This window comes from Chiroxiphia lanceolata, chromosome 5, assembly GCF_009829145.1.
Source record: "Chiroxiphia lanceolata isolate bChiLan1 chromosome 5, bChiLan1.pri, whole genome shotgun sequence".
NCBI classification, from domain to species: Eukaryota; Metazoa; Chordata; class Aves; order Passeriformes; family Pipridae; genus Chiroxiphia; species Chiroxiphia lanceolata.
This window is the reverse complement of record NC_045641.1, coordinates 15,829,075-15,973,253: the sequence shown is the minus strand read 5'-3', so window position 1 is coordinate 15,973,253 and position 144,179 is coordinate 15,829,075. Positions and strand designations below refer to the sequence as shown.

Here is a 144,179-nt window from a genome sequence, read left to right as displayed (position 1 = left end):
ACATGTGCTTGACATGGATGTTTTGGGGGATGTTGTATACTGCATACGCATAAACCTGACAGGGGGACTGATGAGACTGCAGTATAAGGTCTTGGTGGAGACTGAATTACTGGCGTCCAGACAAACACGCTGGAAGATGTTGCACCAAGCAGAGGTGCACCCTGCTGGCAGGCTGTTATTTGTCCCCAGTGTGTCTGGTAGCCTGGAAGGGTGGCCAGTGCTGGATGTAGGAGGAGGCACACCACAATCTTCCTGAAGACACCCAGAAACATTGTGAAATGCAGGTACAGTTTCATCTTTCTTCTTTCCATCCTTCCCTATTGATTCCTTGCTTTTTTTCTTCTCATATCCAAATTGTTCCCTGCTTCACACTTTTGTGTTCCCATCACCTTGTTGTTTTTCCTCTGTGGCATCTTCTCTGCCTGGTCCATTTGGTCACTGCTGTCCATATCTGCCATCCTTACAATGAGCTCTGCCTCAGCCAATCTCCCTGACAATGCAACAGCCCTTTCTGCAACCAGTTTAACAATTATCTCTTACACCTCCGAACTGAACACTTCTGCCCCTTTCCAGCTCTATATGTCCTCACCTCCTCTGATGCTTCCTCATCCCTGGCATTTGGTCTCCACCTGAGTGTAATTGTTTCCACCACCCCAATGCCACCTTCTCACCTTTGGCAGCTCTTTTGCCACCCAGCCCACTCTCCCTATGTCCCTTCACCTGGTAAGGGCAGAACAGGAAGAAGAGCAAGAGATGTCTTGCACTACAGCAGAGGGGAGTAAAATCTGCTCACATGTTTCCAGCATATCTGGAAACTTTCTGCCACCCATCACATGCTCAGTGCCACTTTGACAAATCTGGGCCAGCTCCCGGTGATCTGTCCTGCTGCCTTCATCAGATGGGCAACCAGAACAGGCTGCTGCACCAAGATCCTTAATATCCCACTAAAAATCAAAATTTGCCAAGTAGTTCAACCTGGCCATGGACAACTATAGAGGAGTATCAGTTGCCTGAGGCCTCTGGCTGAACTGAATGAAGAGACTCAGAGTTACTTGGGTATTTGGAGTTCCAGACAGCTGCCCACTGCTGAAGGTTACCCTTTATTTGTGAAAAGTTTTGCATTTTAAAACAGGCAAACATGACTTTGTCCTCTTTATACTCTTAAGTCCCAGGCTGCAAGGATTTACTGTATAGCAACAAACTCTACCATGTTGTAAACCTGTAAAAATAACACACTTTCCAATCCACAACCACAAGTGAAACAGTGAGGAACACAAACAGGTAACTGCACTGACTGTGACTCAGCCAGATACAAATTTTTGGGGGCTGCCAGTGTGTCCTTAAAAAATAAATCCACCCACTCCCCACCCTCAGTTTTGAAGGAAGAGCTCATTTTCTGCCATGTGATCAGTTGCTTGGGTTTAAAGTTGAACCTCTAAGTAACTACCTATGCAAAGACTAGTCCCACCTAATAGGAGAAAGTTTGAGGTTGCCTAGAGGATGAACCCTATCAACTGGTCCTCTGATATTACAGCAGATTTCTCAAAATCAGTTTCTATTAAGGATGGCATAGGCAAAATCTATCTGCCTAGAAGTTGTCAAACACAAAATAAACAGGAAACAGTAGTTCTCTCCCTTTATTTAAAAAGCACCTGCTACATCAACTAAGTTATAACGCAGATAGAACACGAAAAATTAGAGCTGGCAGAGGATAAATTGGAGAAACAGTATTTCAGTCGGTTCTCCTACAGGAGCAACTCTTGTCAGACTAACCATGAGGACAGATAGAGCCAGGTTCAGACTGCTGTTGGCTAAGCTTTAGCAAAAACAAAGCCAGCACAGTGCTGAGCAGCCAAGAACAGGGAGGCTGAGACAGCCGAGGCTGGGTAACATGGCATTAGGCAGGATTCCTCTGTGTGTCTGAAGGTGCCAGGTGGAGGGGAGAAAACAAATTGGGTTTGTTCCAAATAAGACCCTGAAATTTCATTGCTCCAAGGGGGTGGCAGCCAGCATCTTCTAGTTCCTACCTCTGCTACTGGATATTTTTTTATTTTTTAATGTGAGCAATATGCCTCATATATACATATATATGTTGTAAATGCCAGTTAACGGTTTTGTTAATAATAGATCCCTTGGGGTGGATTAGAGTGAAATAACACTAAGTGACGGGTATTTATAAATATATGTATGTCAGGTTTATTTCAGAACAATTTGGTTGCAATGGGAAGGAGGTATGTAGCCATTTTGCTTATTATCTTTAGAAATATAGCAATATAAAAGCATTAAAAGAACACTTAAGAAAATGTATAGGGAAAAGAAAGAAAGAGAAAGATGGGATAAGAGTAGAAAGATATCACCACCCCCCGTGGATCCACCAATGAGACTTGATCGTTGCAATTTCAATGTCCCTGAGTCAAGGTGATGATTGCAGTTTTGATCTATTGGGAATGGGGGAAGCCCATGAAACAGAAAGGTCAATGGAGTAGTACATGTTCAAGTTCAGGTGGGAATGCCCAGGTACCTCCCCTGGGGGGAAAGGACATTTACACTGTTTGAAGTAATGCTGGGATTCAAACGCAGTCCTCTGGTGGAAGGCCTCAGAAATGAGTCTGGGGGTGCTTTGGGGGTCTTTGATGGTTTATGACACCTTCTAAGACATGGCAGCTGCCTCTCACATCCGTGTGGATGAGCCAGTTATTCCCCATTATTACAGGCCCTTGTCTGGCTGAAAAATCAGCTTGTAGCCTCTGGTGGTGGGCGCATACTCCCCCTGCTCCTGGGCTGTTCCTTTGCACATCATCAGCAAAGCACCTGCTGCTTTGGCAAATGGCTGTTTGTTTGAGTTATTTACCATTAACATTTCAGTCTCTTACAAGGGATCCTTAGCAACCTGAGGGATACTAGTCCCAGGAGGCAAAGGAAGGACTGGGAGGAAAAAGGATGCAGTTAGAAGACAAGACTCAATTCCTTCCTTGACTCTAGAGAATGGGTTATAAGAAAGTTGAGTCAAGAAACAAGGGAGACAAGTGTCAGATGACTGCTTGCGCTTTAGGTGAAAACAGGCAGGGAGGGCAGGAGATTAAGGCCAAAGAAGAATCTGCACGGTGGGTGAGTCCTCAGCAGTGGCAGAGTGAGGGGTCAGATAAGTGGGGCTGGGGACTTCTGCATGGTAAGCACTGAGGGTGGGGATGAGGTCAGATTTAAACCCTCTGGATTTAAAGGACATCAATACTGGTAAGATAACTATGTGGTGTGCATGTCGTTGTCAATTAAAAAAAAAGAGAAAGAATTGTGGAAAAGAAGTACTTGCTTTACTCCCACAAATGAGTACAAAACCCTCAAATGTTAACTTTGTAATGCAACTCACCCTCTGTGACCGTTGTAAATCCCCTCAGACACACTATTTTTAATATTTTAAGTAACTCTGCGGATTAAATAAGGATTTGGTGCTTTTATTCTCCAACGGATAACAACGTGAGGCTCTCTCCCATGTTCATTACTGCATTCACTTCCTTTCCTCTCTGTGTATGTGACAGCGATGTTTTCTATTCCCCTGCTCTGAAAATTAGCCTCCCCAAATACTGACATGCTTAACAGCTGTTGTTCCTCAATTTGCACAAAAATGGAGTATTATTCCATAATGCCACATAATTTGCCAACTCTTACACCTCCGCAGTCCTGAAATCTTTTTCTCTGCATCAGAAGGTATTTGCATACCTCAGGTCATATCTAGCCTCCTTATAAAACCAAATGCAAACTGTGCGTGTTTGTTTCGTAATGCATCAGCAATCTCAAATTTCTGTTATCTGAGCTAGATGCAAACAACCCTTTCATCCATGGACCCTGTCAGAGTGCCTCAGATAGCAGCTCTGCCAGAAGCATCACCCCCCCCACTGCTGCTCGGTAAATTCAGTGAGAAATTTTGGGATTTGCCCCTGAGGGAAAGTGCCCAGTGAATGCCATGTGTTCAGACATCAGAGCAGCACAGTCATACAAGCAGGCAACACCTGCCACCGTGGTGTCACCACAGCTGTAGGTGTTTGACTCCAAGCAGAAGTCCATGACAGCATCATGACCACAGGCAATGTCCTCCATCTCCAGCACCCACAACCCAGGGTGTGGCTGCTGTTTTGTGGATGATGCTGCAGCTGGGAGGACTGGGCTGGTTTGGAAGAGAGCAGCTGCTCCTAGTCTTTGGTTGAGGACTGGAGCTGTGCATAAATCCCCACCCATTCAGCATTTAGAGGTGTGGACCCCATTCCTGGCCACATCAAAGCTGCCTGCACCTTATGGTATACCAAAATCATGTGTTTAAGCTTCACAGGTAGTAAAATGTTACTAGAAATCCTTGATTTGGTCTGACCAGATCTTAGCAAGGGATTTGGAGAAAGGTGCAGCTTCAATGAGCTGCCCAGGGAGCACAGATGTGTATAAACAGTCTGCCAAGCCACATCCACAGGAGACAGAGGCAAAGGGTGCAGAGGCATGGGATAGGAGGAGAGTACGCCACTTGGATGCCACAATATAATGCTGGGCCTCTGCCTGCAGCCCAAGATCTTTCATGCAACACGAGCACTCTTGGCAGTCTTACCATCAGAGAAATCCAGGCAGGATCTTCAGGTGTCAGAATTTCCTCTCATGTTGTCATGAAGGAGGTCTCGTCTTACTGACTTATGTTGTCTCCAAGGAAGATTCTTGCACCATCTCAAGCCACTTCAGCTCATCCTGTAGGGGTGTCTGGCTCCAGCCCTGTCCATGGTTCATGGATAGGACCTGCTGCTGCCACCTCCCAGCTCTGCTTGCCTGTTAAAGGGCTGTGGGCCAGTCCCCAGACGTGACAGCATGGCCCACACCAGGGTCCCTCACAGCTCGACCCCTCGCAGAGCAGTGCTCTCACTCCCCAGAGATCCTCAGAACCCAATGTACTTGAACACTTCACAAGCAGCTACAAGAGTGCACTTTTTACCCCTCTTCTTTCTACAAAACCAGATTAAAATACTGTTTATTGCCCTCCAATTGTCACAGAATGTTGGACTGTGACCACCTCTATCTCCTTGCCATTAACCAGCTGCTTGGTCTAGTCTCTTGCTTGGTTTTGGGGCACTGCAGCCCACCAAGAGGCAATGAGAGGGATGTGGGGCAGCAAAGGATCCCTCATCTTGCATGATAATAATGTCCCACCATGCCATCTCTGGGTTGAGGTGTTTCCTTGCACCTGGCAGAAGAGCTGAGCACTGCCTGTCCCACATATAGGAGACAATGTGGATGTGATAAGAGATAAAAATAGTCTCACGCAGCTCAACCAACTTCATTTTTCAGTCTTTGAGAGGTGTCAGAATTGAATTTCCAGATACACCACTCCACTGTGAGGAGAGATGTAATGCCTCAAGAACATATTTTCTTTCTTGTTCAGATGCAGAAAAAAATTCCCAAGAACAACTATTCTCATGGGATTTTGCCCAGAATTGGTAGAAATTTCAAGCAAACCATTCGTTTTGTAATATCTCTGACTTTCCTGTTCAAAAATCTCATGAGGATATTTTCCAGGACAGTTGAACTTAAAGCTGAGCAGTGCCTAGGTTAGTTCTCATATCCAAGTGAGACCACATAAATTTTTATTTTTTCCCCCTCCTTCTTAATAATGACTTGGGCTACTGAAAGAGAGCAGTGTTCCCTCCTCTAGTGTCGCTGCATGATGCTGTGCTATCAGGAGATTTAGGCACAAGTGAACTCAAACCAGCTGCAGGGTAAGCACAACATAAGGCTGTTTCCCTGGTCACACGCAGTGGGAAAGGGGCAGTTCAGAAGTTGGCATCCTTTGTTCAGTCCTGATTTTTTGCAGCTCCACTGCCTCACCGTGATTATACACAACTGGTAAAAAGCAGCACACTGGCCACCATTGCTCTGCAGTGGCAGGAGGGCACAGAGAGCCTGGTATCTGTGACTGCTTTGACCAAGCTGCCTCACAGTCACATACCTCTGGCCTCGGCTTCCTGTCTGGGTGTCACTGCAGCTCCACTATGGCATTCTTCAAAAGCAAAATCAACAAAAGCATCACCACCAAGTATTTCAATATTTTAAGTTATCCCATCACTGGATTCACCACCACTACATGGCAGAAATAAGACACTGGGATTTGCTTATATTTGCACAGAGTTTGCAGTGTGGGATTGTCCTGCAGGACTGAATCGTCTCTCCCAGCCATCTGTGGCACACAAGGTGCTGGGGTACCATCACACACACAAAGATGTGTAAGCAGGATCTGGAGCTGGTAGCATGTATTGGCTCTAATAGGGAATGTTATTTTGAAGAGAAAAGAAGAAAAAAAAAGGAGAGAGAGAAAAAAGGGAAAGGGAGAGCACATAAGACCTTTTGCAGTACAGTAACAAATGGCTTGGAGACTGTGATGAGTAAAATGTCTTGGGAAAAAGTAATTGGAAAGGGAAGACCAGGGTGTAGAAAAGCACAAGGAAGAGAAAGGGACAGACTGCTGGAGAAAAGGAAAATGAACAGATCTGATTATAATCTGTGGCTGAGAAACCCATCCTGTCCTGGTTCGGTGCCTGTGAAAGTCCTTGCAATGTGGACTAATATATTCACAAGCAAGAGACAAGGATGAGAGAGAAAGAAGGAAACACTGGATTTTATAAATTTTGTCTTCCATACATAACCTAAGGAGAGCTTGATGAGACAGGGAGAAGACCCCCAGGAATTAACACTTCCCTGTATCTCCCACTGCCAAAACAGCATCTGAAATTGCCTCCTGTAGTCCCAGTAAACTCTGTTGCAAAATAACCAGTCCCCTGTGGACTCCAGATCAGGACCTGCTTCTCAGAAGGGACCTGTACAGTATGTACAGTGCCAAGGACTTTCATTGTTATTAGGATCCTCTGTGTAAAATGTGGTTACATTAAGGAAGAACAATGGCATCACACTTACAGACACAATCCAATTTTAGCAAAAGTAATGACTCTCAGTTGGGCAGAAGAGTAGTATCAGATCACTGTTGCTCATTGACACGGACTGACAGGGCATCCCCCTTTTGGTGCTCACCAGAGCCCAAAGGTTACAGAGAAGTTTTAAAGCTCTGCCTGCAGCCTCCACCTGCAATCAGCACTTTTATCTCAGACATCTTGTCTCTGTGCCATTTGCTAAAGCTGTCAGGTAATCACAGCTGTTTGTGTTCTCCCAACAAATCTCATGGCTACAAGGCTTCAAAATGAAACAGCCAGGCAATGAGGTGTTTCTCTGGAGAGACTTGACTAAACAGTTTAAGAGTTTTACTCACAGTAGAAGTATAATGGGTTGTCTAGCTGACCAGTCCAAAGCCCACTCCAGTTCAACAGAAATGCAAAACTATTATCCTATGCAAAAACGAAAGGAGACAGAAATCTCATAGAGGGCATGAGAGGTAAGTGATCAGACCCATAAAAACTTTAGGGCACCAAAGCTACTGCGAAATTCTACAGAACATAGATCCTTACAGTACAACCTGGAGAAAAGATTTCCCCAGATCTTTTGCCAGAGCAGGTGAAAAATGCAGAATAGCTTCAGGTAGGATGTTAAGCACTTCAACACCTTACTGGATGGATCTGACTCTGCTGTCAGCTGTGCCTATAAGTCACAAAATGAGAAGTATGAGATGAGGTCAACTGGCAGTAATTGTTTCTGTAGTCTTCTCTTAAATCTCTGAGCAGGTCTAGTCCTTCCTTGGCCTCTACCACTGGCCCAGGGAGCTTGACATGGGGAAATAAGAATATCTTTCTTGCCTCCTCAAGCCAGAATGTTTTAGCTAGAGCTATCAACCAGATGAGAAGCCAACAGCATTTGAGGAAGTTCTCCCTGTGGTGCTGTATTTTGGACATGATGGAGTCTGGGTTTCAACCTTGAGGTCTAAAAGACAATTTCCTGCATGAAGGCAATTGGCAAGAGTGACAACCTGGGAAAAGATTGGATACTCATTCACGGCCACGGAAATGCCTGAAGGGTAGAGGGCTGTATCCAAACTAGTCTCACTGAGGCTCCCTTCATATTGACCAGGAGAAAGAGACAGGTTTAGGAAAGAGTGGCATTTGGATCTTTCTAGATGTCTGGCCATTCAAGTGTCTGTGTGGTCAGATCATTCGTGCCTGGCATGTATAAAGCTTTAAACGGTGATTTGATTTCCTGCTTTTTCCTATGGCTGTAAATCAGGAGTTTCTCCAACAGTCTTCTGAGAGTCACTTGACTCAGTCAGAGGGGTTAATCAGACCCTGTAGCTAGGATCTTGTTAAAGAGGAAGGTGTAAGGAAATACAAGATCAGAGTTGTGCTCATGTTTATCTTGGTAAGATTTGTCCTGACAGGAAAAACCAGGTTTAAAATATAGTAGAAACAAACCAACTGAAAAACGTTTAGGAAAAAAATCCAATATATTACTTGCACTTGATGTATTTTAAATGTCTGAGAGTAATGAACTGGCACCTGGCTCAGATGGAAACAAAAGTGGAAAAGGTCTCACACAGGGGGAGTGGGGAAGGAATAATCCTGATACACATGTTGTTCTCTGAATGTAAACCTACTTCACACTCCTGTAGGTTAACATACCCTCTATGCAAACATCATTACTCTGAAAGGGGTTTATTTGTGTTCATATAAAGGGACAACTTCTGTTGCCCAGAAAAGATGAAAAAAAAATTAAACAGATCTGACACAGACTGCTGAAAATAGCGAGAATAGAGAACACGAGGCAGTCTTGCCTTGATAATTTTACTTTTTCATTACAAGCCATTACCCCCTACCTTCCCTGAGATGCACATGCTGCATACACAGAATGGCTGTGTATGGCCATGGGTTTGAGGGTAGGATCCTAGGAGCTGGGAAGAAGCAATGGATAACCAATAAAGAAAAAAAAAAACATTTGTGCATAAAATCTTCATCTCACTGCTAGGCAATTTTATTGTCAAAAAGAATACACAGAGCTCGTCCTTACAGTGCCTCTGTAACTCAAGAGCAGGGATTAGGAAAAAAGGAGTAATCCACTAGATAAATGTTTACTTCTTTTTCTCTCCAGTAACCCCTGTGGCCCCAGGCAGTGGGGAGCCCCTTCTGATAGGTAGTGTAAATGGTGCTTCCCTCTCTCCTGCTGGCAGCTCAGAGAGGTTCGGCGCTATCTGCCCGCGCAGGGAGCAGCCTGTTTGATATAACTGCTCCCCACTGCACAAAGTGGCCAGGTGCTGTGACAGCTCGTTGGAGTTCTCCAAGTCACTCCAGCAAGGTTTTTCTACCATTATCCTCTCACAGCCCTCGGGGATATGATTTATTCATGGAGCATCACTGAAGGCATCTTTCTACGGCATATGGAGTTAAAGTGTCCTCTTCACAGAGCTGCCTGGGGACAACTGTGGAATTTGTACAGACAATCCCACTAGGTAGTCAATCTTGTAAAAGCACTGATATTACAATGTAAATACAAGTGATCTATTTGTTTAAGGTTATTACTGTGACCGACAGGGTATTAAAACAATCTTTCTACTGACAAAAGATATCAGGCCTGTACTCATATTTGATGTTTCTAGGCAGGCTTTTCTTCTTTCTTTCTCAGCTGCTGAGCTTTGGGGTGTTCATCAAACTTGACTGATATGGAGATCGGAGTGCACCACGCAACCAGCCCATTGAAATTCAATTCAGATATGGGCTTAAATTATAAAAAAAAAAAAAAAACTTAGCTAGTAATAACACTTTGATGTGCAGATGCATGCAAGTTTTAACTTCTACTTTCTTCTGAAACAAATCTGCTTCAAGTCATGCTATTTGATTCATATTTTATCTTTTCATACATCCAAAGCAAGAATATTAAACATTGCCCTCTGCGGTCAGGAATCTTACAGTGGGTGATGTATGAAGGCTTCCATTTCATCCTTTTATTGAGGCTGTATACGGACACTTTCCCACGACACAAATATACTGCCCAACATTCAGAGCAAAAAGGTCAGTCACTTTACATCTGGCTCCTTTTCAGAAACATACCATTTCTTTTGGAACTGGAAATTTCAGCTAGGGAAGGACATCACTGTCCTAAATGCATTTTATATTCTGGCAGCAGACAGACCCTCTCTGGATACAGAGCACCCAGACAGGCTCCCCTCTGCTCTGCACTGCCTCACTCTCCTGTCCACTCTCTATTCTGAAGCACACAGTCCTATGCAAGTCCACAGTTTGCTTATTTATCTATTTTTGCTTTTATTTACGTTTGACTTGTAAAGTCCAATAATGCTGTAATATCTCTGATCTGCTGTACTAAAGCCAAACCCTCATCCACCCCGGTAAGAGGCACAACCATTCATTGTCCCATACCCATGCCAGCCTCATTTTCCTCCTTGGGATCTGCCAGGATCCAGCAGCAGGTATATCACTATTGCTCTCACAATCCCCAAGCATAGCACTGACCCTAAACTTGTCGGAACAATAATTCACTATCACCTGACTAAAATCCACATACCTATGTGAGAATCAAGCTTCATTCTAATTTTATGGCTCTGGCAGGATCCTGTAAATAACATCAAGTTTCTACTTCTCTACTTCTAGCCCTTAGCCCCACTTCTAGAATTTAAACCCAGCCCAGCAATAGCTCTGTGCCCCTAGGATCAAACATGAAGGATTCCTTCATGCTGGCACTAATCTTGTTCCTAGCATGATAACTCTCATAGGATTCAGAAATAAACATAGCTTACCACTAATGCTAACCCAAACCACGTCTTTAATTCTAAAGGTTTTGGGGTTTGGTCAGAATTAATATGCCAGCATAAGGAAGGGACTGAAGAGCTAGATTTATGCTTCACACCTTCAAGGGCTGAGATAGAGACCTGTGGCTACAAGAGTGCTGGTTTCCTGCTTAGCATCACCTAATAAATAAATACACAAGGACCTTTGCCAGCCCACAGGAGCCTCACAGAGATGCCAATGCACAACCCAAAACGCTTCTCAGACTCCTTAATTCCTGGCTTTTAATATTACTTCAGCTGTAAGACAGACACATAACCCATGAGAAGATGCATCACCAGGGAACCAGCCCTCATTTTGGCCCAGCTCTTTGGTGCTGTGTCCCCAGCCATGTACAGGCCATGTCTGAGACAGCCAACTTCATCCTCTACCCAGCCAGGGACTGTGCTAGCAAGTAAACAACATGGTCCATCCCATATCCTGGCATTGTTTAGTTTACTGGTATGGATAGAGCCAGACATATGGTAATAAATATAACCATGCAGGCCACAAGAGCAGAAACCACATTCTTTATCCCACTACATCTCTGTCTTAACTTTAATGCCATAAAGAACAGCTTTTCTAGATAAAATACAAGTCATTTAACCCTTAAGCACCAGTCTTAGAATCATAGACTCATAGAAAGGTTAGGGTTGCTCTGCTTTGGAATTAACATATACTGGATGGGGTTTTTTTGGAGAAAATGATCCAGCATTGGATAAGGATACAATAAGGATTCAGGATTGTGCAACTCTGTGTTGGTTAGCTATGGTTAAGTGTTAATCAGTAAACTAGGATTAAGGCTCAGCTTTCAGTTCAGGCTATGAATGGGAACCACAGGAGTTTTTTCTCCTGGCTTCAAGAACATTTACTGACCCTGAGATTAGCTCAGCTGGTTAAAATTTGGTGGTAATAACACCAAGGTCACAGGTTCAATCCCCTGAATGGGCCATTCACTTAAAAGTTGGACTCAATGATCCTTGTGGGTCCCTTCCAACTCAGAATAATCTGTGATGCTGTATTCGGGCTGAGAGAGGCTCCAGTGAACAATTCAGTGTTTTATGTACTTACAGCCTTAACTACACCAAATGGTTAAACTTTGTGTTAGGTTTTTGACAGAGGGAAAAATCTCTGCTGCAGGCAGAAGGAAACAACTAAACAGGTCAGGCCGATGTGGGAACTAACCGTGGTGGGACAGATGACCTCTGTTTAAGGATAAAGGAGAAGCAGTTCCCTCAGTCTGACTGCAAACCTGCAGTAACTGCAGGCAGGAATGAAGGCCAGTATGAAATGAGTCCATTAGATCAGAGCTATTTCTAAGCTTGGTACTACATGTTGAGTGGCAATCATAAAAAAAAAAAGAATTAGTTTTAAGTCCCTGATTTCTAAACCTTATCCCATATCTCTCTATCTCATCCTCTAATAGATAGGATGGTGTGACCAGCCCTAAAGGAATCAGTCATCCCAGTGGATACTGCTCCTCACCTCAGCAAACAGGCCTTGCAGGACACACAAATAGCACAAGCATTTCACTCATAGGAGTCCCATATTTCTAACATGATTTACTATAATGTGCATGATGTTAGTGACATCAAACACAACCAAAGCCTACAGACTTTGCAGGACTCCTTCCAGTTCTAATTATCCAGCACTGGATTTCCAAGAACCTGATGAAATCCTAACCCAGTAGCAGCATCATCTCTAGTTCAATGAACTGTAACATACAGTCTGTTGAGACCAGTCCTCCTCAGAGACTCTGGTGGCAGAAAGAATCTCTAATTTTTTAACACTCGGCTTCCCATGCCTCATTGAATCATGTAGAACTATGTGGTATATGATATGTACCTCAGGATATGACCTTGAGCAATGTGATGTAGTTAATTTTGTAATTGCCCCTACTTTGATAGTATGGTTGAGACAGATGCCCCCAGACAACCCTACCAGCCTTAACTCTGTGAGCCTGCACATAAACTCACCTGGCACAAGCCTCTCACCTGGATTTGTAACAGCAGCCAAGGAACCAAATTATGCCGCCCTTTATCTACTTGCCCCCTTCCTGGCAGTGTTCAAGGCCAGGTTGGATGGAACTTTGAGCAATCTGGTCTAGTGGAAGGTGTCCATACCCATGGTTGGGACTGGATGATCTTTATGGTCACTTCAAACCCAAACAATTTTGTGATTCTGTGATTCTATGATACCTGACCATAATGTCAATGTTGTTGAGTCCTGTCTGGACCAGGCCTGTAGTTTTTCCGAGTATTTCCCCAGGCTGACATTTGAATTCTGTGGGCTCTGAAAGATGCTCAGTAAATTTCTATATCCATGTAACAAAAGAAAGACAAGCCCTTTTTTGCTTTCATGTTATAAGCTTTTCATTTACTTTTTTCTAGAGTTTTCTGAAGTCCTTGCCTGTATGCTTCTGGCATACAGGGGTCTTCTGACTGGCTGTGTTCAAGCTTTCCCCCTGGGCTCAGCTCATTCCCCATATCTTTTTCACTACTCGCAGAGTAGCCCTGACCATTCTCCTCTGTCCAGCCTTGAGCATGATGGTTCCCTGTCCTTTGCCGTTGCATGTGCTATGTTCCTCTAAGACACACTGCTGCTCTCTGCTTCAGCTCCCTCACTCAAGATACAGAACTGTATACTACTGGCTTTACCCTTGTGCCTATCCTTTTTGAGAAGATCAAGGCTTTAATTTTTTCCCAAAGTCATCATCTTCTTTTATTGAGAGTAAGGAGAACCTTCATGGCTTTGTAAAAACAAATAACAATTATAGCATTAATGTGGCATTTGAATAACCAGGCAAAATATTTGGCAGTTAGAAGTCAACTCTAATGTAATAATCAAGTAAGATTGGAATGTCTCTGATTTAATTTCCTCTCTTGATGCTGCACCTTTTAATGGAGGAAGATTTTCCCCCTCAGAGTAAAATCAGCTCCCGCTTCTACTAAAATTCAGCCTGGTGCAGAGCTGGGTCACTGTGTCCTTCTCAGCTCCACTAGAATGGGGACTTACACAGTGCCTGTGTTGAGGACCCACGGACATGGCATGTGGGAAAGCCCAGGAAGGATTCAGGGTTCCTGCGCTCCAGTGTGTCCCCAAGCACAGCCCATTGAAAAGTAGCAATGGGGACAGGGGGGACCTAAATGCATCTTTGTCCCAGCAGTTCAGTTCTTTCACCCTCTGCAGCATCATCCCTCACTTATGCCTGAATGTACAAAATCTAACTTGGTCAGTGGCAGGTACCTAACCTGCCAGCCTCTCATTCCAAGCAGCTGTGGTTCAGGTTAAATTTCCTGCCAAGTCTTAACTGTAATTTAAATTTCCTACACTATTTAAGCTGAGCAATCTGAACTTCAGATCTCTTGAGCATTAGTAAAACAGTTATGAGAAAAATCAGGATTAAAGGTTAAGCCCATAAAAATATGCAACTCATTTATAAAAATAACTCCATCAGCTTTTCACAGAGTAAGAAGACAAAGGTACTAATTCCTGCATTTGTAATAACCTTGGGACTGTCACTAGTAAAAGTCACCAGAGTAGTCACTCCTTGGGAATTGGTTGCCCTAAACTTTTCAAAATCTATAACTAGCCCACAGGCTTTGCAGCACAGTGTCAGTGTGGCATTTTCTACTTCACAGCCAGAGAACCAGCTTGGGAGACCAAGAGATATTCTTGGCCACCTCTTGGAACTCACTCCCTCCTACAAGGCTCAGAACATGACCCTCTCCCAGCAGGGTCGGCTCACTTACCAGGATGAGCCATGTTCACCACCTGGAGATGCTCTTTGCGGTGTCACAAAGTCCTTCTTTCCCCTGATCATGACAATGGGATATTCTTCAAGACATGTTAGACATCTGAACCACCCTCAATGTCTTCTGTCAGCTGGCATGACTCAGTTTATATCCCCTGCTACTGGGGGCATCACTGGGGCTGGCTCAGATACAGCCACTTGCCATTGTGGACAACCTCAGTAGGGTAGAAGGAAACTGTTCTTGTCTCTCTCCCCTCTTGGTGGGGAGAACACAGGCTGCCAGTGGTATGAGGTGAAATTAATTAAACACAGTTAAAATATTCCACAGTCATTCATTTTAAGAGTAGCTTTGTTATTAGCAGCTCCCTTTTGGGCTGAGATTGTGAAAAAGCCGATGTGTTTGTTAGCTGCCCAGCAGATATACAAAACCAGTGTGGTATAGAGACAACTTTGAAGTTCTATTAAAAACCCAGATCTTTTGCTATTGCTGTAAAATACTATGGAAAAAATGTTTATGTAGTTCCTCAGGAGCTCAGAAATAATTTTAAAATAAATCAGCTTAAAATAAACCCAATAATTCCTTGTTATACGTGCTACTATATTCATCCTCATATAAGCAGCTTTTCTCACTAAGCATTAGCTTGTATTTGCGTATCAATTCTGGAAAGCCTGGTTTCTTTCCATCTAGCAGACTTTAAAGCCTTTTCCTCTGCAGTGTTTGCTGGACAGTCAGGTAAATACAAGGCAAGCATCCTTTTAGCTCATTTCTGCTGATTACCCTGCTCTGCCTTGGCTTTTCTCCCTGCTTGTTCTGCAGGCCTAGCCAGAAATTTCAATGCCATCATTTCACAAAGCAGCACAGCATGAAGAAGTTTTTTCAAAAAGTTTCCTTTTGTGGGGAAAAAGAATGCTATACAGGTTTTGCTCATGGTATGTGATGTTAGTCTAGAAGCAGCCCCGGGGTTGGCCTCAAATGTGCAGTCCAGGGTCTTTACTTAGAAGTATACAAATTTACCTAAAAATCTATGTTGCTATGAGCAGTGACAAACACTTCAACAAAACCCAGCATCGGGGGCTTCTTGCCTGTTTTATGTCTTGGTCACACACTACAACTCCTCTGAACTTCTATGGCTTGTCCAACTTCTTATCCAGTCTTAAGTTGTCACAACCTATATTTTAATAGAAATCACCTCTCAAACTAATAGCTTAATGGAAGGGAAAAGTGCTCTCTCCCCCACAGCCTGTCCAGGGAGAAGAGGGCAGGCGCCCATCACCTGCAGCCTCGCAGCCACTGCAAGTGAGGAGTCGTCAGATGGGACCAAACTGTGGCTGCTGCCAGTGGGAGATTGAGCAGGTCCCAAGAAAACAACACCTCCTTCAAACCAACCATAATTTCATACAAGATAGCTCACCATAGGCTGGCAATCCTCTGAGATGTATTTTTTTGCTTCCTATTTGCGTTAAAAATGAGAGCAGAAGCAGTGGAGTGCTTCAAGCATAACTATATACTGTGGGAATAGAAGTAGCTGTAATAGTAGTTAGCCCTTATGTACCGGCTTTTCATCTGCAGATTTCAAAGCACTGCCACAAAAGGACATAACTCTTGTTCTCAATGTTCTCTGAAAGAAGGGATGTGACCAAGTTCACCAACATGTCCCACCAGTCTCCCATGACTGCCAGCTCTCATGCTGTCCTCCCCACCACTAGTCCTGGTGTGCTTGACTTGTACCGGGTTTTTTCTCACCACCCCCCTTCCTCAGGAAAGGGCCAGCGCTAAGCAGATGGGAACAACCTCTGTGTGGGAGCTGCTGCCAGGGATCCCATGCTGGGTGGTGCAGAGAAAGGGCTCTCTCCAGGCAAGGGCATCATCTCAACTTCTCAAGGTGGGCAGCCTGAAGAGCTCTTTCTCTGTCTCCTGCTGTTAAAAAAGGAAACAGGCAATTAGTGCAGTGCTAATAAAACACATCTACAAGTTTGTTTGCTTTTTTAAAATAAATGCACAGTATGCATACATAAAAGAAAGGCATAGGGGAAAGAGAGTAACCCAGCCTCTTTTTTCTATGTGGGGAGCGAGGGATACTCTCAGAGACATGCATTCATCTCTTCAGCAACCACATACCGTGTGGGCTGTTTAAACACTGCCAGGAGAGGGGCAGTCATATTGCAGTGAGTTTTGTACCTGCCTGCAGGTCTTTCACACAGACAGATTCCTTAAAGATGTTTCAAGACAGCAAAAGGCTGGAGAGCTGATGCTCAAAAACATTTTAAGGTGAGCTGTTGTACTGAATGAGCAAAGAGCAGCGGGGAGCCCCTGGCAGCTGCAGAAGAATATGTTCTTTACAGGGCAAAAATGCATCTTCTGCGTTTTGTCCTCCTGCACTGTGAACGCTGAACAACACCAGCATTTCCATGGAGATGGAGACATTGCATATTGTTGAGGCAAGGATGTGAATTTAAAGCAGAAATATGACTGATCTCCAATTGTGGCTCAGGAGGCAAGGCACTGTTATGCTAAAAAGTGTGTTTTCCAGCCCTCTGCCATGCCCATGGAGGGCTCCCACTCTTAACTCCTTCAGTTCCAAACCCAATAAGCATCACAACAGTGAACAGCCTGCTGTATCTCAAACTCTATTCAGAGATAGCAAGGTACTTGTCTGTCTGATCACTCAGCCCCAATTTTTTCATGATAAATGATAAATTTTTCATGCCAATGTGGCAGAAAGTGCACCACCCGCAAGCTATTAGGAAGCTTCAGCACCCCCAGGGAGTGAGAGTAGAGGCTCAGCATCCTAAAGGATAAAACCATCAGATTTTGGATTTGCAGAAGAATATAACATGAGTGGTTAACAAAAAAAATATGTATTTTTATTAAAATATGTATGTGTCAGTCTTCCATTAACTGCCAGAAAATGCGAGGAAAACATGTTATTCAAGCCAAATAAGTATTTGAGGCCAACACTTTCTCCTCTTACATCTCCTGTCTGCAACTCGACACCTAAACTGTACTTGAAACCAGGAGGAAGTAGAAAGACCGAGGAAGGTGGATTGGCAGGCGGTTTCAGTTACTTCTAGCTGAAGGAGCTCTCTCCTCACACAAGGTCTTTTAAGATTTTTTTGAGTGGGCAACCTCAGAAATATTTAAAACAAGGTGTATTGTACACCTACAGAAAAAAATCTTGGTGTACCACTGTGGAGGTGCAAGCAGCCTTGCAAAAGCCCTCACCTAAATGGGTGCAGAGCAGTTACCAGGAAAGCACGTGGGTGTGATGCTTGGGAGAGAGAAGTGGAGGCAGAGAAGGTGGTCATCTCTAGAGAAATAAGACAGAGTAGTCCCTGCAAGAAGTCACTGAGGGTTTCTGATTCAGCAGGGAGCTGATGTGTTTGTAAAACCTGTCACAGGAAATTTAGCATGGCGGGAGGCAGGGAGGAGTCTCTGTTCCCTGCCCAGGAAAAGCAGGCTCTCTGCTTCCCTGGAGGTCTGGCTGGGGAAAGGATCCTCTGCTGCCAGTGCACTCCAGCCCCACAGCTCCACCTGTTACCCAGGACAGGGTCCCCAAGACCAGGAGTCCACCAAGGAACTGGCACTGTCAGGAGAACCAAAAGTAGGGAAGACTGCAAAGTCTTTCATTTATTCGCAAAGAGCTGAATGCCCTATGAATGTCGTCATGAAATTACTTTCTTTTATTTAGGACTAGAGTTGAAGGGAGGGGAAGGGAGAATTAGCAGCATAACCCCATGTGCTGCATTTCTGTATATGATAAGTAAAGAAAGTCTAGCCCAGCAATCTTTGGGGCTCAGCATCCTTTGGTCCTCTCAGAGAGGCACATCTGAAGCACTACCAGCCTTTCCTGACACTCAGGTGACATCAGCTTTCCCAAGCCACTGCCTTCTGCTCTCTAGGATGCCCAGCTGCACAGGTTTGTCCCTGTTTCCCCTGTCTGGTTGCAGGTGTAAGACGTCACATCATCAATTCCATGGTAGCAGGAAATGCTTGTCTTTCAGTGTTCTTCAGACAGCAGAGAAAAAGAAGCATTTTACATAGTTTTGATTAGACAAATGGTCCATTGAAAGCAATATTAATTAAAATTCCATATACATAAGAATCATTAAAACACAGAGCTGGCTTGTCCACACATACAAATTTCCCAGAATTAAATCATGGAATTTTAACACTTAGTGATGTTAGAAAAAACAGTTGGTCATGACAACAAACTATCAAAAAAGTACTGCAGGCCTGAAATTCACTGTAAAACCTATTGCTTGCTTACTGGGTTGGTTTTTTTTCAATCTACCCACAATGTCTGGAAACCACAGACTGAAAATTTCTTATCATTGTTGTAAATAAACACAGTGTGTGGGAGGGAGAGAACAGAAAAGCACCAGGCTGTTATTTGACAGGAGATTTTTGGAAGAGCAGGGATCAAGCCGGACAAACAGTTTGTGCCAGCAAGAGGCACAAGGCTACAGGGAACTCCCTGCTCATGGAGTCAGCCTTTACCATCTCAGCAGGCATGTAGTATGACCTTCATAAACTGATCTAGGTCCACCTTAAAGTTATTAAGATAAATACATTTCCTCTGCTAAGATACTAGGACACTATTCTTATAATTTTTATTCTTATTATTCTAATAGGCTGGGATCCTTCTGGCAGTTTCCAGCCTATGTTTAGACCAGTTTATATTCCACACCTAAATTGCCCTTCAGATCAAATATTCCTGAGGACCATTCCCTGAACATTGTATTTGCCATGAGGATATCCCTTTTCTAACTATGTTTTACCAGGCTAAAACATAGGCCTTTTGCTGCCTTCTTGAATGGCAGCTTTTCCTTTCCACAAGCAACTGTAATAAAAACTGGGGTTTACAGGCATCTCTTCTGTACACTGGTTATCAGACTTATATGTTTCCCGTCCATAGGATGGGTACAAACTTGAAGGAGGTCTAGGAGGTCAGTGCTACCAGGGCCTTGAAGGACTTTGATGCTTGAAGTAGACAGTGATTTGCCATCCCATTCTTTTTGGCAAAAATAGTTAGGTTCCCTGATGACATTCTTAGACACAGCAAAAGAAATGCTTAAAAAAGACAGCCACCTTTGTGACTGTGGGACAGGATGGGCTGAAAGCACAAGTTCCACCACTGAGCTCCCTGCCACCATTCATGGCTGTGGGCTCTCCCATTTCATGCCTCCCAGCTCGTTGACTAGCTTGGCCTTCATGTGAGCAAAGTTTATGTGCACCACTGAGAGATACTCTATCTCAGTGAGGATTTGGATGTGACAAAAGGATTCAGCATAACACAAGTTTCAGAGCAAGTGGCAGGAGTATTAAAATCCAAGCAGAGTATAAACATACAAGGTTAGCATCATCAAAATGAAATTACCTTCTCCTTATTGTTCTTTATAGACTGCATATTGACCATGAAAGTGAACTGCTTTCTGTAGCATGTTCAATTGACTTTGGGAAACTTCTTTAAATCAAATTGGAAATGTTTTGAGATTTCTCAGGAGAATAAATGAGAAATAAATAGCAAAGCAGCATTTTGCTGAAGTGTCTAGTCACCAGTCATCATTAGATCTGACAGACAGAACAAGATGTTTAGAAAACTCATTGAATATGGTCTGTTATCTAGCTATGTATCAAGGCTTTTATCTGACATACCTCTGGTCTTCTTTATATAAAAAGAGCTCCGTGGTATTTGCAACAAAAATATCTGTTTATCCTAAGGACCTTGTTGTCTACAGTATGTTTCTTCTGAGCGCTATACAATTTATTTCATGGCAACATAGTTCTCTGTTTTAATATTGCTGTGAGAAATTAGGAACGTTACAGTTTGTCTGGTGAAGGGCAGACAAAAATCTGCTCTTATTTATGCTTGAATAAATCTAAAACAACTGTTGACTTAAGCTGCTCATCTAGATACCCACTGCTGTACCAAAGGAGAAACTCATCCACAGAATGCTCATTTTTTTTCATCACAACTGTCCCTGCATGGCTGAGCCCAGGGTCCTGATGGATAATGTACAAAGACTGTGAAAAAGTCGTTTTCCTCCAGCCTAGATATTCAGCCTTGCTCTGACCCTGGCTCCAGCCTTTTTCTGCTGTGTGAGAGACTCAGAATCTTCAGAAACCTCTTCCCTGGGTAGGGGCTTACAGGCCATGACCAAGGCACTTAAGAATCGTCTGGATAAATTATACTGAGCTCTTGGCATATTCTAAGCTTTTCTAGACTTCAAATCATCCTTGCAGTACTTCTCTGTATCCCTTCCAATTTATCAGCATACTCTTTAAATTAGGGATCCAAGAAGGGGTCAGTTTGTTCCAGTAAAGCTCTTGCTAATGCCTCACAGAGTGATAATTTCCCTTCCTGCCTCTCATCAGTATTTTCTTCCCATGCAGCCATGGATTACTTTAGCACTTTAGCCACTTGACTAGTCTGGGATCCCATCAGCAGCCAGCTATCCACCGTGAAACCATTTCTTGGTCATTGCTTGCTGAAATACAGTCCTGAGTCTTGTCACTGGTACCTGCATAAAAATATTCCAGCTATGCAGTTCCATCTCCAGCAATTCGGCTCACCATTAAAAGGCACATTACTCAAGGGAGCCCAAGCTGCTGTGCTACTAGATAGCTCTGAAGGGCTGCCCTTTATCTCCCTCCCCCACACAAACTTTTTGCAGTCAGGTCCACTGGAGTGTATTTGCACCTTGGCTGCAGAGAGTGTTGATAAGAGCAGGACCATGAGCAGGCACCTTGTGAAATCCCAGTAGGTACACTCCACTGGGAGACTGGTTTCTTGCATATAATTACTTTCTGAGGTCTGTCTATAAGCTGATTTCTGAGCCTTTTGATAGGCTTGTATTGCTTTGTGTAAAGAAATGGTTATTTTTTTCAGCAGAATTTCATCCATTAGCAAATGAAATGCCTTACAGTGTCGAGTTTGGCAATGCTGTTAGTTTTATCAGTCAAAATGCATCTCAAAGAAAAAGCAATATCAAGTTCAACAGAAATTCTGCTCTGTGCTCATTTGCTTATATACACAAAAAACGATCAATCTGCAAAACCTCGGCAACTAAGAAAATATATTCAGTTATTTAAATTTTCAAAGAGAAATCTTTTGTTCATCCACTTTGCAATATTCCTGAAAACAAAAAGCTTTTTACTCCTTCCTGATATTCAGCAACTCCCATAAAGTCTGAGACAGCCAATTTCACTCTCAAGCCATTTAAAGCAGATGGATTATAGTCATGCACAAAACTCTCTAATGAATAAGTAAAACTACAGTTACTTATTATATTATATAATAGCCATTTGTAAGGAACTGATCATTGAAGCAGTTGAAGTCTTCAGCTTCTCTCTGCCTTGCTTTATTTAATTGCCTTTGTCTGACTGGGTTTTGCTGGGCATTTACTGCCATCCAGTGCTTCTCTGAGATATTACTCCACCATCCACTATTAAAAGCTAACACAAAGCAAGAATATTTGTCTCTTAACGAACTTGCTGGTCTCATTTGGAGAAGTGCTACAGGTATGTTACAGTAATAAGTCAGCACATCACTCTGCTGCAGCAGTGTTTTGAAATGTTGTGGCACCTGACCGTGCTGACGCTTCAACCTGATGGGACTCTGTTTGTCAAACCCTGTGGGCAGGGCTCTGTCCAGCATTGGAAAGGGATGATTTGAGCTGCTGTCTCATGGATATCAAAGAGAAGGTGTTTCATGATAAGAAATTTAAGTAATAATTTGCTCTGGTTTTAAGATGTTAATATTTTTGGGGGGGTGGGGTTGTGTGTTTTTTGTGTTTTTTTTTTTTAGTTCACTGCACACAATTTGTTTTTGCGTTTTGTAGCCTGCAAGTGTTCAGACTGTGTGCTGGTTCTGCTTGCCTGAAAGATAAAGCTCCATCCCTGAAAAGCATCCATCTTACTGGAATGATTTTTAAATTTTTTTTTATTTTGATTTTTTGGACAAAGCCCACACTTCATAAGACCTGCTTATGCTTATGCAATGTGTAATAAAGTTAAAATAGTAAAGATTTTAATTCTACAATGTCCAAGTTTTTCATATTTTCATAAAATGTCGAGTGAGGTTCATAATGAACAGTCCATGTAACAAAAAAACCAATTGTATTTCAATATCGTGATCATTTTAATAAGACAAAATGTCTTAATATTGCAAGGAATAAACTGTCTAGGGCTTCGGAAAGACCAAAAGTATTACTTCAGATCTCATGAGGAGATGGAGAGAAGATGGACCAAGTAAAATGAGAAGTTTAGGGCAGTGAGCTGGGGAGTCAGGCTCAACCCTGATCCTGGCCAAGTCATTCAGATCGTGTTTCAGAAGCTCTGTACACATTCCTTGTTTCGGTTGGGTATGAGCTACCTAAATGTACCCAGATATTTTATTTGTACAAGCAAGTGGTATTTCCCTTGTCACAATGATATAATACATTGTGGTAAAAATGTAGTTAAGGAGAAATATGTGTTTGTGTATTCATTGTGATTTCTATTTTGCTTTGTATGGTTATTTAAGGAAGACAGAACTTGTAGCATTAACCACTATTTTTATTGTGTAGGAGATCAAACACTGGAAAGACTGCCCAGAGAGGTTGTAGGGTCTTCACCCTTGGCTAACTGGACATGGTCCTGACCCTGCGACTAACCCTGCTTGGAGAAAGGGATGGACTAGACAGTCTTCTGAGGTGCTTCCAGCTTCAGCAATTTGTGGTTATGTGGTACAATATATAGTTTTGTCCTGAAACAAAAGGTTATGTAGACACAGGAAAATATTGTACACCAACAATAAAGTCATGAACAGTTTAATTATGGTCATAAGCTTTTCTCTTTCTGTTGAGATAATGAACCTCTAATAACACAGCAACTCATAAGAGCGTTTAAGAATATCACGTAATTTTATTTCCAATATATTAAAATGTTAAAGTAGCTGTTTAAATATCGGAATAACCCTACTGTGATCAATACTCAGATTTAGATTAAGCATGTGTTAAATGAACACATAAACTACCTCTTTTAACACATTCAGTGCCCTGGTATCTGTATTCCAGACCACAGACCTGGCTAGTACAGGTCAAAAGGAAAGCTATATGGATACTAGAAGTTAATGTATGCCCACTTGAGATAGAAGTGAACTGGGAAACTGAGAGCCCAAAAAAGGGAAAACCTGGCCCAGAAAACACTTTCTGATATAACCATTAATTCCACACGTAAAACTTCTAGCACATGCAGTTGAGCTACTCCATATATCCCAGCCAAGTTTGGCCTTAGACTGAAAACATCGGGGATTTTTTCTTCTACAACCGTGTTTAACTGTAGAGGTGGCATATGTGAAACATCTCAGCTATCCTTATCCAGTTATCCTGACCATCTTGTCCTTGCCCAGCACAGCACCCCAGTGGTCACTCCATCCCTAGCACACACGCCCAAGCAGGCATAGCATTCCCTGAATACCAAAGCCTTCATCTCCTCTTACCATAAATCCACCCTACATATACACCACCCCCAGCTTTCCCTTTCTTCCTGAGTAGAAGAAAAAAGCCTTGACAGTGCTCAGTTGCACAATGGGACAAGGATGGTTTTGTACTAAAAGAGAAGAAATTTTTTATGGTGAGAATGGTGAAGCACTGGAACAGGTTTCCCAGAGGTGTGGTAGATGCTGCATCTCTGGAAATATTCTAGGACAGGTTGGATGGGGCTCTGAGCAACCTGATCTATTTGCAGGTGTTGTTGCAGGAGGGTTGAACTAGATGGCCTTTAAAGGTCCCTTCTAAACCAAGCTATTCTGGGGTTCTGTGATTCTGTGATGTGAACACTTACATCACTGCAAGCACCTGAGCAGCAGTGTTGTACTGCCCTTTGCTTAGTTGCTGTCCCCCAGAAGCAGGAGGCTACAAGGAACTGCTGAATGCAATGTTTCAGTATTAGATTTTGTGCTGCAGTGTTATATTTTATTTTAAAATAAGGTTAACTAAAAATTTTTGCCTCAGTTTATCTCTATGACTTAGAGAATTTCAATTGAACGTCTAAAAAAAATATTTTCCCCTTTATCATAGTTTCTAATTTTGCATTTCTTATGTAGTTGCAATTCAAAAACATTTAATCTAATTCACTTTGTTTTATAATTTATTCCAAATCCAGATGATTTTACACCTTTCAAATGCCTCAAACAGTGATGGCATGGAAATGCAGTTCTATTCTAATAACAAAAATAAACCTATCCCAAAGACTTCCATCTTCATTGAAGGCCAAACACCAAAATCACAGTTTGTCCCAAATGGAAGTACTGAGATCCAAGTAAGCTTTGATACTGCTCTACCCACAGCTCTAAACGGAAAACTGACCATTTTTAAGCTTATTTAAAAATACTGAAAAGAATCTATAACACACTGAATGTTGAAATCACAGTGAACCACAAAAAAATAGGTTTGCTTTTGACATGTCAAAAGAATGGGTTGGTTTTTTCCCACAGGTGTCTGTAAAATTGGAAGAAGAGAGACTTCTTTGCCTTTTTGGTCAGCGTTAACTTTACAATATCATATCATAAGACATTTCTTCGAAGTTTTATTTAACTGATTCCTAGATGTCTGCACTATCGGTGTCTCAGCTCCCTACTTCACCATGGCTTAGTCTGTCATACATATTCTGAGGTTTGTATGCAACCAACCTGTTTTCATGCTTAGTTTCTTCTCTTAACATTTCTGAAGAACTCTTGACATTATAGATCTGCTGACATGAAAATACTTAGAGGCTATGAGGCTATTCCTTCGACGTCCCTTCACACCAAGTTTCTTCAGGAGCAATTTATCATGTTACCCAGATTTTAAACTCTCTTTGGTTCAAGCTTTCCTTATGCTTTTAGAAACTCTGTGAATCATGTCAATCCCTCTCCCTGCATTTTTAATTTTGTTTCTGGATCTGAAATGAGCATTGGCAGGTAAACATGTGATGGATGCTGCACAGCCTTGGCAGACCTGGGCATTAAAACAAGTGAAGGAAAGGGAAAGAAAACTTGCTTTGAATTTAGCCATTTGCATGCTTCCTCTGTGATTGTACCCAGAAATCTCTTTCGTCATTTCTCAGTGCCTGATTTGGCATAAATCCCACCAAACCTAAAGATATCAATTGGGTCCTGTCTAATGAGAGAGTAATCTAGGAGTCAACGCAGCTTCTGGAAGTAACACAGCACAGGTATTTTCACTACATAGAAATGTAGTGGGTTGTATGAGTCTCCTTTTTAAGATGGGAATTTGGTGCCATTACCAAACAGGTTTATAATCCATCAGGGGCTTTCCATCAAAAGAATGGTTTGATTCAGCATTGCTGTGTGATGGGAGATGTAATTCCACCAAAGAGAGGATCCTTGGGCCCTCAGACCTTCGTGTGTTCCCAGGAGGCTTGACAAGAACCCGCAAGAGGCTGGGTTGAGAGAAAGCAAAGTAGGTTGCTGTCGAATTGGCATTCCTTCTCTGAGATTTTTGTCTAGGAGTTAGCAAAGCCTGAAGACTAAGGGGGAAATGGGAGCAAAGGGAACTTAAACTCATAGCCCCATGGACTACAGCTTTGGGAACAGGTATGTGCTATAGATTGCAGCTTGAAGCAAAAACACCTAGATGCTTCCAAATTAGATAGTGGTTTTGAACAATTTGTTCAGATTTTTATGTGCATTCATGTGAATATTCCAGCTTGCATCAGGACTAAACAACAAATGTTGAAGAACTCATTTTTCCCCCAGGATGAAAAACCTAATTTCTACTTGGCTGTAGAAAATAAACAATCTGCAGTAGCTTAGAGGCTTAATTAAAAGACAACTATACCTGTGGTAAAAACTGGCAAACATCGACTTTTTAATGGATTCTATCAGCAATAAAAAAAAAAAAAAACCAACCAAACAAAAAACCAACAAACCCAAACCCAAAACTCAAAGCTATTTGACTTTGCAGTGTAAAGAGAAAAGCAATTCTGAAGAGCAGCCAGGCTTTGGTACACTAAAACTTAGACAAGCACTTATGTGATGCACAGGATAGAAAAAGTTACCTTAACAAGATGCATTTTATAGAGCTGTATGTTTTTACCACCAGGTTGCAACTAAGAGCTCATGAAAAACAGAAATAGAAGTGCTTTTGAGATAGTGGAAACAAAATTTATTGCCACTGTTGGTCAAATGGCAAAGGGATCTGAGGCAGTTCCCCAGCACCTGCTGAGCAGTCTGGGAGCTGCTGTGCAGTGAGGCAGCTGGACACCTTGTGGGAAATACAGTAACACTCAGCAGAGGTCACACAGGCAGGATTTTAAAGAAATTACACTAAAACCTGCAAAGTTTAATTTTTTTTAAAGGAACATTTATTGTGAACCTTCTAAGAAAGGCCCTTGCTTGCTCAACAGCTGGCTCACAAGTGAAATGAAAGCCATCACTGCAGAGCTGAATAGGATTCAGCTGTCCTCAATACACATTCCAATAAGAAAAAGTAATTAATAGCCTTGAACAGGATAGCAGATGAACAGAAAAGAGTTCTTGCAAAACTCTCACCCTTGCTGCTGCTCTAAAACACATTCCAGCATTCATCCCACTTGTGTGAATGGTTTCTAAATAGCCCATTTGTTTAAAACTCCATTTGTGCTCTGCTGAATCTCCATCCTAGACAGAGAGCCACAGTTCACATTAATAGTAGTGCTGCAGCTAGAGACCCCCTGCAAGCACAGAGCTCCTTGCTGCTACATTCTGGCTTGCCATGAAGTTCATTCCACACTGATTCATTACTAGAGAGAAGATGCAATAGCAAATTCTTTCAGCCTTGCTGGCTTGTTCATCTGTTAGTCAAATAAACAGAAAGGGAAGCTGGTTAATTTGGTAACAGGAAAGCTTTCCTCACTGAAACATCACAGGCAATAAATAACCATTCAGTTTGTTCTCCTCACTATTCTATGTCTATGACAGAGAATTTGTCTGGTGTTATGTTTAAATTAAGAAAAATGTATATATAGTTCATTTGTACTGAAATCATATGGGGGACACCTAAGGTGTTTGCAAAGAAACATCATAATGGAAAATAAAATGCACACAGTTTATAAACGACTTTAATCCTTTTTCTTCTTTCTTTTGGACAAGCTCATTACAGAAGGAAAACTGAATTTCTGCAGTAGCTGCCTTTGCTCACAGGCCTCTGATGAGCAATCAGCACTGTGCATTGAAGCATGAACCTTATATGTGTACAGAAATTCACAGTTCAACAAATTCCCCAGATCAACCTGGAGACGGAACAACAACAGAATTAGATGTGTTATTATGGATAGTGACCCAACAGGTTCATTTTTCACCTTTCCTTTCACCTTTCACATTTGCCTGCAACAAGAACGACAATCTGAGTCTGCCTTCACTCAGTCCCTCCTGTGACGAAGTGTTTGATGAAATTTCTGCAGGCCAAAAATATTATGGTTTTCTTTTTAATTTTGATGTTGTTTTTCTTACATTTCTGTTCACACAGAGGCCACATATGGATGGAGGAGATAAAGGAAAATATCACGTTGCACAGTCTTTGAATTAAAATAAAGTCCTTGCATCATGTAGCAAAACACATAAAAGATCCTGCATTTCATCCACTTTTCCAAGAGGAATTACTTGGTCATTTTATCTTTGCCAGTGAAAGCAGCAACAATTTCAGAGTGGAACAGGTGGGATGATTTTAGTATATCTTGTTGTCTAGAAAGTAAACTTCTCATCCAAATACACCTCCTCCCCACAAGCCTACCACCGTGTCCCTGGTTATGGTGATTTCCAAATGGCAGCTCCAGATTCTCTGTGCTGCACGAGCCATAGCAATGGGCATCTCCATGACACTGACAAGTGGGAGCCAAAACACCAGTTTGTGTCTCTAGGCTGCCAGTGCAGAAGACAGCACTCTAGTTCATAAGGATCGTCAGCACTCTGCTGGTGTAGGCAGATATTGGTATTAAATTATAAGGATTTATTAGGTTCAGCATTTTTAGTGTATCTTGACTTCCCTTCTTCAAACCAGTCTGCGAGGCTTGCAAAGACATGAACTTCTGAGACACTTGGGGACACTCATGCTCTTAGGGTTGTGGAAAGCAAACCTAAAATCCACTGTAGTTTTTTTGACAAGATCCGTTCATTTAATATATGGCAAAGTATATCACACATATGTATATTCTAAGACATCATAAGGAAAGGGTGGCAGTCTCAATTTTGGATTTAATAACATTTTTGATTCACTTCAAGCATCTTTCCTACAGAAGGTGGACCCAGGAGCAAGTCTCAGATTAATGAGGCAGTGCTGGGCCATGATTACACCAGGAGGGTTTTTCAGGAACATGCTGCCCACTCCCAGCTTTTCAAAGCCAGTTTTCTGGAGAGAGGCTTCTCACTACACATCACATGCTGCCAACTAGGCTGTCAGCACTGCATGTACATGAACAACTAACACATTTACCCCTAGGTAAAGGGAAGAAGGTCAGGCAAAAATATCATAAAATCAATATCTACCTCTTTTATTTTATTTTTTACCATTTATTATAGTTGGAATCAGTGGCAGACAGACCCTAAAGCCAGGTACTAGGATGAGATTATTTTCAGTTTTGCCTCCTGCCCTGCAAAGACTGCTGTAAGCAGCAGCCTCTTGCCTCTGAAACTAGTTTCCTCACCTGTTAGGTGACTTAGGATATAAAAAGATCCATATTTTCAGAAGTGAAAAAGAATTTGGCCTTGAACAGCAGGTGATATTTTTGTATTTTAACTCTATTATTTTTTTCTTAACAGGGAAATTAGAGGAGCTTTTAATTTTCCAGGAGCCTCATAAAAATACTCATAGTCACTTTACTAATTCCTATCTGTCATATCTGGTATTTTGGACTCCTCTCACCTCATACTCCTCAAGTCAGAGTAACATCGGTGGCACCAGCAGCACAGTCTGCCACTATTTTACTTTTTTACCTTAATTTTTCCCCTTCTCCCTCCCTCCAGTTGGTCAATACTTTTAAGATTTTTGGTTACTAAAATATCTTTTATTTCATACATATTTCATTAAACAAGATATTTTGGAGCCATATCATTGTTGTATGACCTTATTGAGGATGGGTTTTTAATGGACCCAGTTTGCAGGGAAATGGCACTGCAGGGTGCCCCCATCCCTGGATCTGACCTTGCCACTGCCCAAGGGCTGAGGTCACCTTCCTGTGCCAACTGTGTCTCTCTGGTATGGCATCCGTTACCCTTTGTCCTCATACAAGGCCTGTCAGCAGAGTGGGAATATCCTTCCAAATGCTGGAGGGCATCACAACTCCTGCTGGCATCTATAACCAAAACTTCCCTGCACAATGATACTTACAGATAAGAAAAAAATTTATTTTATTCACCAAAGGGTTAAATACGTAATCATACTTTGAAACAGTCTCCAAAAGACTAAAAGAAATGTAAATGTGCCTGGACAGCTCCAACTTTCCCCACTGGTGCTGTTTGAAGGCTCCTTTCCTGCTTCTGCCCTAGCTACCTGCCCAGTGGGCCATCCTCCTTGCCCTCCTCCATAGCCACCGGCCCTGTGGAGCTCACCTGGCACTTTGCATGCCAGCATTAGTGATGCCTTTCATCCATTTAAAGTCCTCTAGCTAAAGCATGTGTCCTGACAGGCAGAGAGGTGCCCTATTGTGGGTGCTGGGGTTTTCTTCCCGTCTGTTCCCCTTCAGCATGGCAATTGAGGTCTCCTTCAGCCCTCTTCAGAGCCACCAGATAACTTCCTAATCCAAAGCTACTGGCCCGCAGGCACAGCATCACCTCTCCAGTTCTGTAGTTGAAGTGCTGAGGGTGGTGGCTCATGGAATCTCAACACCCAGCTTTATGGCTGTGAGGACTTGAGGACCCAAAAAGTTTGAGATCCAGGTTAACATCTTCAGAGGTTTCCCTTCCCTGGTACCACCACAAAAGTACCAGATTCCTCACAGAGCACAAGTCTCATGTTGCACCAGTGATGGAGGGTGTCCCTGAAGGTATTTTAATTAGTTCAGGCTGGCTTATTCTACCACAGGAGATCACAAAAGCCCAGTAGCTTTATCATCACAGAGCTTTGAGCTGATGCATTTGATAGCAGCTTGCATCAGATCTGTTTGCCATTAAATCAGTAGCAGTCCATAAAAATTGAAAATAAATCAGGCTACTATTCCCCAGACTTTGGTCATTTCCTAATCTCATGGAACACACCAAAATAGCTATACTAATGACATTGTTATGAATCTGGTTTTCTTGTTCACATTACCATTTTAAAGTGGCTTAAATGGACTAACAATCACCATAGCAACAAAGCAGCAGTCAGGAGGAGTACTATCAAGAGAATTTGGTGTCTTAAAAGGGAGTGTGGGTTTTTTACATCTTTTCAATGAAACCTTTTTTCTTTTCTGACTTTGAACCAGTTAAGAGACCTGAAATAACCAGGAAGAAAATATGAACATTATCATAAAAGCACTGAATATCCCCAAATCTACACTTCTTATTTATTGATGCAAAATTAAAGGGGCATGAATAGAGAAGCAAGTAAGAATTAGTTCATCAGGAAGCATTTAAGTATGCATTGGGGTAAAAAATGCATTCCAGTACCAAAGAAGACAATGTTGTACCTGGGAAAGCAAATAACTGAGGTCTGCAAGAAGACCACAGTGTCATGCTGTACCTCAGGCTTCAGGTATTTTTTTTATAATAATTTTTCCTGCTTCTGCCTCCACCTTCCATTGTTAAACACTCACAGACCCTTAAAATTACTTGTCACGGTATACAGCACAGTCTAACATGGTTATTTTAGTTGTTCCTTAGACACTGGCAGCCACAGCTAATTATATTAGAGAAGAGATGTAATTTATTTATTTTTTTGCCCTGACAGCCAAAGCACCAGGCAGGAGTACCCTATGGGGCTTGGAGCCCTGGAGCGAGCTGTGGGTGGAGGATGGCTGGGGAAGCAGTAACCAGTTACCCCCAGTCATGCTGACCCACCCTGGGCTGATCAAATTACCTATTAAAGACAACACACATTGCACTCTTGAAGGCAAAGACCTTTTCCCAGATATTTCCTGTCTGTTTTACCTTGTTGGAGCCTGAGGAAGCTATACACATCCTGCTGGAGCAAAGGCCTCTCCACCCCTCCCCACCGTGCCCACGGCTGCCAGGCTGCTGCATCAGGAGGTATGAGAAAAAGTACATTACTTTGGCCTTTAACCTTCACTTTCTACAAAATCATTTCAGTATTACAGAGCACTTGGATTAACCACATTTCTTCTCTTCTAGGATTGTGCAAATACAATTTTCTTTTTATAAAAGGCTTAGGTTCATGCCAAAAACTTGCATCTCGATGCCATCACTAGGTTTGGGGACCTTTTCCAAGACCTGCACACTGGTCTGTAGCCAGATGCTATTTTCACCTCACTGTTGATGAGCATGTAGAAACTGCTGATGAGACCCAAAGCAGTACACTTACTCCAAGTCCCTTCATCATTAAATACTAGCAGATGGAACCAGTTGAAGACTTCCCCTAGCCATGCTCCAAGCTCCGGTAGGATGCAGCTTGTCTTCAACCGTGAGCTGAATGCAGAAGGACCCACCAGGAGAGAGCTCAGAGGAAAACACATTGTTTAAAAAATCCACCCCATAGATCTGAGAGGTGCCCAGCTGAGCAATGCTCTGGGGGATGGAGACCACCAGCTTCAGCAGAGCACAGCAATCCTTATACCCCATGGGGATCAGCAGCTCTTACCCATCCTTTGCACAGAGCACATCCCCCTCACAGTTCAACAGGCTCCTGCATGTTACCCACTGCAGCAGCCAATAGTGCCTGCTGCTTACTAAAACCATATAAACAGTGTTGCTTTTCCTAGAGAGAGCATCAGAAACAACATCTGAAAGACACACTTCAACTTCATCCCCTGCAAGGGTTTCCCTATAAGTTGGTTAGAAGTCTCATTCAGCAAAAGAATGTATTTCAGCAAAAGAATTAACAAATGGAAAGGGCTTCTGGGTCACCTCAGGCACATCAAAAGCAAGAGGAAATGGAGACCAAGAGTCCCTGAGCCCTGTCTGGCCCAGCACAGCACTGGTCCCCTGACTCTGCCAGAGGTGGTTCTGATCTACAAATTTAGGTTTCAAAAGGAGAGACTAGGTAGTTCCTGCACTTCAGGAACTACACAAAACAGTATAAAACCAGACAGAAAGTTAACCTAATAAGAGAGGGTAAATTATGTGGGACAGGTAAGACCCTCCTTTGTAATGGTGTCCCTTTCTCCTCACTATGGCTGCTCTCATCAAGGCACAGGGCAAGCAGTACAGTCCTTCCCACACAGAGCTTGGTGATTAAAACATATTGGACACCATAAAATGTGGAACAATGGGTGGAAATGAGGATAACAGCCTAAACAAGAACACTGTTTTGCTAAAAGAAAAGTTCAGGCTTTGTCTGAAATATTTCTGGCTGTAGACACAGGAGAGGAGAGCAGGACCTCTTCCGCCTCTGCCCACCCATAAGTGCCAACACATCCACTGCCAGAGGCACAAAGCCCAGGCATTTCTATGGTGAGGGGTGATGACCCTCCTGGCCAAGAGAACAGAGCGGTGACTTGTACCCAGCCGGGAGCTGAAGTGGGACAGTGCTTGCTCCAATTGCTCTCTGTGCTGGGAGAGTATGGGAGCTGCTGTGTTCCACCTGCCCCTGCAGCTGTGTGGGAGCCAGGAGCTCAGGGCAGGCACTTCTGAGCAGCTGCCAAGGCCAGCAGAGCAGCACAGACTGGGCTTGGAGGGGGCATCAAGCTGACGGTCACTGTGAGGGTCCTCCTGGCCAAAATGTTTCAGTAGATCTGTCAATTTGGACAACTGCAGGGCTCAGTACCCACCATAAGAGCTTTAGAGCGCCTATATTTGGGATTTAATACCTCTTGGAGATCCAGCTTTGCCAGAAATCAGAAGTCAGAGTAAGTTTGTCACCCCCGCGTCCCCCTGTCACAATGTGAGGCAACTCCTGCCACATGCTCAGGTCTTCTTTCATCAGCTAACCTGTCCCTGAGCAACCTGGCACAACTGCCAAAATGACACTCCTGAAAGCAGGGGAAAAGTGTCTCTCATCAGGGCTTTCTTGACAGTAATAAAGAAACCCAGTACCCTAATTCCTAAAAACAAGAACAAAGACTTAGAAGTAACTGAAACCTGGCACTTATATCTTGATAATATATTCTCCATCAAAACTGTTAGCAGCAAGGAGGATTATAATACGGTGTTATAAAGTATCTCAGCCCTAGAATAACATAAATAGCTGATAAAGGACCTAGTGTGATGTGTTTCCATGTGGAGCTTACAGGTCAGGTTCCCAGAGCTGTCACAGGACCCCCTCAACCCCAGCAACACTGAGAGACAAGCCAACCTAACATTCCCCACCCTGGTCTGGTGCTGGTGGGCTCCATGACTCAGACAGCTGATGCTTTCAAAAAGCAAGGGAAAAAAATCATAAAGACAGAGATAAATACAGCAAATGCTGGGATCTCTGGCATCAGCACAAGGACACAGATCTGGGTGTTTAAGTGTGAGACTGTTTTCTTTGCAGGCTAAGGATATGGGGCTAACAGGAGCAGGATATCCCACATCTAATGTGAGTTACTCCTATCTAGATTTTAAAAACATCAAATGTTAGAAATTGTGTCTCCCCACAAAAAATTCTCACTTGGGTGCTTGTTGACAGGGAGTTGGGAAGCCTGAGCTTTCTCCTGGCAGCTTCTGCTGTTGGTACACCCTGTGGCACATCTTACAAGTCAAGGATAAGATCTTTTGCAAAGATTCAGGACACCAGCACCTTCCTTTTCACATGGGCTCACAACTCAATCCTGTATCTACTCGCATTTTATACCACCTGAGCAGTGCCACCACCTACCAAGCCATGCAGTGGCCCTTGGCCCCTGTGGGAGTACGAGGTGGCTGGAAGCAGCTTGGGCAGCTGAAATGGGAGAGCTGCAGGAGCATGATGGCTGGACAGGGGCTAAGGGCCTGGAAAAAGAGAGCCAACCTTCCTGCAAATGTATCTGGAAGTTTCTGGCCTGTTTGTCATTGCACACAGCTACATGTCCACAGGCACGCATGCAGAAAGAAGGTAAAACTGAAGAGGTAACATGGGTTAAAAAAACCCAAATCAAAACACATCTTTTCTTTAAAATTTTCTTTAAAAACAATCTTTTCTTTAAAATTTTACATCATCCAAGACACTTACTCATGATTTTTAAGAGAAGAACATACCACACCACAGATAACATGTCTTCTGCTTCTTTTGCATAGGGCCGCTGAGACAACCATCCCCACTTCACTCCTGCTTCCAAGAGGGATAAGTCCAATCCAACACAGCCCTAGAGACAACATGCTCAAACAGAAAGCCCACAACCTCTCCTGGCTGTGCTTCCCGCCTTCTCTCAAACCTTCCCGGCTCTGATTGCAATGGCCCCAAAAATTTGATGAGCAGTTTCCACCCCCTCACCCTTTTTTTTTTTTTGCCAGCTCTGGTTGAAGTTTTGAGAGGAGGAGCTGGGCTAAAGTCAGTGCTTGAAGGAAGTGGATTTAGAAGATTAAACATACCTCTAACAGCAGCATTCCAACTCTTTAAATATTTGCACCATCAGGTTTTGTGCAGAGTTAACATGCACCCATGGACATTCATTTTAGCTCAGGGTTTTTTTGATTATTCTGTAACATTATATACTCAGGACCAGCTTTTAATGTTTATCCAGGTTATATTCAAAAGTTACCTCTGAAATGTGATAGACATTGCAAAACTGAAAAGGGGAACACAGAGGCAACTGTATATGTCAGCTCCCTTATGGCCACCAAAACGATACCTGGGCTGCAGATCCAAAGGCAGATAAGACAGCCTGTAACAGCTTCCTGTGCTTTCTGCAAAGGGGGACATGCACTGCTCTTCTCACTGCTCACATGTCCTCTGCTGGGTTCCTGCCATTTTAGGAAGGTGTGGTGAGCCCTAGCATCTGCATAAGGTAGGTGGCAGGAGGCAGGGAGCTCTTAGTTTGGCATGAAACCATAGTCACCATAAAATGTTTGCTTGAGCAGAGGCCAGAGTTCAAGTTTTTCAAGGTTCATCCAGTTGGACCTGGAGACAGCACACCTGTAGAAGTAGGTGCTAACAGTCCTGTCATCTCCAAGTTAGGAGATGCACAGTAAGTCTTCACTAAGCCATCCACTTTGTCAGGAATATAAAACAATAAAACTACTCAAATAGAAGAAATAAATCTCAAGCATGCGTTAGTAGAGTAGCAAGTCCAAGCTGTTTGCCGAGGTCATATATGATCTTTTTTTATTTTCCCCAGAAGTCACCAAATACAACTGGTATTTGTCACACAGGGACCTTGCATGATGACCAAAGTGGTCATATTTGAAAATGGCTGTATTAGGGCAATAGAATAAATCCACATTCTTCATACAGACATTCTTTATACACCTTTTGGCATATTTAAAAGCACAGTCTCAATGTATTTACACATCTTTGAAGACAGCACCTCCCCTCCTTTTCCAAAAGCCCTTCTAATCCCTGCTCAGCCACAGATGGTGTAAGGAGCACCCACAGCTATCACAAGTCCAGTTTTGGACTCAAAGCTGCCTGTCTCCCACATCCCATCTGTGTTCCCTTCACCATTTCAGTCCTGCACCACCTAGATGAAGTTCAGGGCTTAACTCCCCTCCGCTGTGCTTTGCTTTCCTTGGACAGTGCCCAGTGCCATTCATCTTACAGTAGGATTTGAGTGCGGACACAGCTGCCACTACTCTATGAGCTATGCAGTCAGAGGTGCTTATTTTAGTAAGTCATAGGGGTCAACACATCATGAGAACAATGGGAAGCTCCACCTATGAGCAGCAAGATGGCTTTCTAAGGCATGTCCCCTGTCAGGTGAGTGCTGTGAGTAATGACGACATCCTGTGTAGCTTTCCTAGAGCATGTCCACTAACCAACACCATTGACACACTTCTTGCAAGCATTCAAAGCACAGGGTATTGCAAGAAAAACCCATATGAAACACAGGAAAGCACTGCATTAAGAGAGTAAAGAAAAGTAAACGCTACCATTATATATATATATATGTATATATACGCACATATATAAATATATACACACTCCACAAGAAATGTCTAATGGAGGTTGCTGTTAGCTCACACTCCAGGATCCAACCTCAGTTTTCCCAAATAACATCTAGAAGATTTAATCTTTTTCTCTGACCTGTTTTTTTGCAAAGAGCTTCTTTTGGCTCCAAATACTTCTCCTACAGATTCCATTTCTGCAAATGTATAGAACTGCATGATATTTCTAAGGATTGTTAGGTTTAGAAACAACTTGTGACTCATATTCCTGTTGTGTGGCTGGTTAACGACATTTCCGGTCAGAGGACACAATTTTTCACAAAATAAAACCAACATTCAATACAGTTGCTTTGTTTGCAGACTTTATACTAGGAGCAGTCCTTCCCAAATATTTATCTGACCTAAAAAAACTAGCCCTGTGCTAAAGAGACTAGCATGGAGATGCCTGAGCAAATACCAGCTCAGCTTCCCAAACACCATTTTGCAGCAGGCAGCCACATCTACACTTACTCCTCAGAAAATACATATTTTGCTCTACAAAGGCTTGCACCAGTAAAACTGGCTTTGCCAAGAAGAAATAGTCTGCTTTAAAGAGTTCACTCAACAGAAGCATCTTCTCCCTTGGTCATGCAGATCATTAGGAGCAGAGACATGACAAATTAAATAGAGAAAATGGAAGCCACTGAGTAATCCAAATCAGCAGAGGTAGCAATTTAGCTCCAATTTATACAAAATGGAAGATATAACAGGTGGAGGCAGCTTTAGTGAACTTGTGACACATTCATCAGGACATGGTCAGTCAGTATTTCTAAATAATCAGGACTGAAAGTCTAAGAGGTTATTTTTGTCAGAGGAAGAAAGCTGAAACAATGCTGAAGCAGAAAAACACAGGTAAGAGGAAACCATGGAAAAGTTCTCAGTTCAAAACTTCAGTAGTCAGAGATAGCAAAGCAGAAATTTGGGCAACTTGGGAATGAAAAAAAAAGGAGCAACTTTCCCTTTGCACATAATTCAGCTTGAACTTTCAGTTAGACTATAAGGTTAAAGCCAGCCACAAATTACTAAGCAAAGTGAGGATGAAGAGAAATTTCTGGTTTAGGCATGCATGTGCTAGTATACCCATTCACATGAGACCATCCAGAGACGAAATAAAGGGCAGGGCATAAGAATAGAGATGCAGTAGGTTAAATGGGCCAAGTGGTTTTCGAGGAAGGTTTGTATATGTACATGAGAAGAAGCAAAGAAGAAAAAAACCCCATATATAGAGAACTAGTAGAGAGTGAAACATAAGGCAGAAGCTGTGGAATAAACAAATTTGGTGTTTTATAGGAAAGCATAGTGAAAAAGGAAGACTGAAGGAGATTGTTATCCACATGCAACTATTTTTCATGGAAATCAGCAAAGATGGAACTTCAGTAGAGGATGCAAAAGCAGCAATTTTGCCTAATGCTTATCTCAATTAGACTGTGAAGCTCACAAGGCACAGAGAAATGCCAGCTATTTAAACACAGAAAAAGGCATTTATCGTCCCCTCCTCTCTCTCTACCTCCCAACCAAATCCAACCTGACAACATCAGTTCAGGCTAAATATTATATCAAAGACACATTCACAACAACTACATCCTTCAAGCACTGCATGAAGCCCATCTAACTTCTAGAGCATCCACAGCTCACTGAGGACATTCTTGCTGCAAGGGAGTGATCCCTTTGCAATGTCCCAGCTTCTCTAAGGCAGAAAATTAACTTCTCACATTTTTAGTACTTTTTAAATAAAAAAACATTTAAAAGTCTAAGATGAGCAAATAATTAATATATAAGACATTTAGCTTATATTAAAACAGTCTAAAGAGAGGAATTTAGGTAATCCAGGGATTCAGCAGAGAAAGTCAGACTTAACTCAAAGGTTACTTGAAAGTAACAGCAAAAAAAACTCCTCAGCTTCTCTAAGCTGAACGTTTTAATTGTTCTTTACCATTAATGCAGGTACTACATAAGGCCATGCCTTGCTCATGTGCATTAAGCCAGCGTGTGTAGGTGGCACTGCAAACCACCAGAAAGGAGCTTGCCGGGCATTAGAGGCTTGTAGTCATTAGAGTCCAGAGAGAGCAGGTAAACAGCTCATTCAACTCAATTCTATAATTTTCATGGGCTGCTAAAGTGACCTTGAAAAAGCAAGTACTGTTTTCAGGTAGACTGTGTCCCCCCCCGCAAGTGCCATGGAGTCTACAGCCAAAACCAGACTTCCAGGCTCCACATGCTCCTTTCACGAGCCTTCAGGCAGGCAGGATTGAATCCAATCTTTGCGAGTACTGCTGCAGATGCAACTCATCTTGTACAAATATTTAATGAAAAATGCTTTAAAGCAATACAAGAGGGAAGTTAAGTATTCTCTGAACAAGTCAAGTATTGTCACAACAAGCACCATTATATCACCAGCGGCATTGCTGCCACCATGAGAAAACTAAATATTGATATAAATGGAGTAGCACAGACTGACAACTGGAGGATCCATCCCAGGCTGATCTATTTCAGCCCAGCAAAACACAGACAGGAGTACTGAAGAGACAAACAAACAGGTCTGGATTAGATGACCAGGCAGCTCACTCCTGGTATTACCTTCCTAACTGCAGACAAAGGCCTGAGAACACAGTGAAAGCCAGTGCTGGGCAGGGAGCATCCCTGGCACACGCCATGGATCAGGGTGACAGATTCCACAGAAGCACAGCCATGGGCTCAGCAGTGCAGTGTGGGCTGGTGTGAGCGGAGAGCTGAAGGGACTGTGGATGCTGCAGAACAGCCACTTGTGGTTATGGAATGCTTCTACTGAGCACACCTGAAACCTCTGGAGTGGAAAAGGGCTTATCCTTACCTCCAGTGCCCACCTGTAGCACAGTGTGTAGTTACCTGTTTCGTGGTGGAGCTCTGGCAGATATCAGTCTGTACTCCTCTGAACAGTCTCGTGTCATCCATGCCCTCCTGCAGCGGCAGCATCTTAGAACTCGCTGGTCCCCTCCTTTTATTTAAATTAACCATATAACTACAAAGTGACAGACTTACAGAAAAGATCTAATCAAAAATATACATACACTCTACAATACAGTTACAGGATTATTTAAAATAAAACACTTGTTCCTTGTTCCTTCAAAAGCAGTGAGGAACCAAACCTACCTGCTTCCCCTACCAGTGATGGACCTGTGGCTATGAATCTGCCAAAAAGCACTAACTCACCTCATTGCAAGAAATCAGGTGTAGTTTTGAAAGATAAATAATGAAAGTTTGCAAGAAGCATTAGCACAAAGCATTTTTAGGTTTATTTAAATAAAAATTATAATTTATACAAGACTTTTTAAACAAACAAGATTTTCTTAAAAAATGTACAGGGCAAATAATTTCATTATTTCAATTATCCATACAGTATAAGTCTTTTGTCAAACAAAAGTTACACTGATAATGAATTATTTACAATTTCAAAATATAGACTCAAACCTCAGACATAAAAATTTTAACATCCATTATATTTCAATGATTAGTAGAAATTAAACATCTGCCAAAATGTACAGAGTTCAATAAAAACTAACAATGTTTTTAAACAGGTTTATGTAGCCAAAAAAAAGGTACATCCTTTCATCTCCTCATGGTTGGGTAAAATCCCTTTTCTCTTTGTCTGCAGAACAAGGGTAGGGTTTTGCTGCTGGCATCCTGTGTGATGTTGCTACTAATAAATAGTTTGTTTTATTCAATCTTGCCTCACAAAAGCTACAGTGCACAGAAAGGCATGATTTCATATTTCAGCTTGTTCAGCCTTTTGAATTTAAGTGGTCGCTGATAATTAAAGCAGTCAGTTTTCATCTCCCTTTTTTTACTGTCTTTAAAAGGGACTCAAACTAACCAGTGAACTTCTTTAGAAGTTAAATCCAATTACGCGTGAATGATCCAGAAATCTACAGACATCAACAGAACTGCAAATATAAACAGCAATCAGACAGACAGAATGACAAGAACATCACTTTCTGCTATTTAGAAGCACTTTACATTAAGTGTTCCAACCCAGCCTGTTACTGTAGAACACCAGACTGTACTGCAAAACTAGACAGGAAGATTGGAATTTAAGGTGAGAACTTCAGTGTAATTGTACAAGTCAAGTACATATTTACTCGCTGCCCGTCCTCTCCTGCCCTCCAAACCTGGGAGGGTGTAGCAGCAGGAAAAGCATGAGTAAACACACTAAGGGTACCTTCTGGCATCTTTGAAGTCACATACACCACAGTTATGCAGCAGGAACCCAGACAATGTAAAGTGAAATTTGCAAAATATGTACACAGATGTTTGTCAATTATATTACAACTCTACTAAAAAAAAGAGAAATCCAGTCTGTTTCCTATACATTAGAGTGAATCAATGTTGCATTGCAGTTTGCACTAGGTTTACTGCTTTAAGAATCACTAACTTGTAAGTTCACACTGTTAAAAGTGTGGACTCATTTCAAACATCAGAAAATAAATTTTAAGAGCATATTGTACACATGAGGCATTTCAGTCTGGGAAAAAGATAATGATATCTTTTCTCTGAAGCCTAGATATGGTTACTTGTCCTGGCACCATCAGTATAGATCCTATAGCTCCTTCAGGAACCAGAATCTAGGACAACCTTGTTTACAAGGGTCAACCAGTGAGGGGGAGGGTGGGAGGGGGAGGGTGGGAGGGGGAGGAGGTAATAAGTACAAGTCAACTGATTTCCTATTGAAACTGCTGTTATGATCAGAGTGGAGGTATAAATTACACTTGAAAAATGATACAAAAATAAGAAAAAGAGCATGCTCTCTGTAAAAAATATAGTTTTCTGTTTGTTCAAAAAAAAAAAGGATTATCTTAAAACACACCCAAGGGATTTTTTCTTAAGACAAAATGAATGGATCTGATTAAGATTTATATAACATTAAGCCATTTTAATGCCTATTTGTTAGCCAAACTTACTATTCAAGGAAGATTCTAGAAAGGAAAGCCAAATTATAATACACAGAAATTACAAAAAAGAGACTGATTTTAAAGTAGGTTTGAAGAGAAAAATTTAAGATGAAGAATATTTACTTAAACATATAGCCTGAATGTGTGAAGTGATGAAAGCATAAACTGTCAAGCCACATCCACTTTAGATGGTGGCAAAATGGATTTCCCACCAGTTTCACTTACATTTTAAGTTTCCAGGCCGTGAGTTACAGCATACCTAAGGTGGTGTTAGAAACACACTCCTTTTTCAGGTCATGTAAAGACATGTTTAAGTGCTACTCTAAAGGGAAAACTCAAAAATTACATCTTAGCCATTACAGTGGCCTCCCCCCCGCCATTCTTGCTTACATTTCCACCCAGGGCACAGAGTTTTACCCTATAAGTGTTTCACTTTACGATAGTCAATCAAATCATGGTATTCAAAAATATTCCTTCATATTAAGTTTATATTGAGTTCTCATATCATATCTCTTCCCGGCCAGAGTAAAGAAAGGTTTGTATATGTTGACTGCCACCTTCTTCATTACTGCTGCATTTGTTGACACACTTTAATTTAAAACTGTGCTAAGACTTAAACACCCTTTGGTGTTTGTTACCTCTCTCCCACCCTTCATTTTACCTCTTTCCCTATAAATAAAGAAAATTCTTGTTTAAAAAAAAACAGAGAAAGAAAAATCCATGACATTAAGTCCCATTTTTACACAAGAATTTGCATCTCCATTGCCAATTTTTTAAACAGCCATTCATATAATGTCTGGAGAATCCATACTGCTCAATTCAAAAGACATAGCAAAGGAAAAGACACACTGGAAGGCTTGGCATAACTCCTACTGTGCTTTCATGAAAATGCAAATAAAATTCTAAACCTCTCAGATGGGTGTCATTATATAGAGTATAAAAGCTTTCTAATATTAAAGACAAAGGTCAATATGTGCTTTTCTGCTAGATAGGCCTGAGAGAGTTCAGAGGAGCACAGCCTTCCTGTTTTACCTGGCAGTTGGGTTTAATTGTTACTGAAATTTAATTCTGCAAAGGGGAAGACAGCAGTATATCAATGCTCCTCAAATTATGCTTTGAGAGGAACTAGTGCTTTCAGTTGCTATATTATAATGGTTTTTCTCATTACAAGGTAACTCAAGAGAAAAGCCAAATTTAAAAAAGTCATGTCTCAGTTTAGTTTAATTATTCCCACCTCCCCCAACACAAAAAGCCTGCAAGTCTTTAATGCATTAACATACAAACGCCTTGTACATACAACATGTACAACAGCTGAGCCCTTCTATGACAAGTATCTACAGAAATACAAATATATGATGCCTAACATTTTAGGAACAACATTTTCGTGCCCTCTTTTATAAAAAGTATCTGCCTGCCTTCCTTCCTCTTACTTTAGTTTAAGGAAAGGAAGATGTAGTTACAAACTTTCTACTCCAATTCACTGTACAAGTAATTGAAACATCTGTATGCAGGAAAAATTGAACCTAACCAAACCAGTAAAATATCCTTCTGTGACACAAATATTAGCAAGGAGGAGTTATTTTAAGTGCAGTTGTAAATATGAAAATACTGAGATGCCAATACTTCCTTGGTGTTGCTATCAGTTTTAATAAAGAACCCAATTCAAAACTGAGCTGAAGAGAGACTTCAGGCTGCTGCATCCATTATTCTCACATCACAGGGAAAAACAACTAAGATAAAGGGACAAACTAGTGATATCAGTGGAGTTAAAGGGATCATTCTGTTTCACTTCGTTATGTAGTCAGATCTCCAAGTATCTTCCCAGCTTTTAATGTCAGTAAATAAACATTAAAAGTGCTTAATGTGCAAGGCTAATAGTGATGATAGCACTTTCACTGTTTTGTTTCATTTTGGTTTTTTTTTTTTTTTACAAAAACCTTAAAAACAAACATGAAGGCATATATAAAATACACTTGGTTTATGTAACAGACAGAATATAAACCACCAGACAAGAAAAATTATTGCAAAATAGATGAGGATGTTCATTTTTTTTCCACTACCAAGTTGTAAAATAGGAAAGTTTCCTTTAGTTCTTCTAAGATAAGATACTAGCTCTCATTGCTGGATGTTGCAGATGTTATTTTCACATATTGGCTGAGAATTGTCTCAAAAGCTTCGTCTCTGTGTACCATGGCACCAAAAATCAAAGGCTAAACAACAGAAAAAAAAAACACATCATGTTAGTCTAGAAAGAAAACTGTTTCTCCAGGTATAGTTTTGGCCAGGTCGATAGGAACAGATTAATTGCAATAGAAGTGCATTGATAAAGTCATAAGATTACTTTTCTCTACTAAATCCTTGGTTATATGGCAGAGTTTCTAATATTTTCCATTTTTTTATCTTCTTCCTAAACTAACCATGGCATAAAATGCATCTGTACTGAATATGAGGAATGGAGAACAGTGTAACCCACTTTCGTCTCCATCCCCTTGGTGCATGATGTTTTCCTGATTGACCTCTGCCTTCATTAAAGTTCTAAAAATCTTTATCAGTGCCTCTTCATTTTCACTCATAGAATATGTATTTAGGTAGATTAACATTTTCAACCTCCTAATTGTGAAGTACTTCTCAATATCAAACAACAAGCCAAAAAACTAGTACAACAGTCATGTGACTTGGTAAAAAGTTATTTGTAAGTGATTAATTTAAAATAGGGTTCAGACAGATGCTAAGAAATGCTTCAGTTGCCCAAAAGGTACTTGAGGCTTACAGAATCTTAAATCTTATAGTACTAAAGACTGAAACAGGAAACCTTTATCTGAGCGTCAGGCCCTTCCACTCCAAAGCCTCCTCATCCACAGATACTATCAAGCCATAACCTTTTTGTTTCAGACTGTGCAGCAGAGCAGCCCCCATGCTCCTCAAGAAGGATGCTTGGGAAAATCTTTCTGAAGTGTTATAGTAAGATAATCCAGATGCAGTAGAACAAGCTGAATGTCTAATTCATTAAAGTTCTGAAGACAAACATACTAAATAATTGACAAGTGAATTTAAAACAAACAAACAGAAAAAGCCAAATGCTGCTATAAGTGGAAAAAAACCCCTTTATGCTGGTGCTAGCCAGAGAAGGAAGAAAAGAAGGGCATGAAGTCAAACACAGCAATACTGACACAGCCAGCTACTTACTTTTTGTGTAGATGGTGTCGATACAGCAATACCCATCCCTGATCCGGGGAGAACAGAGAGCACTTTATACTAAAAAGAAAAAAATCACAAAAGATACCTTACTTACTGAACAATTGCAAAGATGCTGTGGAGGTTACATAGCTCATCATTGATATGTCTTCCCAATATTCACACAGAGGAAGAGACCCCCAAATCAGACCTCTGTTTACCATCTCCAAATAAAAGCAGGCACAGCACATGTTTATGCTTGGCTGCACAATCCCTGTCTCACCTTTGTTAAAAAAATCCTAAACAGACACAAAAGGACTCTTATGGCCGTACAGACCAACCAACAAACGAGCCAGCATTACTTCAACTATGATGTCTGAAGTCCATAATTCCAATAGGAATGTTCGATTTGAGTGTAAGTTGTCTGCTTTACAGACATGTGATATAAATAGAAGGAATTAATTTGGAAATCTGGAGGTACTTACACAGTAGCAGACACCAGGTTGTGTTTCTTTGCTCAACACGATTTAATCTGTGGCACTCACAGCCACAAGATGTAGCAGAGAGCAGGTGTGTTTAAGATGAAAACAAGTGAGGAAGGATGACATTGTACTTGCCGTGCTTCCAACTATGCATTTTGTGCCTGTGTTACTGACGGGTCCCAACTAGATAAACCAGTCTGGCTATTCTAATGATCTGCCTTTCTTCATTGACAACAATCCTTCTTCCCTCTGAGGCACCTAATTTTAAGATAGTGCATCTACCGATATCCACACCCAAAATAAAGTTAGTATTACACTATTCCTGCTAATAATAGATCTTATTAAAGCATATGCAGCAGCTCTAGTCAACACTGGAGTTAATAAACAACACAACTTTAATCTTTAATGCAGGAGTGTAAGGGTTTAGTAAACTACTTTGTCTTCATGCTCATAGTGAGCCATTCACTCGTGGCGAGTCTGAATGGCTAAACAAGCAGTTCCAGGAAGAATTACATTTTACTTATAAAAATTATCAACGGCATGCTTTTTCAAAATAATAAGGAAAAATGCAAAACATGACTAGCTGAACAGAAAACCATTTTTCTCCCCTATTTGCAACACCAACCAGACATACCTTCTGGATATCTGTTATATCCGTTAGCTTTATAACCTTATTTTTTTTAGATGAGCCAGATTTTGAGCTTTCAAAGCACAAGTAACTGAAAAAGAGAAAAGAAGACGTTCATTTAGTTACAGTATTCTAAAACAAATTTCTCAAATATTCCTCTTGTCTCTTCTGAAGTTTGAAATCTCACAGGTTAAAATCAGCTTCAAAACCAAAGAAAGAGGCACACAATTTGCAGTTCAGTTATGGTTTGTAATTTAGAGAAAACATTTATAAATTCTAGCAACTGACTGATCTGTCTGAAAGCCCAGAACATATGGTATGCATACACACACCCAAAAATTCTTGTATTTATATTACTGCATTTAATGGTTAAACCTGACATGCATTTTAAAGACACAGGAGGGACATCTATCCTTAAACAGTTGAAATACCGAATCTCCAAAAGCTTATAAATCTTTTACCACCCTAAAAGAAGATTAATGAAAAACACTGTGTTAGTTTCGCAGTATTGTGATGCAGACAAAAGCTCAGATTTATAAATGCTGGAGAGTGGTCTCCATCAATAGGTGACATTGCATACAGATGAGCTTTACTTCCTTTCATTACACTCCAAAGGAATTTCAGCGCAAGACCCAAACAGTAATGACCATAGTTATTCAGCCCTGGGAGGCTGGAAGGTAGTAAGGATTAAAAAAAACCCTAAAAGCAAACAAAAAGAACCCCACTCAAAAAACAAAAACAAAAAAATGAAAACAAAACCCAAACCAACCAACTAAAAAAAAAAAACCTCGCCACAAAAAAACACCCATAAAAATCAATTACTGGATTTGAAGCCAAGGCTTGATTTTCAGTTTTCTTTTTGCTGCATGTCATTTCAAGGAAGCTATATATTCAGCTTGCTTTAGAATCCAAAAACTAAGACTAACTAAGACTATTTGCCAAATAGCTGTTGATCACAACTTCCAAAGTACACTTAGCTTTGAGGTTTCTTTTCTAGTATATATATAGTTAGCACGTTTTCCACATTAAGAGCTCCAGCTACTAACAACTGTCTATACAGAGCTACTCTGCATTCCTATGCAAGCCTTCCCAAGGCAAAATCACTTTTGTTAAGCATTGCCATATACCAGATTCAGCTCTCCCTATGATGCTTTTTTGAGGTTATAAAGCACCTTGAAATGGCATTTTTGTTTCAAAACATTGTTAAAGGATCACTTTTAGATTCAAATTCTTTAATGTCTTGCATTTCCCTCCTAAAAAACGTGTGGAGTGCAATGACTCACTTTTCTGTGACATAAAGAATTCCATGTCTGATGTAGTCTGTAGGCATCTTCTTATCTCTGTTAATCAAGCAACAGCGCCAGCCATTTTCAGACGCTGAAAAAGTCATAACAAGAATTCTTAGTTTAAGAAAAAGAAAGATAGACAGGCACTACCCCCAACAGTTTCCTTATAAAACAGAAAACAACGAATATTAAACTTTAGATACCTAAAACTAAAAGTGCTTAGAAAGAAAAGCCTAAATAAGGTGTTTTAGACATCATAACATCTGTTTTAACACTGGTTTTAAAAAACCCAAAACAAAAACCACCCACACAATTATTCCCTTTAATTTGACTATTGGATTTGCATAACCACAAAAGGCACATCAGGCTGTGCACTTTTTCAAAGAGCAAGGATGTGGAATGAAAGCGGCTGTCTCCATTCATCCTAATTTAAAGCAAGACTTTTTAATCAAAAGCTTACACCTACGCAAGGCACAGAAAGGGAATTCAACTTTAAACTATCCTTGGCTTTTTACAAAATATTGGCCTTCCTGTGGCATCATACCTGTCAAAGGACGCTCATTCTCTGACAGGTTAAAAACTTCATGGAAATTCCCCTTCTTGGTGGTATGCAAACGACTCGTGTCTTCATCTTTGCTTATTCCGGTTGGGGCGCTTGAGCCCACGTAGATTCTGGATCCTGTTGGTTGAATCTGCAGAAAAAGAATCACGATTCCAAAATCTGAGCATCAATATTTAAGCTACACTCTTAAAAATTATTTGGCTAACTATTCTTTTTAAAAAAAAAAAAAATCTACAATGCAACAATCTTCATTAATTACTTCAATAAAGTTAACTTTGGACTACTGCACTATACTGTTGCTATAACACCAATCTCTAATACAGCACCTGAACATAACCTTTCAAAGTGCTGCCCTTTGATGGACACCCTTTGCAGGGGTGAAGTACGTGGTGCTAAACACACCTACCTTAAAATACCATTTTCTACAGTAAAGGCTATATCTGATTAGATACAGCTAAGTCACTGCACACAGCTCCAACGATTGTAACTAGCAGGACTACTAACAGACAATAGGTATCAGCACTTGGCTTGTCTCAAGAGTTAGACAAAATATTACTGCACAAAAGAAGTTTAGAAAGAAAAAAGAGCAAAGAAAAAGCCACGCAAAACTGCATAAGCTCATTATAAAATACAAATGCTGAAATTGAAAGGAAGTTTTCCACGCTATGATCCATACCTTTTCATGCCCTGACAGCTGGCAGGAAAAGAAACAAACAACACAAATGTGACAGTGACAAAAGAAAAAAAGTAAAATCTATTTAACAATATAATACATAGAATAAAACATGAACTGAGTGACACTGCAAGATCTTGCTCACAAATCAAGAGACTACACACAATGAATGCAATTAAAAAAAGAGTTATTCGTGGTTAGAGCACACCAGTTAAATTTATTCAAGGTTGCATTACAGCCATTGATCTTTCCCTTGCTTTGAAGTTACACTGAATTTTGAGTGTTGACATATGAAATAAAATCTGAATGGCTGTCAGCATCCTTGTGGGGAAAACAGGCAGCATTGAGTTCCCAAAACCAAAGTACTTGAGTAAAATCTACTTTTAAATAGAGCTCCTGAAGCACTGGAGACTGCCCTAGCAACAAGCCTTGCTTCTGGAAGGACAGCAGGCAGTTTCTTTTGGAAAGCTTGCCTGCATTTGCTTTTTCATCTTGGTGGGGCACCACATGATTCCAAAAGCTAGCTTTTGTCATTGATGCATTAGCAGCTCTGTTCTTAGCCCTAACATACACATGCAATTAAACAACTGGAAAAATGGCAATATGGAAGCTCAGGACTAAGCTCTTCCTCTGTGAAGGCTCAATGCTGTTGAAGGCCAACCAGCCTCCAGCTGCTTTTTTTTTTTTGCACTAAGTTGGCAGCACTTGACACTTTGTAGGATTTAGAGCTAACAAAAGAAATCCGAAGCAAATGAAAAAATGTGTGCTGCAATTGCTAACTAGCAACCAGACTGACAAAACAGGCACAGCAGAGGGTTTTTGTCATCCACCTTTTAGGGTACAATGATGCCTTGGGAAAAAAATAAAGAAAGTTGACATGAAAAGCAAATGGCTGATGGTAACTGCAATACTGCCTCAGGTATTGCTCTTCTGCAGTGCTCTTAGCAGTGATCAAGTCCCTGGAACCAAGGAAAATAACAGCTTCTCCAACAATCTGTGTACAAGTACAGATGAGAAGAACTTTCTGAAATCCTTCTTAGACAAGTTATTTGGCTGCACATGGACATAGCCAAGTGAAGCTCCATGGCCCAAAACAAAAAAAGATCAGGGCAAGAGGTCTAATGTTTTTTGCGCTGGAATAAGGGCTACACTGCTCTTTGCTACACTGCTTCATACCTACCTGTTATACAAAGAGATTAAAAAAAGTAGTTTAAACTTCAGTACCACATCCCATCTGGTGGCTGGAAATGTGAGAAAGTTCTGCCCTTACTTCCAGTCCTGCCTAACACATGCAAATGTTTCCTCTAACCACTCAGGCTTGAGACAACCTATGGTCAATTACTAAGAAAGCATTGCATCCAACTTTGATAAGCCTTAAATCTAACTGGAAGTGATCGGATTTGTAGTGCTGAAGAGTCCTGATTGTCTAAAAATGTCACCAACAACCTGGAGGTAGGAATACCTGGAGGTATTCCATTTCACTTGATCTGTCATCAGCTTTTGACATAAAGCCTTTACTGATCAGATATTGTTGTCAGGACTGTTCTCTAAGGACACGGGGTCAGAGTAGTGGTACAGGCAATGAATAATGCATTGTGTTTAAGTTTACGGTGTCTTGTATGCTGTTTAATGACAAGAAGCAAAGCCAATGCACACATGCTGTCACTACATGCACTTGGGCTCTGTCTGCTCTATGAAAAAAATGAAAAGCCCATCTGATTTTTACCTTTTTGTACAAGAATTTATTTTTCATACTATGAGGTTTGCAGAAATCTCTCGAGGGGCGTAAAATTACTGAGATCAAGTTAATATTTTCAAAGATATTTGGATGCACATATTGTAGTCCTGCACATACTTTCCAGGCAGAGAAGCCAAGGCCAACAAGCCAGACATGACAGTACAAAATCCCTGGTCTACTTGTCAAAACCTAAGCCATGAAGAAAACCCAGAAGGAATAATTACTCTCTAAGCTTATGGATTCAAGCTTAGCAATTCAGAACCTTTCCCCCTCTAAGGCAGATTAGAGAGACCCAGCAAGAAGCTGTCACAACCACCACAGTATGTGAAAAACAACCTGTAAGCTCAAGAAGCACAGAAACTTTTAAGGTCATCTTCTGCAAGCAAGAGAAATACAGGCCATGGATGGCTTCATCTAAGTGTTTATTTACTTCTCTCATCCCTTGGAAAATAGGAGCAAAAGATTCACACTCTGTCATAGACTGTCCTTCACTTTCTTCTGAAATACTCAGATTATGCTCCAGTTAATTTACCACTAACTGCTCCATCACTCCCAGAACCCAAGATTTCTTCTTCTCAACTTAACAACTGAGGGTTCATGTGCTTATCCCTTTTGCTCTCCAGTTGTGTACCCAGCCTGAATTATTGCTCAGTGCTGCACATTTCAGACAATACTCAGATACTCCATGAATGCAATCAGATATTGTGCTAAGAGGCATTAAGCAAATGCTAAAATGGGAATTAGAGTGAAGATTTATTACAACTACTTTAATTTTTAAACTAATAAACATTGACAAATTCAGGGACAAGGAAATGCATGACTAGCTTTTCAGTTATCATGTCAGGCTCCAAAACAACTTACCAGGATGCACAAAACACAACACTTGAGATTTAACTATGACATTTTAACAAAAAGAAAATGTACTGTTGGAGTACCAGCATGGTGAGAAGTCCTTTATCACCACTATGCTAAAAGGTCAACTAATAAAAATAACTGTAAGACATAACACCTAAATCTGTAAACTACTTTACTACCTTTGCTAATGCTTATCCCATTAGTAAGGCACATATTATAATCAAGCCTTTATTAATTTTTTTTTAACTAACTGTTCTTCAATTTACCTAAGCATCTAAATTTCCACTGAAAAGGAATGTCTAAGTATAGAGGTGGATGCATAAACACTAGATTTTGATAATAAAATCACACAGAATGTATGTTAGAGAAATTGATATGAATACAGAAGATGTTATATTTCTGTGTTTAACTTCATATGATTCACAGTATATATATATATACACACAGAGATATATATATATGCACACACATTTTTGATAATTGATTCTTTTCATACAAGAGAACTCATAGAAAAACTGTGAATCTTGAAAATAATAAAAAAATAGAACTAACGTTGATTGTTAGGATTTAATTAAGCTTATCTTTAATGTGCTCTAGTCACTGGAGAAAAGGGAAAGGGAGAAAGGGATCTTATTTTCAAATGTTGGGAACAGAGGGACAAAAAGATTTATTACCCTTACCCGTCTCGACACTGTAGCATTAGATCTTTCTTTGAGCTGAGGATCTGTCAGGAGACTTATCCAGATGATATACGGAGTATCATACTTAGCTCTTAGTCTGGGGCATCGTTTGAAGATAAAATCAACAAGGAAAAACTTTGTTCCAACATAGAGTCCTGAAAAAAATTCACTTCAGTATGCATGTTGGAAGGGCATTAAGAACATCACTGTTTTAATAATGTTTTAACAAGTTAATAAATGAAACCAAATTCTGCATCTTCAATCATAGTGTTAAACCATTCCCTTGATTTTATATTTTGATTCTTCTTCTAATGACAGAAAATTATTTTTCTTTTCCTCCCTGCCCAGATTACTTCCTCCCCGTCCTCAGTTCTTTTAAAGCACTTATATAGCTGCTATTGTGCAGAAGAACATTAAAATAATCCAAACATATGTTCTAGAACCAGTCTGAAAACACAGTATACTTCCAAAACAGAAAACAGACCAGAGCATTCAACTCTGCAGCTCCTGCAAGAATTTAAATGGCAACAGAGGGCTCTCACGTACTACATAAAGTCTATCTTCCAGTCCCTCCTCTTATCTTATCCAAGTTATTTCCTTGCATTCTGCCAGATTAAAAAAGGCTTAAAGTACTCTCTCAAAACTTTACTGAGTGCAATTCAGATCTCCCGAGAGTCAGAGTAAAAAAGTAATTCCTCACACATCTAATTCAACTGCCACATTAAGCAAACCTACATTTATGTTCAAGCTAACACAATTTGAAGTTCAGTGCCACTAAAAGTAATACTCATTTTATTATATCATTACTTTAATGAAGAAAAAAAAAAAGAGAGGTTCTTGGTTCACAGTACAGGGTTTCACAACTTAGAAAAATGATGGTCTCATGCTGTAGTGAGAACCCTCCTTTCCCAGCTCCCAGTTGAGACTAATTACCTGCCACTTCACCCACAGTTCGTTTTGTCCATCCTGTCCGCCAAGTTTTACAAGTATTCCCATTAACTTTTCCATTCCAACTTACCCTGTCATCCTCATGCCTTCTGTGTCTTGCCACATATTTACAAAGATATATGAGCAAAAAACCCTCAAAATATAGGACTTTCCAGAAGCCTTATATCTGACAGTCTGAAGAGCTCTGCTAACAGCTCATCATAAACTTCTCCTCAAGAAGCAAAAGTATTAACCAGTCTTTTTTTATTATATACAGAGATGGTTTTCGAAACTCTCATGACAAATGATGCCAAGCACAATGAAGATACTTTAAAACACTGCGTTATTTATTAATGAAGGTTTTCTTTCTTAAACTCTAAAATTCTCCCTCTAAAGATCATGTAAATTTTAACGCGTTAAATCTAGACTGTAACAGGTCAATTATTTATTGTGTTTACCCAATCCAAGGCCAAGAATCCTGTACGGCAAAAAGCAGGATGCAATAAAAGCTGCCCACAGAGCAACATAGAGCTTCTGTGTTATTTCTGGCTGGACCCACATAAACAAGCTGTACAAAAAAAAAGAAACAAAATTTTATTACCAGTGTTCCAAATATTGGTCAAGTCTTGTTTTAAAGGGAAAAAATACTCATGTCAGATAACTTACTTTTTGAATTTTTCCAGTATGTCTGCCATCTTGCCAAAAAGGTTCTGCATAAGAAGCAAGAGAAGTAAAACTAAGTACTGCATTGTTTTGGGTTTTTTTGTCCACATAATGGAAACCAACAGTTATCTTACTCTGTTGGTAAGCAATTTCCAGAAGTGGGGGTTTTTAAACTAATTTTTAGACATTATATACTTCACAACTGAGGAAATACTCAATGACTTCCATCTAATTTAACATCTTGTTCTGGACCTTGTGATTGATAGTTAGAAGTGAAGAAACTATTTGATCCCACTGTCACAACTGAAACGTATCTACATTACTGCAAATACAGTTGTCAATCTAAGAGCTCAGAGCTTCTGCCAGTAGGTAACAAAATGGGAAATTTCTTCACACATTTTGAGCACTGAAATTTGGGAAAGTGGTTACTGAGTTCATCAAAAGGACTATTAGCTTCCTGGAAGCCAGCCACTATCAGGTTTTTATAATAAGCCCATGGAGTTACTTGATTCCATATAATTCCAACAACTATTGATGCAAACTGACTCCTGCTTAGGACTAAGAGCCACCTTCTCTGACAGATCAGAGCACTTGAAAATTTCACCTTCCCAATAAATTTCCATATACACATGCACTGCCACCAGCAGAAGGCAGGAGCTGAGCATACACAGCTGGCAAGAGAAAGGTAAACCCTGTTCAACAGCAGCACATCATTTGACATGGCACAAGGCTGCAATTTACTGGGTGGTGCAGTCACTCAGCTGCTACCTCATCAAACTGATGAAGCCGGGAGAAAACCTTCCTTCAGCCTCTCCCACACAAGCAGATTTCAGGGCTTGAAGGGGGTGGAGTTTTTAAAAACATGCTATTTTAGAGATGCAGTGCAAACTGTTGAATTAACACCTAAACAGACAGTAGCCTTCAGCTAAATCTTGAAGGAATAGAGCCTTCTACATCAGTTTTGTGACTAGCAGATTTGGGATAAGGACCTACCCTCCAGTACATGGTAAGATTCACCATCCAATCTACCTTATCAGAAGCTTATATGAAAATATAAGGAAGAAAACTGTGAAAGCTCCAGAGCTCACTCAGAGATGTGACCAGAGAACCTCAACCAGTTCTCTGAAGCATCATGCCACTTCAGAAGCTCCAGGAATCTTAACAAGATCTCCATTGCTCATAGGTAAAAAAGATCCCTATGCAAGAAAAGTATTTTTGAGTGTTTGTTTTCACATGCTGCATAACAACATCCTTTGACCACTTGGACTATGAACCTCCTTGTTTCTAAGGGAGCAGCCAGAGAGGTCTGAGAGCAGCACAGTACCTGCGCCTTCTGAGCCACGTCTAGAACAAGCTGAAACTTTTCAGACACAGTCAGGTCCTCTTTTGCATGTTCCTTAGGCAAGAAAGAGACAATCCATTAATTTTCAGCTCAGATGAAACGTGTTTTACAAAACTTCTCAAAACAAGGTGATCCCTCAACATTCTTGGCAACAGTCCTCTCCCTTTAAATAGTCTCTAAATTTACCAATATCCTCTCTTGTTTCAGAGCTACTTTCTATGTCTTTCATTGCTAGTTATCTTTAGTTTTCAATGCTTTAAGGGGCTCAGGAAAGACCTTATTTCTCTCTACACCTACCTGAAAGGAGGTGCTAGCAACATGCGGGTCAGTCTCATCTCCCAGGTAACAAGTGACAGGTCAAGAGGAAACGACCTTAACTTGTGCCAGGGGAGGTTTAGACTGGATATTTGGAGAAATTTGTTCATGAAAAGGGTTGTCCAGCCTTGAAATAGGCTGCCCAGGGAAGTTAAGTCACCACCCTAAAGGTATTTTATGTGTCACTTAGGGACATGGACCAGACTCATTGATGGACCTGGCAATGTTAGGTTAACAGTTGGACTCGATGATCTTAAAGAAAACAGAATGCAAGGCTTCTTGAAGATCCCACAGGACCTAACTTGTCCCAAACTGATATCTTAAGATTCATTTCATAAACGTATTTCAGGTTTGGAGTATTTTAAGGTGAAGCACCTGATTCTAAGAGTGCTGTTAGCAAAGATTTCTAAATTACAAAAAGAAAAAAAAAAAAGTAATCTCTTTACTTGCGCTTCACTCTTCCTTTAACAAATACCCCACACAGATGCAGAGGAAGGTTTAAAGGTGCAATTTTTTTCATAGGTGTACAGGTCAAGCTGATCAAAGACCTACCATGGGTTCAGAAACTTCAGGCACAATGCTCCACTGTATTCTCCAACCCCTAGAAATTATGGAAACAGTTAAAGAGAGCAAGAACTTCTCCACCTGCCAACATGAATTATTTGTAAAGGGTTAAAAAGTAGTTTTCTGCAACAAGGACTTATAGCTTAAAAGTTAATATATAATCCCCAAATTAAGAAAGAACCCACAACATGACAAAAGTACAAGTGGCCAACAACAGCCAGCCTTACAAATATTAGCTAAGTAGATACTACACAGAAATACTGCTTGTGGGTTTTACAACAAAAGTTAATGGTGGACACAAAATAAATGATTAGGAATATTTTTTCTTGGTTTTCCATGTGAACAAAATTACATCAACTTATTCAGGAGCCTTGTTCCTACCAGCAATTTTCAGGGAAATGGTAAGTATCAATTAAGAAGTCAGAAACTTATTTTAACATATTCACATTAAGGTACTCTGCACCATTTTAAGGGGGAAAACACCATCACCATAAAATAGCATTTTAAAAAGATTGTCTTAATATAGAAAACATACATTACAAAAAAGTCTTCATTTTTAAAAGAGACCGAATTTACAAATGGAAGACACTTTGGATAAAGCATGCCAAGAACTACGGAAAAAGGCAAAACTGCAATTTTAGGTGAAAATTCTCTCCAGGGAAAAGCAGCTGACTTCAATATTTAAGGTGATGTTCCCCAAGTACTCTAAATGCTGCAGAATTTTATTTTAGAATTTTAGTGTGCTGAGGGCACACTAAAATTTTTTTGTTTGAGAGCATGCAACATTATTTATGATGACGCAAGTCACAGGATACAAAGATAATTCCCTATAATAGTAAAAGATTTTAGAAACTGAGCAATGACACTAAGGATATTAGAGTTTGAATTTCTCTTTGTTAGACATAACCCACAACATTAGAAAAAGTAACAGTTTACAACTCAATGCAAGAACAATAAGACATCTTTCAAGCAAAGCATTACAAGAGAATAAGCTAGTATTTAAGTAAATACCTGGCTATGAGGTAATTTAGGGATAACCTCAAAATCGCTAAAAATAAGAACATAGGAATGGCCCAGCCATGCCATACAGCATTCATGTAAATCTGCAGATCAAGAAGAAAAAACAAACAAAGACAGATGTGGATTACAAACTGGGATACAGTGAGTTGCATGAAATACCATTTCCCACTATGCTGTTGGGCTCAGAATCATGCAATTGATTTTAAAAAAATTAATAAATTTTAGCCCCCATGACTGACAACAGCCCTGCACTTATCACTGTAAGTCAAAACTGAAATTGAGCCAAGTCTCCAGAGATTACACCTAACTAGTTTTCAGCTGCCTGAGAGAGAGTATTGAGTATTTCCAACGCTACAATTACATGAAGGGGTAGGAGGAAAAAAAAGAAGTAAACTTTAAAGTCTGTGAATCTGCTACGTGACCATGATATGGTCACTAATGGTACAGAAGAAGAGTTATAATGATTAGCCCCATACTGGGCAACAGGATAAACTCTTGCTCTAGTATTTCAAGTAATTAAATCCCAGATATCTACCAAGGCTAAAAAGATTGGAGGAAAACAGGTTTTATTTTACATAACAAGTACAAACACAAAGGTATTCTGTTCCCTTCCCAGCTTCTGAAAATAGAGACTACAGTCTCTCTGTGAGAGATGATACAGTTTTTACGGATAACCCCAAAATGAAACGTTGCTCTGGCTCCCAGGTCCAGAGCTTTCAAAAAAAAAAAAAAAAATCAGCTGAAGTTTCTTCTTTTGGCTTTTATCTGAAAAATGGGTTTACCAGGAGAGGCAAGAGGAAAATCAGTAGATTAGGAGAAGGGACAGACACAGGGCACTGGGACAGGGAAGTCTACTCCTCAATATTCCTTCAGTTGTGCTATGTAAAACAGCATAGGCTCTGTAACTTACAGGAAGGGATCATTTAATGAAAAAGTGTGTGACAGTTTCACCAGACAAGCTCATTCAGCTACGACTATTAGTAATTCCTTTGATAGAACAATATTTCATATACACTGTGACCAAAACAATTTAGATCATTTAATTAACATTCAGAAGGAAAAGAAATCAAAACTCCACTAAATACTTATGTCTCTTTGAGACATCCAAACCTCCTTAGATAGCATGGGAATGCTTGAATTTAGCTCACAGACCTGATATTTGCACATGAAATGATACTGAAATCAAGGCATTTTGCCTCTCCTCACTATCATCCTAACAAGTGGCAAAGAGCACTGATGAGGAATGATAGCTTCTCATCAAACAACCACTATCAGCATTTCAGTCCTAGGCAACAAGAGACTTTGCAGAGGCTGAAGTTACCATCAAATTACCAGGACTGGGAGACAAGAAACAAGAGAACAATGCCCAGATCTTCTGAAGTTATTTTAATACTGACAAAGCTAGGCTACAAGAAACCCAGGATACACAATTTAAATGGTTTTGAAATATAACTGACAACTACTGGTATTTTGTGTTAAATGAAATTACACTATTTGATTTGACTTGAACTGTAGCACAACCCCTACTCAGATATGGCAATTTCAATGAATTTGAGTAAATAACAGATTTTTTAAAGTACTTAGTACTCCCAGAAGAATAGGATAACTTACAATAAAGGCAATAGCAGAAGTGTAGATAGAATACCAGTCTGATAAGGCAGAAAGATTCTTCACAAAATTAGTAACAGGTTTGGCACCTCTCTCTAAAGAGAAGCAGAGAAAAAACAGAACTGTTAGAATTAGCTGGTAGTAGTTAAATCACTTGTAAACGACAAACAACCAAATTAGGAAATTATTAAGAATATTCAAGACATGTAAGGACAAAAGGCTTATCCAAATAAAGAAAAATTAAATCCATCAATGTAACTGAGAAATTAGTTAAAGAATGCATTTCCAAAAGTAAAGTATTATCCAAGACAAAGGTTATGTCTAAACTCTTAACACATACTATAGACAAAGAAAAAAAACAACATCCTTTACAAGGGTACCCCGGATGCTAAAAGCAGTCTGTTCTGAGCCCTGTCCATACTACCCCAAAGATCTCTGCACAGGTCAGCTCATCCCACCGTAAAACAACGTACATCAGCGCGACTGCATTGCAAGCCACCAAGGAACAACTCAAAATCATAGAATCATTTAGGTAGGAAAAGACCTTTAAATTATCATTGCATCCAACCATTAACCCAGCACTGCCAAGTCCACCACTAAGCCATGTCCCTAAACAATCTGTAGAGCCTTCCTGCCCACCAGCAGATCAACGCTCCTACCCAACTTGGTGTCAACTGCAAACTGAGGGAGCATTCAATTCTCTTGTCGAGGTCATTGATAAAGATATTAAACAGGACTGGCCCCAATCCCAAGCCCTGGGGAACACCACTACTGACCAGCCTCCAATTGGATGTAGCACCATTCATCACCACTCTCTGGGCTCAGACACCCAGCCAGGTTTCTACCCAGCAAAGCATACACCTGTCCAAGCTATGAGCAGCCAGTTCCTCCAGGAGAATTCTGTGGGAAATGGTGTCAAAGGCTTTATTACAGTCTAGGTAGACAACACCCACAGCCCTTCCCTCCCTCGCTGCTGCTTCAGCTATCTTAAAGCCAGGCTAGATCTGGTTTGGCTATGTTTCTGCAGGACTCTAGCCATTAGTAGCACTTTGCTGCTTACTCTTTCCAAGCCAAGCAACACAGCACATCACTGCCTCTGAAGAAGTCTGTCTCCCACCTCTGCAGACCTTTGCTCTTGCTGTCACTGTATGTGACAGTCACTGTAGACTGACCTGTGCTGGGAGAGGCCCACAGACAGATGCAAACAGCCAGCAACAGCAAGAGGGGTTCTTTCTCAGCTCCCTAAAACCCACTAGTCCTTTACTCTCTTCCTCTAAGCTCTTTTACCACTTAGACAAACTAGCTAGGGAAACAAGGAAACAGAAGGGGGCTGCTGCAAGACCACCTTTGCTTTCTTTATTGGAACACACTAGTTTTGCCTTCCCTGCTGAGAAGAGTGACAATTCCTCTTGCACAGGGAGCCCCAGAAACCCTCACCCTCATTTGCAGTAGAACTCACACTGGAGGAGGTCATGGACTTAAGCACTGCTTCCATCTGCTCTGCTCCAGCACACTAAACAAAACCCATAGGGGAAACTGCTGGTGACAACAAGGTTCTGGAGAGCTCTGAGTGATCATCAGGCACCTTGGACAACAGGGATCTAGATTTTATGGCTCACCTAGTGGAAGTTAATAACCACTCAAAGCTTAAGTTTAATACTGGTTTTTGAAAAGTATTCTGAAGGCAATGCACGTATACCACTGAGAACAAGTCACAAGTATTCTCCCAAATAAAACTAGAACCAATACCAGTATTAAGGTGAAAAAAACCTGACCTTACATGGAGCTTACAAACCCTTATTTCAACTCCACCTTCCTCCCTACAATAATTTACCAATTTGGAACACGTATCAACATTTTTTTTTTTCAGGCTACCAATTCTTTGAAAAACAAAACTTTTGGAGGGCTTAACTGCTTTGCTTAACCTGCCATCTTGCATCCTCCACCTTCCAAAAAAAAATTTATCAGCAATCCAAGAGAAAGACATGCAAGACACACTCAGGGTATGCACCATCCGAGACCCACTTCTTTGAAAGCAAAAGCTGATAAACCAGCAACTACAAGCAGCTAAGACATAAGCAAATGCACACTCTTACTTCTGCCAGTGAACAAATACCCTATTCTCATTCATTGCATGTTTACACATTTTAATTAACATTATATGTTTGGTTCAGAGATAGATACCCTATGTATTTTAATATTAAACAGAATCACAACTTCTATCCCTACTCCTCTAAGTTACTTTGCACTCCAAACACTAATTCAGGATTCCAGAACCTTTTCTGCTTATGAACTAGCAGAAGCATTTCAAAACACTGTATTTTAAAAAGCAGCAATCCTGCCAATAGGGTTACTAAGAACTACTGTTATTTCTAGACAATAAAACAGTGCTAAGTACTTACTTAATCTTCTCAAATTTTCAGTCAATCTGAAAAATAACAGATTAAAGCAATGTGTTAAATAGGTAACCAGTGCACAGTTGTGTACATTTGGTCTCTGAAATACTGCTTACAGTTATAAATTATATGTGCATAAAGCTTCACTCTTGCCTGTTAAAAATTGTGTTTCTAATAACTAATACAGTCCATCTTGCATCAGACCAAAAACTGAAGTGTAAAAGCACTTCAGCCTACAACTTGGTGCACAGTTTTTGGGAGGCATGTGAAGGAACCTAGTAAATAATATAAATCTTATTTCACCTCAGACAGCAGAAAAACTTAATTTCATGTATTGTCCAAAGCATTCACAAAATTTTTGAGATGGTTCTGTGCATTCAGTTTTAATACTTGTTATGCAAACACTTGCTCAAACCGTGTAAGAAGCTGTAAAATAAAATTAAGTGATGAAGAAAAGCAACTTGCAAAGAAGCCAATAATTTCTCAAAATCATGTTGGGGATTTACCTTCTAGCACTGAGTGGCTCTTCTGTTTCCACTGTACTCTCTTCTGGCTGAAATCTGAAGTCCTCAACATACTCCCCAAATTTGTCACAGAGCCACTTCTGGAGTCTTGAACAGACCGTGTTACTTTGCTTATCTATAAAAAAGAAGTTGCAAGTATTAGGATAATGCTAGAAGACCTCTTTATCCAATGCCTGCTCCTGTTCCCACACACGATGCTTCGCTGGGAAGCAGACTTTGTACAGATTTCCTGTCCTTCACTAAAGGTGACTCCTGTATTGCTCTCAAGACAGTACATGGAAGAGTCTTATTACCAGAAGTACAGAGAGTAAAACATCCTAAGAAACAATAATTTTTAGCAAACACTGTAAAAACATGTTCTAGTTAAGAGGCTTCTGTAAACAAAAGACTGATGTAAATCTCAGTGCTCCTGTTGTGCTGAGGGGTGACCTTGAGAAAAGCAAGTGCAAAGCAAAGCACCCCTGAGCAGAAAGCTGGACAACCACCTTGCAGCCACGTGAATTTGACAGGAAAGGGAAGCTCAAGCAAGATTCTGCAAGAGGCATTTTTACTACCACTTTCCAACCACTTGTAGTCTGTAAAGATTGTGTGTGTGTGTGTCTCTATATATCTATACAAATAAAACATTTATATACAAATAAAATAATTTCTTTTTTATAAAGTCACGCTTCAGAAATTATGCTGCATATCCTACTTTCTATGTATGGAACATATACGCACCATATTACCTGGAAAGTCTCATACAGCAAAATAATGAAGCAATGCACACTTTCTGTGTGTTGATTTCAGTGGAAAAATATAACATAATATATGGGTATACGGAAATAATATAAGGGTAAAAATCTTAGGACAGAGCAAGTGAGAACAAAATCACCTGTAACTCACAAAATTGTTGTCTAGAAGGAACAGACAGACTATTCTTTGGAAATGTAGGTCAATACAAAGTTGCAAAAAGGACATAAATTATTCCAGGTAAATTCAGTACAGAACTCCATAAAATTAAGAGGCAGGAAAGATTAAGCAGCCAACTACGACAGCCAAAATGATGCTTTTAAGCTCATGAGAAAAAGCAACTGGTGCTCAGAAAATAGAATCAAATTATTTATTAATGAATGACAATGATATCTAGAAAAACAAGGAATATTGTGACAGTTTACAGCTGTTGTCCATTTGGAATAATACTTTCATTGGAATACTTCCATTGGAAAATAAAAATATGAAGTATCTTCCCACATGCTAATACTTCAGAAAGTACTGAGAAAGAAATTTTGAGTGTACGAGAATAAAAAACAGTAGGCTGTAGTTCACATAACAGAAAGCATTGACATTACAGGAGTACAGAAGGAGCAATTTCAAATTTAGTACACAGATTTAAAAGCCTTAAGTCTCAATCAGGAGGTGTGGGGAGGAAAGCTTAAGGGTACTGAAAGACTGAGAATCTAACTGTTGCCTTAGTTCTTTCAGAAATCACTACATTATTGATTTCATAATAAGCATCAGCTTGAGGAATGTAGATGACAGTGCAGATGTCCACAAATGCTCTGACCAAGCTTACCTGTTCCATTGGTTTGCACTGGTGGCTTTGCAGGTTGCTGAGCTGCAGGCACCTCTTCCGTCCTACAAAGAAAAAACAGAGACAGTGTGAAATGTTAAAGAAGAAGAATTTATTCCCTTTTAGGTAAAGGAAGCACTAGAACCTCTATGGTTTCCATGGCTGAGATTATAAAATCACAACAAGAAAAAAACAAACATACACCCTTTCACAAGGTTCAAAACATTCATTGCACTTAGGACACAGGGAAACACCATCCACTGGAAGGAGAGGTGGGGTTTAGCCATTTCATGTCACCAACAGCTCAATTTCATCTTACAACTACTAAACAATTAAGTATCAAATTCGTTGCATTAGTTTGTGTGGTATATTCATTGCAATGCCTGCCAGGAAAACTTCAGAGCCATGATTTTTCTCACAGTAATAAATTAAAAGGGATTCCGTATCACAAGTTGATAGCCACAGCAGTAGAGCAAAACCACAGTTTAATGCATAAATCTCGAATTCTGTTGCCATTACTACAGTCAAACACCACTCAACTTCACAAGAGGAATAGGTATCAAGAATGATTTAAAAGGTTATAAGCTCTAAAAATGCACAGATACCAACTGATTTAACAATATCTTTAAAAACCTCCAAAATCGAAATAACAGCTTGAAAAACTGAGACAAAAATGTTCTAAAACTATATGTCAAGTAGCAGGCATCATTGGTCTCACCTTTCAAAATGAGTCAAGAATAATATTCTCATCCATTAAAAGTGAACAGATTTTTGAAAACACAAATGCTTTTGCCATTCTGCACATGTGCAAGGCTTCAAATTATATTTGCACTATCCACAGCCTCCAACTGCCAACCTGTCTTGAGATTACTTCAGGCTTCAGTCCCAAAGTCTTCAGCCATCCATGTACAGCCATCCTACAGAAAGATTTTTCTAATGAAGCAGCAGCTTTGACAACACAACACCAGCCACAGCAAGCTTCACTTGACAGGGAGTTGTATGATTGAAAACATTACTGCTTGAAACAGAAAAGTGTCAGTTGTGCAATTTCAATATCACTCATTTATCAGATAATATAGATACTTTCAAATGTTCCCTTCATCTTTTGCTTCTCAGGAAGGGAATCAAGTGAGACATGGTCAAAAAACCATAGAGTGGGAAGAGAGATCTCACTGCATTGGGCAGATTGCATAAATATAGACATACAGTTCTCTCTCCTGCTGAAGGACATTAAGAAAACATCTCACTGTTCTGTCTGCACATGGAAAAGGCTGTTACTAATATGTGCTGTCTCAACATCACCATACATCAATGGGTATGATGGAGAAACCTCAGAACTAATTACCTCCCTTCCTTCTTAACCATTCCTCAGATTTAATGAGCTTACAACATCCTTGTTCATTTCTAAAAAGAACATTTAGAAATAATTTACTGATTTATTAATTATAACAGGACATTTTAGCTGCTTAGATGAGCTGAATTCAAATGGTTCCTGCTTTTAAAGACACTTGTCTTCATGACCCTTCAGGACTTTTCCCCAGCATACTCCCCAGAGTATTTGCAGGAACTCTTCAACAGCCACCTGAAATTCCACCAATTTTTTCTAGCTAAACTTTAACTTTGGTTTCTGTGCCATTTTCCCCCAGTTTCTATACCAACCTTGGGTTCGTCACCTAAAAACTCCTCCTCTCCCTGCTTCTTCTCCCACACCCTTGCATCTCCGCCATTTCAAGCTCTCAAAAAATAGACAGCAATAAACATGATCAAATTTGCACCAACTATTATAGAGCACTGCCTCGTTTTCCTCTATCAGCACATTAGATGGTTACACCATATAGCTGGGCGTTTTCATCTGCAATCTGTCACTGTCACTGTGTTTCACTGAAGCTGAAGACATTTAGGTGGAAAGGAGGCAGTCACTCACAAGCAGGTTCACACAAGCAGGAGCCAGTAACTCAACCCACTGCAGTCATGTGAAGGCACCAGGGTGGTGTCACACCTGAACAACTCCTGTGACAGAGCCAAGACAGGATCCCACCACTGCCAGCTGTCAGACTCTTCAAACTGGGTGTTCCTTTGACATGCTGGGATGTATTTTCAGAAGCAGCACAGTGTCATTACTCCCCATGTTTCTTGGGCAAAAAAATCTCATCAGGAAGCAGTTCTGGATAGCAGCCTTACTGGGCTACATCAGGAGCACATGACCATACATCAAGTTGGCTTTGGCCCTTCTTGATGCTTTTGTTTCATTTTTTTGGCAATGTCTTACTTGCCATCTGCCTGTTACTCTTTCCCTATGAAGAACCTGACCTTTACGAATCATCGGGTTAATGACAGCTCATTACTGCACCTGTGAATCAGGTTATAATTAGCCACTTAAGACAGATCTGGGCCAGGAACCTCAGAATTCATTGTTTAGGCTTGCACACCTACCGGGAAGCTCAATCCCAAAATCAGGTCACATCAAACCACGGGTTCATCAAGACCACTGACAGAAGTGAGAAATCATCTTTGCTACAGTTTCTGCACCACTCTTCATGCCAGAGACCAGTTAAAAGGCTGAAAAACATAAAGAGTCCCCAGAACAATGCTGTGTTCCTGTGTGGGTTTCCTAACTGCAGCCTGCACCAAAGAAAACAAGCTGCATTACTTCCTCTTGGAGCACACTTTTCACACAGAAAAGGGTTTAACTGGTAACACCAACACATCTCCAACCTGAAGCGAGGTCATGTTTAGACAACCACAGATTGTACCCATTTAAAGCACAGGCTGATTAAAAGAGGTAAGAGGAATCTCAGTCTGTGGAGGAAACAAACACAAATGTGCCTTTTTTTTGTTTCCCCCTTTTTTTTTTCTTCAATATACTGAAGTCAGGGAAACATGAATATTGATGAATATTAGAGTTGCTCATGACCAGTACACACGTACGACTCAAAAACAACCAGCACATACTGATGCAGTGTCCACTCACTGCTGCCCCACAGAACATCACCAAAGCATTATTTTTGTAGCTGCAAGTACTTGACACTGAAGGGAATCTTGACACTGAAGGCCATTTATCTTAAAAAAACATTTTTGTTTGTGCATATTAGGCCCTGAACACAGCTGCGAGTTGAGATGTATGCAAATCAACAGACTCCCTCCAACAACTGGGTGAAGACTAGAATTGCTGCACACAACAGGTCCAGTCACTGCCAGGATGTTCTCAGACATATTCAAAGCAATTTTGCTACAGGCTAACTCCAAGCTCACAAGCAACCAACCATCAATCTTTCAAAAGCTCTTGTGGAAGCCAGTCAAGGCTGTTATATATTTCCTACTGTTCAAAGCAACCTGAATGTGTGTGCACATCCATCAAAAGCACATTCTAACCTCATACATGCAAAAATAAGCATAAATTAGGTATTTTCACAGCCTAGTTTAAAGACATATCATTCGGGTATGCACGGCTTCTTAACCTGAAGAGCTCTTAAAAAACCAAGTTAAATAATTTTCATGTTTTGCATCTCCTTCCCATTAAATACACCAAGCACTTCAGAAGCCTTTGCCATTCTCATCCACAATGAAGGAACAGTGTCTTATGCAGAAGCATTGTCTATTTAGTCCTTGTAATAATAATTCACAATGATACTAATAAAAATGTTTGCATGAGTCACAGCCTGCTGGTAGGTGTTGTTGCAAAACTTGTTATTTTTTCTTCCTCTGTGATTCTAGCTCACCATTTGTAAAATATAGCAGCAATAGCTCACACATTTCAGATTATTTATGCACTTCTCTATCAGCAAAATGTCATAAGCTTCAGCTGCCATGCCATTCCAAATGGGGGGATGTCCTGAAGTGCATCTATAGAAAACTTTAACTGAGGCCACCATGTTTCTGAATACTGACACACACAGACAATAAACACCATGACAAACAAAACCACTAAAAATCCTCTTCTTCCACTTCTCTCTGTCCACAACTCAATGAAAGAAGCCCATGTTCTTCACTAGCAAAAAAAAAAAAAAAATAGATTAAAATAGATTGTGAGCTTGTTGTTTTCTCTTTGCAAACATTTGGCATCATGTTTTATATTGCTACATGTATTGATCTGCTTCACAAATACTTTTAAAACTGCAACTTTTAAAATTATTTCTTTCTTCTTACATCACAGCATGGTTTTGTTTTCATTTCACTTCTGTAAGCAGAAAGAAAAGCACATGCAAATATGTTTATATACTATCATTGTTTAACCCCAGTCTCCAACTAAGTACCATACAGCTTCTATCTCCCTGCCAGGGGATATATGAATATCTATTTTAAAATTGTGTAAAGAATTACCTGAGAAGCAGGGTGAATTTGGTTTTGTTGACATAAGCAGAGAGAACTTTCTGCCATTACTTTGCTTAATAAAATTAAGTTTCCATAAGGCATAAATTTGGCCTATTACTTATTTGACTATGTCAACATTTCACCTGTAGTCCTAATAAAAGTATTTTAAAATGTCCACAATGAAATGTAAAAAGATAGTAAGCAGTGAAGAAGAATTTCACACAATGAAGCACAAGTTAATGAAAAATCATAGACAACCCAGTTTTTCTCATCCTGAGTAGGAACTGAAAATTTTTCAAAGTCTTATTTTGTTGTACCTTACATATACTGCCTGTCCCAAAAAGGTTGAAATATTAGTAAGACTAGTTAAAGACTCAGGTAAGAGGGATAATTGGCTGAATGTAATCCACAAGTGCAATACCCAAGCTAACAGGACTAGTGTAATCCTTAGGATATCTAAATGAGAACACAACACTCAGGAAGTAGCGTCATCCTACCTTAATTTAGCAATGACATGACTGCTAGAGATTTACTATTGTCCACAATCCAACAGAGCACAGATGTTGCCATTAACTCTGATAAACAAAGATCTTCCATCTCTCTTCTCTGTAAAACGTGTACTCACAAGCTGCAGTGGGCCAGATCAGACTCTGAGCCACCCTCATTACTCTGAAACAGGACAGAATGATGCAGAGAAAGATGGCTCCTCATCCTCCTCCAGGACTCCCAGCAATGAGGAGATCACTCTCCCCCTTCTCTGTGCACGATCTAGAGCCCAGGCATACCTGTTCTGGGGAGAAAGCCAAAGGCCCATGCAAGCGCTAAAGACAAGCCTGTGGAATTTGCACCTCAAGCAAGACGGTATCCATAGTTGCCATTTCCACCTACCACAATACTCATTGCTTTCTACTGCTGTTAGGGAGCTAACAGATACTCTCAGCATGGGGACGGGTCCAAGTTTCTCGTCTTCAGCTGTCCACTCAACCAGGCAACATCAGCCTACATACACAGCCAGACCAACCAGCATAGGTAATAAAAATGCACTCTCACATCCTAGATGTAAGAGCAACTCTAGAAGGTCACTAAAAATAGCCCAGGTCAGAGCAGTCTGGACCACCTTCCCACTTCATGGTCATGGTGCTGCCTTGGGAACCAGATTCCTCCACAAGGACCTTCCAGAGCCCCTTCTAAGCACATGACTTGGCACAACAGGTCAAAACTACACATAGACCAACCTTGCATGGAACTAGTGATTTTGGAAAACCATTGATGGGAAACATGACCTAAAAAAAAATCCCACTCTTCATCTTAGGACAAAATTGCTGAAGAATGGCAGCTGAATTGATCAAAGGGATGGAGTACTCTTAAGGAGACAGTGGAAAAGCTGGAACTCTTCAGTCTGGACAGAAACGTAAGTGAAGAAAGGACTGATCAAGGGTGGCAAATAAACAGACACTGAACAGTTATTCACCAAATCTCACAATTCTGTAACTATGGGGTACTTATTGAAACCACTAAGAAACCTGTTTAAAAGGAAAGAAAAAAAATTGTGTCTTTAGAGTCGAGGGGACTTGTATTGTCTCCATAGCTTCCTGTGGAAGACAGCTCCAGCACTTTCAGTGTTATTAAATAAATTCACGGATAACAGGCCTGCAAACAGAGATTGAAGTGAAAGGCAGCAATGTGATACCCTTAAATACAGTGATTGTGGATGTTTACGAGGAGCAGCTGAGGCACCTGGGTCATTTAACCTGCAGAAAAGGGGGCTCAGGGGAGACCTTGTTGTTGTCTACAACTACCTGAAAGGAGGTTTGTAGCCAGGTGTGGGTTAGTCTCTTCTCCCAAGTAACAAGCGACAGGACAAGAGGAAACAGCTTCAAGTTGCGCTAGGGAGTTTTAGATTTGATATTAGGAAAAATTTCTTCACCAGAAGAGCTGTCAAGCACTGGAACAGGCTGCCCAGGGAAGTGGTTGAGTCACCATCATATTTTAAAACGTGTAGATATGGCCCTTAGGCATATAATTTAGAGGTGGACTTGGCAGTGCTGGGTTAATGGATGGACTTGATCCTAAAGGTCATTTCCAAACTAAATGATTCTATAGGAGCAGGAAGAAATTGACCACAGAAAGCAACTAGACTCATGTTTCCTATAAATGGCTCTGATTTCCATTGCTACAGAATAGCAGTGGACACAGACTGCTGACCTGAGCAGAAAGGCATTGGACACAAACTGCTGGCCTGAGCAGAAAGGCATTTTTACACTCAGAATGGAGTACAGAAAGAAGCAGGAGTCCAAGAAAAGTTTGTATGGCATTGGGAAACCTCATATCCAAGCCAAAAGTTTTTCTTTTTTGCTCTTGCTTGTCACCTCTACATAACTGGCTTATAGCGTGTGATTATGAACTCAGCCCACACTATCTCCCAATGACAGCAGTTGGCAGTGAACCACAGATCCTGCTGCTCAGCCAAGTAATCTTGGCTACTGCTGAGGAAGATAACATAGGCACCTAAGTATGCAAGTGGTCTAGAGCAACAAGACCACCAAGCAACTGCTATGGTCTTAAGATCCAAAGTCTGTGCAGCTAGGCAGATTAAGGAGAGACATCAAACACAATGCTTTGCATCATCAAGATGGATGTCTTCAAGGCTGAAAGGGACTAGGGGCATAGGGAGGCATGTTTCCACTTGTCATTGCAGTGGCAAGGAAGGCTCAAACTCCAGTCACTTCCACACATTTAATGCTGTGGTACTGGGATTTCCATGCTGCTGCTAGAACAGGAGCAACAAGGCCTGGGCAGTTTGGAAAAGACAGAGGTTTTGAAAAGGCAAAGCACATGCAATGGCATGGCAAAAGCTCTGGCTTTCAGTAGTTCCAGCTGGGCAAGATCCCAGAAGGAGGGCATCAGAAAAGGTGAAATGAAGAATATCTCAACTAGAAAAGTGTCACAGCACTTCTGTAGCTATAGAAATATGTATGGTAACTCATATGTACATGGTGTTAATGATGTACAGGAAAACATAGGCACCATCTCTCTCTGTGAACTATTATTTTAAGAGCATCTAGGCTGGAAACATATGCTTTTACCAGAACTTCTCATAGACAGTCAGAGATCTCAAGTGGCTTTCAGCTTTACAGTGAAGATATTTCTCTTACCTTATTTTAGGCGCTTCATTGATTTTTTGTTCTAGTTCCATTCTCCTCTGCCGTTCCTTTTCTAGCTCCTGCCTTAATGATTCAGTGCTTGTTTCTTCTCTCAGCTTCCTGAGCTCCTCCTCTGTTAATTAAAGGAGAAGATAAAGATTTAGTTACCCTGAAGTATTTCTGTAAGAAATTTAAAATCTAATTATGACAGATTAAGTGTGGGGGATTTTTTAATCTGTGCTATACATTCACCAGAAAAAAACAAGTAATCAAGGGTTAGACAGACTTCATAAAAAGCACACAGCTGTATGATATACAAAATATTTAGTTACAATTATTAAGCAAGGGAAAAAACAACTTTGAAGTTTTCTTTTCAAGGTGCAAAATAAGCCCATGGTACAAGCTATCTTTATTTAAATACAACATGACATACTCCTCATTCCCCAAAGAAATAATCAGCAGGAAAGGCTGTCTATTGCTAAATCCAGTGGCCATAACAAGAAAAAAAAAGTATCTGATTTTTTCCCTCATGTCTTTGGGTAGGAAAACACAATAAATTCACATGAAGTTATATGATGCCATACTGGACTGACTGTCCACACATGTTGTCACAAGCTTTATTTTCTGTATACAAATATGACCGTCAGCATTTAAAAAATTAGGCACTTGAAAAGCGTCTGCAGGGCTGAGCCCTTTCTTTCTGTGCTAAAAAGAGCAACCTTATTATTTTGCTGTTGTGAAAATTTCCCAGAGAAAGGCAACAAGGCTGGTGAAGGGACTTGAACACAAGTCCTATGAGGAGAGGCTGAGGGAGCTGGGGTTGTTTAGCCTGGAAAAGAGGAGGCTGAGGGAAGACCTCATCACTCTCTACAACTCCCTGACAGGAGGTTGTAGCCAGGTGGGGGTTGGTCTCTTCTCCCAGGCAACCAGCAGTAAGACAAGAGGGCACGGTCTTAAGCTCCGCCAGGGGAGGTTGAGGTTGGATATTAGGAAGAAATTCTTTACAGAGAGGGTAATCAGACAGGCTGCCCAGGGAGGTGGTGGATTCACTGTCCCTGGAGGTTTTTAAGATGAGACTGGATGTGGCACTTAGTGCCATGGTCTAGTAACCACAGCAGTGTTGGATCAAGGGTTGGACTTGATCACAGAGGTCTTTTCCAACCCAGCTGATTCTATGACTCTATGAACCCCTGCCTGTCAGTTTCTGGCACCCTTGTAATTTTATCTAAGTCAGATGGCCCCATTATGGGCCTGAGCATCTTACAGTTTTAAGAAGGGGTTATGAAACAAGGAACTAAGTTTAAATTTTTACCCTCTTCTGAGGTTACACTGTGCCCTATAAACTTCAATGTAATAATTAGATATATAAACATACACACACATACACATAACTTCTTTCACAAGAAGTTAGCATCAGCTATGTATAAGGCTTTTTTGTGTCTAATTAGCCTTGCTTTTTTGTCACTGGCAGAGTCCTTGTTCATGACCTTATTTAACTCTAGCGCTAAAACGAGGTCACTATTATTGATAATGTGGTGGTTTAGAAACTCCCAAGAATCTAATTTTTAAGTTCAAGTCCCCCTCCCACAGTTTGCCCCTGTGAGAGGGTTTAGTGATGGTATGGACTTGATATCTTTTTCACCTCATGTGGAGAGTTTTCAGACAAAACACAACCATTCGTTATTGGGGGAAGGGGAAAATACTTACAAAGGTTTAGTTACATCCACATATATATTTACATTAAATTAAATTTCTCCTTTTCTTCAATAAAAGTCCAAGAAGAAAAGAGAAAAGTCTTTCTGACACTTCTCAGGCCACAGTTCCTTAATTTCAGTTTTTTGTGGCACTGGTTAGTGTCCTTCATTTTCCTGAGGCAGCAGATTTAAGTATGGTAGTCAGGATTTTTATTCTTACTTTGTGGAAATTCCAACCCTGAGCCTTTGGGAGATTTCCTTGTAGATCTTCACTCCTCTTGGGTTAGAACATTGAAGGCAGCTTTCAGTTCAGTCTTATCAAAGCTCTTTTGCTCTGTCTCAGCTCGCCAGCAATAGAAGCAGCAGCAGCAGAGGGCACGGCCACCTTCTCCGCATTCCGTCCTGGCTCAGCTCTCAGGACAACTCCAGGTTTTCAGCTCCTTTCTCTCTCTCTCTAGCTGCTGCTGCATTTCGGGACTCCCTATGGGTTTGGAAGTGCACCCCTCCTCTTCAAAAAAGTCTCTGGGTTTTGGGAAAGTAATAGAGTCTTACCCCAAACCAGCTCTGTTGAGTTTTCTTCTGTTTTGTTGCCGGCTCTCCCTCCTGCAGGAACATCTCTGCGTCTTTCAGCCGGCCTCACGTTATCTCGTTGCTACTGGCTATCTTTTGGCTTTCAGCCATCTCTGTCTCTGTTCAGGACTGCTCTGCTGCCGCTTTCAATGTCTTCTGCTGCTGCTGACAGTAAGGAAACTCTTCCAGCTCTTGATTACAGGACCTGGTCCAGCTTTGACACTATACCGGGTCTCCCGTAGCCTCAGCTGAGGGCTGGGGGTCCCTGGCCCCCAGAGGGACTCATTGGCCCCCTGCCTCCTCATGGCTCAGATCATGGCTACCTACCTACTAAACTATCTTCACAACCTTCTCTTCCGTTTCTGTGGGTATGTAATTTCCATAGGGCGCACGTGGACTATTGATTGGTCCAGTATTATCAGTGGGGCAAACCATTACTACCTCAGAAAAAAGGTTTTTCAAACCACCACAAATAACTTTTCCCAAACAGGTATACAAGAAACATGAAAAATCGAAGAGTGAGATTTTCTTTTTTTTTTTTAAGTCTTTTTAAACAAAAAATTTACTCCACATTTTGTTCTCTGGGCTGTTTTTTTAGCTCACTCTCAACAATAAATAGTAGAACAGCAGGTGTATTTCAATCTTACAACAAAGCAGAAGAGAAAATACTTCACTGCAGACACAGGGGTTGTTTTACGTTGTTTTACAAAATTGGTATACTATGTTATAACCTCCAGCAACCTCTTCTATTTCTTTTCACATATTGCCTTGTAAGTGTTTGATAATCAGATAATTTTGATATCTGAGCCTCTCTGACTCCAATCATTATGCATCTTGAGAAGGTCTGAAGCCATAATGCAAATGTACAGAGGAAATTACACACTCTCCCTCCTCTGCAGGAGGCCCTGGGGCAGTATGTCCAGTCACTTTATCTGCTGTGCAAGTTAGCTAGTGGGAGATTATCTGCACTCCTGCAGCAATAAGAGGTTTAGAGCACAGAATTAAGAGAAATGGGAAAAAGATACATGAATCCAGAGGACAACATGATGGCTTCCACTGTGAAGTTACAGCTTGAACTCCACCAAAGAGAAAGGAGTGCTGTCATTCATCTCCCCACTGACGGATGGTTAGTGATCCTGGGAAGAAGAGCTGGAGCACAAAAACCAAGTTATCCTCCAGCAACTAAAACTGAGAATCCCCAAGAGTATGGTAGGGAAATGTCACTGTTGCAGGAGGTATTGTCTCTCCTGTAAATAAATGGAAAGATATGGACATAAGGGCAGACTTACACATGGAGCTGTTCCTAATTACGTGTCCACAAGGAATTTTAAATTCAACAAGAAAACTAAGTTTATAATTAGTTTACCCTACTTTCAAGGGCTTGCCTTGTTCCAGAACACGGGCCTGCAGACAGCTGAGGGGAAACATCTGTTGCACTTCAAATGCACTGGAGCTTGTGCAATATCATGAAGATATCACAGAACGTTCCAAAGTTTGACAGGGATGTTATCATCTCAAGACCATTAAAGGAAAAAAATTCTCCATTAAGCACATTTATTTTTTTTTAAAGAGGAAGTGACTACGCATTTTGTGTATATAAGAAAAACACAAGCAGTATAAATTAACTTCAATGTCCTTGAAAGTTTACTCAGATCTTCCAGCTTCCCTAATTCCAGTTGTTCCGATTGCTCTACATCTTGTACTACTAAAGCCAAAACAAAACCCCCAGAAATTCAACACTAAGAGGATGAGCAGCGCCAAAGATTCTTTAAGGAAAGAGGCAAAGTTAAAGGGTTCACAATAAATGAGGCAGAACTTCTATAAAACAAAGCAAAAAAAATGCAACATCCCATCATTACGGTTTGTCACAGCTTCACATTTCAGAGCATTTCCTAACTTTCCCATACATGACTGCAATTCAAATCCACCCCACTGCAACTGCTCTAGCCCATTTATGTCCTTAAAGTAGTATTTGTTGCTACTTTGGCAGCAGTGTGGTCAGGCACTGTAAAACTTCCGTGTTTGGTTAGTTAAATACTCTTAACTCTGCTAAGCAACAGAAGGGGAAGGGGGCGAAGTTCTTCCTTGCTCTCTCCCCTGAAATAATCTACCATTTGGCCAAGCTGAGCTGCACTTTCAAAGGATATTTCTCTATCCCTATGGGGTCCTCTTGCAGAATGAGTGAAGTTGGCTACAAAGAGCAGAGGTCACAGACCCCTGAGAAGAATTCCTAAGAACATTTCACCACGGTATCTATCTACTGAGTTTTACAGATAAGTATCCTTCTTGACAACGAGAAAGGAGCACTGCTGGGATTTCATCTTTAGACAGTCAAAATTCAAACATCCTCCCCCCTCAGCACATGCACAAAAGGGTAAAACATAAAAGGTCACGCTTCAGCTTCATGATTAATCAGCTTCTATAATTTCCCTCCCAGGCATATCAAACATAGCTCACTATCTTCTGCTGGGCAAGAAATGTTAAAATACTGCAAGAGTCTCAGTGTATGTCTAAGCTGGACATGCAGGTGAAGCAAGCAGCCATAAAGGTGACCTGTTTAGAAGTGGAAAATTACTAGCAGAAGAAAGTGTCTGCTGAAATACTGACAGAGAAAATGCTGGCAAGGCTGGGAACTAGGCCTGGGAACCAGAAGCATTGTCAAGAAGTGCAGCTGGCCTCTCTGAAGTGCACAGCCGGGTACCTAGAAACCAGAGATACCACTGAAAGGCATGAAAATAAGGAACTGTAATAACAACTTATCATCTGAAAAGGTGAAAAATAGTCTGGAAAAAAAAGGGAAAACATCCTGGGAAAGTAAGACTTGGTAAATGCCATTAGCTGTTCTATCTGCAAGAACAAGAAAAGTCTAGAAAAATAAAAATTGGCACAAGAGAACAGAAAACATCAGCATCTATTGGCTATTCTGAGTGAAAAGTAGAAATTATCAGCATCTATTGGCTGCTGAAGTGATGGTGTCCAACACATCTTTATTTCTCTATTATATAAATATGGTTTAATTTTTATTCAAAATGAAGCTTCTCTCTCCAAGAACTTACCATGCTGTGTGCACTATCCCTTTCCTAAAGGGGTTGAACTCTCTGCACAAACTTTCTAAGAGATCTTGGACCTTTGCCAAGAAGGGTTTAGTTTGTCCTCCCATACCTCGGATGGTTTGGCCCATATAAGGGGCCAAATATGGGCCAATTAGCTTGATACTGGCATTAATGTAAACATATGTATATGTGTATGTAAAGTAATCCATCATAATAACATTTTCTGCTGTATTACTGAAAAGTTTTCTTCATTAGTGATCATTTTGTAGTAACCTGTAATAGTATACACCTACATGGTTGCTATTGCTATTCACCTACTATTGATTGCTGCCAATAATTTATAACAGCTTGCTCTCTCTATATATATTTATTTCATTCATATATATATTCACTTTATAAATCACAGGTATAGTTGCTAGGGGTGATTTTTGTGGTATTTGTGGCAATCTAATATTAAGTAGAGCAATTTAAAGTAAAAAGCCTCCGTGTCTTTGAGTATTACAGAAGCCTACCAACCTACAGTCATAACCTCTATATACCTACACATTGGGTAACCCTTTAGGCTGGAACAGCAGGTGTGACCCTGAAAAAATGCTTTAAAAGCTCTCCAGAATAAAGTCAACTTGTGTAGAAAAGCAGGACAATATCTGGATGCTACTGCACTTCTAAAAATGAGCTGTAGATGTCTGTGAGACAAGGCAACAATGGTGTTCCAATGACATTAATCCAAGTATTACTGCACTGTAAACCCTGGGAGAACTGACCCCATAGTAAAGAACGTCATCAGCCATGCATCTCACAGGTTACCAAAACGTTTATCTATTTCATTTTTTCTACAGCATTTCATCCTCTATGAGGTCTAATGTAACTGTCACACCTGAACGCTTAAGTATTTGACCACTCAAATTCAAAGATTAACATTCCAAAAAGGTTAGTTGATACAATGGAACTGCTATAAGATGAGCTACCAAGTGTTGTGCTGCACCGTTGTCTGGCATCAGCCACTAGAGCAACTGAAAAATTTCAGTTTGCTCCTCAGAATACACAAGCTTGTAAAAAATGTTCTGACAAAAAGCACTTCAACACCAAAGTATTTAGTTCTGGTGAGACCGAACAGACTCTGAGTAGTATTTAGGTAAGAAGGATGATACATGAGGCTGGGAAGGCGTGGCAGAAGGTTGGATTTCTAATTCTGATACTGCATATGCAGCAAAGCGGATGTTTCCCTTAATCCCAGGATTGAAGGTAGATTAGGGAGTTTCCTCGTAGCTGTTTTACATAATATTCTTTCTTAGGCCTACAGGTACACTGCAAAACCTCCCTCTGGGACAAAGTGATCAAAAATTTCTTTCAGAGCACAGCTACAGACTGCCAACCTGCTGTTTCTAGCTACCAAATCAGTTTAGTGTTAAATCTAAGGAGACCAAGTTGAAAACTAGAAATGCCAAAAAGCATACATGCTCCCCATCATATTTACATGAGGAAACACCAGTACTTAACAAGACAAAAGTAACCCTTGTATGTCTATGTTAATCATGGCAAATCTCTCTACAACCCTTTGAACATTACCGGAGTGCACATTATTTAATTGGTACTAAACACACTAAATTCCAACCACACATCTTCAAACTGGATCTCATCAACCACACTAATGAAGCCAGAGTTATCTCCAGCGCAGGCAGTTTTTACCACTACCAGACTCCTAATTCCTACATAAAGCTAATATTTACTTGTCCCAAGTAAACCAACTATATGACATTACTAACAAGATGTTAGGAGTCTTAACAACATATCTATTTTCATCATCATAGATACTGAAGAGCTTTTAGTCTTCACCTTAAAAACCAGTAGCAAAAGGCAGTCCTGTAAAAGACATGAAATGACTTCACCACTTAAGATAAAGCAAAGATATCCAGAGAATGAGGTCTGACCAACAAGCAGTGATGGAGGAAGGACCCACAACAGAATTCCCTAGCCTGCTTTTTTCCTGCTTACAGTTACTTTGCAATTTATATATACTCCTCTGAAGACACGTTCACAATTTGCAGTTATAACTGGATACAGCTTAATTGTACTATTTGTTACCTGTTCTTCTTCTAATCCACGACTGTCCTTCTCCAGGGCATATGTCTTTCCACCAGCGACTTGAGAACCACAGAGACTGACAAAAAATTATCACAGATCTACCCAAAAGGCTTCAAATAAAACACTAGCCTTTGATCCCAGACATTGAAAGATATTTTACGTCTTTGCATGCCAGATGCTTGGGGAAGAAAAGTACTTATTTAAACTATCGCTCTAACAGCTCCACTTTGTTAGCTGCCCTTTCTTCTTTAAGTCACCACTTAAGTTCGTGTCCTCTTTCATGCTTGGACTTCAGTGCTTCAATTGGGAAGCACAAAGCTCACCTCCTTAGGAGTACTAGTCTTGGAGCTTTAAGAAGAACTGAAAAATGTGCCTTGTAAACCTCCAGACTCCAGGTTGACTGTCTAACCCTCTCCTTTGTCTTGTGTGATTAGGTGGTTGCTTCTGAAACGGATACCAGCATTCTTATTCTACAGAGCTCTTCCAGAGGTGGACAACAAGCAGTCTGGAAGAACTCTTCCTTGTTTTGGGGGGGTTTTCTTGCATTTGTGAACACCTTGCTTTGTCAATTTAATGGTTTTCCCTTGCGGTCAGGCCTCTTGCTTGAATCTTGCATGAATCTTTCATCCAGAAAACAAGGCAAAAAGATTTTCTAATAAGAATATTGGTGTCATAGAAAGCCCAAAAGCAGAGAGAATCATTAAAGATTAAGATTATTTATTGAGTTCATATCCTTCCCTCCTCTCTCCTGTGTTTTCTGTAGGGATTTTGGTAGAGTGGAGAAGTGAAACAATCAAATATAAATCCCATATTTTCACTATGACTGTTCTCCAGCTAGGTCTGCACATATCAAAACAAAGAAGTGATCTGTCATGCCAAATGACTTAAAAAACTTCAACACGGGTTTGGCAGTTAAACAATCTCTTTTTACTTTGTTTTGTTTCCATCGTTCTTTTGTTCCTCTCTTTGGTCTTTCAAAGGCAGAGCTCCTGCTCCAGTACTTACAATAAGCATATCTTTTGAGGACCAGTTTTTGAGTCTCTTTGCATACGCCTACAAGGCAGGGAGCAGCGTGGGCTCTTGCTATGCAGATAGGAAATAAGCCAACTCCGATCCAGAGGCAGTGGAGGCAAGGCCAAGTGAACCAACAACCTGCCTCTCAGTGCAATTAATATTCCCTGGTACTATTCTCCTCACCTGAATAGCAGAGTCTCATATGAAGTGTTCTTCTCTTTTGTGAGATGAAGGAGACTGATTTACAAAGCACCTCATATTTGACAGTCTTCCTCAGTGCAAACTGCTCTAGTCTCTCTCACCATTCTCATTATGTCCTACTTGGAGTGGGTGATGTTAGAAAAAACTAAGATGTCATTGCTATGGTTTGTACAAACCAGTTATGCTAAATACCAATTAGTAACTTTACATACAGTGCTTTCAGTGGAGCTTTATTGTGTTATAAGTGACACAGACAGGATCATTTCCCCTTCATTATGGAAAGATTTTAAATTATGCTTCCTGAAAATATAGTGCAGTGAGACAGATCCCCTTCTCAAAACACCAAGTGGGAAGTTTTCTATTGCTAGATACACTTATAAAGGCAGCTTAAAAGTCATGAGAAGTACTGCTGCTATGTGAATTTCCAGAAATTTCAGGGAATAAAAGTGCCAGAAGAGTTGCAGAATCCATCTAAAATGAAGGGAGCTGCAAAAATATTGTCATCATTGCAAGAATGGTTTTCACTCACTGGTTTTGGCAGAAGTGAAACAGTCTACAAATGTTGAAATAATGTCTGGCTTAGAAATAGCAGCAGGCTCTTCCAAGGCTTTTGTGTTACTAAGCTGAGCAGGGAAAGGCAAGTTCCACATGGGGCTCCCAAACTCTCCAACCCAGTTACACAACAGGCAGAGGCACAACAGTGCTGACCATTGCCCTGTCTGGATTTTCACACCCTCTCTGCAATTCAGGAAGCTGAGCTGGGCATGCAAAAAAGGCAGAAGCAAGAGCACAGCCCACCTACGTAACACAGGGAGTAGGTGGCATCTGTTCAAGCCTCTGGATGAGCTCAAACAATACATCTCTCTCAGCACAGTGCTGCATTTTGGTTCATCAGTCCCAAAGATGGTGTGACCATATGAGATCCTCCAGCTTTCTGGCATCTTCATGTACAGCATCATCACATGTATGTGTTTTGTCCAATGACTTGAGCACATTGCACAAGTCAGGACCAGAACAAGGACCAGTCCAGGACTCCAGCCCGCTGCTGCACTGGGCTGGAGTCACATCCTTTCCCTCTCCTCTCTCCTCAGAAATATCGTGCTCTTGGAAGCCAAGTCGAGAGAAAGCAAGAGCCCAACCCACCTCCTCCACCAGTCAGAACAGAGTCCTTGCAGATGAGAAAGGAAGGTCTGAATGTTCCTTAGTCTGTACTGAGGCTTCTTAAACCCCAGGGAAGTGCTCTAACCTGTTCATGACTGCCTCATCCAACATTCCCAATGTTTCCAGGAAAATGAAGCCAGAGTTTTGGAGGTTTGTGGGTTTTTCTGTCCAGGAAGGCTAGAAATGAACTCAATATACACAGTATGTCATGTAAGCATCTCCGGGTATAAGCAATACCTTTCCTACACCTCTTAAGAAACTTTCTGTAGGTTTTGAGAAGTCTCCCAGTCAGAAGTCAGACCTAGAAAAACTTTAAAATTTGTTAGTACAAAGCAAGTGAGAGTAGCTCTATAGCAAAGCCTGAACTCACATCTTTCTACTGTGTCTTTTCTGGGTGCCCAGGCAAAATACTTAAGAAGATTCCCCACCAGTCACCACACACAAACCACAGTCCTCATCAGAGAAGCTCCACAATCTCAAGGGACACATGCAGATCTCCTAGGGACATCTTTTTACTGCCTGAGAGTCCAGGATTTTAAACTGAAAGAAGTTTAGGGGAAGGAGTAAAGGATGTGAGAAACCCAGGGTAAGCTCCACTGCTACAGCAGCCTCAGTGCTCACCAGCATCAGCAAGCTTGGAGTCCAAGCTGCAGCATCAGGATCCCTTGGCTGGGGTTGACCATGTAGCAAGCAGCAGATACTATGGCCCAGAGCTGGTATTTGGGTGTCTCAGATATACACAGCAGCTGCTTCCTCTCTTGCCAGGGTCTTCACCTGCCCTAGATTCTGCTTCAGCTCTAGATTCTGCTTCCAGATTTCTAAACCTAAGGTTCAGATTAAAGGCTGCCAAGTCAGTAAGAAGACAGCAAAACCAATGCAGTGAATCTGTTCTTCTGCTCTTCTCTATTTCTGCTACTGCAGCTGGTGTTTGACCCTTACGTCAAGAGACATTACACCAAAGGTATTCTAACAGAGTTGGTAATGGGACTCTGACTCAGCTTCATAGTCAATTTGTTGCATACAATTACTGGGGCTGTGCAGAACTGGACTTTTCAGTGTAGGTCTTCTGTTGGTTACAACCACCAACACACACTTTGCCTTCAAGATTCAACACTTTCTAACATCCCAGATCTGCCTGAGAATCATGTATGTTTTTCTGGAGCTCTACTTCCATGTAGTCAGTATTTTGCTAGGTTGTTCTTCATCCAAAGAATCATCAGGTCATTTATACCAGAAAGAATGAGCCAGAGAAAAAACTGTGGAGTTAGTCACATAAAGGGTTCAAAAAGGCACATGAGGATGTGCTGGAGCAGAATTTCAGTGGGAAAGCAGTATAATCCCAAGTTATTTTGTAATGCTAGTATAAAAATCATAACTGAAACCAGTGGTTTAGTAAGCCCCTGAAGACTCCTGCCACACTCTGCTGTACCAAGTGGAATGCAAAACCCTTGTGGGAGAGGACTTTATTTCCTCCTAGAGCTCTTCACCCTCATGTAGTGTTTCTTTGATTTACCGAGTCATGACTAACCCTCTTCTCTAACAGTCACCTGGTTTGTTTACTCTCATATGCTGCTGCTACCACCAACTCCTCTTCTCTGAGCTGCTAAATTTAGCACTGCAAAAGGTTTGAACATCTTTGAACAAGAATTAGCTAATACTTCATGTAAACCACAGGATGCATGTGTGCTTACAAAGCACCTTGTGGCACCAGGATCAGAGTGCTGATATCTCCAAAACTGCCCTCTATAAGCAGGCACAGGAAGCAACAGGAAGAAAAGCAGAGTGTTTACCTCTATGAGTTGCAAACCCAGAAAGATTGTGGGTTTGCATAATTTTTGTCTTGCAAATGCAAGAGCGGCAAGCACGATTTTATTTCTTGTTTAGATACAACTAGGTTTTGAAATGGAAACACTAAAACCACTACTGATCTTAGCAAAACTGTCCTGGGTCAGTAGTTGCCTTCCCAAACTGAATCCTCAACTAGCCCAAGGTAGTGTTCATGTGCATTTAAAACTAGGTTACAACAACACAAAATCCTTTAGAAATGAACGATTCTGATTGTCACAGCTCCAAGAAAAAGCTTTATCTATCCACGTGCACTTAAAACTCTAGCACACTAAGCTCTCTGCACTTTTCATTCAGCTGGTGTTCAAGCCTTTTTCTGCAGGAATCCCCAACACCGCAGACCCAACAAACACAGTTTTCAGAATTGCTGTAATAAGGCTCAGAAGGAGCCATTAGATCACAGAGATTAAGACCATTCCCACACAGACAGAAAAAGCAACTTGGCTGGAAGAGTCAGATGATCACTCCCTCTTGCTTAAGACATTATCCAAGATCCCCTCCTCTGCCTGCCTCATCCTCCTCTCAATTTGCAGCTTAAACCCCTTGCATTTCCAGTCACATTTTATTTGCATTTACAGCTATGCACACGCTAAGCAATTCCTCTCCATCTTCATATCTTCAGATGTTTAGATTATCTCTTTGCTAAAGAAAAGATTCATCTGGCATCTTAGATGAAGATATTTTCCCTTTACAGACAACAGCTTGTCTCCAGTACCTATTTGATCCAGATTTCCTCTGCAGCTTGTAGAGGCTACAGTTAGGTTTGGGATGTGTTTCACTGAATATTCTACTCAGCCAAACTGCACCTATTACTTGTGCCTACTAACGGCTTAATAGAGTTAAGAGAAGACTAGTGCTTTGCTCTTCTTTAGCCAGGCACCTGCAACTACAGACCCACATTGACTTGTAGCTGTGTAATGTACATTATGCATAATGTCTAGCTGAGAGGAAATCTCCTTAAACCTCCTGGATAATGGCACAGTAATACAAATAAAAGTACAGAAGAGGCAAAAATAAAGTCAGAATCAAACTGATAATTTTTCTAATTGTTATCACACTCAACACATTAAAAAGCAAATCCATGAAACTTTTAAGTATTTCCCTCACTTACTATAGCAGTTGCTTTGATTTTTGCACATCTAGCTGGAGGAAATGGAGTTAAGTGGACATGGCAAACGGTTTATGCAAAAACACAATTATAGCCAGACGTCCTTAAAGAATTCCATAAATAAAAACAGTATGGAAATAGTGCAGAGCAACTAGCCTTCTAAAAAAACACCTACTGCAGAGAAACTAGCTTTCTTAAAAAGCACCGACTGCAGCTATAGGATTTTAAAAAAATAATGATCAGGCTTTCTTCCAAGGAAAATTAAAGTAAACAAACTGCACACTTCAAGAATATTTTTCTGCATACCATTAGTTCATTTTTGGGAAGAAAACAATAATGAAGCACTTCTAATATTAAAAAAGTGCAAAACACGAACTCAAAGAGAAGGAAAAAGAAAGGAGAAGAACGCAGGACCCATACCCAAAAAAGAGAACTGCTACTTCACTCCAACTGACAAACACAGTGACCTATTTCAGCCTAAAATCTTGAATGGAGCATAGGGGAATAAAGGGTAAGCTTTACCTCACTTATTTCCCCACCAGTTTATGATTCTTATTCTTGTTTTTCGGTACAGAGTTACAATGAACTTGCCAGGAGAAATCCATAATTTCAGCTACAGCAAACCTCAGGCTTTGGTGAAGAGCTCTTGACCTAGCAGTAAGGGCTGGAGACATCCAGAGCTGACTCAATCCACCCAGCTAAACTATCCCATCAGCCTGAACCTCCAACCATCTGCTCAACGTTTACATGAAAGGGTGATCTTCCTTACCCTTTACCTTGAAGTTTGCTACAAAGGTCTGTGAAAAGGAAAAAAGATTCATCCAGAAGTGGTAACATAGTTTATCAGAAGGTTTTGAAATTACAGCAAGAACCTGAAGATTACAAATGTTCACAAAAATAACATTCAGTTACTGTAAGAACATGCTAAGAAAGAAGAATGGATTCACCAGCAATGGAGGTGCCCTGGGAACCCTATTTTATATCAAAAAGCATGTCCTAGTTCAAACCAGAAATCAGTTCTGGTAGGTCCTACTGTTTCTGTTACGCACTAGATTACATCAGGAAATCATACATGTTCCATCTAGTTTAAAAACAGTTGGATAACAGGAGCTTAAGCAATATATCACCTTTGTGATGGAAGAAGTACATGGTAACTGTAGTTAAATATTCAAGTAAAGTACTGAAACTAATGAGGCAAGTCAAACAGATCTTTCAGTTTTTGCCTGATATTCCAACTGTGATACCTCTTCCAGCTATCTGTGGAAGCTGATAGTAGCTTGTTACAAATTCTTTCCCAGTTTCCTTTATCAGGCCTCCCTCACATACATGGAGGGGGGGAACATATCAAAGAAATATTGCCAAATGAAAAACAAGTTAGGGAAATTAATGGCAAATCCTTGAGAACATGCTGAAGATAAAACACAAGTCTTGTTGCTGGATTATAGAAATTGAATAGAATCCATAGGCTTGTTATTCCTACTCCTTAGAAAATACTTGACAAGCTTTGAACACATAAAAACAACCCTCATACTCTGAAGTTAAAACCAAAACATTAAAATGACCGTTTTGGGAAGCAACTGACCAAGAATTCTCATTCATTTATTACAGAGATCTCTACTTCTACTAAGTCACAAGAATGCTTGTCTTCCATTTTTCCGTTTTTAAACTATCCTGTTTTAAAAATCAGCAGTTTAGACCTCCTGAGATTAAATCCCCAAAATCTTGTGGCTGCCTCTAGCCATGAATGACTCATATACATTTTTTCTCATATATACAAATACACATATATATACAAATAAACCCAAACAAGTAACACCTGAAATCTACAGTCACACTTCTCTGTATTTCTTACATCACTTACTAGTAACCCTTATACTGTTAAGAGATATGTGTTTTAAGACATATTATTTGTTGAAACAGCTGCCAAGGAAATGCACTGGTTGCCCTTTCAGAAATCTCTTCTTATGAATTACTACTAGAAAAAAAACTCCACCTATTCCAAGCACATCAAGGTTGACTTAGTTTTAAGATAAGCTGCAGATGTCAACATCAAGATTTCAACTAAGCAGCTTTAGTCATGTAGTGAGGTATGCTGTGAGAAATGCAATGAAGAAAAAATATCCAAGTGACCCAGAAACCCTGAGAATGCTTTTAAGGTCTTCCTAGGGAAACATCAGCCCACGTGCTATCCACATATCAGCACACCTCAAAATTCTGATGCCAACTTCTACAGCTTAGAGAAACCTTATTTCAGCAAGCTTAAACCATTCCTCTCCACAGAGCATTTTAATACTTACGTAAAAAGTGTTTTTCCAGTAAGGCTATTTCCAGGTGACCTTTGATCTCACTCAGTCTGTCAGACTCTGTTCTGTTAAAATCCGGGACTCCTGAAGCCATGATGATGGTCCCTGGACCAGCCTATAAGAAAGCCAGAACATATTCACAGCTCAGAAGCACTTTTTTTTTTCATTTAAATACATCAACTTATTTCTGGGGCAGTAAAGAAACAACCATGTGAGAAACACACAAGTATCGACAACTCTGCATGCCTCTCTCAGCATTAAATTACCAAAACAAATGAATGAAAGCTAATCAAATGCATGGTATCTCTCCCATGTGAGTTTACAGAATACATTTCTACAGCCCTCAGGGAGTTACAGAAAACTAAGATTTCCCACCACCACCCTTACTAGTTCTGCTGCATTATCATTTAAGCCTTACTTCTGCTGATTTAAAAGGTACATTTATACTATCCCTCTCTTCTTCCCATTAAATGAACAGTCAATGCAACACACTTTACCTATAAAATTGTGAAGCTATCAAAAGTAATACTTTCCTAGATAACTGCTGAGCTATTAGGAAATACATATTTTATATTTTAATATCCATTTATAGAATGTGTAATTCTGAAGACCACAGGTTCTCAAGCAAGGAAGGGTTCTCCACTCCCTCCATCTCCCCCACAGCCCCATTACTGCAGAAGGATGTTGTTGGTGCCCAGGAGCTCATCCTGGCAGGCTAGGAGAGGGGGGAGTCAGGAGACTGTGTGTCTTGACAGATTTACCAGCACCCCTCAAGTGAACTTAGCACTGGAAATACTGCAGAAAGCAGGAATTAAAGAGCAAATTGATTAATTTGCAAGAGCAGTGACAACCACCACCTCCATGAAGTGAGCACAGAAAAACCCAAAGCCCACACAGCAGAAGGCAGGTGATGCCATCTTTGTCTCATTAAGTGGGCATTTTCAAACAGCAGGGAAAAGGGTGGGTGAGGGCATCTCCTGGGTAATGGTTGTTCAGCACTTGTGTGCAGTCCCCACAAGGTACAAAAAGTCTGTCAATGAGAATTATAGGAGCTTCTTCAACCGCTAATACTCAAAATCAAAGTGACAGATTACAGAAGGCTACATCTCAGAACAAAGACAGAAAGGGATTTATTTACCCATTCTAATCGCTCCCCCACTCCTTGTTTGAACCCTGAAAAAACATAGGAACTGCACTGCTTTCAAACACCAGCTTGCTTACATTTAACCACACCACCTAAATTACATATATATATATATATATATATATATATATATATATATAAACTCAAGTAATCTATAGGAGAGTTAATTAAAAGACATATTCTACGTTTTAGGAAAAATGTGCAGAAAGCTTACTGACAACAAAGTACTTTCACTGTTGGGAATGATTTGCACTTCTAAGATAAATCAGTGTGGAAATATCTATTAAACATCTGTTTTCTTGCTTGAGCTGAAGAGATGCTGAGTTTAAGCCTCAGAATTTGTCTATACAGGCAAATTAGCACTCTGTAGGCAGTTACTGCCCAGCATTTACCTGGTATCAACTCCCCACTTGGGCATGCTCAATACAGTGCCAAGCAGAGATGCTATTTCCAGTGCCAAAAGCAGCACCCACCCACACAGCAGTCAGTCAACGCTGCTGGCCACGATGAGGAGCAGAAGCTGTTAGCTCAGCAGCAGCCCTAGCCGCTTCCCATTTTGGAGCCAGCACGAACCATGTCATAGCAGAGGCAGACAGACCGCAAGCAATCCTCACACGGAAAGCTGTAGCACAGCATCCTCCTTCCCATGCTCCACATTTCCCATTAACCTCTGCCTTTAGCCAGAGAGGTGCAACAGCTCCAGTCACTGCTGAAGAGTAACAGAGCCTGTTTTCAGATGAGCATGTCAATTAACCTCTGTGTTGATTTCTTATCTATAGAGCGGGGTTGTATTTATTTACACTGCAAGGTTTAGTGCTATCACTTGCCCGACACTTGGAGAGCCCCAAGGAGGATGGTGCGGCTGAAGTCGAACACCCTTACAACACACTCCACAGGCAGGCGCAAGGAAAGCGAGGGAGGAGAGGAAGAAGAAACAGGCTAAAAAATATCTCAGCATATCCAAATTTTCATCCTCACTGAAGATACTCAAGATATTTCACCCAAAGTTGTGCTACATTTCAGAAATCCATCTGGAGAACCAACTCTGCTTTTCCTTCTTCAGAGATGTTAAGTCATTAATTAAAGCCCAGCACACCTTGACTGTGCCTCTTAGAAGAAAGGAAAGAGCAAGAGGTGAATAGCACTCAGGAGAGTGATATCAGTTAACATGACTCATTCTGAAAGTTTTCAAATGTGTTTATCTGCTTAAGCATTAGATTTTCAAGCAGCCTGACATCCATTGATAGGTTAAAAATCAGAAGGTACAGATCTTCAAACTAAGTACAAAAGGTTAGAATGACCTTGTAACGTAGAGAAAAAAAAAAGAGGAAAAAATCCACTAAGTTAAAACATAAGGCTGCTTGCTAAGAATACCAGGAGCAAGATCATGTAATTATCATGTAACAATAATATAGTTTAACCAGAGTAGTAAGATACACAGTAACACAAGTTTGGTGGTAAATAAAGCACCAATTTCCAAAACTGGCATCACCATAATAATTTATGAATACCGTTTAGAAGTGTTCAGAAAACTAAGCATGCCCAGGACAGCGATATGAGAGATATTTAAGCAGATGTTTCTTTTTGTCTCAGAAGTTTTTTCCCCACACCAACACACCTAAGATGACAAGAAATAAAGTCTCTACATTTGCTGAAGGTCTACTGCCTACCTCTGAATTCAAAAAGCCCTTCTGTCTGAAGTTAGCATAACTGACTCAATTAACAGGTTAACAAAATCCTTGTATTAATTCCAGCCTTATCTGGGTAAAGGTTTCTCCTATCTGCTGCCTCTGTAGGACAGCACTGGGACTCAGGCCGAAACAACTACACTGTACTGTACAGATGTCCTTTCTAGTTTCTGATTCACAGGAAAAGCCTTGAAGGCTTCTGCAGATTTCTGCTTTTTCTTCTACCTCTCTAGCTTTGACAGTATTTGACACAGGAGCCCTCTTAAAATGCTGGCAATTGCTATTACTTAGCCAAGACCATGCACAAGGCCAGAGAAATGCCTGAGGTGAGCGTGGAGTCAGAGACAGAGGGGTTAAAGGAACATTTCTGATGATGACAGACTGTCTGTAACCCATTATCAGAGTTCAGGGCTGCTGCTTCAAGCCACACCCAGCTCCGGGTCTAAAAATCACATCTCCTCACCAATGTTTTTCAAACCATCTGCAGTTTAGGTTTTTCATAAAGCACTTCCCAGCCCAAGAGTTCTCTGCCTTCCCTCTCCAAACTCCCTTTATCCTGTGAGCCCTGGGATTTTGTTCTGTGTGCTGAACACCACACCACTGCCACTGTACAGCCACAGAAAGGGTCTAAGTCACTTCTTAACCAAGCAGATGTGGATCTGTCCTCTCCATCTGCAGCACAGCACATTTCAGCATCATACAGAAATAAAAATGGCAAACTCTCTCCTAATTTTCTTCCACAACATCATATGTACGTGGATCACTTTTCTCTAGGAAGACATAACAAAACAGTTGTCTCATTTCCAAGTTTGTAATTAGCCTGGAGAGGAACAGTTCTCAAACACAGAGGAAAAGGAGCAATGAGGACAAGGTATGGCAACCCCAGGGGCATAACCATCCACCCAAGTCACTCCTCAGGGCCCAGAAAGTGTCTGGAACACAACACAGGGAAGAGGTAGTTTGAAATACAAAATCTTAGCTTGCATTCACAGCTTGTCTTGAGTTTCTCAACTCACACTTCATGTGCATTTTCTTACTTCAAATTATGAAAGAGTTCCCCATGAATGCTGCATTTACCTGCTGTAAGAAAAGGGAAAACTCAACAACACTGTTTAAGAGTGAAGGCATCTGCATGAATAGTTAATGCTTAGTAGCTATTCTTGGAAGCCTGCCCATATTGGAAGTCTCCTAAAACACAGCTATATTCTACATAAATTTTAAAAAATCTAGTGCTAGTCAGTTTTAGAGACTTGAACATCTTAACTGTAATGTTTGCATCATGCTTCATACCTCCCAAGCATCATTTACAATCACCATAAATGAGGTGACTGATGCAGCAGCATTTAAGTTTTAATTGACATGTCAGGCAAAGCCAAGCTGTACTGCAATTAAATTAATGTTTTCTGTACCACAATAACGCAGATTTAATTCTAGCATACTGGCAGGGAACTCACGTTAAGTAGATTAGATTGCTTTCAGTACAACATGCCAGGTACAAGAGAGATTTGACTTGTAATTCTCACTGTCTCCACAGGTTTAGACACAATTTGTTCTTTTAGTCCTCTGCAAACGGGATGGTACCTCCTCTGCACCACGTTCATTCATATACTTGTACATAGAACTGAATCTTTTCTCCGCTTTCGTAAAAATGGGACATGGTGGCACTGAATGAAGGGAACTTTAATTACTGAGAAAGCAACATTACCTCAATTTCCAATGTCACAACAAGTCAAATGCTAACATGTTCACGATTAGGAAGTAAGAATGGACCAAGTTACTGCCTCTATCTATTTTGCATTTGTGGTGTTTCTATATACCTACAGTGTTCTTGCTTTAAAAAACCAATCACCTGTGGTAAAGAGGAAAGGGAGGAAGAAATCCAGGAGGCCATTCAAGAACTAAAGGAGATGTTTAGCAAAGAGTTAAATTTGTTAACCAACATTGCTGTCTTGGCAATGATCTGATCACAGTGCCCAAATACCCACAGAGATCTAAGAAAGGCATTATCTGGTAGTTGGGGCACTTAAATGAGAGGGGGGAAAGTACCCACACAAGCTAGCAGCCAGCATGTAAGCTGAGTCCAAACTACTTCCAATTTGGAGTAAGACACTTTTTGAACAGAAGAAATCACTGAAAACTGAAAGGAAAATATAAATCCTTCCAGACCCAGGGCCCTCCTATCAGGAGCTGTGTGCTCCCCAAACACAAATTAGGATGTTTATTATTGAACTAAATAGGTAAAGTTCACATTTTTAAGATAAAGAATACAAGATGACCTCATCTGGCCATCTTCTTTGTCTTTTCACAGTGTAAATTTTGCACGTGTAACTTCGGTAAGATACGTTGGGACTAAGTACCACTGCTGTATTTGTGGCCTGAGACTGAACATTCACTTCACTTGCAGGAGGTGCACAACAGAGGATGATGCTCTTCTTGGCAGATAATTAGGGCTCTGCAATCACAAGTTTTTATGACAGGGTTTTTTACTCTAAAAGATCCATTTGGGTCGAGTTCCTGCATACGCTTGTCAAGTTCAGATACATACCTAAAGAAGAGGCACCTAATGTGCACATTTCTAAGTGCACTGCAAACCCGTGAGGCAAAGAAGGACCCTCATTCATATGACTGCACTGTATTGTTCTAATAGACAGAGATCTTTCTATAATGACTCCATAACGATTAATACACCAGACAGGGGCAGGGGGAGGGAAGTAGAGGGGCAGAGATGAAGCCTTTGTCAAGGGAATGGTTGACAGATGCAGATAAGGGGACCAGTACTTTAATTTTGAATGCATATATTCAGTTATAAGCCACCAATTTCCAAATCACAAGTTCTGTACTCATATTTCAACAGAAACAATGAAGCAACAAAAGTGGAAGCACAGTACAGCTCACATTTATCTGAAAAGATATGCAGTCTAACTGCAATTTACGCAGATTTGCATTAGCTTTTGTGTGCTTTCAACATTTCCCTAAGGTATTAAACAGGAAGAAACCAATAAGACTTGGTCTTCTTATGATGAATGCAATAGATCTATAATACTAAGTTGCTAACAGAACCTTTAAAAGAAAACAAATCTGTATACATGCAATTTAAGATTTGAGTTTTAGATACTGAAAACTAAAACCAATTCAGGTACAATTCAGTCGTATGATCTCAATAAGAGAGAGACATAATTCAGAATTGCCCTGTTCACATGATCTCAACCAGTATTTTCATACTGATTTAAATACATAAGCATTACTTTCTTTATTCTTGGCACCTCTGCAGCACAGGGGATTATTTCTTCTCCCTTCGTTTTACAGATGGACAGTTCCCAGATGTTTGTGAGGCCAACTGCTAATCCCTCAAACTTCCCATCTGAAATTTATCCCTGAACATCAGACCTCTTTGCTCATACCAATTTGCTTATTTCGCTCGTATCTGTAACACAGCTGCTGCTCTTAGGCTGTTACTCTACTGCATTTGGAGTTCCCAAATATCAGGAGTGGGGCAAAACAAGTTTGATGCTGTTGCTGCTTTCCTCTCTCCCTTTCTCCCTGTTTTTTCAAGAACTGTACTCAACTGTATCCCAAGTACTTAGATCACAACAGCCTACTACAGTATGTAAATTAGCCAGAAAGCAAAGTGCTTCTCTTCAAATTCCCTTCTCAGTACACAGAGCTCAACATTTTGAGAAATCAGAGACCATCACTGCAGATGTGTAGCCATAAGGCTTTATAACTATTCAAAACTGTAGGTTTTACCTTGCTGTTCCCTCCTTACCATCCTGAAGCTACTATTCCCCTGAAGAAATACAGAAGATAGTATCTAGAGTTTAAGTAATCTTTCTGTAGCCTCTAGCTCTGCCATCCAGATACCTCTGTTTAGATACAAAGGGCATCTAATATATACCCACACATAAACATAATGCCTTAAGTTTAATGAAAAAAGTATTTACCTATAAAACCTCAGAAAATACAGCGTTAGAAGGGCAGTAGCAGAGATTACTCCCAGTATACACAATACTTACATCTTAACAAATGACAGATGTCTTCAGTAGAGTAAATGGCATTTAACAGACTTACTTGTCTCAGATGCTTGAGGATTTGCATACAACAGACTTTCTGCGACCAAAACATGCTCTGTCATTACCACCTGTTTGTTCCATGACCACAGGAAAAACATTCTGGCAAAAAGGCTCTTTATAACCAGAATTGTATGTGGTACCATAGAAGCCCACTTAAATTTAAAAAAGCTAATACATACAGAAAAAGCTGCCAACCTCAAAGCAGGTACATAAGCATATACGATTTGAAGTCTTTTAGTTTAGAATTTGCTGTGAGCAAGCCCTGTGCTCTTAGAAATGAGCCTTCAGACAACAGTCTGATCACATTTTGGGGACAGAAACTGCACGGTACGTTTCCAAATAGGGTGATATAAATTCTGACTTCCAAGTCACATTCTAGAATACAGTTAAATAGACAAATCTGAATTTAGATTGTAGCATTCCAAGCTCAAGGATCCTTAGCCACTTTTTAACAGTTAAAGCAGGATTTTATTTTACTTTTTAACCAATATTTAACTCTTCCTGAAACAGTGTCTTTTAAAAAGGTAGGTCTATTTGGGTGCTCCCACTTACAAGCACCAAAAAGTTTTAGCACCTGCTGCATAGGTTTAAACCAACTCAATAGCATGGAAGCATTACTAGGTACAACACTGCAGTGGAGAACAATGTGGTGTGACCCTGGAATGAAGCCAACAGAAGCCTTATCCGTACAGTCCTAGACAGTGCCATTTAAGCAGACCTGAGCTCCTCAGACTGAAAAGTTGCCTTTCCTTTTCATGTGTTCATTAGTAATTCAACAAAACAAATAAAAACAGAGAGCATTCAGAAGCACACCCAAGGTTAACAAACTTGTCAACCCACAATATCTAAAATAAAAAGTAGGGACAGGGAACCGTAATACTAAGAAATTAATTTATCCTTCCACAAAATGGAAGACTATTACTGGAAGGTTGCTTCCTAGTCCAGAAATCCTCAAGTGTTAAATCCAAAATATAAGGACAAAGAATTACTAATTTCTGTTATTTTCTGCCTCACAACTATAAAACTTCATATAACAATACTTAAATCAAGTACTTACAGGGTCTCTCAGCTCTTCATTGTCTCGAGCTGACGTTCGAGGTATTTTCACCGGAATTTCATCTCCACATTCAGTGTCTGAAGCATTTGGAGACTCTGCTAAATCAAGTAACTCATCTCTCTTGTGACCTCTGAACCTTATTTTGTCCAACTTCTTTAGCATGTTCAGCACTGCACTTTTCTGCTTTACCTTAACATGACGGTTGGAGTCTCTGCAAGATCAAGACATCAAGAGTATTTCAGAAAGCTTGCAATAAACCTAAATAAAGACATTTTCATCATTAACTACTCCCAATCATCTTTCAAGGGCCTTCCTGCCAGTGGATGAAAAATGTGGTGCAGCTTAGCTTTTTAATAGGCATTTTTTTCCACAGTGTAACAAATGCATGGTTTGTTTTTCAGTAGTTGATGATTTACCCTCTTCCCAGACCATTATGGCCTCTTTCTCCTGGTTATTTTTAAAGCAAGTCAGAATAGGTACAAGGTAACAACCTGCACTCCAAAGAAAGTTTAGGAAGTCAGTTCCTAACAGGTCACATGAAACAAAAATAGTTCAGCTGGTAAGTCCACATTCTTGAACTTGGGATGTTTCTAATCAAAGACATGGAAATCCACTCAGTTTCACAAACAATCTTTAAATTCCCAGACAAACTGGAGCAAAATAGTAAGGATGCTATGATACCTCCCTACTGCTTCAGTTTAAGAAAACAAAGTAGCAAGTGTTTACTGAAGAAAGCCACTAGCAGACCCATGCAGAAGATCCCACCAAATGCTAGAGACTTTTGAAACAGACTGTGAACATTCAAATGCACTGCCAAAATCCTTCAAATTACCACAACTGAAAATCTTGTATATCCCTTGCTAGATTTTTATTACTCTCTTTGAGGTGCAAGTGAGAATCACTTTATTAGTGATGTTTTCGCAATTTTTTAGGACTAGTAGGATGGCTAAAATTTTACTGTAAGAGAAACACTATAGTCAGTATTTTTGCAGAACGTGCAGGTGCCACGACATCCAGAGGAATGAGAAATGCCCAGGACATTTCACTTCCAGTGACACTATTTGACGTGAGTAATTCTTAAATTCTAAATCTTAAATACTATTGGGGGAAGCATTTTGCTTTTTAAAAGACAACAGAAGAAAGCTTAATTTATGTACGTAAACTCATTATAATGATAGCTTTCCAAGACACTGCACTGTACAATTTCTGATTTAAACCAGACCTGCCAAACTGGTCCCATACAATGAATCACACTCTGTCCTAAAAGTCCCAAGCTCCATCTTTGAAAATTAAAAAAAACCCCAAACAGTTAGTTCCTTTTTCCTGCCACTTCAGCAATCTAACACTCTGGTCATTTATAACAAATCAGCCACAATTTTCTCTCCTACAAACACTGTTCCTCAGCTCACAAAGTTCCATTTGGAGAATGATTCAATGCTCTAACAAATGGATTTTTAAAAACTTTGAGGTACTTGTTCCTGTTACTACCCTTTTGTCCTCTGTGGTCAACACTACCATCCTCTTCATTAAAAGTCATGCTTTGCTTCATGGCACATCATCCCAGGCACTGGTGTGAGATGAAAAAGCAAAGGCAGATTCAGACATACGTCACTTCAGGAATATACATAAAGAGCAAAATAGAAGAGCCTTTTGCTACCACAGCCTTTGCACCTGAGGCAATTCTCACATCCTAACACAAACCTCTTTTCAACAGAGCTCTTCAACTTTCCTTATGAATTCTCTGCTTACCCTAACACTTTGGCAGTGACTATTCACACCAAGTTCAAACTGGATCGTTCCCTTCAAAATCTGCCTGAGTTTGCATCTCTGCCAAAGTTTATTAGCACCTTCAATTAAATACAGAAGTTTTAAACTAATACAAATCCCCTACAGTATAGCTCACAAAAAAACCCCATAAAATTCTTCCTTTATCAGAGATGCTTAAAGTTGCAGCCCTGTGTTTAATCTATCACTTAGAGAGAATCACTTGTGGTAACTCACACCAAGGTTATTTTCTATGAACAGCTTTTCTTTGAAGTTCTTTTGCTTGTCAAAGCTAAGTTTAAAATAGAAACACTTCTTGCTCATTCATTGACTATTTGATGAAGAAACATTTCAGCTATCACATCCAGAAATATCTCTAGGCCCTTCTATTAATAGCAACTAGGGAACAAATCGTATTAGGGAAGTTCAAACCTCTGATAAGCACTGGTACAACTGTATTGCTCTCCTGCCCATTGCAATGATCTCCATCTACATTCAAACAGTTTTACACACCACGTAAGAGATCTACAGCAAAGCAGCTGCAAATCAAACCCCATCTGTTCATTATCCACACTGCCACTGCTAACAATACAGCTACACGAAGAAATACTAAAGTATGGTACAGTGTTATTTTCTGGTTGGCACCCATCAGCCCATACCAACATAGAGGACGAGTATGCGTCCCATGCCTTCTCTATCCCTCTTAAGGATGGAGCCATTATTCAAGGCTGCAGATAAGCATTGCTGTCCTGGATAGAATCAGGAGTCCTTGGCATTCTCCTGTTAAAATCACATTTATCTATCATTCCTCAAAGTCAGGAGCTGGATCTGGACATCTTCTTATAGCCTGGCATATACAGCACTTCAATGGATGTTTCAAGATCCAAAATCAGTTTTCTTTCCCCTTAGCATAGATTCACATTCACTTATCACACAGAAGAAATGAGAAATGTCAAAAACATCTTGAGACAGAGCAATCTCCAATTCTTCCCATCAAGCTTTGAATCAAGAATGAAAAACGCACGAGGCCAGTGAAAAGGCCCATCGAGATAACTGCCTGGAATGGACACCATCTGGGAAATTAAAATCCTATGCTCCAGTCTCATCCTAGGATAATTCATACATTTCAGCCCTAGGTGACAGAATAACCTGGCCAACAGATTACCCATGAACACATTTATGGCATTTTTTTACTCGCAAAACTGAGGTACTTACCCTTATGTGTGTTACCACACAGCCTTTTAGAAATGTAAACCTTTCTTTAAATCACTCCACTGAATGGAGTCAGCTTAATTCTGAGGCTAGCAAAACAGAGATGCCATGAGGGTCAATATTTTTAAAGGATTATTCAGTAGGTTGACCATTAAAAGAGGAAATAGTAAAGAATCACATTCCAAGGCACTTTTAAAGTGTTTTAAGTACACAAAGCTGTTATATAAAAATATCTTCTCTGTTAAAATTTAAAAATAATAAGATCATTTTGTCTAAAAATTGTTTTGTATGTACCAGGCTCCCAAATTACTTACAGTTACATTACATGAACCTAAGCAAAAAAGTAAGCTTGCCAATAAGCTCCTATAGAAACTCATTATCTGGCCTCCAGCCGAATGTTGGATATAAAACAGGCTCTTTTTTGTCAGCAGCCTGTTCTTGCAACTAGTAACATTTTTTTTTAGATAAAGATCAATAAATATGGCAACATTTCAGCAGTTTCAGGCTCCCTAGGTAAAATGAGTCTTGGAGATTCTGTATTCCAAGTGACTTGAGTCAAATTTAGATAAGCTTGAGGAAACTTTTATAAAATGAAAGACCAGAATCTGACCTAGAATTAATTTATTGTAAAATATAGTAACTAAATATCAAAACACTTGCTTTACCATCATAGCTATTCATCCCTCACCTTCTCCCATCTCTCCATCCTGGACTCATCCCTACCCAAACACCCCTTCTGAACTCAGCTGGTTCAGCTGTAAGTTTCAGGTCGTTTCTTATAACTCCTCATACCCACAGCATCAAAACCACCCTGTAGTTTTGCACATGTGGAGCTCAGAGTGCAAAGGCAGACCCACATCTCCCTCTGCTTTCAAACTAACCACTGATAAAAATTACAAAATTCTAATAAAAATACAAGTATTTTAACTCCATGTGTTTTCAACTGTCCTTTCCCAACACTTTCATACATGTGACAATAATTGTTCTCACTACCATACAGCAAACAAGCTATAAGTGAGAATTAAGACTGGTATCATGCTTGCAAATCAACTTGAGCAAAGTAAAATCCAATCCATGCTCCCCAGTCAAGCTTATTTCTGCATACAAACACCCTACCATTAATGCAAGCAACAAAAGACCTTCCCCACACTCAGTACTATAACAGAAAGTGCTGCAGAGCACAGTAAGGCAGGCGCTGACTCTGCAAGAGTGATTTACAGTCAACTTTGTTACAACTCATCCAGATCTAATAATAGTAGCAGGTCCTCAATCATAACACAGTAAGGATATCTTACATTAACACGCTTACAAAACAGGCTATTCAGGCATCCAGATTTTTAAGAAAGCAGCTGCTTTCCTCTTGTTTTACTAGTAGATGTCAAACCAGCAAAATTAAGCAGCAGCCTGTAAAAATGATCCCAAAGTCCTAAACCATAAAAAAAACCCCTAGGAAACAGTTTATGTATACAGGGTTTGATTAGCCCTATAGGTCTATATTTTCCACACTCGAAAAAACCCCAAACTAAAATAATCCTTAAAGATATTTTTTATTTGTCCTTAATATCCAGTTGCTAAAGCAAATCCTTCAAGCCTGAAGTTTTATTCCTTTTACAGAGGGCCAAGGAAGAGATAACTCTATTTGGACCTAATATGTGACCCCTCAATTAACTCCCAAATAACTGTCAGATGTTCATTTTAAATGAAATGAAACCCAAAAAACCAAACCAACATACACACATTCCAAATTTATACTAAGAACAGAAAGTTTTCCCAAACTTTCACATAAAAATCATACGGAGATCTACAACAGCTTTTTCTGCCTATTTACAGAGAGGTTTCAGTAAGGAGAAAACAAGCTTCCAGGGAATGCCAAGAGTCATCCCACCTGTGCAGTCTGGAGGCACTTGGTTATGAGGTTTTTCCTATGGACAACCTCTCCACCCCTTCAAGTCACTGCTCCCCCATGCTCTGCTCTTCCATGAACGTGGAAGAGGTTGGGATGCACAAGGGAAAAGGGAACTCAGGGAAGGGCAGCACCCAGTGTACCACTATGTCTAAAATCTGCCTTAACTCACTGCAGTCTCCTACTCTCAAACCCTAATGGCTTGTGGGTTTTGGTTTTCTGTTGTTGCATTTAGTTTTCACACATGAATACACTGAATCAGAGCATGTGGCCTGGTAGACCAGGTAGAGATTGAACAGCTAAATTTTCATGTGCACTTTGTTAGATAAAGGGCTCTGCTTCCCAACACCGGGTTCAGTTTTCCTTAGCTGTTAACAAAACACAAACCTGCTACTAACAGAACACAAACCTGCTACACAAAGTCAAACAGCATTGCCCCAGCAAGTGTTAGTCTGAAGCCTGCGGGAAAAACAAACAACAAAAAACCCACTAAAACATCATGGATGAATTTCATCCCAGGTCAAAAAGACCCTACAAGACTATGACACAGAATAGTAACCTTCAAAGCACCCATGTTCCTTTTGCTAGAAAAACAGCTTTTCAAAAAGCTGAATATGACACTGCAAATCTAACATATCCCTCATTTTTCCTTCATATTCTCCTTTCAATGTGAAAATATGTTTCTGCAGAAGTCCAAGGTAAGAGCTCTGGTATCCAAGAAAAGCCAGGCTGTGAGTGGACAAACAAATACAGGCATAGTTGTCAACACAGGGATGTTTTGCTCTTATCATGAGGCAACGGTGTGCAAATTGAGGCAGTGGAAAGTATCAGGATTACATGAGGTATTCTTTATTTCTATACTCCTGCATATTGTCCTAGCAGCTGACAGGAGAGCAGGAACCCAACAAGACACACCCAATTCATCCACATACCAACTGATACTGAAAACAAAGCTTGGCATGTTTTTTTCTGGACGTCAGACTAAAACTGGAAGCCGCAGTGAGTACGTCTAAGTCTACAACAGATTCACAGTCCAGCTCTATATACTGCTCTGTGCAAAAAGTTCCCTCTTGCTACGTGATTTTTCCCCCCCCAATTTCTCATTTTAATGAACAGAATCTCATTTCAAGTCACTGTCTGAACATTTTGTACTTATTAATATTTAAGAAACTCACCAGAGAAAGATCAATTGACTGCACTTGAGAGCTCCTTGTCTGCCAGCTTTTCAGAGAATCACATAATGGGTCAGGTTAGAAGGGATCACAGTGGGTCATCTGGGCCAACCTCCCTACTCAAGCAAGGTTATCCTAGAGCACAGGATAAAAGAAGAAAAGCACACTTTTCTTCTCCCTGTGCACACACTTCTCCCAGAAGGCTCCAGAAGGCTCACGTGTGAAAAAAGCTAAACCTTAGCCACAGCATCTCTCCTTGAACAACAGGAAGTGGTTTCGTAAAGGTGAAGTTGGCACCTTTCAAGAAAACTTTACATTAAGCTCAACTCAACAAGTGGTTCAGCACACAGAAGGGTCACAAACCTCGCTCAACGCAACTTGTTCATGAGCAGCACCCACATGAGATCACCCAGGACAATGCAACATTTTAAATTCTCTATATAAAATGATGTCATCATTTCTCATTGGAAACCAAGGTACAGCAATACTTTGGGTCAAACATCCAGATGGATTGGCCAAGAGCAGCTTACAAACACTTTGTGAATGTTACAAGCATTGCACAAGTGCCCTCAGTATCTGACATCAACAGACACACAAACAAAACTTCAGAGCTGAGCTCTCCCCACACTCAACACAACAGGTTCATCCTGAAATACTAGTCACTGCCTCAGAGTCACAGTCTGGTAAAGTCTTCTTCCAGTAACATCACTTTTGGCTTCAGGGCCATAATATACCCAGAACAGACTGCTTGCTGGTTTTGAGGAACACCTACTAAAAGCTCCTTTCAGGGTCAGGAGTCCTTAGGAATCTAGAGACAGGCTCAACAAGATAGGGATAGGTTAGGGGGATAGATTCTGTTGGGGTTTTTTCTCATGAGAGATGAAATTATTAGTTAGGCTACCTATGGAGAAACATTATGTTTAGTAATTAAGGTTTATTTTTCCTTTAAACTTAAAGGGAGTTGAACAAAAGAAAAAAAAATCCTACCAGAATCACTTCTACTTTATTCCTCTGCTGGCAGAAGCAACACTCGATTAATGTGGGTTGGGAACCAGCAGGAAGTTGTGCTTTGGTGTTGTAGGCTTAATTAGATGCAGCTATTAATTAAGCATCAACTCTGAAACAATTTAAATTGTACACTGACTGGGGGAGGAGAGGAGGAAGAAAAAAGTGGAAAGCTATGTAACATGAGTTATGGTACAACACAGGGACTGGAGACAGAAGTTCAACATACTGATCTCAACTGCCACTGGTGAGGTTGTCACAGCAACCATAATGCAGCTTCATGAATATGCATTACGCTAAAATCTATTTTTTTTCCCCCAAAGAGACTAACGTGTCATTCAGCTCACAACATGATGCTGCCTGGGAGACAAATCGGAGTTGCACAATAGAAGTGACTTGTCTTCAAAACCTTCAGCTTGACTGCTGCAAACAGAAAGGGTTGGGGGAAGAGGGGAGACACAGAGCACGGTGGCATGGGGCTGTAGGGCTCTCTTCCATACATGCCTCAGACAGAGGGCACTTCAGACATATTTGGCAAACATATTAAGGCAAACGTTCCCAAAATGCGCTGTTCCATCCCCGCAGAGTTGCAGACCTGTGCAAAGCATCAGCCTTAACCCCTCAAGGACCTAAAGAGCAGCCCTCCAGTCAGACATAGGCAGTGGCCCCAGTGACCCTACACAGAAGGATGGAGAAAGAAAGAGGAGTTGCTGCTCAGTACCCAAGCCAGCCGAAACTGGAGGCCTTGGCTTGACCACCACTGGAAAATTGTGGGTGGAGGGGGTTACAACAAAAAATCCCAAACCACACACATGTATCTATCCAGGTCACACAGCAGCGCAGAAACAGAAGGCAGTAATTGTTTCCACTAAATAGCTGTGGGAGTTGTACTTCGCACTTAGCTCCCCACTTAAGGTAACACCTCTTCCGCAAACTCATAGCCACCCTACACACCTCTGTCTCTCATCTGTCTGTCATCATGAACCTAAAATTAGCAAGCTTTGTTAAATTAATTTGTCTGTAAATTGGAAATGTTAACTCCCAAAGAAGGAAGATAAAGCTAATTTTTCCTCAAGACATGTGTGTGGGAGAAAATAAAAGCCACACCAAAAACTCTGCATGAAAAAGACAGCCTGCAGAGGAGGGAGGAGTCACCAGTTCAAGCCACGGCTGATATTCTGTGAAAGGGGTAGCATGTAATGATAGTAATAAAAGCCTATCGCAGTGGAGGTGAACCCCTCCCTTCCTAGTCACCTACTGGGTCCTCCTTTGCTGCCCTCATCCCCCCTGCTGTGTACCCATCCCGATTCCAGAGGAGCCCAGCCAACCCTGAAGCTGACTTGATCACAGGCTGACACCAAAGGGAGTAACCCCATTCACTTCTGCCATAGCCTTTATGTCACTTGACCATTCATGCAGTTTATCAGCTCACTGCTGATGCAACTAATTTTTGTGTTTGTTTTCTGGCAAGGTCAGTCTAATCAGAGTAGACAACGATGCAGTCTCACTTGGGGTGGCACAAGCTATTAGAGCTGTCGGGACACACAGAAAACATTTGTGGTGGTGGGCAGAGGGAGAAAGCATCCCTTTACAGCAACCACCTGCACTGAAATGAGGTGAAACGACTGCAAAGTCTCACCACAAAGACATTGGTTATAAAGCTACCATAAGGCACATTTCAGACACTGGACACCAGAACTTCAGTCCCTACTCTGAAGGACAGGGGAAGAGTTTGTCACAGCTTGGCATTGACAAAAGTTTTTTTTCTGCTCCCTTGCTCTGAGTTTTGTCTACTAGTCAAGGGTAGAGCTGAAGGTGAAGACAGGAAGATGAACATCACCAGCTCAGCAAGAGCCTCTGCATACAAGAAGGCTCAGGCAGCTCAGGTCTGGATGGGCTTCAAACAGGTAAAAAGCTGGGGCACAGAGGAAGTGCTGCCCTAAGCAAGCACCACAATTCTGCCTATAAAAACAAAGACAAATGGGTGACAGATGGGAGAGAAGGACAGGACACAACTAACAGAGGGTGAGATGATAGTAGAGGTCTTTTCCAACCTAGTTGATTCTGTGAAAATTAGGCTATCACTGCATTTATCTCTCTTCCACTGTTCAAATGGAAAATGTAGGAAGCCTAGCTTGCCAAAGCACTCAAAATAAAACTGGCCTTTTACAACCTACTTTAAAGTAAATATTTAAAGTCAGAAGAACATATACTGGCATAAAACATCTTATTCAGACTAACAGGTTTATTACAGAAGGTAATCACTGTTTAGAAAGTGTGAGTCCTGCCAGCCCTGAAGAGTTTTAATTCTATCCCTTCAAGTAAAAAAAGGGCAAGTTATTGAGACCTGTTTGACGCTGAGTTTTTCATTACCTCAACTGCATTTTCATCATCTTCAGATGGTAACTTCAGAGAATGGAGGTACTGCTAAGAAAAAGTGACACTGTGGAGATGAGCCGTAATCCAGGCTAAGAAAAAGTCATTTGAGAACAACCTTCCAAGGTCTACAAAGAATGGCTTGGACCTAGCAGGTGTTTCAATGAGAGGACTCTTGGAAGCAGGCATCTGCTCAGGGTGTCTCATCGTACCTCACTCAGTAACCTTTGAAAACAGAATAAAGGTATATTGCATTGCCCAGTTTTGAAGAATGACTATGAATTCCTTTTTGTTGTGTTTATAAACAAAGAGGTACCCATTTGAAGCAGGATGCAGGCCACAGTTAATGACTGCAGCCTGACAAATCTCTGTTGTGCGTGCACCTCCACTGAGCACAGCTAAGAGCACACAACCCAGTGCTGATGAGAAGCCTGTCCGAGCCCTCACCAACATCTGGACCTCACATAGGCAACTTGCACCTTTGAGTAACACACAGTGCCAAGCTCCCTCTGCATTATAGTTTCACTTATGGCTAGACCATACAGCAGGAATCACTATCAGGCAAAGACCACAGACCTACAACTGCTGTGCTACATATACAATGTAAATAACTCCCTTACCTTTTTGTTCACTAAGCAACCACAGGGCAGGGTTCATGCTCTCCAGATTGTTCAGCTATCAGGGCACCTCACTGAGAACAAGACTAACAACCAGAGTACAGCAAGATGGTCTATTTTGAAGGGCTTCCCTCAATTTAGGGATACAATTTAGCAGAAGCCAGCACTAGAACTTTGTGAGTATCCACTTAACATGAAACCATCCGGATGCAAGTTTTCAGAGGAAGATTCCCAGGATGCAGTGATTTTGTGTACAACACTTTGTAACTCGCATCTGTGAGTTTTAACTATTCTACTGCTGATCTGAGAATTCATTAAGCCTCTGAAATGCCTATATTGCAAAAAAATCTCCCCTCATGGGTAAAGAAGTTGAACACTGCTGTTCTGTGAAGAACTACAAAGCTACAGCTAGCACGTGCCAATTACAACCACCATTATAATTCCTATATACTGGCCTTGAGCTTACAAAGAATGTGTGTAATCCCCAAATCACATACACTTCCATCCAAGAAGCAGAGCTGCTGCTCATTCTGTTCCTTCTCCCTTTCTCCCAACAAAAACCTGAAAATGCTTCTGAAATTGGTGCTACAGGCACAGAAAAGAAGGCAGGAAAAAAAAAAAAAGCCACTCTGTGGATTATGCAAGTTTGCAGTGTTATAATTACTCATCATGTCAACTTCTAAATGAAGGGGCATGAAATATTGTGTAAAAACTTGCATAAATAATGCGTAAAAGGACACGACACTATACACAAAGGAGGGAGTTATATGAGTAAGTTAAATGAAAAAGTAACAGAGAAACAGCAAGTTCCATACAGTAAGTCTGGCTTCAGGCATCAGCCTAATTTCTGGCACTGTCTGTACTACACAGCCGCTTGTAAAAGCCATGTAAACTATTCCTTGAAATCTTATCACAGTAAAAAACTCAAGGTCAAGTTCCCACCAGACTGACAGAAACATGAACAGCAGCTCTGCTGGAAAGCAGCACTGGAAAAGCCTCCTTCATCTCACCCACACAGCCTGTCAAAAGATGAGAGAGATAATTTACTCCACGTAGAAGAGTTTGGAAATAGCAGAAGTTGCGTGACAGAGGCAAGCACCAAACTTGGCCTCTAAGTATTGCAGACCCCTCCTCCATCTCTTGAGAGTGCATCCCTTTGCATAAGTTCAACTGCACTTGTTGGTACATTTGCTATAAAAAGAAGTAAATCACTGTACCCGGAAGACAGTTTGGATATCTGACCTGCAATTACTTGTTTGAATAATTAACATAGTGAAATGGCAGTCTCTAGATTGAAAGGCCCTGCTGTTCAAGGTAATCTCCCTTACAGGAGCAAACCCCTACACTGTCACATTTCAAACTGCATCATTCCCACAGTAGGCAGAATATCTGCTCCTTGTCACCATGCTTACAGTAGTAATCCTAAATTAAAGAAACAACAACAACAAAAACAAAACAAAACAAACAAACAAAAACAAAACAAAACAAAACCCACAAACCTCAAGCTGATATAGCCACACTAGGCAGCAGAGGGTACAATCCTGTGAGAAACTGGAGCCCTCTCAAATATAATCACAATCCTGCAAATTAACTCTTTTGTTTAGTAAACTGTTTAGGTATTCTGCTATAACTGCAAATCTTTCCTCTCTCATGTTGATTTTAACATGCTTTGGACAGCAAAACTCAGTGGAAATCTTTGCTATTAAATCTGATTCTTCCAAGAAGCACATGTAGCGTAGGCATCTCCTCCACGGTCTTTCCCAATAACCTCTGTACATAGCATCAACTGCTGTAAAAAAAGCCAGTTTTGGTGATACTGCTAACTGTTCTAAGTAGAGGATTGAAGACAGACACCAGTTCAGCCCAGGAAAAGGCTGCTGTACATGCTTTGCAGCACTTACAGCTAAAATAGGCAACTGGTGGAGAAGTATGAACGTGAGGCTGAGCAGAGTGTATCCCCTCACCCCACCAGCAGATACAGTCAGGGACAACTGAGCGTCAGGAAGTAGAACAACCACAGAAAGAATGATGGAGCCTGTGAGTCAGACACTTGTAGGGAAATACAGGAGATTTAAAAAAAAAAATTAATTAAGTTTCCCATGCATTCTTGTATTTTCTCCCACATTTTATTAGTTTACTAAACCAATTTTATTTTGCAAACAAAACTGAAGTAACTCATGACTCAAGATACTGAACACTGCTGCAAATGAGCTCCGGCCAGGAACTCTGACCCACTCATTACACACATACAGGGCAGCTCAGCTCTCCAGATTCAGCAGCTTAGTACATGTGGCTGCACAGACAGCTGACGGAGGAATGGGAAGGAGACATGAAGATTTGCATCCACATTCTATGAGTAATTTTGAGGCTTCCTTAGAGAATGGAGTTGAGGAAAACTAAAAAAAAAATTCCATCGTTTTAAGAAAACACAGAAATTATGCATTACATAAATCTGTAGGGAAGATACAAAGCCTATTCCTAGCAAGGAAACCACCTAGCTGAGGTTATCACCATAAGCTTGCCCAGTTCTTACTAATTTGATCATATGTGTAAAAAAATTAACATTTTAATAGTGCTTGTTAGTCCTACTGCTTGTTAGCAAAAGTCCTGTTGCTTCGTAACTGCAGATGACAAAAAGTTATACACAGGAGTTAACAACTACATTTCTGAAGCTGCTTGAAACAAGTGGAACAAGATTATCTTAGAGTAAGTCTTTAAATAAAGCAGGGCATATTAACTAACCCAGCTCCCGTCCTCTGCCAAGGGGGAGCCTGCTGTTGGTATCATCACCAGAGTACAGACATGTTCTAAGTAGCATTTCTCCTAAGAAAAGTCAACTCCTCTCTTGATAGAGCCATATTAGTATGGTTTCCACCATGTTTCAACATGAAATTTACTGGACACACAGAAAAAAAAAAAAAAAAACCAACCCACAACTCTGCCAGTTTGGTTTTTCTGACCCCAAACATGGGGTAACCTATGAATCCAATGGTATTTGCACTTCGTGGATCAGCTCTTTGCTTTATTAACCAAACCTGTACAAGCACCCTGATTTACCATATTTTTTGCCTACACTATAACAACAAAAAAAAGTATTTTCTTGTCTCAAAATGTCACAAATACACCGTGAAGCCTGTCAGGCTGCTAAGATGATCCAAACTCAATGACAGCAAAGAGCAACCTGGTACATGGCTGAGACTTCAGACTCAAAATAGATTTAATTAGCACAAAGATATCAGGAGAGAGTTTAGTAACAAAGTGAAGAAACCAAGGGAGAAGAAATAAGATTCTATCAGTCATCATTTCAATCAGACCAAACAAGAGCCAGCTACAGGATGGCATTTACGTCTGCCTCTAAGGCTGGGACGAGGGCCAGAATTACGCTACTTGAGCTGATTTATTTATGCCATGCTGACACTTCAATTGGCAGTGATAAAGGTCCAAAGGTCAAAGCACTTTAAGGCAGAGATCCATGTAGACCACAGTCTATCTTTCCAAGCAGCTACGGTTGGGATGGGGAAGAAAGGAAAAGGGAGCATTAGTCCTTGCACACACCCACCTGCCACCATAAAACCACTTCACAGCTGTGCCCATTTCAAAGCTTCTGAAATTCACAAAGGAGATTTCTGGAGAGATCCCACCTTTCGTCATCCAACCACGCCTAAGAAATGGTGTGTTTTTCCAAGTCGAAACCAGAGAGAAGGCAGTGGTGCCTCACAGAGAAACTGAGAGGCCACATCACCAGCTGAAGCCCAGAGACCACTCACAGACCACACCTCTTGAAAACTCCCTAAAGAATCTGGGGAAAGGAGTATAAAGGAAGGCAGAGAGCAACATTTTTGGCACTTCTGTCAGTTTGCTAACAAGGATTTCTTCCAGTTCTAACTTATTCCCAATTACTTCAATAATATTCACATATTTAAATCTTGGAATTTTAAAACCTAAACCATAGATTTCACTTTTCAAGAAGGATCCTAGAAGTTAATTACCAGTCTGGTTCAAATTCCACTTTGGGATATCAAGCCTTTTGTTTACACTACACAAATGTTTTAACAGCTAAAGTCTCTCAAAGTCACAGAAACTGGGAATTCCAAGACTTTTTACATTAATGTCAGAAGCACACTGAAGACTGCAGAATATTACGGAACCATCAGCTAGCACTGAACTCCCACTAACCTCTGATTTGTTTACATAATTGGCATAGAAGCTAAAAAAAAAAAAAAGAAAAAGAAAAAATTATACCACATTGTTCTTGAATATTTCAGAGATTTCAAGAGCAAGAAGTGCCCAAAAACAAACTACAAAGCATCAAATTTGGCGAAGTTAAAAAAAAATGAAATAAGACATCTTTGGATTTCTTTGTTGTAGGCATCTGGAGCCTCCATCCAGCTGCAGATCTAGGCAGGCTGACTCAACTTGAGCAGGGATTTGGATGGCTGTAAATGGGAGTCTGTTCTAAGCAAGACCTAAGTCATGGAAGTTGACTTGACAAGAAACAGGGACAGGCTGTCTTTTGGGTGACAAGAAAAGCTGTAAATACACAGTGAAGGGACAGTTCCTCTCCTAATGATATTCTTGCCAAGCCCTTCTATTTATTGGACAATACAAAAGCTTCAGAAACTAAACAGCAGTTAATCAAGGACTGTACTGGCTTTTAATTGCTGCACTCAGCCCTGATGCACCACAGCATAACAAGGGCATCAGGCTTTTCAACAGATGTACTGCAACAAGCAGAATAAAACCCACTCCCTACTAAAGCCTCTCCTTCAGAAGAGGCAGCCACACAACCTAGAGACATGAAAACATGTTTTTCTGAACTACAAGACTGTTTTCCAGTAAGTGGAAAGATTTCTGAGTGCCTAGGAATCACAACAGACAGTGGGATCAGAAAGCTGGGTCTGATTTGCGTATAACCAGCACTAAGAAAATTGACCATGAGCTCACATATGTACGGGGATAAAAAGTCTTTGGATTTGGTATACAGTTAACAAGGCTACAGAAAAGGTCAGACCACTTCATACTGGTGTTCTTACACAAGGGTACATACTGGACACTATTCACATTGCTAGTCATGACTGCATTTTTCAAAAGAACTTTTACTTTAGGATTTGAATCTACTAGTTAGTCTTTATTTAAAAAGAAAAAAGTTATTTCAAATTATGATTAACTTGTAAGAAAGAAAATCTGCATGCTTGTAGCTAATCTACATCAAGAGCTGGTGTCTGGTGCTTCCTTCACAGTTCAGAAACATCAGCCATGCATCTGCTTCCTAAACACAGTTTCTCACCTCTCATTTAAGATAATGAGCAATCTGTGGTCAGACAGCCATCTTCAAGGTCCAACCGCTTCCTAGTGTTTCCTCTAAGTATATATGCCTTTAACTGACTTTTCTTCTGACTTTTACAAAAATGCAGTCTTAGCTTTATAGCAATTTAATCAATGAATTAAAAAAAAACTAGAAAACACCCAGTGTATGTAACTACCAACATTTGGTTCTCCTGGAGCCTTAGAAAAGAGAAGAAAAAGTAAACAAAGCAAACAGACACTCTTTTTTCTGTCAGTCCATGTAGAGTTTCCAAAAACTCACCTAACATAATTGTTCAACAGTTAAATACACACAACATTTTTGTTCAATGAGTGAGGTCTGCTGTACTTTCCTATTAGCTCTCAGATATGATGAACTTTCAGCCAGCTGAGAGGAAAGCCTTCTTCAGGGTAAAATAAACAGATGTACTTTGCTTCAGACAATAAGGAATGCAAACTGCATGGAAAGATTTTCCATGATTTAACAAAGACAATGAATTGTCACCAACAGCAGACTAATGAGTCACAGGCAACAGCTTAATACTTAAAGCTTATTGCTCAACAAAAGAATACTTATGCAATTTCGAAGTATTAATAACAAAACACAAAATGAGTTTTGAATACATCCCATAGTCTCAAACCTGGATAGCCATATGCATCCAAGTGAAATCAGAAGCAGACACTGGACACAAGCCAGGCTAGCATTCCACCAGGAAAACTGGACTGAAAATTGCTGGACATTGTTTTTTGTTCAAAAAGCATTTACTGTCCCTGCTCTGCTTTAACAGAGGCTTGAGAAGACCAGAGAGCTTCACTGGGCAAATTCAAACTGCTAAGCAAAGTGAGCTCCACATTCCTCCTGTAAAATATTCCAAGAAACAGTATTCGTGCTTCATTTGATTTCAATGTGTTGTCATAGAGGGATAAGTGATCCAGCGTTACTGGAAATCTTTGTTGGCAGAGCCCTCAAATTGGGGAACAGTTGCTACTGGAAGAAACAGGAAAGATGAAGAAGTATCTTTACAAAAAGTGTATTTCCTGTAAAAATATTTGCTAATACAGTTTTCTGGGGAAGTCAGAACTATCCCACTTTAGGCTGGTTATTCCCATTAGTGAAAGTAAAAAGAAGAGCTGTTGAATGCAGTCCCATAAGCAACTCCTCCGGGAAGGGAAGGCCAAGACCCTTTCCATAAGCATCAAAAGTCTTTGTATTCAGAACATTTCTCTTAAACAGGACAGAGCTAGCTCCAGATAATCTGGAACAGACCACAGTCCTAACTTCTGCAGTGTTTTCCAAACCCTTGACGTTAGTTTTAATTACTGCAAGTTTCCAGGAAGCTCTTACATCTGAAGAAAACCTTGCAAGCACAGCATGCTCTAGCAGCTGGCAGTTCCCTTAAAGATCAACATGTCCAGCCACACTCTTTATGGCTTGTTGGGAAGGACATTCCTCACTGCACAAGTGCAGGTGATCTCACAGAGCTGCTGAGACCATGCAGGATTTTACACAAAACCAAACCACACCACATTTTCATACAAAAAGTGATCTCGACACTTGGAGGTACCTTTTGGGTCACTTTGTAGCCTTTAAAGGGAGTGTAAAGATCTTGAATAAAAACACTGCAGAAGTACAAAACTGTATAAAGTTAATCTAACTGGAATAACACTTACAAGTGGTTTAATGTTGTGAAAAGTCAGACTACATAAAGAGTGCATTTATACAGATGTTACGTTTTCCTACTCCTTCCAGTGACATGATCCTTGCAGGGTGATGCAAAATTTAGTATTCTACAGAGATGGTTTTTACTACTATCTGATGATTGCAGTCCAAAGTCACCTTAATATTAGTTCCATGAGGATGCTTTGGATGTTTTGCTGCTCTCAGGTTCCACACAAACAGGATGGCAGCTGCTGGGAACCAAACCTCTCGGCTACATGCAGCAAGAGGAAGCAGGTAGGATCTTCAAGGATGATATATTCAGGCAACTCCTTCAGAATTACTCTCTGTCTCACAAGGGAAAAGGTGATCAAGAGGAAAGATGAAGTAAGCCCCTAACACAAAAATGAGTTCAGAGACAGGATCACGGATTACAGATCATCTTGCAGCTTGATTTGAATCAGGTAGCCAAAGCCACATTCATTGAGGGCCATATAACTGCATGGAACTTCAGAGAGCATTTCATCTTTGGGTGCTTAACGTGCTATTTTTTTTCCCTGTTGCAATGTGGTACCTCGTTGGAATAGTTGTGCATCTTTCAAAATGCTCAGAGCCCAGTCTACTGTTACCTTCACTCCCAGAATGGAGTTATAGATATTTTCAGACTGGTCTCTTCTCTACTGCTCAGATCCCTAAGACTTGAAATGTACATGCCACTTTCTCCAGACAACCTAGAAAGCATAAACTCATCCAGTTCCTGGAAACACGTTACTCCTGGAACAAAACCTGGTAATTATAATGGTAGTGTCCAAAATCTACTACTGGGAGTAGTCCCACTACTACAGAAGTGTCCAGGGAAACAGTGTGTACCCAAAGCACACAACTATACAGCTCCCTGGGCTCTGATGTGGAGCAAATTACAGTAAACTACAGGGTTTAGACACCCTCTTCAGTCCTAACATAACTAGGCAGGGCCCTGAAGCTGTACAACTACAGACATCACCTGGCTCTACCAAAAGCAAGATGGAAAAAAGATATCTCAACCTCATCAGGCTTATAAGGCAGCAGCATGGACTATGTGTGGCCTTCAAACCACTTTTTTCAAGAGATCCTTCTCCAGATGCTTCTCATTTCCCCATCCCTATGGCTGTGACACTGTTTTAAAACTGCTGATGGTTAAAAATCCACACACCTCTCCGCAGCCCTGCTACACTTCCCCAGGAATTACAACATGCTGTTAACCTTGAGAAGTGCAGCAAGTTATTTTAGGGCACAGTTACTGTGCACACCTGGGAATGCAAAGAAGAGATCCAGAGAGAAGGAAAGAAAAACACACAAATCACTTCCCAAGCGTAGAAGGAATGTGGAGCCTCAGGTAGTAAAATACATGGTGAGAAGCTGGAGGACTTCTTTCTGAAGGTACCTCGAGAGTTTAAATTCCCTTCAGGAGTCTTCTTTTTCATATACATTTCTAACTTGAAGAAGCCACTTTTCAAAATTTAAGCTAACAATAAACTTCAGGTTATGAATTAAACCCTTTGAGCACCTAAAGATGCTTGTGTATCCTTCACTGAAAAACGTGGTACTAATTTTCAGTCTCTAAGAATTAGTTGGTTTCCAAACCAGTGAATTTGATGTGTTCTGTACATAAGTAACCTGATACCTGAAATAAATATTGAAGGAACAAGTGGCTTTTACAACATGGTAAAATGCCAAGCATTAGTAATGCCAGATACTAATACAAACTGCTGATAGTCCTGTCAAGAGGTCTGATAAAACAGTTTTAGCAGCTGGAAATTAATTGCACTCAGTCACTAATTGCATACATCAGGCCAGCATGAAGTGTACGGTTTTGTTCTTTCTAATTAAGGTAAGTATAGACCTCTCATGTTGTACAGTTACTCTTGTGGGGTACTGTGAAAATTCAAAAAGTGTCTATTAGCCATTGTATTTGGACATAGATAAGGCAAGCAACTGCCAACTGCTTTTTCCACATAATTTTGCCATATTCTTTAAGAACCTCCAAAAAAGGTCTTAATCAACTACACATACCTACATATGCAGGAGGGGGGACACAATGGCCAAGAAATGAGAGCATCCTCTGCCGTGGAGTTTGATGCAAAACCCAAGGATAAAATGACATTTTGCGCCTTATGCCTTTTTCTTGTTGTCCTCTCTCCCTCCTGTCCATGACCAGTGTTAGCAGCATTCCACTAACAGCTTTATTCTGCATGTTAAAATGTTGACCTAAAATTAAAACCCCTGTTTACGAATTCTGTATTTAACATCAACTACAGTATTACCCATATATGCATACAAAACAGATGTGGTAAAACAAGGAAGCATCCAAACGTCACTCGGTTTAGTCTATAGACAGCTGCTCACCTTCAGACATGTCACAAGGGAAACACAGTAACGCATAAAGAGCCCACGGAGCAGGCTGGTCGGCCCCAATGGAGTGCACTGGAAGGCTGCTGGAGAACCAAACCCACAGCAAGGATGTGCCCTCACAAATGTAAGCAAGCATCCATTGTAAGCTGCAAGGAGCTCTGTTTCAGACAGCAGTCTGTATCAACACACAGCAGAAACACTCCATGTGACTCAGCATCCAATGATTACGCTTATTAGGCATGTGTAGCCAGCAAACCTAGTCACAAATCCCTTAATCACAGGTCAAAAGAGTTGTCAATGCCTGGGCTGATGGGATCAGGAAAACACTGAAGTGTTTGGGGCTTTTAAACAAGGAACATCAGCTCCTGCAGAAGAGCAAATGCACTCAGAGAAGCTGCATCAGTGATTTACAGCACCAAAGTGACCTCTTGGACCTGCATCCTAAAAAAACTTAACACAATTTACTTTACAAGTTTCTTATTTTTAAAGCATACTGAGAAATGTGATGCCACAGCTGGAGTAATGTGCCCAGTTCTGGGGCCCCCACTACAAGACATACATGGACATAATGGAGACAGTCTAACAAAGGGATAGAGCATCTCTCCTGTGAGGAGAGGCTGAGACAGCTGGGACAGTTCAGCCCCCAGAAGAGAAGGCTCAAGGGGAGAATCTTATAACCCTATATAAACGCTTGAAGGGAGGGTGCAGAAAGGACAGAGCCAGGCTCTTTTCAGTGGTGCCCAGTGACAGGAACAGAGGTAACAGGCACAAACTGAAACACAGGAAGTTCCATCTGAGCATCAGGAAACACTTTTTCACTGTGGGGGTGACTGAGCTGCCCACAGGCTGCCCACAGAGGTTGTGAAGTCTCCATCCTTGGAGATACTCAAAAGCCATCTGGACTTGTCCCTGGGCAACCCGCTTTAGGTGGCCCAGCTTGAGCAGGGGGTTGGACCAAGTACCTTCAGAGGTCCCTTCCAACCTCAACCATTCTGTGATTCTGTGAAATAAAAAGACTAGTTCTCTTCAGCTACTGAAGAGAGATCTAGAACAAGTTCTAAAACAATGCATCAAACTTCCTGTAACGTGTATCCAGAACAGATCAAGTGTTCTTCATGGGCTATCACAAAAAACTTTCTGCATTAACAGGGGATTTGCAACTAAATGGAATTTCAGTTTCTATTAAGATGCAGATGTAGCTTTTAAACTTAGAGACAATTTTAAGTATTCTCAAGACATGTCTCAAGACAATATTACCAGTGAGGGTTTTTTCCTCATTAACACAGACAAATACTAAACACATATAGAGACCCAAGAAGCAAATAGAAAGGATTTTTCAAATGCAACTGAACAAGTTGGGAATCTTTACCTTCCGTGATTCTCAGAAGCAAAATCCTGCATTTTAAATCATTCAAGCATCTTTGAAAATCTGGTTTTATAAGCCATGGAATTAAATTTACTGCTACCAGTGCATTCACCAGGAGAAAGGACTGGGTGGTAAACAGAAAAGGGGAAAACCAGCAAGAGCACTCCCAGCCACAAATACAGTATTTCTGGTTTGCATTTGATAACTGTTCTTTCAGTTTAGTCAAGGTAAGAAGATTTACTGTGCAAACAAAAACGTACTATTAAGGTGAAAAAAAAACATCCAGAACTTACTCTCTGTGAAGACTGCAGAGCCTGTTAATATTTATGAAGTCTGAAGTAGCTTCAAAGACTCCTTACTTCATTTTCTTATGTCATAACAAAAAGCAGCACTAACTCATTAAATTTCAAGGTGAGTTCACCAATAAACTGTTTTAGTAAATCCTGAGCTCCAAGGAAAAGGCCTAACTTCCTTGCTTTGTGTGTGTGTTCCCCACAGCAATGACAATGGCCAAAAGATGCGAAAACCTGTATTTGTTAAGAAACTTGAAAGACCAGAACACATAAAACCACAAAGCACCCAACACTACGGCCGATCCACTACACTTGATGTCTATATTTCTGCGCACAGATTAATTCATGGATTAACCTGCCAGGTTAAGGGCAGAGGGCAGAGAAAGAATCTGTTTTGAAAGACCCTGATTAAGCACTTACTGTCAAAAGCTTTCCCTCTGATCAAACTCTCTGTCATAAAAATAACCTATTAGAGAAAGTGATCTCTCCTCCCAGCATGGATGCTGCCATGCAGATATTATTTAGCTGAGAAAAATCTATGTAGGAAAGAAACAGAAACAGTGTACAGGATAAAGGTGGAAAATTGTGTACTTTATTTGGGCCTGACACAGTCAGGTTTGGACAAGAGAGCCTTCAGTACGAAATGGCAGAATTCTCTGCACATAATACTGGAGTATTTTGGTAACAGCCAGCGCTTTGGAGACTTCAAAATTAGAGGGTATCACTGCTAAGCCTGACAAATACTGCGGTAAGAAGAGGGAAGAAGAGACCGTGACCAGCCACTGAATAGCTACATAGCTTTAACCCAAAAAATTCAGTGAGGTATATGTAGCCCTTGACTCAAGCATTCCCAAACAGTATTTATTATCCACACTTGTGAATAAAAAACAAAACATCAGGAAATGTGATCTATTACTCTTTAAATAAAAAAAATATTCCCTGTAAAACTGTTGATGGGACCATATGTTACACAAAACAGACTTGTATCTTCAAGAATCCCTATGGATTTGGTGGTAATGCAGCCAAAATACAAAACATAACTTTTCAGCAGGCAAAATGAGGAGAAACAGGGTCTTTGTTATTCTTCCAACAGATCTGTCATTGCTTTCGGGGTTAAAAAGTTAATGCTTCTCCCTAGATTTGAAGTTGCCTTTTTAAGGATTGAATGTTCCAGTATTAGAATTATGCTGAAGACTGTGTAGTATCACATGTATCCACAATGTTTCATACCCCTGATGTGTACCCCACCTTCAACAGCAGCACTGATCACTTCTCAGACACTGCAAAGGTTCCGTTACCAAAATAAAATAATCCAGCTGGGGTTTTTTTCCCAGGTTTCAAACAATACTGAATCTCTTTGGTACGCAATATTGCCTCAGCCATTCACTCTAATAATGAACTTCTGTTCCTATAAGCTTTGAATATCACACACCGGGAAGAGAAGGCATAAGACCAGGGAATAGCTTCTGTATCTGTTACCTGCTGTAAACCACCAGGAATTAGTTTCCAGCCAGGAAGACAGCAGGGCTGCCAGTCAGCCCCCTGATTTTGCCTTCTCAGTTGTGAACTCCCTTCTACCAATCTCTCTGAAACCACGTCCCACAGAAAAGCAGAGCCAGGACAGGCTTTTCCCAGCTGCTGTCCTTAATTCCTCCCACCCCTACAGGCACTGACGTCAGGTCACCAGGCCACAGCGATGATGTTCACAAGGCATCAGGCAGGAGGTCAAAGCCTGACTGATGCCTTCACTCGGAGCAGAAGCCATACCATGCCAAGGAGTGGCACATACACATCCAAACAACAGCAGGCTACCCCACACCGCTTGACAGTCAACTCCTGACCAAGGACATGCTGAGCAGATCAGGTCTCAACAGTGCTACAGTTAAATGAGAAAAAATATAAACCAAACCCATCAGTCTGATACTTTAGCTCAGGTTAGTCCCACCTACTATCAGATAAAACCAGCTCCAAAGTGCTTACCTGCAGAGCAGGAAGCACGACATGGTTCATCTTCAGTTCAGTCTAGCATCTCAGCCCTAAATTGCCTTTACTAGGGCAGAGGGATGAGCCAAAAATTCTTGTGGCCACCATAAGAGAAACAGTGAAACATAACTTGGGCTTTCATGGAACTTTGCACAATTTGGTGTCATAAGACCACCAATTTTATATTTTATCCATTTCAGAGCTAGTATCTTAAATGTCAGCTTCAGAAGAACACAGACTAGGACTAAAAAAAGCCCTCCCTTTCTAAATAACTAGATATGGTATTTGATAACTAAATATGACATTAAAAAAATTAAAAGTTAAGCTTAATTTCTAATTCTGAGGAATGAAACTATTTATCACATGTTAAAAGGCAGGATGTTGTCAGAGCACAGGGACCTGGGAGCCCTACTTTATTAAATATTTCCTCTCCCCACCCACATCTCAACTGCCACTGGAAATGTGATACACAAAAACTTGTCCATCATTCATTCCACATTCGCACAAGCTTAACAGTACCACATCTACTCAATCTGAAACGCTGCAGCCACGAAGCACAACACAAAAACATGACAAAAAGCTGTCATTTCCCATTCACCCCGTACGTGCTTTTAAGCTCAGCAACGACCCACAGAAGCATGCAGGAGGTCCACAAAATAAGTGCACACCTATTGACCTGACTGTCGAACAGCCATCTACCACGGCTCTGCCATCATCTCAGTCTCCTTGAAAGTAAGCTCTCCAGCAGCATTTCTCTGGTCCTACTCCTCCAACATTCCCGTGCCTCATTTGCTCCACATTAAGATGCATCCAGATATTGCATGCTCTGAGGGATCAGTACACTGTCGGCTGCTATTTAACATGTGGTTAGCCCCTAACTCAGCTAGGCTCAGCTACCGCTCATGAAACAAACCCCACAACATAACCTGCGTTCCCAGCTCTTACTGCCAAATGGGATGCCAAACAGGATGACACCCAGCGCCAACCCGGCCGGCAGCGGCAGGAGGTAAAGGAGGGGGCGACGCAGCTCGCACCGCTTCCCCCTCGCCAAGGGAGATCCCCGCACGCAGCCGTAGGAATCACCGTCGTGCCCAAAGCGAGTGGCGCGGCACCGCAGGGACAGGGACCAGCAGCCACCACACGGTCCCCAGGACAACAACTGGGGAGCCCACCTGGGACGGGCTGCGTGTGCACACAGGGATGTGGCCTTTATCGCGTCTTCCGCCGCCCCATGCGCTCTGTTTACTACAGCCGGTGTCTCCCGGCCGGTGGTGGCGATGCCACCGCCTATCCCCGCAGCCCAGGGCAGCTGCTCCGTGCCAGAGGGGCGCGGGGAGGAGAGCAGGGCCGCTCCTCCGTCCGGGAAGCAGGGAGAGAGGCAGCCGGACACTCTCTGTGCCCACGGGGACAGTCTCCCGATTCCCGCAAAGGCCCGGAGAGCTGGACTACCGGCCGAGACCTCCGGTGGCTCCCCCGCAGCGACCCGGTCCGCCCCTTCCCCGCCGGACCCGGGTGAGCCGAACAAAAGGCATACAAAGGACCAACGGACAGCAACCCCTCCCGAGGGACCCGGTCCGGGGGCGGCCAGAGGCAGCGCCCCGCAGGAGCCCTGCTCCGGAGCGAGGGGGCGCGTCCGCCCCCCAGCCCGCAGGGCAAGCAGGTCCCGCTGCCCGGCCCGGGGAACTGCGCCTGGCTGGTACAGAAAGGAGCGAACAAACAAACAAAAAAATTACTATTATCGTTATTATCTATAATTATTATTATTATTCCCCCGAGGCGGTCAGTGCGGCACTCACCCTGCTCGGAAATCGGAGCAAACTCTCATTCACGCTCCCCGCCGTGCCCAGGCCGCCGGAGCCAGGCGACGCCCCGAGAGCCGCCGGTCGCTGAGCCGGCCGGGCCGGGCCGCGCGCCACCGGGGCCGGGCGCGCCCGCTCCGCTCCGCCCGGACAAAGCGCGGCGCCCCTGCGGGCGAGGCGGCAGCAGGTGCCCGTCCGTCCGCGCCGCCGCGGCCGTTCCGAGCGCCCGCGCAGCCGCCGCCGCAGCGCCCGAGCCGCTCGCCGGGGCCGCGCCGCGCGCCCGCCCCGCCCCCGGCGGCCTCGCGGCGGGAGCCCGCAGAGGCGGGGGCGGGCGGGGCCGCGGGCGGGCGGTGGGCGGTGCGGCCCGGCCCGGCCCGGCCCGCAGCAGCGGCAGCGGCGCAGAGCGGGGCGCCTCGCCGGTCGCAGCCTGGTGGGGACCGGCGGCGGAGGCGGGTCCCCGGTGCCGCGGCCCGCCCGGCGCGGCGCCCGCCGGCTCTGCGCGGAGCGGCAGCGAGAGGTCCCGCAGCCCCGCGCCGCGCCCGGTGCGCATCTGCCCGGAGCTCGCCTGCGGAGGAGTCCAGACGCCCAGCAGGCAAGACCCTCCCCACTGCGCTGGCCGCCTGCGGTGCGGCAGTGGCGGGCACCGCAGTGCCCGCAGCGGGGCTGTGCTACCCGAGCATGCGAGCTGCTGTGCCGCGATGCGGTGTGCGGGCAGCGCTGCCCCGCCGTGTGCCGGACCCTGAGCACCGCAGAGTCAGGGGCTCCGTCGTGCTCCGCGCTTGGCGAATGCACGGACACGGTCTCAGCCTTGCCGGTGCTTTGCTGCGAGCGTAAGAATCGTTTGGCCGGAGCTCGCTGCGCTCCGGTGAAACAAGGGCTGAAGGTGAAGCCCGTGCCCGAGCCGAGGCACGGCGGTGGCAGGGCTGGGGCTGCAGCCCAGCCCAGCCTGGGCACCAGCCCTGGGACGCTCTGGCACCGGTTACAGTGAGCCGGTGGTGCCCACGGGCTGGGCTGGCCATCTGCAGCTTGAATGCACCTGGAGCCCTGGCCCTCAGGGAAGGAAGGGATCATCCTATATACAGACCCCCCTATGTCAACGCTACGTGCGCTTGTTAATTATTTAGTAAGCGTATAGGGCTGTACGCCATTGCTCATGCACTGTTTGTTGTGTTTTGTGCTGCTTGTCGTTAACCCTTGATCTCTTTTTCATAGCTTAAGAAATACAGGGAGTATATGCCATAAGAAACCCTTCTATTTCTCATTCCTCTCACGTCCAGTCTTCTGGGTCCAGTGATGCAGGGGCTGCCTGACGGAGTGGCTGCTGTGCAGCATAAGCAATATTATACAATATACAATTTTGTAATAAATTTGTCTACCTCAGCGTGTGCCTCTAGCACAATGGAGATGAGCTGTGGCTTGCTGCATGGCATCCTCCAGTGAGCCCCTGGAGAGGCCCTGACTCTGCTGCTCACCTCTAGCAGATTTGTCTGTTTGCAGGGTGGTGACACTTTGTGCTCACCAGTGTCCTTGTATTTCACGTCATCTTGTGCCCTTCATGTGCTGGCTTTATAACTCTTTAATTTTTGAGATCAAGAATTCATGAATCAAAAGATGGAGGAGTGGGGAGGCTGAGTCAGATTGTGAAAAAGGAAAGCCAAGTGAGAGTGTGCAATTGCATATCACATTTACAGACATGGTTTCATTCATTCATCTCCAAATGTTGCTCCTGTTACTACTAATAAAGCTCTGGTTTCTCAGACTGGAGCTGCCCTGGGAACACTGATTTTCATGGGGTTTTTACTTTATAGCCTCCATAGTATTTGTGTTACAGTATATTATTTTCCCAATTATGTTTTCATTACATTGAACATGTTAATATCAGAAAGAATTTGATAATATGAATGTACTTCCCACACACTCCCTGTCGTTCCTATTATTCGATGTGCAAAGGAGTGACAGATTATATACCAGCAGCAATTTGTTTCCCTCTATACTGGTAAGATTTCCTAATTATAAAAACAAAAAAGCTTTTTCCCTGAGCATGCACCCCTGTTTGCTTCCTCTTTCTTTCCTCATCTTGCTAATGATAGACAACTCCATCATGGTGATTTTAGAGCTGCTGGAAATCTAGCTTTGTCTACTGAAAGATTTCTACAGAAACCTTTATAGGCAAAGGGAGCCAGAGAGCAAGTCTGCTTTAAGCATAAAGGTGTCTGGGGTTTTCTTCTCTGGCTGGGAGGTGTAACTGTGGAGTGTACAGTAACTAATTTAATCCAATGTTGTGAGAGAAGGAGGAAGAATGATTGTATCAGGAAAAAATAAGAGTCTTTTTAAAGTATCAGATGTAAAATTGAAGCAGCCATTTCAATGACCTTTGTGATTTCTATTTCAGACAAAAGGCAGCAACTTAGTACAAGGGTATCGTTTGTCTTCTCCCAGCCTCATCCTTTGTTCTCCTTGGGTTTAGCCTGTCACTTCCTAGGGTTTGGCTCTGTTGTCCCTTGTTGGGACAGAAGCACTTCTCACCCGTGACTCTCAGAAGTGCTGTACCAGCAGGTGATTTTTTTTCTAGTACTTATTTCACATCTTCTCTGCTGTGCAGTCTTTTTTTCTTCTTATGACCCTCTGAGTCTCTCTGTGTCTTATTTATGCTTCAGTATTTCTGCCTTGCCAAACATTGAGCTAGTTACTTTACCTTCCCCCTCTCTCTGCTTTTTGTCCACTCATGGCTTTTCTCTCATTTTTTCCCCTTTCATATATCTTCTTCTTACATCTTTTTTTTTTCCCCTCTCTTTCTGTCTTTCTTTTTATATCCTCTCCTGCTGTCTCCTTTCTGACATCCCACTTCCATCCACTGTCTTACTCTACCTTCCTCTTGACATTTTCTCTCCAACCTGTTCCTTTTGTTATTGTCCTTTTCATCCCTTGCATTTACATATATATGTAAAATAATAATGTAATAAATATGTATACTAATATATTACATATATATGTGTATACATATACCTGTACTCTACTCCATGTCTTCCATTCTCCAGCTGAAACAAAGAAATTACTTATGCTGGTAGTCTGATCCTATTGCATGCCTTTCTCAGCACCTGAAATACACTGCTCCTACCCATCCTCCAACACATATATTGGGTAGACTGAAGAATTAAGTGTGTGGGAAACGTTCCTAAATTCAGAAGTGTACTTAGGAAAGCATCTTGCTCAGACTGCACTGTGAACAGAGCAGTTGTTGTGCTCCCACTGATGATACTAGAGGAGGACTGTAAGTCCCTTGAATTCAAGGACCTAATGACATTTGCTTTACATTTTTCAGTTTCAGGGGTTTTTTAATGAAAATATTATAATATTAGATAAGGGACACTACCATCTCTTTGAATTATCCCTTGGATCTTGGACTGACCCAAAATAAGACCTCACAAAATGCTTTTCTTTTTTTTTTCCCAATTGTTTTGTTTTATACATTCATTAAGCCACTTTTCTGCAGTTATTGGGAGAGAAATGCTTTCTCCTTATCAGTTCTAAGCTCTGCCTCTGAAAAGAGCTCTGTATGGGGTGAGACTGGAATCTTGACTTTTCAGCTTCCCTTTTCTTTGGAGCCAAAGGGAGAGGAGAGAGCTATGACTGCAGGATCATATACATTGGGTGGAAGATGGAAGAATAGATGTATAAACCAAAAATACTACATTAACCTCAGAGGGTGGGGGGTGGAGTTGTTTAATAAGTATTCCCCTTGACTATCACTGACTACAAGCACCATCATTGAGGATCCAGGGCAAATGTTAAATTTTGCTATTTAAATAAGAATCTTCATTTTAAAAAAATCATTTAATAATTAAACTATTTTTTTTTGTCATTCAGAGAGCATACTACTGACTGGCTGGAATGAAAACAGCTCTATCCCACGGACTCCACCTCTGCTTTCTGGCAGCTTACCTGACTCATAAAGAGAGTGGGGGGGGTTATATGCCACCTACATCAACTCAACATTTTCCTTTGTGGTGAGAGTTAATCACCACCCTTGTCATATTATTTCACCCTATTGAAGTGGGGATTCTTTACCTTTCAAACCAGCCTTAAAACTTAGGGTGGTTTTTTTCTGAATTTGCACCATTGCAGATGGTGTGTGTTGAAGAGGAAACTGTGGGGTTTTAGCCGTGATGGTCAGAGATTTAAGGGGGCAGAGTTTTGTTTATATTTAATCAGAAAAACTAGACATGCTTTGGGCACATAAAATCTCTCTTTATAACCTGTTTGTATAACCTGTGTCTCTTGTGGGCAGAGAGATCTAATGTAGTAGACTGATATTTGTCAAGCAGAAAAAAATTACGTGAAAGAAGACTGGAAGGTAGGAATGAGAACAAAACACAGAAATGGCAATACAATGGATGCAGTGTGTGTAGAAGGCAGTGGAGAAAGGGAGTGGAGGAACAGAAAGTGCACCTCCTGGAAGGCTATTGGGAGTTACAAGAGTATGAGTTACCCTTCCTCCTGGAAAGTGTGAGGAAGCTTTAGACAGAAAAGCATGTGACTTTTTGCAGAAGGAATTCTTGAAACAAGGGAGAGGAAGGAACTGCTGTGGAGCTCAGCACTTAAGGAGAACACCTACTGTGAAGGAGAGCCAGGGAAATCATTTGGTAAGAGTCTCCTCATTTCTCTGTCACAAAGGCAGGTAGAATCAAGGAACGGGAAGGAAAGGGGAAAAGCAAAAGGACAGAAGTTAACCATTGGCAGATGTCAGTGAAGGAAGGGTAGAGAAAGGAAGCTGCTGCTGTGTTGGCAGAAAGTTTCCAGGTCCTCTGTGGGACCTGGAAATTGACAGAGTAACAGGGGGTGTGCTACAAGACAGGAGACGGGGAGCATCCTGTCAGGAATGAGCTGTCTGACCATACATAATATAAATATAGGTTATTTCCATTCTTGATGTGTTTCAGTCTTAAAATGCACCACAGATACAGCACCTCTGCCTTGAAGATATGGAAGCTGTAGCTGTCTCAACCTTCCTGTAACCCCCTCCTCCTTCTCACATGCAAGAATTAACCCCATATTATCTCCTCTCCTGCACTGTGGGTCCTCAGCCTAGCTCCAATCATCCTTCTTACCGATTGCACCTGATTCATGACTGGGGCACAACTCAAGATGAGGACTTAGCAATCATCTGCAAAGATGTGCTTCTCAAAGCAGAGGCACTAATGGGCTCTGTGAAGGAAGCATGCTGGGACAGGCACCAGCAGAGAGAAAGAAGAGCAAAAAGAGAGCCAATCATCTGAGAAAGAAACAGACTTAGGAGACTATAGGAGACTCTAGGATTATTGCAGTGGGGAGACTAAAGGCATGGAAGCCTCAGGAGGAAAGTGGTTAAAAATAACAGTATGATACAGATAATATGGCACTTCACTGGTATTTTAAACCTGCTGCCTTTGAAAACCCTTCTGAGTTTTGAAAAGCGAGCCTTACATTTAATTGTTCTAATTGGTACTGACCATCCAGGACCGCTGGCATTTTGGGCCAGTCATTTTGTCCAGCAACCCCCATTTTCTGCACTGCAGGTCTAATAGTTGCAACCAAGTCTTCAGCAGGTTGCTCTTTGTACCCCGCCTGATGTAAAGATCAATGTATCTCCAATTATGTTTTGATTTCTCTGAAAGGGACATGGCGTTTGTGAGTAGCACACTAACTCCAGGTGATAATGATGCTATCACAAATTAGTGGTAAATTAAAGCACCATTCACAAGCAATTTGTACAATGTGGAATTTGGGCCTGGGTTAATTTGGACCTGAAAGCCATTTTTTTTTATGTTTCTGAACAACTGCCAGCTTTTCAAGCCTGTGGCTGTTCCAAGTAATGCATTAGTCTCTGTACAAATAACACATGTGAGATGGGACCAAGTGGTAGCAAACCTGCTGGGGCTTTGAACCTCCTGGCACTTGTAATGGGTGTGAGAAAATGAAGGAAGGAACAATAAATAAAAGAATAAAGAAAAGAGAAGTAGCAAGTGAAGGACATCTGTGCATTTTGATAACAATTCTTCTGTAGCAAAGCAACATAGAATGGAAATACATTGTCTGGTTAATGTAGAGCAGTTGTTTGCTATGCCAGAGCCACCTCCTAGAAATCTTTTTTTTTTATTTTTAAATTAAGTTTTGTCTTTTAACCATGAAAGGTATCGGTTTCTTCATCTTTCTCCCCTCCTCCCTTGCCTTTATCCTCTCTCTTCCAAGTAAGGATATAAATAATGTTCCCTCTCATCTCCAGTGTAAATTTATTCATGAACGTTTTAAAATGGCTTATTGTCAGTTCTTGTTCCAGAGTTTACTTTTACCTTCAATAACTCTTGTGTCCTTAGTGCTCACCCCTGTCTATTTCTGGAGAAAAGTCAGCTTGCCTTTCCAGGGAAGCTTTGCCGTGCTGTCCCAGCCACACTTCACTCGTCTCCTTGCATCTAGCAGGCTCTCCATTTTCCTGCTTCCTACAGGAGATGACCTCTAACACTCAGAGGACTCTCTGCCTGTGGTAATGTGATCTCGTGACAGCAGCAGAAAAAGGTGTCAGCAGTCCTGGATCATGTTCCCAATCCAGTCCTTGGATGATGAGAGGTCTGGGGAAGGACATTTATCTTTGTTTCTCTGCAGGCTGCAGTAATAGTCACACATCTCTGTTTTACAGTAAAATTGCTTTTACAATGCCAAATTAATTATTAATACACACATTACAATATTTTCAGTATTCTGTAGCAATGAAATCAGATTCTGTGCCACTTGCTGCCTTTTGGCGTGTGGCATGGCATGCAGTCCTTTTGGTACCTGTGTGGTACCCCCACCTCCTGTGTTTACACTCTGTGTTCCTAGACACCCAGGCTTTATAGCCATGATAAAGCAGCTTTCACATATTCCTTTTTTGGTAATTGCATGATTTCTGCTATTTTTTCTTAAATAATTTTCTGGACTTACTGAAATGTGGGTAATGTAACTGGGAAGTGATGATTGAAGTGAGAGACTCTCTTTTGAGGGAATGTTGGTCATGATTGATTACCACTGCACACATCATGTCCTCAAGTAGCACTTTCTCCCCATGTAGGGGGAGATTTGGTGATATTGCCCATGTCTGTTGAGCAGACATGCGTTAGACCCATGTATATCCCATGAAGGTTGTTAAAAAGCTTTGCTGGGTTTATTTCACCCAAGCCATTGAGAATCCATGATAACACCTACATTGTGATGTACCTATCACATCACTCAAAAGCCTTAATGCCCTTAGTCTGATCTTCAGTCCAATTTGGACACATAGCTTTCCACTTTGGCATGGGTTTATATCTGAACATATTATTCCCAGTCAATATAGTTTGGCCAGAGTACAGATTTTGGGGTACTATCTGAGCTTTTGTTTCTTTTTGCTACATAAATGATCTGTGGCATTGGAAAAGGTCACAGAAACCTATTAAAACTGGATATGAGGTGTGTGGGAGGAAGAGGTGCCACACGTGTCTGCATTGGTTTCAACACAACTCCTACTTTAACTTGGAAGCAGCTATCATCTGGGGCAGCTTCTTCTCCCTCTCCCACCCACTCTCCCCTTATGGCCTACAGGTGCTGGGCTGTAGCTTCTCTCATAGTTTTGCCTGAATGGCTGAATTAGGACATTTTTAGTGGATGCCTTTTTCAGCACTGATGAAAATGGTCTAGAATTTTGATAATTCTCCATTACTCCATAAAATGCATAAAAATAGTTTGCTTAAAGGCCATAGCAGTTCTTCAGGCTTATTATCATTAGTAGTTTAGAGACCATGGCTCCATTTTAGAAGGAGTTCTTTAGATATAGCAGACTAAGTGATTTTGTGCTCTTCTGCTTTTCCAGAGGAATTGAAATGATGTGGTTAAAGATCAAGTGATTTTCATTTCTTATATGGCACAGAGCAATTTATTTCAAATCTGCACTGTTTATTTTCAATAGCATAGGGTGTAATGGAATAAGTAAAGCACCTTTCTTTTGTTAGTCACCTATGATTTTTGTTCTCACACCCATCTCCAATTGTCTTTACTTTGCAAACCACCAAGAAGTTACGAAGAGCTTGTGATGCTTCTGAGTAGTGGAGCTGCTGTGATGTCTTGCTGCTTCTGCCCAGCAGGATTGGTCCAGATCAGTTGTAGTTCAGCTGCCTGTACATGGTCAGCAGGCTCTGACCTCGACCTGCCTTCCGAGTGACTTTGCTGAGTTAGTCTAGGGACAGGAGCTAAACCCCACACCCAGACACAGAGTTGTTGTGACAGGTTGATCCTCTGTGGGTCCAGTTGAGTTGAAGTGGGACAGGAATGGAACAGAAGCCTTTTGCTTCAGAAAAGAATTTGTGGCAGGAGCAGCAAATCCTGATGACTCTGAAACTTGGAGAGGAAGTTTGTGCTGAAGTTTATGTTGTATAAGGTTCTGACTTACTGATAAAACCCTAGGAAGGAAGTGAGCCTGGTTGTGTTCTGTTGGACTGTGTTAGTGCTGAAGACTTTCTGAGGATGTTAGTGATAATACAGAATCACAGAATATTCTGAGTAGGAAGGGACCCACAAGGATCATCAAAGTGCAGCTCCTGGTTTCTCTGGAACCCTGGCACTCTGTGTGAAGGTTACCTGGAGTGTAATTGTAGCAGATGAACTGGGTGAAGTCCCATAAACGTTTAACAGGTATTGATCTAGAGAAAATATAATTTTGCATTTATTAGATGCTGTTGGTCAATCATGTAGATCAGAGATATCCCAAATCAGGTAGATAATGAGTGCTCTTATAAAAAGCAGATAATAAAGCTTTTTTAAGTACTCATTAATAGTAACAAAACCTTGATAAAACATGAAGTCTGATTTTTATAAAGTACTGAGCCTCCTGGATTCCAATGGAAATCAATGTTGGCTGTTAGTGCTAAGCATCTCTAAACATTGTATTTGTGGTTTCAGACCCAGGTTAAATCCCCATTGACTTCAGACACTCTTTTAATCAGCCTAAGGACTGAATATTTAGCCTTTTGACAGTCATTCTTCTTACAACATTGTCTCTCTGCTTCACTCATGGGTAAGATTTTATTTTCCTTACTTTGTATATAAGCATCTCTGATTGATACCCCCAAAGCCCTGAGAAGTACTTAAAACTTGGGCAGAAGTAGCACAAGAAATGACAGCTCTTTCTGGTGATTAAAAATGTGTTTTCTAAAAATAATAAATGGGAATTATAGAAAAGAAGAGAAAATATTATTGTAGGGAGTACCCTGTACTGAACTCCCAGGCAACGGGTTAACACAAGCAAGATAAGGATCAGTCAAAGAGTTAGGACACCAGTGTATGGCACTGCTCTTTTCTGCTTGTATTTGTTCTAAAGAAATTTAAAGATTTCTTAGAACACAGTGTGTCTATGTCAGGGACTGAATTTGTAACATTTCTTTCTATGTAAAGGAGTAAGGGACATCTTCAGTTTTAACCTCTTTTCATAGTCTTATACGCAAGCAGGAATCTCTTCACTAGAACACTGCATGTGTGTATCTCAGGTTAAAAGTTAGCCATTTAAATGATAACTTTATTTTTCGTATCATATACAATGTAGCAGAGCATGTGGAAGTGGGGATAGGGCCTTATTATTGGTACTGGATTACCTGGAAGGAGACCTAGGATCCCAAAACTGTTCTCTATGCCCCTCCGTCATTGGAATTGGACATTTCAGAACAGTTTACCTTATTCTAGGAAATTCTCCTCTTCTTTCCTTCAAAGCAAATATTACCTCATGATCACATGCTAGACAACATAGCAAGAGAAAAATTCTTTCCAGTCCAAAATATGACTATCAGTTTTTGCACATGAGGCATCATCCCCAAAGTCTCACAGCGACTCATCACGCTTCTGATCTGCTTCAGTACCTAAGGCAGAGCTTGGTACCAAATAATCTTTAAATATTGCTTGTTTTCTCAACTATTACTATATAATTATACCTGTCAGATTAGCAGATTCTTGTTTAATAACTTCCAGGTAGATGGCTACACATTATATGAGGGAGGGGATTTGCAGTTTGCAGAAATATGCTATTCCAATAACAGTCATTTGTAATTTGTAAACTGTATTTACCAGATCTTATGAGCATTTCAGAGCAGATGAATCTGTTGGAAAGCCTTTTCCTTTTGGTGGAAACATTTCCTAATTAATGCCCTTCTTTGTGTTTCAGAGAAATTAAAAAAAAAAGTAATAGCCAATTTCACTTTACATTTCTTGGCATGTAGGAATAAAGCCAAGTATTCTTTCTTTTATGCAATAGGAGAAACTAAGGAAAGGGATAATAATTGAACGGAATGAACTGGACATTTCTACTGAAGGGACAGGTGCCCACTGGCTCTCAGTTACTCTAGCAAGGATTAAAATAGAACATCAGAAGATTAGCAAATACCAGAACATCAGATGTCCAAAAGATGAGAGCTTGAGATTTTCCTACAAATGTTTAATTTTTCACCAAAACATAAGAACAAAGTGTTCATTTTAGAAATGTATCTTTCATGGTTGATTAGGAAATTACAGTAAGGGAACAGCCTGGTGGTCATGGGAATTTACAGTGGATGCCCCAGAGCTCATCACAGCAAGGACAGCTTTCAAAAGGACAAAGAAAGAAAAAAAATCCAAGTGCTGTTTCTACCCCTGCATGAGGACAGGTCCAGAAGGCCAGCTAATAGTCCACACATAGTCACCCATGCACGCCGCTGTCACCAGCTTGGCATTGGTCCTACAGACTCAGCAGCAAGGCAAAAAATGAACAAAAATTCTGCAGGAGCTTCCCTGCCTGTCTCTCTCCAACTATATATCAGGCCTGAGGAAAACAGAGACAGCATGGGATTTCTCAGCAGGGTTCCTTTCCATTTCAGATCTGAGACTGCGGTGATTTGTATCTTTGAATATGTTTTTCTGTTCGTTTTCCTTTTTAACGATGCTGAAGAAAGGGATGTCAACACAAAGGAAGATGTATGTGTCACTCCATACTGCTCTGGTTTCTGGCAGCAGTCAGGCTGCTGCTTGGAACTGGCCGGAAAAATTACTGTCACTGGTTTTGTTGTTGGTTTTCTGAGGAAAGAAAAAATGCCAGCACTGATAACTGATTGACTCAGAGCATACAAAGCCATAAAGTAAAAATGTGCCCAAAGATTTTCCTCAAAAACCTGAAACCTTCCAAATGTCACCATGATGCTTCAGAGTGCCTTCTCTTGCATGGCCATACACTGTGTCCCAGGGACCTCAGTGGCTTGGACCTGGAAATGAGCATCACCTCCCCTCCTTAGGCATCCTTATGGAAGTCTCTGGCTGCAGTATCCCGTGACAAACGTCCATCAAGAGAACACAGCCCATAAAACATGTTCTGCCCATCTTCAGTCTCCAAGTCACAGAAATTATGAGGTTGGGGGTGCCTCAGGCAAACATCTTGCACATCCTGCTCAGAGCAGGGTAAATTACTGTGAGTTGCTCAGAACCACATCCAGTTGGATTTTGAGTATCTCCAAAGATTGATATCTTGCAACCTCTCTGAGCAACCTGTGCCAGTGCTTGGTCAACCTCACAGTAGAGAAGTCAATCATGATGGCTGCACTTCCTAACACAAAACCTAATAACTCCAGATTCTTTCTCTCTCCCTCTCTCTTTCTTTGTTTTTGTTGTTGTTGGTGGTGGTGGTGGTTTTTTAAGGGAAAAGAAAGAGATGCAACTATTTTCATAAAAAGAAACCATTTTTTTTAAAGATCACTTAGTGTTTTCCTCAACAAACTCTCCACATGGACACTTTGGGAATAATTCCACTACTTCTGTCTTCATACCAGAGCAGCACTTGCCTCTGAGTTGCGTTACACTGTTGACGGAAGGGTTGGTGACACCACTGAGCATTTTTAACATTATTTATTTATTACCTGGTAAGTACACTCAGGCTCTTTGTGGTAGGCACTGCCCAAATAAATCAAAAGGAATACAATCTGTTTTCAAAGCAGGTGTTATTTACCTGTTAAACAGTCAGCTGCAAAGAAATGGGTAGAGAGAAGCAAGGAAACCAACGCTTTTGTGCTAATTTCTGAACTTCAGCATCACTGTGGCCACACATGGGAGAAGAGTAAGATCCTGGCTATGCTGCCCAAGGGTGGGTGTTAGCCAGTCAAATGGACAGAGGTGTCCTGTAGGTGTGACCTTTCCTGGAGTCATATGAAATCACTCTGGTGACTGTTTGGCACTATATTAATTTTTTAAAAGCTGCAGTACAAGTGCACTTAAGAATTAATGCATATTTTAGAAGGACATACTTTTAAAAAAGCCTAAGAAGTAGTCATTTGCATTTTTCAGTTGTGGTGGTTTTGTCAGGAAATGAGCTTAAGAGAAAAAGAAGCATGTGCACAGTTATCCCTTCTCTTGGAAAAATGCCTTTCCGTTGAAAAGACATATTTTCAAGTCTACAAACAGAGCAGTAGGGGATTTCTTTTCTCAGTAGGGCTTCCCAAATAGAGGAAAAAAGGAAGAAAATTTGTGATTTCACCAGAGGAAGAAAATGGGATGTTTAAGGGGGCAGGTGTCAAGAGTTTTGAAAGCTGTCCAGAACTTTTGGGGCAGTCCAGCACTAGCCCTTTCAAATGCCACCACTGAGAAGAATGCATGGGGAATTTAAGAAAGGGGATGAGGTGGCATGGTGAAACACTTTGCCCATGAAAATCATGTCTTTGGAGAAGAAACTACTTTGCTGGAGCAGAAACTCAGCGCTAAAGACACCGATGCCAGCTTTGGCTTCTAGACAGAAGGGTGTTTTGGAGGGCTGTGGTGAAGGCCTTGCCTCCCTGCTCCCTAGCATCCTGAGCAATGCCAATCTGCCCTTGCAGCTGGGTGTACCCCCACTTCAAGTGCTCAGCATTGCCCCTTGCCCAGTGCCCGCCAGACCATGAGGCTGCCAGAGCCCAGCACTGGTGCCTCATGGCACAGAGCAGCCAGCAGTGCAGGAGGCATCATCTCCCATACTGATTTGGAGCCATGGAAGTTTCTTGCGTGCTTTGGAAGTAGATGCTGGTATCCACTGAGATGTGGGCACGTGAATCCAGCCTTGGTATCAAAGATGTCTGCTCCCACAGGGAGCAACCAGGAACTTTGCATAGATTGGTTGCAACAGTGCTGCTGCATCTGGTTTTAAATGCAAATGCAGGCAACAGTGGGGAAACCAGGCGTCTCACTCCTTCCCAAGAAGGAGAGGCAGGGCTGAGCATGCAGCCGTTGCTTTGGCACAGGAACCATTTAGGTCCCTCTCTGATACTCTTGAGTATGCAGACCATATGTTACATCCCAGCTTTCTCTCTCCTGTTTACTTCTATCCATTTTCCTGTATGCCATCAGCTCTGAAACTCTTTTTTCTCTACTAGTCTCTCTTGGCCAGCAGACTATAATTCCTAGGTCATCTTCAAAGGGGACACAGAGCAGTAAAACCCAAGCCCTGGGGTGATGCTGGAAGCTTACCAGGTTGCAACACAATTATTCCCTTGACCCACATAGTAAAGCACATGTAAATTTGTAGTGTAGTGGAGGCACACAGTTTTTTGATGGTTTACATACTGCCTTTTTGTTACTGCACTTCTGGATGAAAGCAGTCAGCTGCAGATCATGGCTCTGCAGGTTGTGGCCTAATGAAGAAAAACTCAGAGGGAGGATCAGGCACGTTTGGTGTAAATTGTCCAGTGAAGACCTGCTCACTCAAAAGCAGAAGGAACCAAATAGCAGGAAACAATTCTTTCTATCAACATGTAGCCCAAAATCACTTTGATGTTTGACTACTATCCACATTTCTGGTTTTTTTCCAGGTGATTCCTGACACCTCCTCTAAGCTTTTCTACTCTCTGATATTTTTTGCTAGCTAATATGAATAATGAGAGATTTCTATAGCTCAGCTAGCTAGCTTAAAAGTGTATTAATTTTGTATTCCACTGGAATACATGGTGTCAAACAACAGCCACAGAAATGCAAGTACCCTCAAAATAAACTTCTACCTACGTGCAAAGAAAAAAGGTTTTATTAGAGATTGTAATAACCACATAAAATTATTTTGACCAGTTTCATATAAAGGTGGCTTCACTGATACCTTGCAACAGTCTTGGGCCCATTCCGGGAAGATTTGATTTAATCCATACTGCAGTCAGTATTTTCTTTGGAACTACAATATTTTTCTCAGAAAGATGTTCACCCTCCATCTCATATTTACTAAGTAGATGCCACCTAGACCTGTGTTCAGCGATATTGACAAGGCCAGTGTTATAGGGATGTAAACAGAGAACAACAGAAAGCCATACACAAACCAGAGCAGTTCTTGCTGGCAGTTCAAAAATGCTTGCACAGGATCATGGGGATTTGTCTCAGATTCAGAGCTATTGCTTGTCTCTGACTCAGACTCTCTCATCTTTCAATACAATTATTCTGTAGAAGATCAAAAAAGAATTCCATTTTTTTTCATGTTTTCTCCAAGCAGCTCCGACACCCAGCGAAAGATTTCTCAGGATGCCAGAGCCAGCGAAGTCAACCTCAGCCCCCAAAAAGGGCTCCAAGAAAGCTGTGACAAAGACCCAGAAGAAGGGCGATAAGAAGCGGCACAAAAGCAGGAAAGAGAGCTACTCTATCTATGTCTACAAGGTGCTGAAGCAGGTTCATCCTGACACTGGCATCTCCTCCAAGGCCATGGGCATCATGAACTCCTTCGTCAATGACATCTTTGAGCGCATTGCTGGAGAAGCCTCCCGCCTGGCCCATTACAACAAGCGCTCTACCATCACCTCCCGGGAGATCCAGACAGCCGTGCGCCTGCTGCTCCCAGGAGAGCTGGCCAAGCATGCTGTCTCTGAGGGCACCAAGGCTGTCACCAAGTACACGAGCTCCAAGTAGCCAGACATCACCTCTGCAATGGGACCATCAAACACCAGGCCCTCCATGCAAGCACGGGTAAGCAGCCATGGTCTGGATAAATGTCACAGCTATTATCCACAGCAATTTGCAGCCTTGGGATGGGCATGAAAAGCTGCCCAGTAGAAGAGGAGACAGTGATCTGGATGTCAGCTGATTTTCATAGTCTGTTCAGAACATGGAAAGGATTTGTCAAGGCTCGTGGAGGAGGCTCTTGCTTTCACATCTCATTCAAAGAACTGACCAACCATACTGTATCCAGTCTCCTCTGTGCTTAGCAAACATGCATGTTTGGCACTGGCAGGGGAGACTGGCAGTGGCAGACACCATCCCTGAAGTCTTCCTGTTTGACTGCTTTCTCACAGTCATCTGATATGGGCACTGAGGAGTCAGCACTGGCATCCTCCCTCTCATAGCCTGGATCCCTCCTGGTGTGCAGTGGCTCAGCCCACCCTGTGCTGGCAGAAGCAACAGCTACCAGGCACACATTGATTCAACAGCTATCTGTGCTTGACAGCCTGTTTTAAAGAGCAAACCTGGCAGGCAGGCAGATGCCCAAGTTGATACCAAGTGCTAATCCTCCTGCTCCGGATGGATGAGCCATGGAGCAGGCCGAGGGTGCTGGCGCTGGCTCCACCTTGTGCCAAGGTGGAGAGATGGACAAGGCGAGATGTTGGGACTGGGTCACTACCTTTCCTGGCTGCTGCTTTGCCTGCTTTAGGACTTGCTTTGATGTGCAAGACTTTGCTGATTCTGCTGCTTTTTACAGACTTTTCCTGCCTTGACGCTGCCTGGGCACTCCCACCGTAAGTGTGGGTGAGAAGGGGTGGGGCCCATGAGTGTCCTCTCTCCTGCGAGCTCTAGGCTGGTGCAGGACGAACATTAGAGAAGTGTTGGGAGGGGACTGAGGATTTGGGAAGGGATCTGGTGTGGGAGCAGAGGTGGGTAATGCATTTGGGGGGGAAAGAGGCTGGCTCCCTGCAGAGATCACTGCAGGCAGCTCACCTGGCCCTGCCTTCCCTGCTTTGTTCAGCAGTTAGAAAGCAAAACCAAAAACTGGGGCTGGGTGGATGTATAGGGACACTTGCCTGCATCCCAGATATTAAAAGATTACTCCCCATATCTTCTCAAAATCCACAGTAAGGTGAGCAATAATAGAATTTTGTTAAAAGCCATAGAGATTAGTGGAGGCATATCTTGATTACAGGTTTATCTTGCCCAGACTGCTGGATAGCAGAAGAGCATGTGTAGCACTGGTGTGAAGTTGAAACTTCCTACTCAAAACACAAAATTAGCCAACATTAAAAAAAAATCAAAGTCTCTGGTAGGCAGTAATGCTCAGATAAAAAATATGCGTGTCTAAAATAACAACAGTTTTTTGCAACTTATTCTGTAAATAAAAGGAGCAGCAAAGGCACAGGATCCAGAACTAAGTGCAGATTCTCCCTAAACTCCTTGTTTTTAACTGAAAAGTAAATTCATACTCCAAAATAGCAGCCTTGCAGTACATCTCTAACTTTCCCCTGCATTTATCTCTATCGTGTTTCTTTACGGTTTGAGAGTGATTGGAACCTTTAAACAATTTAGATTGCTTTTGGAGCTGTAGGACTCTACCTCTCCAGAAGATTCAGTTATTCCTTGGTTTTGTAATAACATTGCAGTCATTTTTCAATTGGTCTGAGGAGAGGACTGCATAGACCTGCTCAACCAAGAGCACCTCAGAAACCCAAGAGCAGCCTGGATGTGTGATCTCTGTGCAGGAGTGAAGGTCAAGTTGTTTATGGGCTGCTCCCAGCCCCCTGCGTTGGTTTGAACACCCCACACCTGAAAAGGGACTTCCCTACTGTACTCTGCTCAGTGATAACACACGGCTGTGTTTCATAGCCTAATGCCAGCAGGAATGTCTGGTGATATCTCTCAGAAAGAACAGCACCTGGTTAGCTGGCTGCCAGGACCCACAAGGAGCTGCTCCCAGCAGCAGCACCTGTACTTAGCAGTATTGGTAACCTGGGCCACTTGGCCAGGATGCTTTGGAGGTGACAGCTTACTGCTTACTTTTGTTTTCCAATCAAAGAGACAAAATCAGATGCCAAAGATTAAAATGTACCTGCAGTGGGCCTAAAGCGACCATCCTTGGCCATCAGAAATCCAGGCAGTGGATGATGCATGAGGGGAATATAGGGAGTGAAAGGCTGGTTGACATTGCTGGAGCTTTCTTCTTCTGTCCCTATGAGCTGCAGGTCAGAATTCATCCCCCTGGGGAGTCATCTTGAAGGTAGGAATTCAAAGTGGAATAAACTTACTCCAGTCCAAGCAATGTGTGGGAGCCAGGACACACATCTCCTAGGATTACTTGGCACAGAGCAGAGCAGAGTCCTGCTTCAGTCTCCACAAGCTGCAAGAAATCAGGAAAATAAAATGAGATGTCAGTCCTCCAGGGTCACCTGGGTGGCTCAGGGAGCCAGGAATGAGGCTGGTCTTTTGGGCAAGAGCTGCTCACCCTATACACCTACTCACGGTACTGGTCCCATTTGCTTCTGCCACTGTTGCCACTCTCCATTTTTGGAGCTTGTTTCAGAGAGAAGAGAGACAGTGATTTAAGGCTACAAAAATACCTGAAGACTTAAAGAGGATTTTTATATTTTCTAAAGCTGAGTGACTGAGACTGATCACATCCATCCATTTATAGTTTAGGTTGTCCTTGCACACATCATTTGCTCTTTAGTCTCCCTTTGTATTTTTTTTTTACTCGCCCCTGACAATGTGAAGCACAGGATTGAGGAACTGATCCATGTTAAAATGAAAAAAATTTTTTTTTCTCTTCTTGAAAGCTTTGTTTTAACCCAGTTCTGGTGGCTGTTCTGTTCTGTCACTGTTGTACAGACACTTGTGCCAGTGAAAGGAAGGGATGATCCAGGAAAGGCAAGGCTGGTATAAGCTAGGACTGACACAGAAAGCAGTTGGGAAGTTAATGGCCCTAGTGTCAAGGAAAAATGAAGAAAGGAAATCTGAGTCTCCTGCAGTGGTTGAGTTAGCAGCAAAGATGAGGCTTTTAAATATGCTACTATGGGTGTTACCCATGCAGTGTCCCACGAGCAGTTTCTCTTGCAGTCCCGATGCTGGAAATCAGGTACATCCCATTTCTGCAGATCCCAGAGGACTCAAGTATTTCACAGGTGAAAGGGAGCAGGTTGGGAAGGGGACTCTGCTCCCATGCAGCCACCCAGCTGTAGTAGTTGGAGGCTCCTTGTTCAGGCAAACCTGCAAGGCAGCCTGCCCTTCCCACAGCTGCCTGCTGCTGTACGGGAGCACACTCACAGCAGTTTAACAGGAGTTATTTTGAATGTGATGAGCTTGGACTGAGCCTTAATATTAGAGGAAACAGAAGGTGGTCTAAAAGTTCAAGGATCAATTGTCCACTAAGTAATCTGAGATGTGACATACTTCACAGTTCCCTGATAAGGAGATTGGCTGCAGAAGAGGGGTTCTACACTCCAGGATCCATGCTTTTAAAATAATATATATTTCCAGATCTGGAATTGATAAAATTGTTAAAAACTGGAGATAATATACCAAGCCCCACTGTCCCTATCTGATTCCTACTGCAGTCCCAGGAGTATCTCTAGGCCACTCCTGTGTTTTGTGAGTTAGAAAAGTAAATCAACTACAGATTGAAACTTGGAAAGGAAGATGAAAAATGTAATACAGCCTTGCTATTAACCTCATATTAACCCCAAGGACATCACAGCACTGAGTTATTTATTTTTGTGTACAAAAGAAATAAAACAAGCTGCTATAGATCTACATCTGATTTTCCACCCTGCTTCGCTACAAGGGCTTAAAGTCCACCTGCCCTTCACAGCACAGCTCAACCTACAGAGGAATTGAGTGGCCACCTGCATGGAGGTTTGCTCCTGCTCAGGACAGACAGGTTTTTATTCAAGCATGGTGAAAACAAGCGTAAAAACAAGTGTGGAGGAAAGTGCTTGTCCCGGACACCACTGTGTGTCCTAGGGAGGGACATTACAGAGCCCTGCCCAGCAGAGCTGTGTGGCTGTGCACCCTTCTGCTCTGGTGACAGGCATCCATGCAGATAGTTCCATGTCCTGACCACCCCTGGAGCAGAGCTTGGCATGGCCTCTGAGCAGCCCTGAGCATTTGTCCCATCATAGCATTTCCTGATGGTTTACATCCAGATCAAATTGTTTACAGGGAAAGGAAGAATGTGAACTAAATCATAAAAATTATTTGCTGACAGAGTTTCAAGAGCTCCCTGGGACCAGTACCTGGGGAGCAATCTTTCATGCTTACTTCATGCATTGTGTCTTGTGGGCTAATGTACAGTTTTTCTGACAGTGTTACATCAAGTATGATCCATATTATATTGCTGCTGGTTTATGACCTATCTTAGTGCTAATTACCTGTTTTCTGTTAAATGTATAAATAAAATATAAATGCCAACCTGTTGGAAATCAATGAGACCCAGCTGTCAGGGTATCTTTGCTTCCTTATTACCTTTGCTACCTTATTACCGAGGTCCCCCCAAGTCTTGCATTTCTCCCTCTCCATGGTATTTCCTTCAGAGCCCGAGTGACAGCAACCACCCTTCCAACAGAAATGGAGCCCAGCTGGTCCTGGCAGAGGGTCAGAGAAAAACCAGAGGAGCCCTGCACTGAAAGTACGTCACAGGCTGCTACTGTGGGTCCTCATGGGGCATCACTCACCCCAAACACAGGTGCAACATAAACATCTTTTTTTCTCAAGCCCTTCCAGTGAGCTTGCCCCAGACGGAGCTGAGCCTGCAACCTGTCCTTGCCACACTCCTTGTGTGCTTGGAGAGTGCTCTCCCTGGCACCCATCACTTAACCCCTGGGTGAGAGCAGTTTTGACTTGCATAGACTGAACACTGTGGTTGGAGAAATGTTTTATGCACATTCAGAATTTCTGTTCATCCAAATCAACAATTGCTCCTCTAGAAACATCTTTCCTTGGGCTATGAGAAGTTTATAGGCAACAAACATGGAATAAGATGTAGTATCTGAAAACTCCAGGGTGAAAAATACCTTCCCTTTAAAGAATGATTGCTAAATACGTTCCAGTGAAACACTCACCTGCGGGACATCAGCATCATAATGCACTCAGTGGAGTGGGAAATTAATATGCTGTGCTAGACATTGTTTGCTGGAGAAACAAGCTAAGACTTGAAATATGCCATATGACAGAAATTAGAGCTAAAAATATTTGTAGTCTTTCTAAAGACAGACTCACAAGCTTAGCATAATTGGGAAAATCAGTATTTGGAGAAAAAAACCTTATAACTAAATCATCTGAAGTATTTATTTCCAAAGAAATAAATTATGCTACCTCTAATACTGATTTTCATTTTGATATCCCTTTGCAGACACCCACAATGCACTTTCATAACAGAGCTGACTCCTGGGTCTCAGGAAGACCCAAACCAGATTACAAAAGGTAGAGCATAACCTATGGTCATGCTTCTTCTGGATATTGGGAGAACTCAGGAACATCAGAAGAAACTATGAGGACGAGGTTTAAAATAAGAGGAGCAACCCTTCAGGCAACAAGAGGTCCACTATTGAGCTTTTGCCAACGGATGTTGGAGATGCTAGAATTTGGTTCAAGGACAAACTACTGGGAGAAAAATCCTTTAAGACTTGCTAAACACATATAAACTACACTGAAAATTATTATAGACTGAGAGAATACAAAGAGGAAATTACTGTATGTGTCTGTCTTATTCCTACAGTCTTTCTTACCTATTCTGTCATGGCCACTACTGGAAACAAGATTTTGGGTTGGATGCACCAAAGGGCTGGTCCATGTTGTCTGCATACACTCAAATACAGTCTACCTTGTGCTATGCATGAACTGTGAAGAGTTTCAGGCAGTTTTCTTAGGCCTCTGGAGCTTAGAATAAAGCATAAAAAAAAGCTTTTTACCTCCCTTTTCTATGTAGCTTCTGCACTTGCATTGATGGTTATGTGGATGCTGTTAGCCTGGCTTACATGAAAGATATAGAAATGTTTTGTTTCTAAAATAGTTCAGGTTAATAAACAGAGATGGTGTGAGAATGAGGAATGGAGCTTCTGCTTTCTCATATAATGGAAAGCTGTTCTCAGAAACATTTCTTATTTTCTCCCTTGAAGCAGTTGATTTAAAAAAAAAAGTACACAATTTTCTGCATTTTAATGTCCATAATGGAAATTCCCCCACAAAAAAAAAATATCTGTTACAGCAATTCATTCAGAAAAAAGACTCTTACAGATTTAACTGTCTTCTAATGACAGAAGAATATCCTAATAGTAATAGCAATGGGAAGATTGGTAGGAGTGGGGAAGGAACGGCAATGGCTGCATGTGAGGCACCAGAAGGAACCAAAGGCAGGAGACTGTAAGTGGATGCTACAAGAGTGACAGATGCTGACAGGACCTCGATGAGAAGCTCACCAAGATGCCAGCACACACAGAACGTGCTGCTGCTCTGGACACAGGAAATGAAGGGCTGGGAGTAAATCCTGGTAACTCCCAGAGGTGGAGCAGGATGGACAGTGTCGTTTCTACCAGAAGCTAAAGGGTACAAACGGCACATCCAGTGCTAGCACAGGTCACCAATCTAAGAAAAACACAGGAAATTTGATGCGGGCATCAGGGCACTGTCCCTCATCCTCAGAGTCATTGCAAAGATGGACACACACATCTTGGTGCATGTTGGTCAGGCAGCTTGGATACATCCATCTCGTGAGTATGCAGGTATGATAATATGAGCGTGAGTGATTGAGTCAAATCAGTCCTGGTTTAAAATGAGGTCATCTGCCTATGAGGGGACAAAGTCACCCTCCTAGAGGGACTTGTGTTGAGTTTGCTACATTGTGGCTTCTCATCAATCTGTTGGGTACATCCAGTGTTGGGGCAGGAAGTCTCTCATCTTCTGGGCACCACTCCCATTTATGGGCCATAGAACCTCCTCCTGAGCAGGTGTGGAAAACATTCTTTATACAAAGTACATCCATATTTACCAAGACTCAAAAAAACGTCCAGCACAACTTTTTAAATAAACCAGGAGATGTTTCTGACCTAACCTGCCCTATAGGGTAGGATACATCCTGGTGAATACCAGGCCTGCCCCTGAAAAATACAACTTCAGATGGGAGAGCCGGGAGTGCTGTTGATATAAGCATTCAGTCTCCAATCTTTGCCTGAGACTGCCTGGAAAAAACAACAAAGGAGCAAATGTAAGTGCACCACACTGAATTTCATTAAAGTGAAGGAAATGTAAGGGTACTGCAATTTACCATCTTTTTTTCCTAGGCTTTTGGTTTCTTTGGAGTGCTGCAGTATTCAGGGGCTCACAGGAAGCCTGGTCTTAGAAACAGGCTATTGAACTGGTCCATCCCAATAAAACCTGCCCTTGCATAAAGCTTTCTGAGGCATGACTAAGTTCTAGCAAAGTGGGAAGCCTATGACAGCAAGGAATGCCTGAGCATGTTGAGAGGAAGATGGCTGCTTTTGTTGGGAGGTTACTTTTTTGGGATGAACATTTATCCCACAGCTAATTTATCCTGTCATCAAGGTAATAAGAAGTTATATCTGAGTATAGACTTCAGAGATGCAGCATCCTCCCCTCTATTCCACAACACCCTGCAATGCCACATCCGCATGTACTCACATTAAGTCCATGCTGCTCCCATACCGACTTGCACTCTGTCCCAGGTCTAGAGCCAAACAACTGCAGCTTTAAGTGGAAAACTCCGTGGTAGAGCAAAAGAAGAAAATTCAAATTCATCCCTTAGTGCCTTTTGCAGCCTGTTATAGCGAAAGGACTGAGACACCTCTCACTGCAGCTAATCTTGGCTAACAAAAGCTGTTTCCGTGGGGTCCACCAGCACCACTGGCTACTTAGCAGGAGAGAGCCAGAGCTCTTTTTAGGCCAGATGATTCAGCACAAAGAAGCCTTTATAGCTCAGCAGGAGGCATCTTGCGCCTCTTCTCATCACACCTCTTCTCAGGTTTTAAATACAAGGGGACAAAAGTTCTTACAAACCCCTGATTCTGTCAATTCCCTGAACATATGCCTGTAATGCTCTTTCTGGCATTTAAGTATCTTTAAATGGAAAATATAGAGCTCTTAGGAATCACGGGACATTGCATTCACCATCTCCCCTTCAGAGCCAGCATCTTCCCCAGCATAAGCTAATCAGGTAATCACCACTTGTGATACCCTGCATTACTAGGGCAGGACACTGAACACCACAGAGCAGCAGCAGCAGAGAGCCCGATGCGAACAGCTGTGTGCCGTGAAGGATGAGCAGGAGGTCCTCCCTGCCAAAGGGTAGGTATCACAGCAACAAAAAGGTCAGCCATATTTTAAGGGGATTAGAAATACATAGATGTCAAGGAGAATTTTAATAAAAAAAGACTAAATAGATGCAAGTTTGCAAGCAACAGTAGCTCTCTGCTTTATAGGAAAGTTATACTTAACACAAAGGAACAGCAGGAAGAAGTCTTATCCTACCCTGCCAGCTGCTGTGGGGCTTACAGCATCCTCAGAAACAGCCCATACCTGCTGGTCCAGGCAAGGAGCCTCCCTGAGATTGAAGGCAGAACAGAAATCATGCCCTTAGTTCATTCACGTGAATGAATAGTCAGTTTAGACTGTTCAGAAAGGAATACTCAAATTTTGGAAGTTTTTCTTCTTTTTTTTTGTTTGTTTGGTTTTGGTGGTGGTGGTGGTGTGTTTTGTTTGTTTGATTTGTTTTGTTTTGCTAATTTACCATTTGGATCACACTCTTCAGGTTTTCTTCAGGGCTTAACCTGGCTGTGGATAACTTTGACATCCAGCTACACACCTGTCATGGCGTAAGCAGGCAACAGCTTTGAAAGTGACTTGGAAAAATGTGAAGGCAACCTACACATTGGCAATTTTGCTTCTGGGTACAAAGATGCCAAAGAATCTGTGCCTATACAGGGCTTAACAACTTTGTACTGATACTTAACCCTGGTATTTTTCCAGTCTGTCTCTATCAAGCTGTCTTAGGAAATGCAAGAGCATGTAGTCACTGCTTGCTGGCTTAATGCTACAGCACAGGAAAAAAAAAATTAACGAAAAGTACCCTGATTTCTTTCCTCCATCTGTTTGGATGAGTGGGAAAGGAGACTTTAAACAAGACACTTACTTGTTCAGAGAAGCAGAGGAAATGCTGGCTGCAGCAAACTGCTTCCTAGCACATGACCCCTCGCCCTGCCATTACTCCTATTCCTAACCTGGGGCATGCCTTCCTACCCCTGCTGCTGAGGCTGGGCTGCTATAGGAAAAAAGAAATCAGGGAAAATACATGAAGGAAGAAGCAAGCATTTCTGAAGCAAAGGATGACAGATCAGTACCCTAGAAACTGTTTGCTTTTATAACCTAAATGATTAATGAAAAAGTGTATGTAACTTGGAGCAGGAATCCATTCCCCAGTGAATGCCATCTCCTCCAGGCTCACCTGGACATCAAGTGCATTTTCACTTTCTAATATTTCTGGACTTTTGGACAAGGGGTCTGCTTAGGACAGGGCCAAGGATGAGGACTCCTCAGAAATTAGACACAGCAGTACTATTATTTAAATCTCCCACACATCTCTTTAACACAGCTAAGTGACTGCACATAGGTGGAAATCCAACCTCTGCTTCTCATTCTAGTTTCAAAACAGCTCTTCTAAGCTGGGTCTGACAATCCAAGCACTAGCAATAGTAGCATCTGTTGTTGTTTTTATCAACCTTCATAAAAGGTCTTTTGCCTGTCCTTGAAGGAAGTTCAGCAGTGAAACTGTTTCCAGCCCTCAAAATAGAGTTGTCTCCATTTCTTGGTTATGTCACTTACCTGCACTTGTCAGATGATGACCCAGAAGAGGTAGCAGCCATATCAGACGGTCTTCTCAGTCCCCTAGAGTCAGCCAGGTATAAGGTTTGACTGAGTACTATAAAAGATTTGGAAGATGTGGCTGAGCTTACATTTCTGATTATTTGTGGGATTTCATGGCACAGCACATGTCAGGTTGTGTTTCACTGTGCAGGGCTGCCATTCTCCTGTGCTGGCATCTCCCTGGCTCTGCCACTGAGCCCTCACAATCAAGATTTAAGATGTGGACATGCACAGTCTAAACCATAGTATGTGTTATATACTATGTGCCTTGCTAGAGGCTCAGTTGCTGTGCTCAGTAAACTCCAGTGAGAGATGCTACTTGGATTCTCAGGTTATAATTAACTGACAGTTCGTTAAGAATTTAAATTCTTTTTAACAAGGTGGAGAAAGTCTTTTTTCATCATCATTTGAGATTTAGTTCTCTCCTTCAAGTCAGCCAGATAAGGTACTTCCACCATGGTGCTGAGTCACACAACTGAAGATGGTACCACCTTGTCTTTGCAGAAATGGATGTGATATAATCTGGGTTTTGAACCCTGAGCTGAAACAGCGCCTGTGACGTACTGACAAGCTGAGTCACTGAGACAACCACAGGAAGAGAGGCCTTGGACACAGCAAACACACTCTCCTGCAATCCAGTCCAAAGCCCTGACCCTGAAGGGCAACACACACAGAGCTCCTTCCAGCAGCTCCTGTATGAGCTTAAACCTGCCTGCTGACAGTTATTTTCATTCTTGTAGATAAAGATAAACTGTGGATATGGCAGAGTAGTATTTGGTATAAATCAGTTCACTGAAACTCAGCCAACTTGTGTCAGGGCTGAAATATAACTGAAAAGATTAAGTCTTCCATCCCAATTATTTTATTTTTATTCCAGCAGTGCTAAAATAATTCAAATGAGAGCAGGTCTCGACAGCAAAGAAAACAGATTTTCTTCCAGGGAGACTGCTCACAGGCACATGACAGGTTGGCAGGATGGCAAGGACCAGCGAGGAGGAGCGCCAAGGGACCCTGCCAGGCACCAGGGGAGCAGCAGGCGAGGGGCTGTCCCTGCCCTGCCCTGCCCCTCATCAACACTTTGCAATCTGCTCAGTCTTCAGCAGGTCCCAGCAGTGCACCATTGGACATGTGCACCGAGCTCATGGTGAGAGGCTGTGACACCACCATGTGCAGCCATTTGTAGATGACTTTGGATAGTGGGACATTTATGCCCAATGCTTTGGTTTACTTGGCATAGAAAATGGCAGTTTTCTAGGCAAAACTAGCCCTATAGGGTGTTGTCCAAGACTTCTACTCCCATATTTTGCAGCCTGCCACAGCAGCAGGCTTCAGGGAGGACCCAGCAGGCAGGAGGTGATGGCTGTTTCTGTTCACCAAGAAAGCCAGAGGGAGTGTGGGTCTAAGCCTGCCCATCTCTAGCTTAGCCTTTACAGACAGTCCTCTCTGATTTAACACTGACAATCCCAGCATGCCATGTAAGTTT

General features: G+C 41.5%; 2 protein-coding genes across 8 annotated transcripts; one reads left to right on the top strand and one right to left on the bottom strand.

The window, feature by feature from the left end:
* Positions 1-39,896: 39,896 nt before the first annotated feature.
* Positions 39,897-117,974, bottom strand: GRAMD4 (GRAM domain containing 4). The gene is made up of 19 exons (XM_032688874.1): positions 117,848-117,974; positions 93,009-93,219; positions 85,044-85,164; positions 70,028-70,148; positions 62,565-62,626; positions 60,992-61,124; positions 60,492-60,517; positions 58,093-58,184; positions 56,473-56,564; positions 55,450-55,498; positions 54,565-54,636; positions 53,244-53,287; positions 53,036-53,145; positions 51,651-51,805; positions 47,687-47,834; positions 47,140-47,233; positions 45,863-45,947; positions 44,759-44,827; positions 39,897-43,782 (listed from the first exon to the last, which is right to left on the bottom strand). Exons 1-19 carry the CDS (start codon positions 117,874-117,876, stop codon positions 43,681-43,683), a joined length of 1,815 nt encoding a protein of 604 aa, XP_032544765.1. The 5' UTR covers positions 117,877-117,974; the 3' UTR covers positions 39,897-43,680.
* A 314-nt stretch (positions 117,975-118,288) lies between these two features.
* On the top strand, positions 118,289-137,248 carry LOC116787112 (histone H2B 5-like). 7 transcript variants are annotated; one of them, XM_032688417.1, is made up of 4 exons: positions 119,007-120,406; positions 120,946-121,121; positions 121,718-121,857; positions 132,345-137,248. In XM_032688417.1, exon 4 carries the CDS (start codon positions 132,374-132,376, stop codon positions 132,752-132,754), a length of 381 nt encoding a protein of 126 aa, XP_032544308.1. In that variant the 5' UTR covers positions 119,007-120,406; positions 120,946-121,121; positions 121,718-121,857; positions 132,345-132,373; the 3' UTR covers positions 132,755-137,248. The 7 variants fall into 7 exon arrangements, with proteins under 7 accessions (XP_032544315.1, XP_032544308.1, XP_032544312.1 ...); XM_032688421.1 differs by lacking the exon at positions 120,946-121,121; XM_032688418.1 differs by having other exon boundaries at positions 120,946-121,857.
* Positions 137,249-144,179: the final 6,931 nt, after the last annotated feature.

What these genes read in the sequence shown, in the direction of transcription:
- GRAMD4 (XM_032688874.1), bottom strand. Translation starts at nt 117,876, where the DNA reads ATGAGAGTTTGCTCCGATTTCCGAGCAGG. An exon ending in ATGAAGAGCTGAGAGACCCT is followed by an intron (nt 85,165 to 93,008) that starts GTAAGTACTTGA and finishes GCTTTCTTATAG; the next exon opens with GCTGGTCCAGGGACCATCAT. An exon ending in GATTCTTGGCCTTGGATTGG is followed by an intron (nt 51,806 to 53,035) that starts GTAAACACAATA and finishes AATTTTTTTCAG; the next exon opens with GACTCTATGTTGGAACAAAG.
- LOC116787112 (XM_032688424.1), top strand. Translation starts at nt 132,374, where the DNA reads ATGCCAGAGCCAGCGAAGTCAACCTCAGCCCCCAAAAAGGGCTCCAAG.